General features: G+C 40.7%; 2 protein-coding genes and 1 pseudogene across 2 annotated transcripts; 2 read left to right on the top strand and 1 right to left on the bottom strand.

Moving 5' to 3' along the window:
• Nucleotides 1-28,852: 28,852 nt before the first annotated feature.
• Nucleotides 28,853-29,149, bottom strand: LOC131905908 (10 kDa heat shock protein, mitochondrial-like; annotated as a pseudogene).
• A 6,542-nt stretch (nt 29,150-35,691) lies between these two features.
• On the top strand, nt 35,692-37,334 carry Tacstd2 (tumor associated calcium signal transducer 2). The gene has a single exon (XM_059256707.1). It carries the CDS (start codon nt 35,750-35,752, stop codon nt 36,707-36,709), a length of 960 nt encoding a protein of 319 aa, XP_059112690.1. The 5' UTR covers nt 35,692-35,749; the 3' UTR covers nt 36,710-37,334.
• Nucleotides 37,335-65,305: 27,971 nt separating this feature from the next.
• Nucleotides 65,306-127,352, top strand: Il23r (interleukin 23 receptor). Its single transcript, XM_059256706.1, has 10 exons — nt 65,306-65,375; nt 67,903-68,199; nt 76,688-76,811; nt 84,398-84,558; nt 87,354-87,499; nt 104,731-104,887; nt 117,781-117,867; nt 120,464-120,566; nt 124,449-124,539; nt 126,598-127,352. Exons 1-10 carry the CDS (start codon nt 65,306-65,308, stop codon nt 127,234-127,236), a joined length of 1,875 nt encoding a protein of 624 aa, XP_059112689.1. The 3' UTR covers nt 127,237-127,352.
• The last annotated feature ends 16,827 nt before the right edge of the window (nt 127,353-144,179 follow it).

Below are 144,179 nucleotides of genomic sequence, written 5' to 3'. Positions count from 1 at the left end.
CATAGACACAGCAAGCACAAATTGGACCAAGGGCAGCTCCTAAGACACAGACACCTCTTTTACCTATTGGAGGAAGAGATGGGTAGGTGCCAGTGCAAAAATACATACAATCACATAAAGAGCAATATGGCACCACCAGAACCTAATGATTCTACAACAGCAAGACCTGAACAGCACAGCACAGAAGAAGCAGAAGACAGCAACCTTAAAAATAACTTTAGGAAGATGATAGAGGCCTCTAAAGAGGAAATGAAAAATTCCCTTAAAGAAATTGAGGAAAAGACAAACAAAAAAATGGAAGAAATCAGTAAATCCCTTAACGAAAGCCAAGAAAACCAAGAAAAAGCAATTAAACAGGTAAATGAAACAGTTCAAGACTGAAAATTGAAATAGAGTCAAGGAAGAAGACACAAACTGAGGGGATGCTGGAAATAGAAAATCTGAGTAAACGAACAGAAACTACAGATGCAAGCATAGCCAACAGAATACAAGAGATGGAAGAGAGAATCTGTGGTGTGGAAGATACAAAAGAGGAAAATAGATTCGCCAGTCAAAGGAAATACTAAAGCCAACAAAGTCATAACACAAAATGTCCAGGAAATCTGGGACACCATGAAAAGACCAAATGTAAGAATAATAGGGATAGAAGAATGAGAAGAATAACAATTCAAAGGCATAGAAAATATATTCAACAAAATCATAGAAGAAAACTTTCCCAATTTAAAGAAGGAAATATCTATGAAGATACAAGAAGCTTATAGAACACCAAATAGACTAGACCCCCCTCCAAAAAAAAGTCCCCCCACCACATAATAGTTAAACATACAAAATAAAGAAAGAATATTAAAAGCAGCAAAGGAAAAGGACCAAGTGACTTATAAAGGCAGACCCATCAGACATCTCAAAGAAGACTGAAAGGCAGAAGGTCCTGGACAGATGTAATGCAGACACTAAGAGACCAAGGATGCTAGCCCAGACTACTATACCTAGCAAAACTTTCAAACACCATAGACAGAGTGAACAAGACATTCTAAGATAAAACCAGATCTGAACAATACCTATCCATAAATCCAGCCCTACAGAAAGCACTAGAAGGAAAATTCCAACCTAAGAAAATCAGATACACCCATGAAAACACAGGCAATAGATAATCCCACACCAAGAAATACCAAAGAAGGGAAATACACACACACTACCACCAAAAGATAACAGGAATTAACTATCACTGGTCATTAATATTCCCTAACATCAATGGACTCAATTCATCTATAAAAAGACACAGGTTGACAGAATGGAAATGAAAACAGGATTCATCCTTCTGCTGCATACAAAAAACACACCTCAGCTTCAAAGACAGACACTACATCAGAGGAAAAGGCTAGAAAAAGACTTTCCAATCAAATGGACTTAAGAAGCAAGCTAGTGTAGCTATCCTAATATCTAACAAAATAGACTTCAAACTAAAATCAAAAGATATTAAGAAGGGCATTACATATTCATCACAGGAAAAATCCACCAAGATGAAGTCTCAATTCTGAACATTTATGCCCCAAATACAACGACAACAACATATATAAAAGAAACATTACTAAAGCTTAAATCACACATCAAACCTCACACACTAGTATTGGGAACCTTCAACACCCTACTCTCATCAATGGACAGGTCTGCCAGACAGAAACTTAGCAGAGAAATAAGGGATCTAACAGATGTTATGACTCAAATGGACTTTAATAGATATCTACAGAAAATTCCATCCTAATACAAAAGAATATACCTTCTTCTCAGCACCCCATGAAACCTTCTCTAAAATCGACCACATACCCGGTCTCAAATCTCAACAGATACAAGAAAATTGAAATAACCTCCTGTATTTTTTCGGACCACCATGGCTTCAAGTTAGATTTCAGCAACAACAAAAATTACAGAAAGCCTACAATCTCATGGAAACTGAATAATGCTTAACTGAATTGCCAATGGGTCAAGGAAGAAATAAAGAAAGAAATTAAAAACTTCCTAGAATTCACTGAAAATGAATGTACAACATACCTAAACTTATGGGACACTGTGAAAGCAGTACTAAGAGGGAAATTCATAGCACTAAATGCCCACATAAAGAAGTTGGAGAAATCTCACACTACTGACTTAACAGCACACCTGAAAGCTCTAGAACAAAAAGAAGCAAACTCACTCAGGAGGAATAGATGCCAAAAAATAATCAAATTGAGAGCTGAAATCAATAAAATAGAAACAAAGAGAACAATACAAAAAATCAATGAAACAAAGAGTTGGTTCTTCGAGAAAATCAATAAGATAGACAAGTCCGTATTGAAACTAACCAAAAGGCAGACAGAGAACATCCAAATTAACAAAATCAGGAATGAAAAGGGAGCATAACAACAGACATTGAGGAAATCCAGAGAATCATCAGGTCATACTTCAAAAACCTGTACTCCACAAAACTGGAAAATCTAAAAGAAATAGACAATTTTCTGGATAGGTGCCACATACCTATTAATTAAATCAAGACCAGATAAACAATTTAAATAGACCTATAACCCCTAAGGAAATAGAAGCAGTCATTAAAAGTCTCCCAACCAAAAGAAGCCCAGGGCCACACAGGTTTAGCGCAGAATTTTACCAGACTTTCAAAAAAGGGCTAACACCAATCCTCCTCAAATTATTTGACAAGATAGAAACAGAAGGAGCATTGCCAAATTCGTTTTTCGAGGTCACAATCACCCTGATACCCTAACAACACAAAGATTCAACAAAGAAAGAAATACAGACCAATTTCCCTCATGAACACTGATGCAAAAATATTCAATAAAATACTCACAAACCTAATCAAAGAACATATCAAAAAGATCATCTACTACCATCAAGTAGGCTTCATCCCAGAGATGCAGAATAGTTCAATACATGAAAATCTGTCAATGTAATCCACCACATAAACAAAATGAAAGAAAAGAAACACATAATATCATTAGATGCTGGAAAACCCTTTGACAAAATCCAATACCTGGAAGTGATAAAGGGATTGGAACTCCAACCCAGCCACAAAACCAACCTGTCCTGCCTACAGGATGTGCTGGGGTAAAAGCAACCAACTAATGACTGGTCCAGCTTGAGACCCATGCTAGGAGAGGTATCTCACCTGTGACACTGTGGCCTGAAAGGTCAGGAACACGGGGCTGGATAGCCCAGATAACCAAACTCAACTGGCAAATAAAAAAGTCAGTGATTCCTAATGATATTCTGCCATACTTGTAAACTGGACCCTAGCATGATGGTCCATCCAGAAACAGGTGGAAGCAGATGCAGAGACCCACAGCCAAACATTAGGCAGAGTTCAGGTAATCCTGTGTAAGAGGGGAAGGAATGATTGTAGGCACCAGAGGGGTCAAGGATACCACAAGAACAGGGCCCACAAAATCAACTAACCAGGGCTCATAGGGGCTCACAGAGACTCAACGGACAATCGAGAAGCTTGAATGAGTCTGAGCCAGGTCCTCTGCATATAAGTTATGATTGTATAACTTGGTGTTGTTGTGAGACTCCTAACAGTGGGAGCACACTAGGTGTCTCTAACTCCTTTGCCTGCTTTTGGGACCCTTTCCTCCTAGAGGGTTGTCTTTCCCAGCCTTGATATGAGGGGATATGCACCTAGTCTTATAGCAACTTGTTTTCCACATTTGGTTGATATCCTTAGGAGGCATGCAATTTTCTGAAGGGAAATGGAGGAAAAGTGGATCTGGGGGAGAGAAGAGGTGGGGGGAAGGGACTGGAAGGAGAGGAAGGAGGGGAAACTGTGGTCGAGTTGTAACATATGAGAAAAATAAATAACTAAACAAACAAATAAATAAATAATATTCTGTATATTGTGGTTTAAAAACTGTGCTTAGAGGCTGGAGAGATGGCTCAGTGGTTAAGAGCACTGGTTGCTTTTCCAGAGGACCCAGGTTTAGTTCTTAGCACCTATGTCAGAGGCTCACAACTGCCTGTCACTCCAACTTTAGGGGCACCAACATCTTCAACACTTAATCTTTTAAAAGAAGAAGAGGAGGAGGAGGAGGAAAGCAAAGAAAGGAGGAAAGGAAAGGGAAAAGAAAAGAAACTGTTTAGGGTGGTTATGGTAGCAAGGTAAAGTCTGTGAAAGAAATTTTAGTTTTAAGTAGTGTTTGGGGTCCTGGGAATCTGGCTGAGTAGGTAAAGTACTTGCCTGGCATATGCAAAGCCCTCAGTTCCATCCCCAACACTGTAAAGTCAGCATGGTGATATACACCTGTAATCTCCGCACTCAGAAAATGGAGGCAGGAAGATCAAAAATTCAAGGTCATCCTCAGCTACACAGCAAATCTGAGGCTAGCTTGGGACACAGGAAACACTGTGCAGAGAGAGAGACAGAGACAGAGGCAGAGACAGATGGAGAGACAGAGATACAGAGAGACAGAGGGGGGGACACTGGAGTACATATCCCTTAATAATTTTGTACTTCTGTCAAGCTGTAAAGGTAGATTACATTTCTTAGGCTCTATTGACACCTAATGGTACATTGCTGTTATCTCAAGAACCTGTCTCCCTCAGTGTTGTCGCTGTGAAGAAACACCAAAAGCAACTTGGGGAGAAAGTGGTTTATTTTTGCATACATTTCTATATCACAGTTCATCAATGAAGGCAGGCAGGGCAGGAACCTGGATGCAGGAGCTGATGCTGAGGGCATGGAGGAGTATTGCTCACTGGCTTGCTCAGCCTGCTCTCTTACAGAAAGAACCTAAGACCACCAGCCTAGAGGTGGAAGTACTCAACAATGGGTTGGGCCTTCCCAAATCAATAAATTAAGAAAAGCCCCTGTAGGCTTGTCTACACCTATCTAATTGAAGCATTTTCTCAGTGGAGCTTCCACCCTCTCAGATGGACTATAGCTTCATGTCAAGTCAACATAAAACTAGCCAACATAGAAACTAAAGAGGAAATCTTGGCTTCCTTCAGGAGTAAGTGCCCTAGTATCTCATTTCAGTTCCTACTTCTGAGATATCAGGTCTCATCCACACATGGATTTGTGCTGTTCTTTTCCATTGCCACGCATTGGCAGCCATTCTTGTCACATTAAAAGGAAACAAGTCCTTGGGGGAATTTAACTGGGGAATCATTCACTATTCTTTAAACAAATTATCCACACTCTTGGCCTCAATTATCTCATCCTTAGGGTGAGAATAGTAACATCTGCCTCATAAAGTTGTTCTCATTAATTCAATTATTATAGAGCCTAGGAAGATGGCTCAGTGGGTAAAGCACTTGCCTCAGAAGCACTCACGTGAAAAGCTAGTTGTTACCATACATTCCTGAAACTCCAGCACTAGAGAGCCAAGACAGGTAATTCCTAGGGACTCACTGGCTACCAGTCTAGCTAAAGTGGTGTGCTCTAGGTTCAGCAACTTGGCCTGTCTCAGAAATAAAATTGAGGCTGGAGAGATGGCTCAGTATAGAAAAGTGCTTATTTTACAAGTCTCAAGAGCGGACTGAGTTCAACCCCAGAGCCTGAATAGAAAGCCGTATACAGCAGCAGCATGCATCTGTAATCCCAGCACTTACACAGAAATGGGTGAAATGGGTGGCAGAGAAAGGAGAACCACCTATAAGCTTGTGGGACAGCTACCCAGGAGTACACAGCTGTGTCTCTGTCTCTGTCTCTCTCTCTCTCTCACACACACACACGTACAGAGAGAGAGAAAGAGAGAGAGAGAGAGAGAGAGAGAGAGAGAGAGAGAGAGAGAGAGAGTAGTTAATATTCTTAAAATGTTTGTAACAGTGTCTGACACACAAACATTAAACAGTGGAAAACATTTTAAATTACTATCACACACTTCCTATTATGATATTATTTTATAGGGTTTCCTGTATACCGGAAAAGCCTTAACTCACTATATAGCTAGAATGGCCTTGAATTTAGAGTCCTCCTGCCTCCACTGTGTACCACCATGACTAATTTTTGCAATGCTGGAGATAAACCCCCAGGGATTCAAGCATGCCAGACAAGCACACTAAGCTAATCTTCATCCTATTTTCTTTTCTTTTCTTTTTTCTTTTTTTGTTTTTGAAAGAGATTCTGGTATGTAACCCATGCTGGACTTAAAATTCCTCCTACCTCAGCTTTCTGAGTATTACAGCCCAGCAATGAATCATCAAAATTTACTTCGCAGTGTCACAATGAAGCAGTGACAGTATTTGAGGTTTGTGATATCACAAGGAAACATCAAATGTTACATTGTAACCAGTTTTACTACATCAAAATAATGCTTTTAATGATGTCACAATTCAATTTGGTAGCATAACGGTGTTCCGTTATGTCACAATGTAACATTGTGATGGTATAATTCAGCATTGTGGTGCCATAATCACATGGTGATATATCCAATGGGGCACTGTGTTGACTCACTGGAGCATGTGACACTAAAATTTAGCATTGTAATAGCACAATGGAGCATTATGTCAATCCAGTTGAGCATTTACTATAATTCAGATCTGTGATGTCACAATGGATCTTTGTGATGTTATAGTTTAGTACTATGAGGACACAATGGAGTATTTGGATGGCATAATGGATCAATGTGATGATGCACAGTGACACACTGTGGAACACTGTAGTTATAGTAGACATTCTGGTGTCTATGGGGCATTGTGATATCACAAGAGCTCGGTGGTATCACATCACATAATGGCACAATGGAACCTTCAATTATCTCAGTGTACTGTAATCAGAGGTTTTCCTATGTCCTGCCCAGTCCCACAGTCGCTCAGTGCCAAATAAACACACAGAGGCTTATATTAATTACAAACTGTATGGTCATAGCCTATGGCTCAAGCTTCTTGCTAGATAGGCTCTTATAACTAAACTCAGCCCATTTCTATTAATCTATAAGTCACCACGTGTTCTGTGGCTTTACCTTTGTGCCATTACAGGCTGTTTCCTAGATGGTAGGATGGCATCTCCTGCCTCTCCTTTCTCCTTTCACTATCTCCCTTGGATTTCCTGCCTGGCTCCATCCTGCCCTGCCACTGGCCAAATGCCTTTATTTATCAACCAATCAGAGCAACACATAGTCACAGCGTACAGAAAGACATCCCACAGCAATACCCCTTTTATCTAATCAAAGGAAGGTTTTAGCTTTAACATAGTAACATTACATATAATAGAACAGTTATCAAGCAAGAATTATAGCTACAATATCTAGTCTATTTGTATTTAGCAAAATTAAAGAAAATACTCTATCATCTATTTTATTTTTGTGAGTCTAAAGTTTCATATCTAATTTATCTTTTATTATAACCAAGGAAAATTATAATTGTTAGCTATCTAATCTTCAACTACATCAAAGACCCCAAAAGGATATAATATTACCTAAGTAAACAGGAAGTGCATTGTAAGCAACTTCCAAAAGTCTAGAATGACAGAGACAGCTGGCTACCTGGACACTCACCCAAAGTTCCTCTGCAACATTGGGGCTTCCATCTTCAGCCTATAGGCCTAGTCTCTTCTCCCTGTGTCCTGCAGAATGTCTGGCAGTCTCCTCTGTGAAGCAGGAACCTGAAGGACCATCTCATCTTGCAAAGTTCAGTGGTCACCTTTTTATGGGTCCTGCATGTCCAGTTTATATAACTTACTGTCGATCAGTTAGTACAAGGGAACTTTTTGCCCAGTGGCTAACTTTTGCCACAAAGAAAGCAAACTTCATAATGAGTTTCTTCAATGCCCATCATCCTCCTTGAATTAGTGCTGCCAGGAGCAGACATGTCTCATTGTCCAGAAAAGTCTAAGTTCTTAAAACATTTTAAATGCCATATTCTGTAGGTCTTTGAAGTATTTGAAGATTACCTACCAAACTGAAATATATCTATGTATATCTAGAAAACTTAACTAACATAACTATGAGATTGATTATCACAGATGATTAACTATTAACCTGTATTTCTTAATGATACATTACAATTTTAAATGAGTTTTATAAACATAATACCTTAAACAAGAGTAAAAATACACATACGGTATAACAAAATTGACTTTAAATTTGTATCAATAAACTAAAATCCATAGCAATGTAAAACATTTTAAACAAGTTGTTACTCTTTATCCTATAATATCTATACTATCCCCTTTTCTTCTTTAGAAAGAGATTGTATTTATAATCAACCTGCTTTAAATAAAAATAAACATTTATAAACAATATTTTGGGAATTTGGGTGTAGCTTCTCATACTACTTCCTCTGACTGAGGGCTCTGGCAATCTTATGGGGATCCTGAGAAAATTAAGAATTATGGTCAAGTCCTGACTGGAGTAGTCTGCAATGCTGTATTCTCTGAGCCAGTGTCCTTGAAGTTGTTCGATGTTGGATCACCTAGAGACCTCTCAGGGGATCTTGGCTGATCAAACCATATTAGCCTAGAAACAATCCACAGGTTCTCATCTTCTGTGGAAACAATAGCAGGACCTCTTTTCCAAAGCAACGTATCCTTAGACATAAATTTTAAAGTCAAGATACCTTTAAAATATATATATTGGTTTAACTCAGCACCTTTTACAATAAAATGTCTCTCTGTAGTTAAAAATCCTAAAGACAATATAATCCAGATTCTCTGTGTGATTTCCATCTTTATGTGGTTTATTTTTTATATTACTTTTATTCTTTTTTTTTTTCTCTTTTCAAGACAGAGTTTCTCTGCGTAGTTTTGGTATCTGTCCTGGATCTCGCTCTGTAGACCAGGCTAGCCTCGAACTCACAGAGATCCACCTGGCCTCCCGAGTGCTGGGATTAAAGATGTGCACCACCACCACCCGGCTTTTATTCTCTCTTTAAAGACTGTAATTTAAAACTATCTATTTCTTTACATAACCACATATACTCCTTTTCCTCTCTCTTCCAGGCCTATGTACATTTTTACATATAATGTAAACCATTCAGAGTTTTATTTCACCTGAATCTGGCTTATTGTGAATCTATAATCCTTCTCTGGCCAGGAGAGATTTTAAACTGCTAAACTGCATGTTTAGGACTGAAGTGGTAACCTTGGCTGCTGACTCCACCCATTTCAGCTTTTCAACATGGCAGAGGTAATTTACCTCCAACTCTGAGAGCCATGCTCTCTGCTGACTCTGGGAGACAGTGGGTCCATGCCTCCATCCAGCAATGTGTAGCCCAGAAACCTCTTTTTTTCCCGTATTTGCCAAATCTAAATCCACAATGCAGTGTGCAGTGCAGTTTGGAGACACCACTGTGTACTGTGGCAGGATTCTGCCATGCTGCTTAGCTCATGGCGGCTGATGGCCAGCTCCATCTCCATCTTGGGAGACGAGTCTCTTGCTGCTCCCAGTATGAGACTGTGAGACTAGGAAGCCTAGTGTGGCTCTGTTTCTGTGTGCCATTTGCAGTCAGATGTTTCACCCATCCTGCCCAGCCCTACGGTTGGGATGAATCTCTCCAACACCCACATCCCACAGCTACTGGGACAAGTAAATACACAGAGGCTTACATTACTTACAAACTGTATAGCCTAATGGGTCAGGCTTCTTGTTAGATAGCTCTTATAACTAAACTCAGCCCATTTCTGTTAATCTATATGTTACCACATGTTCTGTGGCTTTGCCTGTGTGCCATTACATGGATGGTGGGATGATGTCTCCTGCCTTGTCTTTCTCCTTTCACTATCTCCCTTGGACTTTCCCACCTGGCTCCATCCTGCCCTGCCATAGGCCAATGCTGCTTTATTTATCAACCAGTCAGAGCAACACATATTCATAGCATACAGAAAGATATCCCACAGCAACTCTCCTAACTCTGTTCTTCCCCTTTCTGTAGTCTTTTTCTGTCCATTCACTCTTTGCTCTCCTTCTGCTCTGAGTCCCTCATCTTTCTCCAGCTCTTTCCCATCTCTCTCCTCACACTCTTCACCTTCTCTCTCCTTCCTCCTCTCTCTTCTCTCTCATTCTCCCCTTTCTCCTGTCTCTCTTTCTCTCTCTCTCCCCTTCTATCCTTTTTCTCTCTTTCTCTAGCCAGTCTCTCCCCACTCTCTCTGTCCCCTGTGTCTCTCTACTCATTCTTATCTCTCCTCTCCCTCTTCTATACTTCTCCTCTTTCTCCCTCTCTCCTCTTTCTTATCTCTCCCTCTCTCTCCCTCTCTTTGCTTCTTTTTCTCTCTCTCTCTCTTTTCATACTCTCCTCACCCATTCACTATCTGTCCTCACCATCCCCTTTCCACCTGCCCTCCCTCTCTCTCCTCTATCTCAATGTCCCCTTTCTCCACTTTTTTTACTCTCCTTTCCCCTCTCTATATCTACCCCCTCTCTGTGTACTCTCTCTCCATTCTTTGTCCTCTCTTTCTCTCTCTTTTCTCTCTTCTCTCTCCATCCTTTCTCCCTCTCTCTCCTCTTTCTCTGTGTACTCTTTTTCCATTCTTTGTCTCTCTTTCTCTCTCCTCTCTTTCCATCCTCTCTCTACTCTTTCTCTATATTCTCTTTCATCTATATCTTCCTGTCTCAAATGAGTCTCTCGTTCTTTCTCTCTCATCTCTCTTCCTCTTATCCCTCTGTCCTCTCCCTCTCTCCTATATCTCCCCATCCTCTCCCTCCTATCATTTACTCTCTCTCCCTTTCTCTCCTCTATGTATACTCGTTCTCTCCCCTGCCTAACTCTCCTAACTCTGTTCTTCCCCTTTCTCTAGTCTTTTTCTGTCCATTCACTCTTCTCTCTCCTTCTGCTCTGAGTCCCTCTTCTTTCTCCTATCCCTTCCCTATATCTCCTCCCTCTTTCTCCACTCTATTTTCTATCTTTCCTCTCTCTCTTCTTTCTCTGTCCTCCCATCCCACTCTCTCAAGAGAGAGAGAGAAGGAGGTACACATGCTAGTAAGTATCAACTTTTAAGACAAAAAAGATTTGTTTGGGGTTCGGGTTTGAGGTCATATAGTCCATTATTCAGAGACAGTACAGCAGCAGGAATGTGTAAAAGCTAGTCATATGACATCTGCAGACAGGAATGGGAAAAAGATGAATGCTGGTAGTTATCTCTCTTTCTCTTTTTCTATTTTTATTCATTCTAGGCCCTCAGCTCCTGGCATGGAGCTGCCCATATTTGCAGTGAGTCTTCCCTCCTTAATCAAACTCCCAGAAAACCTCTTACAGATAGGCCTAAAGGTACAATCTCCTAGGTAATTTCAAATTGTAAAGAACCATTAATGCCAAGTGGTACTGGAGAAGTTATGATTTAATCTAGAGAACTTGACCTTATTTATTCATATAAAAATGTATACTAAAAGTAAGTAGAGATATGCATATAGTATATAATTTACTACAAGTCTGATCTCACTGTTTGGATTGTCTGAGTCAGATCTGAATTTGTTGTTCCCTCTATCATGACATGATTTCAGCTGCCTTAATTGCGACTTCTATTTGTGTGGCATCTATGACAATTTTATATAATGAGATTAATTCTGAGTTCCAACCTAAAATTCTGATAATCTTACATATATTGCTGAAAGCTTTTTGGTGCTTTTTCATAATTTTGATAAAATATATATAACAAAAATTAAAATTTAATCATTTAAGTTTCAAATTCAGTGGGATTAAATGTGTTCACCATGTTTTACCATTTTCATAAAATTTTTTATTATACCTAGTCTGTTTAAAACGTGCAAAATCATAATATACTATTCCATATTATAGGTTATTTCACATTTTCAATATACTTCAACAATTTTTCCCAACTAGTGTAATTTGCAGCTTCCTTTAATGAAGTGAAGTTTATATTATATTCTCAAACCTGAGGTAAGAGATCTTCATTTGTTTTCAACTGATCTTATTAGGTATGTATGTAAGGAGAGTACATATTTATGCACAAATATTCTGTCTCTACCTTGTCTAACTTCAGAAAAGTATAAACTGCTTAATGTGCATTGAGAAGCACTATGTTCAACATATAACATACGCATTTATAAAAGTTTAGAAAAAACTACCAAGCTCTGAAATAGCACATGGACTAGAGCAAGGGAACAAGAGTGCATGCTTGAGCTTTAGAGGTTCAACAAACTGTAATGGTTTAAATAGAAATGGCCTCCACAGCCTCATGTGTTTGAATGGTTGGCCCATAGGGAGTAGCACTATTAGGAGGTGTGGCCCTGTTGAAGGAAGTGTGTCACTGTGGGGGCAGGCTTTGAGGTCTCATATGCTCAAGCTATGACCAGTGTGGCACACAGTCTCCTTCTGTCACCTGTGTACCAAGATATAGAACTCTTGGCTACCTCCCCAGCACCATATCTGCCTGTATGCCACCATATATCCCACCATGATGATAATAAACTAAACTTCTGAACTATATTCCAGCCCCAATTAAAAGTTTTCTGTGGTGATATTTAGTTGTACTCTAATAAAATTTGCCTGAAGATCAGAGAACAGAACAAGCCACTAGATTAAACATGGAGGCCAGGCAGTGGTGGCACACACATTTAATCCTAGCACTCCAGAGGCAGCGATCCTTCTGGAGTTCAAAGCCACCCTGAATCATGAGATTGATTCAGTCTAGGAGAGAAACAGAGACAGGCAATGGTAGCACACACCTTTAATCCCAGTACTTGGAAGTCACACACCTTTAATCTCAGCACAAGCAAAGAAGTAATATGGCTAGACAGAGAAAGGTTTATAAGGCATGAGGAGACAGGAACTAAGTCCACTATCTCACAGGTTTCACATCAAACAACCACAGACTGGAAATAGTTTTTTAAAAAATCAACTACGACTGTACTGAACACATGTAGACTCTTCCCATCGCACAGGAAATATGTATTTATATGTTATAACAATGATTTACATAGCATTTACACTGCGTTATGTATTAGAGAACCTAGGAATGATTCAAGTGAGAAGATTGCATGAGTTATATATAAATCCCATGCTATTTTTATATTTTTATATAAGAGCTTTACTCATCAGCTGACCTGGGCAAGTGTGGATGGTCCTAGAAACAATTACCTATAGATACTGAGGAACAACTATAAATGTGTTTAGAGGTTAAAACTATGTGGAATTTTGGCATCATGATGGATAATAATGAGATTGGGGAGATAGTGAGAAGTAAGAATCAGCTGATGTATAGTTTATTCCTTTGAGAAGCTTAGTGGTAGGGACAAGAGAGAAGATCAAGAAGGCTTCATGGAAAGAAAACAATTTGAGAGATGAGGATGAGAGAAAAACATGAACGGAAGACTATAGAGATGAGAAGAAGCCAGTGGAGAAGAAGACAAAATTCACAGAGAGGAAGCAGACCTACTCTTTGCAATTTTTTCCACGTCTTACTTGGTTCTCCTGTGTACCCCTCCATAAGGCTCCACTGATTCACCTTTCAATAGGATTCTACTTCATTTACATAAATTCTTAACTTACTTTTCATAATTTCACACTTTTTCTGATTTTCTATATCCTTAGTTAATGGCCTCTCATTCTTCCTTAGGTTTTTTTTCCTCTATTAAGTATTGGGATATCATGTGACCTAATCATCTCATACACACACACACACACACACACACACACACACACACACACACCAGCTATCATATCCCTTCCCTTTCCCATATTCAAAGAAACTATATTTGCTCCTCTATTCCATTGATTCCTAAATTTTAAATTCTGTCTTCTATTGACTCACCACTTGAATGATAATCTAACAAACATCTCATACTTAGTGTGTTTAAAATAACATCCTTAGTCCCATCACGTTCTGTTCTTTTCTCAGCTTCTAGTTATTACTGAGTGACAAGCCTTGGAGTCACCCTAGAGTCCTGTCTCACTGTGTAACTGACTTATTAGCCTCTGTGTACCCTACATGAACAATAAGCTCTCTAAGGCACTGTATTCCTACTGCCTTGCACAGAAACTGGAAACTGGCAGAGTTATGATATCTGTGGAATAAAATCAAGAAATATACTAGAGATCTGTTTATTCTCAAATACTGGCCCAGCCTCCTATCTGGTAGAAGCAAGGAGAGTTGAAAAAAGAAGATGAAACTCTCCCCATATAAGAAGTCTCTTTCAATCTAGAGAAAGCTCAGTGTTGCTTCGTGGAAAATGGGTAGATTTCAGCTCACAGCAATAAAGGAAAGGATGTGACTTGGCATCAACTGGGAGCTATCAGTGGAAAGTGGAGAAAATGTTAAGTTTTTATTTTGTATTTTTGTTTTCTTTGGAAACATTTTAGTGTGGAAAAGCTCATGAGGCCTCAACCCTAGACAAAGAACTACAGGCAGGTAAAGAATGCTGAGATCAGGAGAAATAGTCTTCCCCAGAGAGGGGCACACCAACTGATTGTCCAATACCAAATTGTTAGCCCTGAAAACATACATACAAGTAACATTATTCAGACTAAGCAGGTTTTATTTGTATTTAGGAACACACACACACACACACACACACACACACACACACACACACACAAATAAAATAAAAATAAAGGAAAAAAGGTTATGAATTCAAAAGATTTTAAAAAAAAAAGAGTACACCATGTAGCTAGAGTTTTCCTGCCTAGCCCACAGTCAGGACAAATCTCTCTTACCCACCAGTCCCACAGCCGCTCAGATCCGACCAAGTAAACACAGAGACTTATATTGGTTACAAACTGTATGGCTGTGGCAGGCTTCTTGCTAACTGTTCTTACAGCTTAAATTAATCCATTTCCATAAATCTATACCTTGCCACATGGCTCGTGGCTTACCGGCATCTTCACATGCGGCTTGTCATGGTGGCGGTTGGCAGTGTCTCCCTCACCCAGCTTCCTGTTCTCTCTATTCTCCTCTCTGTTAGTCCCACCTATACTTCCTGCCTGGCCATTGGCCAATCAGTGATTTATTTATTAACCAATCAGCAACACATTTGACATACAGACCATCCCACAGCAACACTAGATATTTTGGGGGGGAGGAAAGGGAAAGGGGAAATGATGTAATTATATTATAATCCCAAAATATAAGGAAAAATATAATTTAAAATATTTTTGGTCCTTTTTCTCTGGGTTCTTTAGTTAGAAAACAAACAAGGTCTTTGAAAAGATCTAAGTTTTATGTAGATGCAGCTCTGTTGTGTTATTGTAAGTGGAAGCTGAGTTGAGGACATGCATGAACATTTCTTTAAGTCTTAAATTATCTTAAACTTTTTACTTTTTAAATGAGTGGTTCGAAACATCATGATCTATCCCTCCCAGAAGGGGACATAGAGAGCAAGCAGCATACCCATTAGTGGGAACACACTACCAGATACATCATGTTTTTGCCTAGGAAATCTGTTAGAGATGCAGCACCAAGGCTTTTCACTAGGTGCAGGCATTTATAGTTATCTTTGCATGACACGTGCTCATATTTTAGGTTCCTAGAAGAAAAGTTGATACTTGACATTAATCTTATTACTTATGTAAACAATATAGGCACAGAGAGCCAGCCTTAAGAGTTAGGAGAGGGTTTTTTTAATCAATGGGAAGAGTATTTTACTGATCATGTTCCTCAATGCCACCCAAAGGCCAGCTTACAAGAAGGACTTCCTTCTCTAAGTCAACTCCCCTTTTGTCTGCATTCTTAATTCTTGACCACCATGTACTATTACACTAAAACTATTAACAAGAGTTGTCAACAAGTGAGACCAAGCTGTAATATTGAGTTTACATGTGCCTTTTAGTTCTCTTGGTCTTAGCCAGTTAAATTTCATGTGGCAAGTCTGGCTTGGGTATTAGTTTAACATAACTCAATTCTGTTCAGCCTAGGGTTGAGCTGCTATCATAGCGTGTACATATACAAAATATAGTCTCAAAGATATATGTCAGTATACTGCAAGTCAAGAGTCTATGGTTGTTTGGTCACCTCTCGTCGGGACACCTATAGTCAGGTAGTAGGTTACTTCCGTCCCAGTGAGGCCTGCCATTACGCCTTCCACTCTCGCCTCTCTTCCTGTTTCACTCTGATTAATTTAGCTGATTCACTGGTTTCAGAGAGACTGTCACAAGTAGTCAGTTTTAAAGAACTTTGTTATCTTTGACTTCATTTTGTCTGTGTCTAGACTGTAGATGACATTTAAAGATGTTTTGTGGGACAGTCGGGTGCAGGAGTTAACCCATGCTGTATTCTAGACTGTCAGGTTGGCGAGAGACTCAGAGATCACTCTGAGTTTCAAGCGATCATCATCACAGCAGCTTTCAGGGTGGTGTTGATTTTCCCCTTCCAGAGAGAACAGATGGGCATGGTTTTAGTGCTTGATGCTCTCTCCATTCTTCCACACCTCCCGAGGCTTGAGCTTTTCTTCTCTGTCTTATAAAACATTTAGTATGTCCAGTGAGTAATTATAACTTGATTTTTTTTTCAGTCTCGGTCGTTTGGGGGTTTTTTGTTGGTGTTTTTTTTTTTTTCATGTACACCTTTTTGTGAAGAAATGTTGAGTGCAAGAAGGGAAAAAGAATTTCTACATGAAAACACCTTATAATGAATTCACCAGAAAGGTTAGGGGTTGGTTAGGACAAAATTTCCATTTTTTTAACCAAAATAAGACTTTAGAAGTTCCCTGTTTGGGCTGGAGAGATGGACTCAGTGGGAAAAAAACACTGGTTGTTCTTTCAGAGACTCAGATTCAATTCTCTGCACCAACATGGCAGCTCATGAGCTACTGTAACTCCAGTTTTGGGGGGCTATGATGCCTCTTCTTACATTGTAGGTTCCTGCCCATACATGGTGTACAAGCACACATGTAGTCAAAAGATGTATACACAACATAAAAAATACTTTCTTAAAATTTAAAACACACTTCTTTTATTCTAATTGTACATCCAGTTAACAGCCTAAAAAAGGTCAATCTCTTTCTGGAGCCAGTGTCAATGAGTAGACTGTCTTCCTGAGCTGTCTCATATGTCAAGAGAAAGGCAAGAGTTACAGAATCCAACTAATCATACCTACACCAGAAGCTGAATGAAAACAGTAAGTTCAAATGACAGGACATCCTAGAGGATGATATTGCTAATCATTTCAGTGGATCGCTAGTATTTCCTGTCCATTGTTGGGAGCTATTTGATACCATATACTTACATTATGATGGTATTCTATAAAATGTCTTAATTTTAATAAAAGAAACATTTTAAGCTATAAACATCTTCTTAAGGGGTGATAGCTGGGTTGGTAAAGTATTTGTAATCTGAGTGTGATTCTCAGAACCCTTTTTAAAATCCTAGGCATGGCCAGATATGGTAGTGCACACCAATAATCTCTGTGGAGACAGGTGAAACTCTGTGAGTTCAAGGTCAATCTGGTCTACATAGTGATTTCCAGTCCAGCCAGAGGTACACAGTGAGATCCTGTCTCAAAATACACACACACACACACACACACACACACACACACACACACACACACACGTGTGCTCAAAAGAAAGAAAGATTGGAAGGAAGGAAGGAAGGAAGGAACGGAGGGAGGGAGGGAGGGAGGGAGGGAGGGAGGGAGGGAGGGAGGGAGGCATAAAGTAACCCACCCCCCAACACCAAACAAAAGAAAAATCCAGGTTTAGTGGACATCTGTGTAATCCCAGCTCTGCATAGGTAGAAACAAGTGGATCCTGGGACTCACTAGCCAGCCAACTAGCCTAGCCTACTTGGAAAGTTCCCATCCTACAGGAGGAGGAGGAGGAGGAGGAGGAGGAGGAGGAGGAGGAGGAGGAGGAGGAGGAGGAGGAGGAGATGAAGAAGAAGAAGAAGAAGAAGAAGAAGAAGAAGAAGAAGAAGAAGAAGAAGAAGAAGAAGAAGAAGAAGAAGAAGAAGAAGAAGACAATGACAACCAGGTTGCCTCTGGCCTCCACACACATTCTCATAGAGACATTCACACACACACACACATTCATGTGCATTTGTGAACACACCTGTACACAAACTATTTTGTTCTCAGTGTTATTGGAGAAAAGGGCAGTACCATAAGCAAGTTTGTACTTCTGCTTTCTTTTCATAATAATTTAAAGAGTTTGTGCTCTTTTCCAGTTTGCATTTGTAGCCCTGATAATCCGGATCATACAGAGAACGCAGCTCCTGGAAGTGGACCACCAGCTAGAGGTCGCTTGACAGTAACAAGAAGTTTGACTTAGCAACTCACACATTGCTGGTAATTATTTTTCATATCCCTTCTCATGTAGAGAATTAATTTTGAGCTTCCCTGATGTCCTGTGACTGAGGAATTGGGGCAGAGCACATATAGATCAAGAAATTCTGTTCCCAGCATATCTGGGAGCCATTTTTGGCCTCTTGAGAACCCAGGAATAGTGGCATGACAGCAGACCCTTCACAGCAGTTTGACTATGCCAACCATTAGTGTCTTGGCAGACTGTGGTCAAGGTCTTCATCTTCTAACCCTCAGGAAGTGTGGGGTCAAGAATTCAAATAGACAATTCTCACCATATTTCTGGCATCTGAACTAAGATGTTTTTCATGACAAAACATACAACACTCTATTGAAATGAGCTCCTATGGGAAAAAAGACTTTCTTTATATACTTAATTCTCTAGTTTTGCCAACTATTGAATTTTTAGCACTTTGGGGGACAAAGTTTGATTAAAAGAATTATTGTAGGTAACCAAAATTGTCACTTTTTTTGTAAAGCAGCCATTTATCTGTAAGCATGTGTATACATACAGCATTTTTATTGCATTTGTCATATAACATAAGACACTCACTCTTACTGCTCCATTAATGAACTCTTACAATATTCTAATGACTTGCATTTTGGGTACTAACTTTTGTATAAAAACATGATGGTCTATGTTTGAAGCAGGTACAAGGGGAAAGCCTCAGACATCTTGGTGAGCATGATGCGGTGTGTGAGGGTGGGCAGTTGTTTTGAGAGCTTTTTTATTTTACATGTATTTTTATGTCTAGTCCTTGCACAACATCTGCTACTAAAATTTACCATCTTGAGTGTTTCTATTCATGTCTATAGTAACTAAACCTCTACCTAAATGCACCTGATGTACTTTGATCACAACACTCCACACTTGAGAGTCAAAAGTAAAAGATTCCAAGTTCAAATGTCAGCTTTACCACAGAATGGTAATTTGTTTGCGTTATTATTTTTTCAGAATAGGAAAAAGATGTAACATTTAAAAGCATTTCTGTCCTAATTGTGGGGGAAAAAATCTTGAAATTTGAAATGAGCATTGTTTGTGTGTCGGAGCACTCACCTCCATGATCAGCTGGAACGTTGATTTGATCCCACTTCCCTTTCCCTTAGTCCAGTGGCCTCAGAAGTGCAGTTTACTTAGGTGTCCAGCAGATGGTGCCATAGTTCATTTTGTGGGCTCTGGACTTGGACTCCTTGAAAGTTTTATATGTATCTTTCAGTAGCCATTCTTACCAGAACTATACCATGTTTGTATTTACGTGACATATATTTATTTAAGTTCCAGAAGACTGAGACATGTTAGATGCTGATGAAGATGAAAAACTAACAGGTGAAGAATTTTAATTGCTTGCTGGACCGCTTGGTTTAAATGACTGACTGGCTCATTGTGTCAGAACCAGCTCAGTTCCATGACAGTGATGTACTAGGAATATCAATAGCTACGGTCACAGCTACCATTTTATTGTCTGTTATTCATTGTCTTATTTTATTGTCTGTTTTAATATGCTTCTTATGTAAATAGCAAGGACAGTGGTTTAGCATCACCTCATACCACCAAGTCCCTTTAGTCATTTGGTGGGGGGAGGGCAGGGAATGTAGGCCAGAGGTTAACATGAAGGTTTTTTCTTCCACTGTTTTCCACCTTATTTTTGGGACAGGGTTTTTCACTGAAGTTGGAACTCACTGATTTAACCAGACTGGCCACATTCACATGAGCATGAATGCACACACTCAAATAGGTACATAAACACCACACACACACACACACACACACACACACACACACACACACACACCTCAAAATAAAAATTGGTAGTATTGATGATTTAGTTCTTTATGTGTACTCAAAACATATTTTATTTATACCTTTTATGGAGCTGGAGACATGGTTCAATGGTTAGGAGCACTTGCTGTTCTTGTAGAGGATCCAAGTTCTGTTCCCAGCTCTGATATGGCAGTTCACAAATGTCTGAAACTCCAGTTTCAGGGGATTTGATGCCTGCTTCTGGCCTCCTTGGGCACTGCACACACATGGTGTACATATATGCATGTAGGCAAAATACTCTTACACATAAAATAAAAACAAAATATTAAAAATAATTATCCTGTGTCTGTTCATATCAGAAATGATAAACAACATGAAGAAAAACAAACATGTATTTAGTGGAAATTTTCTTCTATTAATTCATAAATCTCTAAGTTTATTATTTTAAGGAATTTTCTACTAGTTCTAGTGAACAAGCACATTGTCTTGCTATATTTCTGTGCTGACTAGAACACACATAAAATAAAAGGGGGAGGGAGACTGGTAGTCCAGATACTTTTTATCCTTCTTTGTTGAGACCTGGACAAAATCCTGTTTTCGAGTTACCATGGCTGTGGAAAAGAGCTCCTTTGGGAGAGTAACATCAGGGAAGCAGGCAGCAGCCCTTGTAAGCCCTCATGACCTTTAAGAAGAGTAGCTACTACTGCTCTAGTCCTCCTGGCCAGAATAATGTTCATGCAAGCCCTGTCTCTTCTCTCAGACAGGTAAGTGTTGTTTTGTCTCAAGTGATACAGTTAGTTCCTGGCACAGGAGCCTGGCGGTGGTGGGAGGAAACTTTCAAAGCTTGAAGGTATATTGTTGACTGAATCTAGAATAGATTCGGTCATCATTGCTATTTACTCAGTTAATACGTGGCTCCTTGGGAGTCAAAAATAATGCCAATTTAGCAACTGAGTCAGCTACACACCTTTGCTGTTGTCGTTCTGGAAACTGGAAACTAAAGCTGTTGCAATTGGCACTCGGTAAAAGTTAGAGTGAACGAGTGCTTCTGCCAAACTGACGTAACATACGAAGGTTAAAAAATCGACAAAATTAATGTGCAGCTTTAGACATTACATAATGGCTACTTCTGACGACACAGTTGCTTCAAGGAGCCCCCAGCGGGCTTCTGAAGCACTGCTAGTGTTCTGCTTCTTAACCTAGAAGATGGTTACATGGGGATTTCCAGACTGAAATGCCACATCCCAGTGATTCAGTGATACTCTTGGTGCATACATCATTCATTACAAGGAAAATATTTAGTTAGCAGTTTCCATGTTGTATCATGTTTTGATATCAGGACATGTATGACTAATGACAGCACAGTTTTTGTTTGACTTGAGGTTTTGGGTGATGAGGACAGAAGGTGGGGTTCAAAACTGTCCCTGAAGAAATCTATGTTTGTTTTCTATATGAAGTGCTGTTTTTCCTGGCAGTGGTTTGCGTTGTAACCCAGCTGCTGGTCTTGAGTCTCTGGATTAACAGATACCCATACACTAGTTCAGTTAATGTACTTAGAGGCAACACGGAGAGCTGACCCTTCCACCAGCCCTCCTGCTGTGCAGACACCTTGGAACATTCACATGGTGAGTCCATAAGAGCAGCAAGCCCATTTCTTACCTGGTCTACCTGAGCACAGCAGTGGGATGCCTGGCAACCAACACGCCAAGTGCTATATAGTTCTACTGGTGTAGCTGATTACACACGTAAGCCGGCATGGGACACTTCTGCTGTTTTTCTCCGGGGTTTTTAAAGAACATTGTGGAATGTTCTTTAAATCTTTTTGTTCCAAAAGTATAGGTAAGAATTAAACCGTTTGTCCCAACTGCTCTTCAGAACTTTATTTCAGCTCCAACCGCTATCAATCTCATCACAATCAATGACCCAACTCAGCAGAAGTTTCTACCCAGCTTTCTCTGAGATAATGGTGAAGAAAATCAGCATGAAAGCACCCCCAAACTCTGTTGTCACTCAAGCCCTTATGGTATTATTGGAAGACAAGGGGGCCAAACTGAGACATAACTATGATAAGTCAGATGTAGGAAAGAAAGGCAGGTTTTACAGTGTTTGAGCACAGTCTTCTAATTGACCTAATTCATGTTTTAAGAAGTGTCGTTTTGCATTGTGTATGTGACAAAGGGCATTTCTTAAGTTTAGAACACAAAAGAATTATGTAAATATCTTTGGTCTTTGGGAGAGGGTCTCACTGTGTGGTTGGCCTCACCCCTGCAGTCCTCCTACCTGGGCCTCCTCAGCACTGGGATTACAGGCTTACACAGACACAGAAAGGAGTACCATAAAAATGAGCAGATTAGTGTGGTTATAGATTATGGCTTGAATCCACATAAATGGTAGAGCACTTTAATAAAATTAAATAGAAATGGTATTAAAGATAACACTTGGAAGCCAGGTGGTGGTGGCACACTCCTTTAATCCCGCACTCAGGAGGGAGAGCCAGGCGGATCTCTGTGAGTTCGAGGCCAGCCTGGTCTACAGAGCAAGATCCAGGACAGGCACCAAAACAACACAGAGAAACCCTGTCTTCAAACAAACAAACAAGCAAAATATATAACGCTTTGAAAGGACTACTTAAATTACTATTTAACCTTTGCTTCCATCAAGAACAATTAGCTGAGATTCAGGGGACTTTGGGATCCATTAACCTAGTTCCTTGACTAGCTGTTAAGATAGATTTTTTTTTAATTATTTATTTATATATTTGGTGTTGAGTATTGAGACCCAGAGCCTCGTGTGTTCTGAGAATGTTCTCTGTCACTGAGCCGTAACCCGTTATGTCCCTGCTAAGGTGCTCTTTAAGCAACAGACACTAGATTGTTATTCTTTTTTTTTCCTTTTTTTTTAAAAAGATTTATTTATTTATTATGTATACATCATGTATGACTGCAGGCCAGAAGAGGGCACCAGATCTCATTACACATGGTTGTGAGCCACCATGTGGTTGCTGGGAATTGAGCTCAGGACCTCTGAAAGAGCAGTCAGTGCTCTTAAGCTCTGAGCCATCTCTCCAGCCCTAGATTGTTATTCTTAAAGACCCAAAGCCTTTGCATAGGCCAGAAAATTGTCTGCTGCATTCCAAGTCCATTAAGTCCTTAGAGCAAGGACTACTTATTGATGTATAATAAAATTGTGTAGTGCTTTAGTAATAGATGTATGTGCACTGCTCTACTAGCACATTCATGTGCAGTGATGTAGTAGTACATCCTTGTGTGCAACGGTCTAGTTCCATGAAAGCTGATATCATGCTGTGGGACTCATTACATTTGTGTGTTTCTATCATAGTACATCTATGTACTACTATACTCTTACATCCATGTGTGCTGCTTTGTGAGAACATGTGTAATCACTCCCATAACAGTGAATCTATGTGCACTTCTTTACTTGTATTCTGTGTATGCTTCTGCACTAGTACACCTGTGTGGAGTGCTGTTCGTGGACATCCATGTGCTCTGATTTACCAAGAAATACACAGACACACTAATTACAGAACATCTGTGTGCACTGCTCTACTTCTGCACAAGTACACCTGTGTCCATGTGCAATGCAGTAATAGTATCTTTGTTTGCACTTCTGTTCTAGTGAATATATGTATAGTGCTGTCCCCATAGATCTATGGGCATGCAGGAGTAGTACAACCAAGTTTGCTGCTATATGTGTACATACAGGTGCACTGCTGAACTAGTGTATCAATGTGCACTGATCTACTCCTACAAATGTGTGCACTGCTGTACAAGTACACCCCTGTGCTCCATCATTTCAGTATATGCACATCTGTTTATGTTGCAGTAGTAGGGCATCTGTTTTTTCTCAGATACCAATGCACAGTGCTCTAGTTAGAGATACATGTACGCTGCAATACTATTGCTTTCAAGTACATCATGGTGCTCACATATCCATGTATGCTCCTATCTAATACCTCTATGGGGTCATGGAATCGGTTTACTAGTTTGCCTATATGTCCTGCTATAGTAATGTATCCTTATATGCTTCTGTAATAGCACATCTGTGTCTACAAGTGTAATAGTACAGCCATGTTTGAAACCATAGGAGTATATCCATAACCACTGCTCTGATATTAAATCCATGTGTGGTTCTTTACTAGTACATCTATGTGTATTGCTGTACTAGTACTTTCAAGTGTGCTGCTATACTGGCACAATCATATGCACTCCTGTACTTGAATGTCAGCAATCACTGCTCTATTATTGCATCTGTGTGATATGCTATATGAGTAAATCCATGTGTACTATTCCAGTAGTACATATAGATGCACTTCTGTACTTGTACATCCTTGAGAACTTCTTTGAGTACATCTGTGTATGTTGCTGCACAGTTCATCTCTGTCCACTTATATATAACTGAATGATTATGTACTGCTATAGTGTCATATTCATGTGTGTTGCTATACAAATGCATCCCTGTCAAGTGTTGTAATCACATGTTGTAATCACATGTTAGTTCATGTTGCTTCACTTGCACATCGGTGTACACTGTGTCCCAGTGCCTCCTTGTGCACTGCTTTAATACTATACCCATATGCACTGACGTGCCAGTACACCTGTGTGAGGAAGGGTACCACTACTTCCATGTGCAGTACCGTGAGTATTTCCATGTACAGTGCACTACAAGGACATCCTTGTGCTCTGCTCTTCGTGTATATCCATGTACTAGGTGACACTAGGACATCAGTGGGCAGTGTTCTACTTCTGCACTAGTCTATCCATCTTTCAAACTGTGTGGAGATGTCCATGTGCAGTGTTGTATGTGTATTCAAGTGTGCTACTTTACCCACACAACCATGAGCAGTGATGTTCCAGAGCATCAGTGTATACTGCAGCAGCAGTACATGAATCTTTGTTGCTCTGTCAGTACACCCATGTGCATGGCTGCAGTAGTATATCCATGTGTGCTCTTGTCTAGCAATTACTTGACCACTAGATTACTAAACTATCCTTATGTCCTTCTGTAGCGGTATATCCACGTGTGCTTCTGCAATTGTACATTCCTGTATATGGGTGTAATAATTCATCCATGTGTGCTGTTGTAGGAGTACATCCATGTACACTTCTGCTCATGGATAGCCATCTGAACTGTTGTACTAGCGTGCACATATGCACAGTTATATCAGAACGTCAGTATGCACTTCTATACTTCTGAACTAGTATTTCATGATTCGGGGGAAGTGCTATACACATGTGTTGCTTTCTTGTAAATCTACACTCACTGCTGTTACATCTGTGTACAGTGCATTAATAGTACAACCGTTCTTTCTGTTGTATTGTAGCTTCCGTCTGAAACGTGTACTTGTCCATCGTGGGGCACTGCTTTACTCCTGAAAATGTGTGCCCTGCTGTTTTCGCTCAGATATGTGCAGAGCTATACAAGTACATCCACCTACCTCGTTGTAAATGCACATCAGCTTACCCTGCAGTAGTAGTCCATCAGTTGTTGCCATTGTGTAGTGCTTTAGTAATACACTGGAGTGTGTTGCTGTACTAGTACATTCATGTGAAGTGTTATACTAATATGCTTTTGTGTGCCTCTGTCTGGTGCTTCCATGTGTGCTGATGTGTGCCCAGATGTCTGCCTGTTTTTGTCTTTTAATTATCTGTGCCTCCAGGCACAGGTGTCTGTGTTTTCCCTGGTTATATGAATCCCAGAGCACAGGTGTATGTGATTTTCATGATTATATGAAATCTTGGGAAAAGCTCTTGGTGATTTTTTTCCTGATTGACTGGACCCTGGGCACAGGACTATGTTCTTTTTCTGATGAATTTCTCCACTGGGCACAGGTTTCTTGATTTTCCTGATGAGCTAAAGTATTGGTATAGGTGTCTGCTGTTTCCCAGATTGCCTTTGGCCATGGACACTGCAAGCTGACCTATTCCTGATTATCTAAGTCCCTTGGCAAAGCTGTCTGGTTTTTCTGTATGTTTGCTCATTTTGTTTTTGTCTCTACTTTGGGTAGGCCCATTAGTGTTTATTCTTAATTATCTGTGCACCTGGGCACGTATGTCTGCACTTCACCAGGTTACTTGTACCCCTGATCACAGGTATGTGCATTTATCCAGATTAAAAGCACCATGGGAGCAGGTGTCTACACTAAATCTAGATTATCTCAGCATGAGTACAGGTGTATGAACTTATCCAGACTATCTGCACCATGGGCACAGGTATCTACTCTTACCAGATTATCTGCAGCATGGACACAGGTGTCTGCACTCACACAGATTATCTGCAGCATGGACACAGGTGTCTGCACTCACACAGATTATCTGCAGCAAGGACACAGGTGTCTGCACTCACACAGATTATCTGCAGCAAGGACACAGGTGTCTGCACTCACACAGATTATCTGCAGCAAAGACACAGGTGTCTGCACTCACACAGATTATCTGCAGCAAAGACACAGGTGTCTTCACTTATCCAGACTATCTGTGCCCTTGTCAGAAGTTCCTGTACTTTTCTTGATTAGTTGGTGCACTAGACACAAGTATGTGTGCCATTAGTTAAGCTGTGGTGACAGCTGTCTTCCTTTTTGTTTTGTGGTTTGTTTGTTTGCTTGTTTGTTGATTAGCTGCACCTCTGGAACTGGTATGGTCGGTTTTCACGAGCAGATGCACATTTACACTCAGGTCTCTGTGCTTTTCTGTACAGAGTGGAACCCTTGGCTGAGCTGCCCACAGTTCTTTCGGATTAGCTTCACCCCTGGATCAGGTGTCCATGGTTTGCCTGATTAGCTGCAGCTCAAAGCACAGGTGCCTTTCCTATCCTTAATTAGCTGTCGCCCTGACCACTGCATATTTGGTCCTAACCCTAATCCTACACTCACCCCGATCTAACCTGTAACCAGAAATCCAACCCTTAGCCCTAACTCCAACCTAACACTAACCTCAAACCCCAAACCCTAACCTTAACACTCTGTCTAATCACATAGCCTTAACCCAAATCCAAGCAATAGCTCTAACCTTCCACTAAGCAAATGACTGACTGTAACTACAATACTAATTTTAATACTAATTGGAACCCTAGCAATAATCATAACCCTAACCCTAGCACTAACCAAAACCCTTGCATTAACCTACCCTTAACCCTAACACTAAAGAAAGTTCTATATCTGTTAGAAACTTAGCTGAAACCATTTTGTGTAACTTATAATAATGTGATGCCAGAGCTTGCCACCAGGTAGCACTGGTGGGAAGTAGGTCTCAGAAGCAAGGCCCAGGCTGGCCATCCTGCAGCTCAGGGAGGAGCCTAACCCAAAACAGGCCTTTATATGCTAACGAACCTCCCCAAAATGGTATTGTTATGCCAGTGATCCAGCCCCAAGTTATGAGTCCTGATAGCACAAAGCTATCCCTACTCTGAGTGTAGTGCCTGATGCTGTACTGATCCTAACCATAACCTCAACTCTAAATTTAACCCTCACGGCTTTATTTGTAAGTTTACAACTAACCCTTATCCTAACCTAGCACACTATTCCTACATTTGACCATAATATTGATAGCTCAACCACAGCAGTAATCGAAACCTTAAACCTATAACTAATCATAACAATAACTTAAACACTGTCCTAACCCATCCTTAACCTTAATCTTAATACTAAAAAAAGCTCTACAGTTAATCTAAACACTGGCTTTAATTCTAGTCTTACCCCAAAAACTAGCCCTAAATCTAGCCCTAAATTCTAACCAGAACCACAACCCTATCTAGCCTAACCCAAAACCTAACACTAGCTCCAACCTTAGGCCTAATTTGAATACTAACCCAAACTTGGAAATAACAGCACTACTGTCCCTAAACTTAACCCAAACCTTATCTCTAAATCTACCATCAATCCTAGAAATATGCCTAATACTGCAAATGGCCCTACTACTAACCCAGGTCTAAGTATAACCCTAAAACTACCTCAACCTCAAGCATTAATCTTAAATATATAACTAAAAGTGTCTCTAGCCCTAGCCCTAACCCTAACACTAACCCTAATATAACCCTAAACAGATCCTAGTCAAAACCCTAATCATACATATAGCCAGAATACTAAAACTAACCATAAACAAAAACTAACCATAAACTTATTTCTAACTTTAACTAGACCCCTGACTCTAGTGCTACACCAAGATCTATCCCTGGAGTCCTAAGACCAGCTCTGACCCTAACCATAAACCCAACCCTAAATTTAACCCTCACACAGTTCTATTTAAAAATTTACATCTAAGAAAAAATTCACCCTAGCTCCAACCTTACCCTGAGCCTATATCTAAAGGGGATTACAGCACTAGCCATAACAATAACCCTAACCCGAGCACTAAACCATAACCATAACTTAAATCTAATCATGTCTATCTTAGTAAAGTTTTCTATTGCTTTGAAGAGACACCATGACGACAGCAACTCTTATAAAGAAAACATTTAATTGCGGTGGCTCGCTTACAGTTTCAGAGGTTCAGTCCATTATCATCATGATAGGGAGCATGGTGGCATGCAGGCAGACATGGTGCTGGAGCTGAGAGTGCTACATCTTTCAGGCAACAGGAAGTCGACTCTCAGTCACACTGAGGGAAGCTTAAGCAAAAGAAATCTCAAAGCCCACCCCCACAGTGACACACTTCCTCCAACAAGGCCATAATCACTCTAACAAAGCCACATGTCCTAATAGTGCCACTCCCTGTGAGATTATGGAGGCCAATTACATTCAACTACCACATTATCCTAACAAAAATCTTTTTTTTATTTATTTATTTTAGTTTAGGTGTCATCAGTTTATTACAAAAGGGAGGCATAGAAATTATTTACATGATGAATAGTTCAGAACGTCAGTAGAATGGGCAACTTCATGCGACACAACCTCAACAATGATTTTAGTTCACATGCTTTCCAAAAATGTCACCACCTCTAAATAAGAAATAATCCTTGTCATCTAGAAGCACTTTGGTGCCTCTGGGAGAAGAACTTTGTCTCCAACTTTCACACGGGCTAGCTGAATCCCTCCACCCTTTCCTTTCGTGCCTGATCCCACAGCCACTAATGTTGCTTGCAATACTTTTCCTTGAGACTTTTCCGGAAGCATAATGCTTTGGTCATGGTTTTGGTGGCACTCTTTCAACCAATACTCCATCAAAGAGCAGAAGAAACTTTCTGAAAGCCTGTTCAGCCATGACTTGTGCCGCCACAGCTCAAACTTTAAGCATAAATCTAACCCTACTGGACCCCTAGTTCTAACCCTAACCCTATATGTACTTCTAAGTCTATCAATAGACTTAAATCTAACACTAATTTTAAGCCTAAACATAACTTAAATACTTACTCAAACCATATCTCTCACACTAAACTTAACCCTAGCTTAAACACTAGCTCTAAATATATTTCTGACCCTAAATAAAACTGTAACCTTACCTCAGGTCTATACCCTAAAACTAGGTTTTCAATACCTTCTACCCTGGTTCTAATTGTGCCTCCTGCACTAACTTTATACCTGCCCTACCTCTAGTCTTAACCAACCCAACCCTAATCCTAACCCTCCTACACTAACTTTATACCAGCCCTAAGTCTAACATTAAACAACACACACTCAGCCGGGCGGTGGTGGCGCACGCCTTTAATCCCAGCACTCGGGAGGCAGAGCCAGGCGGATCTCTGTGAGTTCAAGGCCAGCCTGGTCTACAGAGCGAGATCCAGGAAAGGCGCAAAGCTATACAGAGAAACCCTATCTCGAAAAACCAAAAAAAAAAAAAAAAAAAAAAAACACACACTCTTACACTAACCCAAAACATAGCCCTAATTCTAACCCTAGCCCTAACTCATATCTACCACTAGCCATGACACTAAACTTAAAACTAGCTCTAATCCTATACTTAAAACAGTAGCCCTAAATAAATCCCTAGACTTAAATGAAATTGTAACTCTACCTCAAGCCTGGACACTAAAGCTAGGTCTATAATTAACATTAATGCTATTTCCAATTCTAGCTGTTCCTTTTACACCAGCTTTGCACCAAGCTTTAACTGAACCCCATCCATAATTCTAACCTTGGCTCTGCCATCAAACCTCACCCTAAACATAACCTTACATGTAAAACTAACCCCAGGATTAACACTAACACAACAAATATAGCCCTACCTTAACACTAAGCCTACTCTAACTCTTAAACTAACCTTAGAAATAATAGCACTACTGTTATTTTGAAGCCTTAAATCAAACCTTCACCCTACCTCTAACCTAATCAAAACACTAAACCAAGCATTAACCATAACATTACCTAAACAAAGCCCTAAACCTATCATTAATCTTATCCCTCAAACTGAACAAAGATTTACACCTAACCCAAATACTGTCTCAAACCCTAGTCTTAACCCTAAAACTAAGCCTAAACCTAGCCCAATTCTAACACTAGCCCCAACCTGATTTCTAACCCTAGCCGTACCTTAAACCTAACATTATTTCTAACACTATCCCCAACTTTATCTCTAACCTAAGTTGTAATCCTATCCCTAACCACAAACCTAAAACTAGCTATATCTTAGAAATAACTTGAATACTAACCCAAATTCTAGCACTCACTTGAGCCTTCAAAAAGCTCAAACTCATGCCCTAAGCATACCCCTAGTCCTAAATGGAATTGTAGCACTACCTTAAGCAAAGTGCCTAAAAATAGGTTTAAAACCAACCTCAACTCTTGTTCTAACAATTTCTGTAGCTTTTACAGAACTTCATAGCAAGCCCTAACCTATCACTAATGAAAATCCTAACAATGGCTCTCCTAGCAATCTGAACCATAAACCTAAATTTAACTCTAAACCTAACCACAGAACAAACACTAATCCTAAGAACAATGTAACACTGACCTTAACTCTAAACCTACCTCCAACTCTACCATTAATCTTAGAAATATAACTAAGACAGTCCCCAGTCCTAACACTGACCCAGGCATAACCATAATTCAAACAATACTTCCAACAATCTTAGAAATAAACTTGTCTCTACCCCAACACTAACCATAGCCCTAACCCTAACCCTATCCTATCCCTAGTCTAGTCTTGTCTAACCCTAACACTAACAATATCCCTAAGCCCTACAATAATCCTAGTCAGACCATAACCCAAACCCTAACTCTACACCTACCTGAATCACAAAACTATGTCTAAAACTAACTATTAAGCAATTTTTAACACTAACTCTACACCTTACCCTAATGCTACACTAAACTCTTTTCCTGAGTCCTAAGCCTAAACTTAACTCCAACTCTAACCAGAATTCCAAGCCAAATTAAACATGTACATAGCTCTATTTGTAAGTTTACATCTAAGCCCAATCCTATCCATAGCTCTGACCTTACTTTAAGCCTACAACTAACATTCCACCTAAATTGACATCAAAACCAAATCTTAGCTCTCACCACAAATGTGACTCTAGCTCAAACACTAGCCCTAAATAAATCAGCAACCAGAAGCCCTACCCCTAACCACTAGCCCTCACAATTACACCTTAAACTTAACCCTATATCTAATCAGACTGAAAACCTAACCATATATAAAACCTAACCCTAACCATAAGCCTAAACCTAACACTTGTATGCTTAATATTAACCATAGAGATCGCCCTACCCTAACACCCCAAGACTAACCCTAAACCAAGCTCTAACTCTAACCTAAAACCAACTCTAAATCTAAATATAAACATAGTGTGAATGTCAACCACCTAACAATAGCCTTACAATAACTCAGAACACTATCCCTAACTCTAACTCCCTAACTTTAAACTTAACTCTAACCCAACTTTGATCCTAACCTTTTCTGAACTCTAATGCTAACCCTTATGACAGCCTAACCCAAAACTAACCAAACCCTAACTGTAACTCTGACAGTAAAACTTAAAATAAACCCCTAAACCAAATCTCAAAACTCAAACATTAACTATAAACCAAACCCATTCTCTACTCCTAACCCTAATCTACAATAAACCTAACAACACTAAACAAAACTGAAACCTAACCCTAACCTTCTAACCACAACTTTAAAGTGAACTTTATTTATCCCAACTGTAAGTCAACACTAACCATAAACCTTACCTTAACACTAAGCCTAATCCTAACTCCTAACTTTATCCCTAACCCCTAATATCAACCACTAACACTAACTGTAACACTAACCTGAACTCCAACCACCAAATTTAATCATAAGCCATACCTTAACCACCAAACAAAAACTGTAACCCTAACACTAAACCTAATTCAACCCTAAACCTATAATCATATTATTTATTAATCATAACCAAACCCTAATCCTAACCCTAACACAAACCAAACCTAAACCCTGACCCTAATCCCTAAAGCTGACCTTTCAGCAGAACATATCCCTCCTCCCTACAGGCACAAGGCCAATGAAAGTTTGTGTTCGTGGGTAAGTGTGAAAGCAGTTCTCAGGGTGCCATTATCCAGTCTTCCTTAAAGCTAGGCATTTGGAAGATGGGCTAACGTAGGGATGGTATTCCAGGATGTCACAGGTGATGATATTTACCTGTCCCAGGCCATCAACACTGAAGTGGTTCACATACACACTCCAGGGAAATCATATCAATGTTGCAACATTCTGAGTACAATTCACTGTGAATAAACCCAACAAACATTACTTAGTGCCTCCTAAAATCATCTGTCAGGGACACAGCACACTGATGTGACTCGTGCCCCTTGTAAGCACTTGACAATCCCCAGACGATGGAAAGCTTTTGTTTATGTATTTCTAAATTAAAGTAAAAATACAAAGAAATTAAGCTAGCACGTGATTTTTGTTTTTAATTGGAGGAAGGGAGAATCTGATCTGGGTGGGTTTGTGCCTGTTGAGGAAAGCCTGGCAGAACCAGATATTAAACAAGGAAGGCAGGCAGGGGATCTAGAGGTCATCCTTGTTCACTCTGTCCTCCCAAAGAGAATACCAAGCTTGGACACCTAGTACTACTCCACTCCTCTTAGTAACCTAACAAAATCCCATTCTGGGCTGAGTTAACTAAGTAGTCAGGCTGCTGTGGATATCACTATATGTAAATAAACACTGATTGGCCAATAGCCAGACAGGAAGTATAGGCGGGACTAACAGAGAGGAGAACTGAGGAAGGAGGAAGGAAAGGAGAGACTGCCTGGAGCCGCTGCCAGGACAAGGAAGATGTAAAGTACTGGTAAGCCACGAGCCACGTGGCAAAGTAAAGATTAACAGAAATGGGCTACATATAAGAGTAAGAGCTAGACAATGATAGGCCTGAACTAATGGCCAAGCAGTTTAAATAATGTAAGAGTCTGTATGTTTATTTTATAAGTGGGTTCTGGGACTGGCGGGACTTGGCGGTGGGAGCTGGAGAGAAACTCTCAAGCAACATCAGTCCATCTTCTCCTATGTTCCTCAGCCCTGAGAGCCCCTCCTCACTAGCTCTCCTCCATTTGGCCTGGGACTCAGGGAAAAGAAAACCAGGTGGAAACCTGGAAAGTGGTGGCACAGGACTTTAATCCTAGCACGTGGGAGGCAAAGGCAGACAGATCTCTGAGTTCAAGGCCAGCCTGGTCTACTGAGCAAGTTCCAGGATGGCCAGTGCTACACAAAGAAACCCTGTCTTGAAAAAAAACTAAATAAATAAACAAACAAACTTTAAAAAGAAAAGGAAAACCAAGGGGCTTTGCCAATTATCATAGATTTTGGCCACCCAGCCAATCATTGGAAAAAACAAGAAGACAGGCTAATTTTTAATGGAATATAACATTGTCTTGGAGTTACAAAGCTTTACCATTTACTGTCTTGTCTGTTTAGTTTGATTCTCAGAATAAAAAAAACTAAGAAACAGAGCCTCTGATGTACCCATTTTACAGATGGGCAACAGAAACCCAGGAAGGGTAGTTTTTGCTAACCCTGGGATGCAAAAGATAAGGGAGTACAGAGAAGAAGCATTTTTCTGAGTGGATCAGGGAAGAGTGTATCAGGAAAGGCTTCTAGAAAGTAAACAATGATTGAGTAGAAAATCAAAATTGTGTACTGGAACCAATTAAAGAGGAGACTCCTGGTACATGACTCTGCAAAGGCTTGAGAACATGTGGAAGTCTGGGAAGTGGGCAGGGATACAGTGATGAAGGCAGTAACTATGACAGCAGCTGACCCTGTGCACTAATTAATATAATAAAGTATGAACTTTACCCTTAGAGCCAAAATGTCTTTCTCTTCCCCTTTATACACATACAGAGAGAGAGAGAGAGAGAGAGAGAGAGAGAGAGAGAGAGAGAGAGAGAGAGAGAGAGAGAGAATTCTCAACTGAGAGAAATGCACACAGATTTGCACATTAGATCTTGCTCCGTGGCAGGGTGGGTGGAGGCTGAACAGGCTAGGCTAGTTGTTCACCTAAAGAGATGGTGAGGGTAGAAATCTGAGGTGTGTCCCCAGATCTCCTGGTGCTACTGGGTAAGAATTCGTCCCTCGTGTCTCTACTTCCTCTGTCTATAAAGACAAAATAATATGTTTGCATCTGTCTGCCTTGGGAATTGCTTGATAATTAATGGTGCAGAGGCCTGGCTGGCTTCCATGAGTCAAACAACACCCTTGTACAGTATACTACCGGCACACATTAAATGCTGATATATAAAATGTGTTTTGAAGGTGGATCTAAGAATAATTATAGTTTGTTAATTATTGTTAATTTTACCACAGCTTGGAATGGTAGACTTTCTCTAGATTTTAAAAGAGATTGCCACCCCTTCATCCCATAAAAGAGGCACAGTTTCTCACAGGCTCCATTCTCTCATTATACTTAGTGGTTCAGCCACCTCCATTGGTTACCGAGAAAGAAAACCAATAATTTGCTCTCTGAGAATCAAATGGTACAAGATCTCACCTAGTGGTCTTAGTGACCAAAAAAAAAAAAAAAAAAAAAAAAAATGTTTCTTTCTCATTTATCTTTACAAGTATAGGCACACGTGTGTGTTCAATAGAACTTTTAATACATGGCACACCAGGGCAGCTGGATTCTGCAGGTGGTAGTAATAGAATTGTTTCACTAGCCTGCCTTCAGATTCTGCACCATTTTGTTTTCATAAATATACCTTTACAGTTCTTATAGCCAAATGGAAGATCCAGGCTGGAATCCTAGGAAATCAATGGCTGGGGTAACTCTAGGTCTCCCTGCCTCATCTGTACCATCTCTCCTAGAATAGGGCTTACAGACAGTCCGTTTGTGTCCTGAAAGTCATGAGGACATGCTAATATTATTGACCAGCGAAAGAACTGTGTAAATGTGTTATGAGGTGTTCTGGAGCAAGAAGGGAGGGAAGGAAAGAGACTGAAGATAGGAGTTGGGAGAGAAAGGGAGGAGGTATGGGATTATGAGACCTGGAATGAGAAGGGCGTGGAGGTCAGGAGCTGGGCCTCTGGAGGAACTCAGGAGGTGGGACGCCCTGGTTCTGAGCCATAAGGAGGACAGCGTCTCCAGGGTAGGGCTAGCTAGGTAAGTACTGGTTTCCTCTATGGACTTTTGGTCAGCAGATGGCAGGAGCAGCCTCCCCTGCCTGGTCCTATCTCAGGAGGCTCAGGGATGGTGGCTTCCTCCACCGGACCTGGGAATGGGGAGTGCCACCCAGATTCCAGTGGGTGAGTCACTGGCTAACCAGTCCTACAGGTCTAGGAGGTTATAAGAGCTGGAGGGAGCAGCCGGCAGCAGTCGCCTGCAGTGATCCTTCAGAACTCCTGCCCCTGGTCAGTAGCTCTAAGTCCGATCTCCTCCACCCCACCATGGCTAGGGGCTCGGAGCTAACACCACTGCTGCTGCTGGGGCTGCTGGCGGTGGTGACCCACTTTTGCGCTGCACAGACGAGCAACTGCACATGCCTCACTAACAAGATGACCGTCTGCAGCTTAGATGGCCCAGGTGGCAGCTGCCAATGCTGGGCGATCGGTTCACGGATGTTGGTGGACTGCACCACGCTGACTTCCAAGTGCCTGCTGCTCAAGGCGCGCATGAGCGCCGGGAAGAGCGGCCGCAGCCTGGTGAAGCCTAGTGAGCATGCGATCCTGGACAATGATGGCCTCTACGACCCAGAATGCGACGACAAGGGCCACTTCAAGGCACGCCAGTGCAATCAGACCTCCGTGTGCTGGTGTGTAAACTCGGTGGGCGTGCGCCGCACAGACAAGGGCGACCTGAGCCTGCGCTGCGACGAAGTAGTGCGCACCCACCACATCCTCATTGAGTTGCGCCACCGCCCGACCGACCGAGCCTTCAACCACTCTGACCTGGACTCCGAGCTGCGGCGGCTCTTCAAGGACCGCTACCAGCTGCGCCCCAACTTTCTGACAGCCGTGCACTATGAGGAGCCCATCATCCAGATTGAGCTGCGACAGAACGCGTCGCAAAAGGGCCTGAGAGACGTGGACATAGCTGACGTCGCCTACTACTTCGAGAGGGACATCAAAGGGGAGTCACTGTTCTCTGGCCGCCGCCGCCTGGATGTTCAGGTGCGTGGGGAGCCCCTGCATGTGGAGCGGACGCTCATCTACTACTTGGACGAGAAGCCCCCCCAGTTCTCCATGAAGCGCCTCACCGCCGGCCTCATCGCTGTCATTGCTGTGGTTGTAGTGGCCCTAGTGGCCGGGGTAGTCGTCTTGGTGGTCACCAACCGGAGGAAGTCAGGAAAGTACAGAAAGGTGGAGCTAAAGGAGCTGGGGGAGATGAGAAGCGAACCTAGCTTGTAGATGCCCAGCAGGTCCTGGGCTTCCACATCATCCCAGACCACAATGAGTTGGCCTGCTGATTCTTGGCCAGGAGGTAATTTTCCTCCCAGTTCTGACCTTTTCCTTCTCTATCCACAAACAAATTCGCTAGATGCTGAGTTCAGGCTACCTCCTCGCCTTTGGTCTTGAAGGAAGCATTTCTGAAATTCCTTGTCCGGTCAATAGAAACCTGACCAGAGTTAAGCAAAGGCTGGCTAGGTGGCTTAGTTAAGGAGCAAATGCCAGGCAGCCCAGAGTTGTTTCTCAGTGACTTGAATCCACCTAAAGACTTACTGGATTGAAATGGGAAAGCAGTGTTCGTACCATCGTGGGTTGACATCCGTCGGCTCCCTGCCTTCCCCGAGAGAAGAGAAGCTCACTAATTGAGCCTGTGCGGTGTCCTTCTTCCTCGGCCGTCGTTTGTTCCGGAGGAAAAGGCCTTTCCAATATCTGAATACATTTTAAATGTCTCTGTTGGACTGCGTCTGTTCTTCTGCCTGCCCTTGATGTAGCTGATACTAGTAATGTTTTCTTTTGTAAAATGTTTGTACAGATGCGTCTTTAATAATGCTGCTGTTTTTTAAGCAACAACTCGAGTTTAATAAAATATGGGAAAGGCACAAACCTGAAGATGGGCTGTGTGGAAATTCCCTCCAGATTTATACCACTTTGTTGTTCTCCTTTGTCTAATAACTTGGATTTTGTATTTTAAATTCTAATGCTCCCATGCGAGATTCTAACACTGACTTTTGATACTCTGGTGTTTCCTGAGGGCTGGGGTGGTGTGGTTGCCTAGCATCTGGCAGGCCCTGGGTTCCGTCCTCAGCAGTGGGTGGGGAGAGATGGAAATTTGGGATTGCAGTTCATTTGAAGGTGTTTGCTAAAACTAGCCGCCTTCAAACCCACAGAGGAATGGGAGATGGGAGCAGCCTCTGGCTGCTTATTAACAGACAAACCTTCCTTACAGTTCTTAAGCCACGTGGAGGAGCAAGGACCACTCCCAAGAATCCTAGGAAATAAATGGCTCGGTGGCCTCAGGTCTCTACGACTCATCTTCTGAAGAACAGGGCCAAGAATTCCTGTCTTTCTTGTGAGGACTCTCACCTGTTGGCGATGATCAGACTGTATAAATGATTGCTATTGTTTAGGGGCAGAAGGGAGAGAGTAAGGGGGAAAGACCTGAAGGTAGAAGGATGGGAGAATGGGGTGGGGCAGGGCCTCTAGATGCTTTCCTGAAACTCTAACATTTACTACTAGTGGTTCCTGAGGGATGGGAGGTGTGGTTGCCTAGCAAAGGGAAGCTGCGCGGGGGTGGAGCCTGGGCGGGCAGGCGAGTATCGGTTCCTCTCTTGGCTTTCGTTTGCCCAGAGGCGTGTGCAGTCTGATGCTATCACGCAGGGCTGGCTGGGTACTCGGTGGAGTGGGAGGGCCACCCACATTCCTTCAGGTGAGCCACTGGAACCAGCTGATCCGGTCTGGCGGAGAGTAAGGGCGAGAGGGAGCGGTCCAGCCATCCGCAGATGTCCGCAGTGTCCCAACACCTAGCCCGAGCCTGCCGAACCCCGTCTGAGCCGCCCCTGCGTTGTTGATGCCGGGGCTCACTCCAGTGCTGCAAGTGCTAAAGGTGATGCTCCGCTTCGCATCCGAGCAGGACAGCGACACTTGGTCTGCCAACTAAATGGGGTGGATCTGTAGCCACTGTCGAGTTCAGCTTCTTCGGTTTGGTGATTCACTGCTCCACGCTGACCTCCATGTGCTGTAACTCAAGTGCATGAGCTGGTGAGGCTCCTTCGTTTCACAAGCGTTATTTTCTCTTAAGAGTCCTACTCTGAAGTAGGAGGTACTAGTCGCATTTAGCTGTTGGGCAAGGACATTAATCTCGGTGGTGAGCAATTGTTAAGCAACTTTCCCAAACCCGTATTTATGAGCACTTGCACCATTTTTCCATTGACTGTGCAAGCTAGTCGCCGATTCCATCGAGGTCAACCCTTGCTTTTCACTCATTGGTACTCACCCAAAGCCAAGTGTGTCGCTATGGGACAACAACAAGTCAATGCAATGACCAGGAATCTAGACGCAAGGCTTTCTCCCCACAGAAACCCATCTCCTCCTACCTCTCCTCTACAGTCCAAGCTGAGCCTCAGCCTAAGATACCAGGCTGGTGGTTAAGGGGTGGCAGCTCTCAGCTGACTGTCTTCTCAGCCTGGGGCTGTGAGTGTTTGGCGTTGGTGGTTTAGGTTGCTGCTAGGGGAGGACACTCGGTTAAAACTTCCTCTCCTACTCAAATGAAACCACTTAAAGGAAGGGGGCGGGTGCAGGCAGGTTCCCAGCAGTGGCATGCAGGCATGCAGGCGGAAGTGCCTACCTAGTTACTCCCTAGTGAGAGAGACTCTGCGGTCTTCATTCTCTGGCCCCTTCCTCTTTCACAGTCACCCTAGGACCCAGGCTGAAAAGCCTTGGGGGAAGGCGGGCGAGGCATCCTTTGACCTAACCTTCCATCATAAGGGTAAGAACAAGGGCTTTCCCAAAATTAAATTTCTGTGGCCCAGCTGGAGCTTACAGGTTTCATTATTTTAACTTACCTTCAAAAATCAAATAAGCAGGTGTGGACAAACTGGGCAACTGAAAAGGGAGCTTTCTGAGAAAGCCTTCCTCTGTCAGAATGGGGCTACCGTAGGAAACATCTATTTCTTCTTTTAGCCCAGAGTAGATGCTTTGCACTTCACAGAGCTCCAAGTTGGATCCCCTCTCACGTGTGTTATCTTTGAGACACTGACTTACTGGAGAATCTGAATGCAAATCCTGCTTGGGTGAGAAAATCACTAACTCTCCCCTCTCTGCGAAGATGACATGAGGTATTTGGTGAGTTCAGCGTATTTATATACACCCTTATATCTACCACTGCTCTCTTTTCTAGATCACATGAACGACACACACAAGAAAATTAAGATCTAAAGAGGTTGACGTGCATGCACAGCCTCCTTGAGCCAAAGTTGACTTTGGCTTCCTGGCCCAAGTGGCTGTCATGGGCACCTGGTGTGTACAGGACCTCTCCTCTTCATTTCTTCCAAGCCAGTCATACTTCTGTCTTCAACTCAACCTGTATGCTGAGGACAGGACTCCTGAAACAGTAGCCTTCAGGGCCTTAGCCTCCTCCTCCAGGATTCCCCTTCACGCCAAAATTTCCATTTCCCTGGCTGGTTTGAGCTCAGGCTGGTGCTGGACTTGAGAGGAATCTGTAAAGCAGGTGGGGCTCTCATCAGGTCTCAGCTTGTCCTCTGAGCCTCAAGCAGTCTAGGTGGATTTCCTTGTGTGAGTCACCAGGGTTTTCTCCATTATTTCCATTCCCTTCAGAGGAACAATATTCAACATTATTTACCACTCTTGCCTATTTTTTGTTTGCTGTTTCCAAGCAGAATGTTAGAGACAGGAGGAGTGTCATTTTAGTCCGATATTTGATTGTACAGATGAAGGGATAGAACACAGAGAAAAGACTTACCCAAGCCGGGCAGCAAGTAGCAATTGTCCTTGAGTTTCTCAACTCCTCACGGTCCCATCTAGAGTTCATTCTGTCTGCCTGCCTGGTTACTCTTGTTTGTTTTTTTTCTGGATTATTTATACACATTTTTTTTTTCTTTTGAGACAGGGTCTCTGAATTCTTGGCTGACTTAGAACTCACTGTGTAGGTCAGGATGGCCTCAAATTCTGCCTCTGGATCCTGAGTTCTGAGATTAAAGGTGTATGTCACCATGCCTGGTGATTATTTCCATTTTTAAGTTGTGAATATTCTACAACTTTTGGATATCACTTAAATAGGAGCAATACTTTGGCTAAATGAGTGTAAAGTGGTAAGCTTTGAAGTCACCTGGCTACTACTTTCCTGTTTGTGAAATGGGTATAGTTTTATTTAGCAATGTGCTTGATCTTAATAGTTAAGATCAGGCCTAAGGGTTGAAGAGATTACATCACTCCTGTTTGATCTACAGCAAGTTAGCCTAAGAACCTAGAGCAAAAATTGCTGTTTGTGAATGAGTTCACAGATCATCCACCCACTTGCTCATGGGAACATCTCTTTTTCTAGATTTCTGTGATAGAGAAACTAGGGGGGCCATCTGTTTACAGAGGGAGCCATGGCCCCTCTGGATTATACAAAACAGAGACATGTCTTCAACCACGGTATGAGAAACAAATCTGTTTCTTTTCTTTTTTTTCTTTTTTTCCCTGAGACAGGGTTTCTCCATGAAACAGCTCTGGCTGTCCTGGAACTTGCTTTGTAGACCAGGCTGGCCTTGAACTCACAGAGACCCACCTGCCTCTGCCTCCCAAGTGCTGGGATTACAGGCATGTGCTACCACCACCCAGCTCAAATGTGTTTCTGTTTAAACTTCAGGGTTACCCACCCATGGAAGCTTCATCTTGTAAAATTGAAGATTCGTTCGCGAGAACTAGAACTAAAAATGCCACTGAAGGGTTCTCTGCGTAGGCAGTAGTGCTCTAGCAGTTCAATGCTGAGGAGTCAGGCTGAAAGAGTTTGGCACTGAGGAGCTGGATGATGAAGGATTCATTGCACAGAGGAGCTCCCATGGCAAAAATGGTCCTCTAGAAGCAACTGTGCCAGACAGTTTTTATGCCCTAAGACCCCACTCAACTCCCTCTCCCTGTTACAACTATTTCTTTTTAATTTAATACCCAATGTCAATTTTAAAGAACATCTTGGTCCTGCCTTATGTCTTTTTTCTTCTTTCTATCTTTCCTTTTTCATCTCTCAAAAAATAAAGACTGTCCTGATTTGGGGGGCTCCATGGAGTCTTGAGCAATGGAACTGTTCTGCATTATCTACAACATATTTTTCTTTTTCTTTTTCTTTTTTTTTTTCCTTTGGAGCTGAGGACCGAACCCAGGGCCTTGCACTTGCTTGGCAAGTGCTCTACCACTGAGCTAAATCTCCAACCCCAACATATTTTTACCTCTCTCTTTGAGATTACCTTCTGCCCAAACTCCCTTAACTCACCCTCCTTTTCTTGCTCTTACAGCAATCCCTATTTTTTATTACTCCCCCCCCCCATGCTTTCTATCAACCCAATACTAATTATTAGTCTTTCTTACAGTGGGATTTTTTTCCTTCACTTTGCTTTCCATGAATACCCATAATATCTGATATATTAATACACACAGTACTATCAATGTCTCTTTTTTTATTAAGAAATTTTTTTCATTCATTTCACACACCAGTCAAAGATCCCCCTCTTCCCTCCTCCTGTCCCCGCCCAGCCTCCCCTCTCAACCCATGCCCCACTCCTCCCACAAGAAGGCAAGGCCTCCCATGTTGAGACACATTCAATAGAAGCAAGTCCAAGTCCCTCCCCCTGCCTTAAGGTTGTTCCAGGTGTCCCATCATAGGTAGTGGGCTCCACAAAGCCCACTCATGCACCAGAAATGGATTCTGATCCTACCACCAGGGGCCCTCTCAAGCAGATTAAGCTACACAACTCTCACCATGCAAACAGCCTAGTCTAGTCCCATGTAGGATCCACAGCCATTGATCCAACTTTCATGAGTTCCCTCTAGTTTAGTTTGGTTGTCCCCTATCTCTTTAAACCCCAAACATTTGGGGAATTTAGGATGATGATTTGGTAGTTGACTACAACTCTATTTTCAAGGTGAGTCTACCAATAGATAGTGATTAATGTAATAGAATACAAATAGAATTCTACTCTAATGAATGGAATGGAATTAGAGTCTAGTTCCCTGAACAGTAGTCTTACAAAGGAAATGACTCTTCAACACTGCCACAAAATTTCTCCTGAACATGAAGGCACCCCCACTGATAAAAGAAAAATGACTTAAATAAAAACTTTCCAGATGCACAAGTCCCAGGACAAACACAAAAATAAGATGAACACAAAGACACCTGTCTCCTCCAAAAATACACTAAACCCACAGTATTGACCGCAACAAGAATGACTTCAGTGGAATTCCAGACAAAGAATTCAAAAGAATGATTATAAACATATTCAAAGAAATCAGGGAGGATAAATAAACTCCTGAATGAATTCTAAGAAAACATAAAGAACTGAATGAAATAAGGATATAAAAATGGAATTTAGTCAAGAGATATAAATGCTGGAGGCTAGAGAGATAGTCCAGCAATTAAGAGGTGTACTGCTCTTGCAGGGAACCTAAGTTCCACTCCCAGAACCCACTTTACTCACTTCTATGGGCACCTGCACTCATGTGAACATACCTACACACAGACACATAGATATATACATAATTTAAAATAAAATAAATTTTAAAAAAATATAAATATGGGAGAAAAACTGAAATTCTGGAAACAAAATAGTCAATAAATCAAATAACAAGCTCAGAAGAGTACTTCACCCATAGAATTGTCATAGGGAGGGCAGATTGTAGGGACTGAATACAAGGTAGAAGAATTGGAATATTCTATCAAGAACAAAGAGACATTATTTAAAACATACAAATGGAATATTGAAGATCTATGGGATGCTAAGAAAATAATTACATGCTAAAAGAATAGAATTTTCAATGTAACAGAAAAATCTACAAATCTAGGGAAGGAGATGTGCACTCAGGTACAAGAGGAGATGTCCACCCAGGTACAAGAGGCATGTAGACTATCAAACAGATAAGATCAGATAAGAAACTCCACACACCATATTAGAATCAAAACAGAACATCTAACAGATCAAAAGATGCAAGAGATAAAAATGGAGTCACATATACAGGCGGGCCCATTAGAGTAACAGCTGATTTCTTAGCAGAAACTTTTAAACTGAGAAAGATTTGCAATGTCATATTTCAGCCTCAGGTCAATCATTGGTGCCAATCCAGATTGGTATTCCTAGCAAAATTCCCTGCCATCATTGAAATGGAAATCAAAGTTTTTCAGGATTAAAAAATGGCTTAAGGAACTTATGACCTCTACAGAGAATACTGTAACAAAGTCTTCAGACTAAAAAGAACAACAAACCATGCAAGAGGCTACACAGAAAATTAGTTACACAAATAAGGATTAGGAAAAACAACAAACATTTCAACATCAATAAAATGAGAGTAATTAATACATAAGTGTTGATAACAACTCTGAATGTTAATAGCCTCAATTCCCCAACCAAAAGACAACAAAATAGCAGACTGGATGAAAAACAGGGTCCGCTGCTGGTGGGATGAAAACTGAAGGAACCACTCTGGAAATCAATACACAGGTTCCTCACACAGCTGGAAATAATCTACTACATAGTCCAGTTATACCACTCTTGAGAACATCCCCAAAGAACTCTATATGTTTCTACAGAGATAACCTGGACCAGTGAGAGGTTTTCTGGGAGGGAGGACCACGAGATGAGAAATAACAAGGAAGACAGAAAAGTTTTGGATCAGAAGATTTTATACAAGTTGATGGCTCATGCAAACAAGTTTATTAAGAAATACAACATCCTAAATAGAGATTGGGAGTGGGGAAGAAACATGTCAAAATCAGCAAAAGCTATTATACAGTGGGACAAAGTCAGAAGGAAGCTAATCAAGCAATGTTGCATAAAAGGAACACAGGATGTCCCAAGTCTGGCAGACACTGAACATTCAGTGGCTTTGTGACTGGTAACTCCATTCTCTACCAGGGCAAAAGAGAAGTTTCCAGGAACCAAATCCTGAATCCCTTTGATGCCCTGGCCCCAGCTCCAGACCAGACCTTGCCAAGTCTGCCCCAGGCCAGGACACAGAGCTAGCCTTCTCTCTTCATTTCATCAGAGCCTCTGAGAAAGCCTTGGGTCAGCCTGGATCCCAACACAGAGATCATTGCCCTTCCTTTACTCTTGCTCTATTCTCAATCTCCAGAAAATGGAAAGAGCCTAGATGTCCAACAGCTGATGAATGGATAATAAAAATGTGATATATTTACACAATAGAATATTATTCAGATGTTAAGAAAATGCACAGGTGGTGGCACAGGTCTTTAATCCCAGAACTCAGTGTGGGGTAGGGCAAAGGTAGGTAGATCTCTGAGAGTTCAAGATCAGCCTGGTCTATAAAGTGAGTTCCCGGACAGCCAGGGGAAGAAAAGAAAATTATAAAATGTGCAGGTAAATAAATGAAACTGAAAATAATCTTCCTGAGTGAGGTAACATAGACTCAAAGAGACAAACATCATGTTTTCTCTCATATGTGGATATTAACTTTTAAGCTTTAGATATGAGTGTTTTGTTTGAAATACCCATAGAAGTTAATAAACTAATAAAGGAAGGAGGAAACCTTTTGAGCCAGGGAGATACAATATAATGTTATAAGGGGAAGAAATGGGAATAAAAAGGATTAAAGGGATTGGGGAAAGGCATCGTAGAGGAGGGAATGAAGGGAAACTAACACTAAAAACATTTTTGAGGAAACCTATCAGAATGGAAGCATCTTATAATATATACATATATAAAAAGAGTTTAAGTGGAGCTACCCTATAATGGGGGCAAACAATATTTCAACTAGACACCATATACTATCAAAAGTTCCCAGTACCAGGAATAGATAATCTTTTCTAGAATTGCTGGCCAGTGGAGTTCCATAGACCCCCACAAACATTACAGACTATTCAAATTTTTCTTGGTTACCCTCCAGCACCTGACAGTAATACCCTACTGAAGATACTACATGCTTGAGTCATTAACATGAAGAAATCAAATAGCCACTGATCTGGAAGTTTCAGCCCTATTGGATAGCATTAATAGTGCTAGAGGATGCTTTACACAATATGGGAGGAGAAAAGTAATCATCAGTCTCACTCAGCTATGAACCTTGCATACTATAATAATGACCTGTCTGGCAAGATATGCCCAGTAGTACAAGAGTAGCATGAATGTAATGGGAATAATCATCCACTTTCCAACTGGATCTAAGGCTCACTCCATGAGGTGGAACAAATATCTGGCACTGTCGATAAGACCCTAATAGAGAACCTACTACTATTATTCTGCTGAATGGACATAGCATTTAAACTGCTAATGACTTACTGCTACACTGATAGATCAGTATATCATTCATCCCTGTGTGGGATATTCAATCATGCCATGAATCCTGAGTTTGAATTTGCATTATTAAATAAAATCAACCTAGGGTCAGGAGGCCAAGTTAGCAACCAGTTGACAAAAAGTAATCAGAGAGAGTCCTAAGGTATCTGTAAGACAATAGAGAGAAAGAAAGACACACAAGATGTAGTAGGGAAGGACTTAGTGTAGTATTGCTTCTCTTGTTTTGGCAGGGCAGTAGGACACTCTCTTTTAGAGATGCTGGCAAAGAGAGAAGGTCAGCTGGTTGCTACTCAACCTGTTTGAACTAGTAGGTTTTCACCCCAGCCTTTAACTCCCAAGTCTTATTGATAAATAGAACAATAGAGATTTAATTAAAAGCTATATTTGATAGCAGCAACATAGCCAATGCCTGCAGGAACAGAATTCCTGCCAGGCTTCAGCCTGAGCAGCCCAGCCACTGCCAGAGAAGCAGGCCAGTAACTTCAGAGCCACATTTGCTGGCTGAAACAGCAGCAAGTTAAAGCGCAGCCTCTGTGCCGATGGAAAACAACACAATCCTCATTAGAAGAGCTTCTTCTTTCAGCAGATGGTAATTATCACAGACATTCACCACTGGAATAAGAGAATAACGGACTGTGAAACACTCAGTCCTAAATGAGATATCTATGCCACAACTTAAGGCTCAGGGAAATCATAGAAGAAGGAGTGGAAAGATTGTAAGAGCCAAAGATGGTGGAAATGGAGTTTTCTGGACACAAGGAAGCATACACACAGGAACTCACAGTGATTTTGGCAGCATACACAGAACACAAGAAAGCTCAAGGCCAACAAAGTCCCAGCAAGAAGTGTGATGAGGTAGCCATGTAGTACCACTCAGCTGAGGAGATAATTGACATTTGACAGCTGCTAGCAAAGACAGTTAGTTTTCTTTAATAGTATATACTCTGATATATTGATCATACTCCAGGGTAGGCCCCACACCCAAGAGAAGTTAACCAATGCAAATTTAAACCAATTTTAACTCATTGGGTTCAAAAAGAGAAAGTGGGGGGCTGGAGAGATGGCTCAGCGGTTAAGAGCACTGGCTGTTCTTCCAGAGGTCCTGAGTTCAATTCCCAGCAACCACATGGTGGCTCACAACCATCCGAAATGAGATCTGGTGCCCTCTTCTGGCCTGCAGGTGTATATGCAGACAGAACACTGTATACATAATAAATAAATAAATCTTTAAAAAAAAAAAAAAAAAAAAAAAAAAAAAAAAAGAGAAAGTGGAAGAGTGAGTGAGTAAGAAAGAGAGAGAGGAAACAAAAAGTTAGGTGGGTAAAAAGGCTAAGGTGGATCTTGGAGAAATAGAGGCGAATATGATAAAAATACATTGTATGAAATTTTCAAAGACTTAATAAAATGTAATTTAAAAACAAAAACAAAAAACAAATAGAAAAAACATGAACTATCTCTTTGCTGACTCCAAGAATATACCCCATAATTAAAGCTAGATACTACCTTAGGGGAGAGGATAGAGAAAAGTATTACACATGAATGGAAACAAAAAGCAATCAGGAATTGCTGTTGAAATGGACTTTAAACAAAAACTACTGCAAAGAGAGACAGAAAGTCACTTTATTCTGATTAAAGGCAAAATTCACCAAGAGAAGGACATTACAGTTATAAACATTCATGTATCAAATACAGGTGCACTCAGTCTCATTAAAATAAACACTGCTAGGTATAAGGTCACAGACTGTGATGATCAGCATTAACTGTCAGCTTGACTGAATCTAGAATCATCTGGAAGATGTGTGCATGCCTAGAAGGTATTATTTTGGTCATTTTAATTGGGGTTGGAAGACTCACCTACTGTGGGTAGTATCCTTCCCTTGTTGGGATCCTGCATCGTATAAGTAGAAAGAGAGAATGGAAAAACATGCATGCATTCATTGCTCTCTTCTGATTGAGGCTGCCATGTGACCAGCTGCTTCACGCTCCTGCTGCTCTGAATTCCCCACATGGTGGACTGTACCTTGAACTGTGAGCTAACGCAAACTCTATCTCTCTTAAGTTGTTTTTGTTTAGAGTATTTTGTCACAGTAACAGAAAAAGAAACTAAAATACAAATTAACACTGTGTTTACACTGATAGTGGGTGACTTCAATACCTACCCCACTTTTACTCTTAGACAGGTCATCTGGACAAAACAAACAGAAACATCTGAGTTAAATGACATCATAGAGCAAATTGACTTAATAGATATCTACAGAGCATTCTATCAAAATACTACAAAACACAAAGTCTTCTCAGCAGCCCATAGAATTTTCCAAAATTAGACCACATATTAAGACTCAAAGTAAGTCTCAAAAAATACAAAAAAAAAAATTGAAGTAGCTTCTTACATTATATCTGACCACAGTGGAATAAAACTAGACATCAACAGCAAGAAAAAAATCATAGAAAACATACAAACTCATGGAGATTAAACAACACAGTATGGAGTGATGAGAGTGTCACAGAAGAAATCAAGAAGGAAAATTTAAAATTCTTAGAATTGAATGAAAATGGAAACCTATAGGCAATAATGAAAGCAATCTTAAGAGGGAAGGTCATAGAAATAGTTATATTAAAAAATGACACTCTAATAAAAAAATTTAATCATGTACCTCATAGCCTTAGAGAAACAAAAACATGCCAAACCTAAAAAGAATTGATGAAAATAAATATTAAGATCAGGACATGTCAGGTGGTAATGATGCACACTATTAAAGGACTATTCAGCACATGAGAGGCAGAGGCAGGTGGGTCTCTGAGTACAAGACCAATCTGGTCTATAGGTGAGTTCCAGGACAGCCATGGCTACACAGAGAAACCCTGTAGCACAGAGAAACACCGGTAGCACAGACACTGAGAGCAACAATTAATAAATGGGACCTCCTGAAACTGAGAAGCTTCTGTAAGGCAAAGGACATGGTAAATAAGACAAAATGACAGCCTACAGAATGAGAAAAGGTCTTCACCAACCCCACATCTTACAGAGGACTGAGCTCCAAAATCTATAAAGAGTTCAAGAAAATAGACATCAAAATACCAAACAACCAATTAAAAAATGGGCTACAGGGCTAAACAGAATTTTCAACAGAAGAATCTCAAATGCCCAAAAGACATTTAAGGAATTGCTCAACATCCTTAGTCATCAGGGAAATGCAGTCAAAACAACTCTGAGATACCATCTTACACCTGTTAGAATGGCTAAGGTCAAAAACAGCTTTTGTTAGAGAGGATGTGGAGCAAGGGGAACATTCCTACACTCTTGGTAGGAGTGTAACTTTGTACAGCCACTTTGGAAATCAGTATGGTGATTTCTCAGAAAATTGGGAATCAATCTTCCTCAAGACCCAGCTATACCACTCTTAGGCATGTAACCAAGGAATGCTCAATCATATCACAAGGACACATGGTCAACTATGTTCATAGCAGCATTACTAATAGCCAGAACCTGGAAACAACCTAGATGCCCCTCAATCAAAGAATGAATAAATAAAATGTGGTACATATACACAGTGGAGTACTACTCAGCATTAAATTTGCCAGCAAATGGATGGAACTAGAAAATATCCTGAGTGAGATAATCAGACTCAGAAGGACAAACATGGTATGTACTCACTTGTAAGTGTATACAAGATGCAAAGCAAAGGATAACCAAACTACAACCCACAGCTCCAGAGAAGCTAGATAACAAGGAGGACCCAAAGACAGATGCTTGGATCACCCTGGGAAGGGGAAATAGATGAGATCTCCATGAGTAAATTGGAGATGAGGGTTGGGCAATGGAGGGTAGGAGAAGGGGGATGAGAACATAAGGGAACAGGATGGTTGAACTGGAACAGGGATGGAGTGGGAGAGCAATGAAACGGATATCATAATAGAGGGAGACATCATGGGGATAGGGAGAAACTGGGTGGTAGGGAATCCACAAGGATGACCCCCAGCTTAGACTACTAGAAATAGTGGAGAGGGTGCCTGAACTATCATCATAGAGCCTTTCTCCAGTAACTGATGGAAGCAGATGCAGAGATCCACAGCCAAACACCAGGTCGAGCTCCAGGAGCCCAAAGAGAGAGAAGAGGGATTCTATGAGCAAGGGGCATCAAGATCATGATGGGGAAACCTACAGAGGCAACCAAACCAAACTAGTGGGAACTTATGAAATTTAGACAAACCCCTGGAGCCTCCTCAGTACTGTACTAGACCCTCTGCATAAGCAAGACAGTTATATAGCTTGATCTGCTTAAGGCACCCCTGGCAGTAGGATCAGGATCTACCCTTTGTGCATGGGTTGGCTTTTTGGAGCCAACTATCTATGGTGGGACACCTGGAACAATCTTGAGGCAGGGGGAGGGACTTGGACCTGCCTCTACTGAATGTACCAGGTTCTTCTGACTCCTCATGGGAGGCTTTACCTCTTGTAGGAAGGAATAGTGGGGGGTCGGGGAAGACTGCAAGGGCAAGAGGAGATAAAAGGGGGATCCATGATTGGTGTGTTAAATGAATAAAAAATTTCTTAATTAAAAAAAAAGATCAGAACACAAACACAAATTAATGAAACAGAAAAGAAAAAAATAAAAATAATCAATGAAATAGAGTTGATTCTTTTAAAACATAAAAAAGATTGACAGTCCCTTATCCAAACAACAACCAAAAAAATTAGAACCAAATTTTAAAATTAGACATGAAAACTGAGACATTTTAAACAGCAATAAACTTCTGAAAATCATCAGAACATACCTTACCAAGTTATTTTCCACTGAATGGGGAGGAATAAATAGGTATTTGTTCACATCTCCCCAGGGAAAGACATGTAACTAAATTATAGTGATGTCACTCACTAGAAACATTCATAGCTACACCCAAATACATTTTACTAGCTATCTTATCATCCTTTAGTTAATTCAAACCGACAAAATTGGCTATCACAATAGACTTTGTGTTTCTGGCAAAGTTTTAGTCTCATAGAAAAAACAAGCAGAGTGCACAAGTATTTCTTACATGTCCCTGGCCCCCACATATGTACAGCCTCTCTTGTTATCAATACTCCACACCAGAATGGCATATTTATTAAAACTGATTAACTATCATGGCACATTATTATCACCCAGAGTCTATTGTTTGTCTTAGAGTTCATTCCTGATACTTCACAAATGTCTAAGGATGTATCAATCACCCTAAAAATCCTTTGTACTTTACTTGTTCATTTTTCTTTTCCCACAATCTCCGACTACCGTTGATCTTTTTACTATGTCTATAGTTTTGCCTTATACAGAATGTCATATTGTTGGAATAATACTGTGTGTAACTTCTTCATTAAACTCTTTTCATGTGTTTTCATGGCTTAATAGTATGTTTATACTTAGTGGTGAATATTATTTCATGGCTTTAATGTATCACAATTTATTCATCACCTCCTAAGAACATTATGGTGGTTTGAATAAGAATACCCCCCATAGGCATATATACTTGAATGTTTGGTTCTCAGTTAGTAGACTGTTTAAGAAGGAGGTGTGGTGGCTTTGTTGGAGGAGATGTGTCACTGGATGGGTCTTTGGAGTTTCAAAAGCCCATACCAGGCCAAGTCTCCCTCTTTCTCTCTTCCTACTGCCAAGGATCAGCATATAAAGCTCTCAGCTACTTCTCCAGCGCCATACCTGCCTGTCTGCCACCACGCTCATGCCATCATGGACTAACCTTCTGAAACTGTAAACAAGCCCCGAATTAAATTATTTCTCCTATAAGCTGCTTTGGTCATGATCTCTTTACAAGATTGTCCTTGTGAACAGATGTTTTAGAAGAATTGTTAATACCTTAGAGAAAACAGCAGCATGGCATTAGGTCTGAGAAGAGTTCAGGTCCATGTAGCAGAGTGTGCAACTCTTCTTACAGGTTTCAGAGAAAGGGCTCGGTTCTATGCCACCACATGGTTGGTGGGTTGATAAGTAGATGGTGATATGGGTCTACAATCAGGCTATCTCTGACTCTGAGCATCAGGAGAAAGGAGAGGAGGTCTTGCATTTTGAGGAAAGAACATGTGACCTTAAGGCTGTAGGGGAAGTGGAAAGGAGGAGCCCACTTAGTTAATATGTACCCATCATATGAGATGTGAGTTCTTTACCCTGGGGTATGTATACAGAATCAGCTCCTCAGAGGAGGAGGGGGTCATAACTATAGATGGTATGATCTAAGCTGTGCCTGATCTGGGTCCTAACACAAATAAAAATTTTACAAGTCAATAAAAGGAATATTTTCTTTTTTAAAGGAAGTGAATTAAAAGAATTAATAAGTGTTTGCTTGAAGAAGAAATTCAAACATCATTGAAGCATGAAATTTTTCTTGCCTTGTAAGGGACAGAGGAATGTGCGTTTAAGTGGCAAAAAGGAACAGCTTATCATATAGTGTTTCAAGTACTTTAAATACTTAGGATATTTGAATTTTGCATTTCAAGAAGGTTACATATCAAGATGTGAGCAATGGTATTTCGAGAATAAGGTCAACCGCAATTTTCTTTTTTATATTTATTTTTACTTATGAAATTAGGAAGTAATCATTTGCAACCACTTAAAGGAGTTCTCAGCTGGAATTTCTGAATGAATAGCTAAGCTGTGGACTTAGAGGACATTTAGCCATTTTTAATTATCTTAGCTCCAACTTCAGAAACCAGATCTTAGTGGCTGCTAGTTAGACAAGAATGGGACTGTAGTGAGGATGTTAGAACACTAGCAATCCAAGGGTCAATTACAAAAACAACACTCTATATGCTAGTATGACCATTCTCTTCAAACAAAAACAATAAGTTTAAAGTGGAAGACCTGTTTAGGATGACAGGAAGTCAAGAATGGATAAAGGAAATGCCAAGCTAATTTTTATTGGAATATAACTTATAAATAAGGATGCAGCCAGTATTGCAAACATGTGTATATTCCAGTGTATATTCCAGAAGCATGAGGGAGCATTTCAGTCCCTGTGCTATGGTCCATCACATCTGTGACTCTCATCAAACCTGTGGCCATTTCACCTGTTTCACAGGCTATACCAAGAGCAGCAAAGATCTGATTATTGCATTGAGAGCACCTGTGTAAACCTGTTGTAAAAACAAGTTACACTTCATAGTTCTGCAGAGTTTCTATCACCTTTAACTTAGTATTCAACTTCCTATACCTCAAAAAGAATGAAAGTCTCTGTGTGCCAATGTGGCTTTTTGTGGGAGAAAATTTAGTTATATTGCACTGGGCCGCCTGGAAACAGATAAATGTGTCTGCATGCAAGATTATTGAAGAAAGTCTTCAGAAACAAGGAATACTGAGGGAAAGCAAAAGACCATGACATTTCTCAGCCAACTCCAAGAAGAGATCTGGTGCCTGTAGGGTTGTCCTCATTTGTAGCACAGGGACCAGGGCTTTGTACCCACAATCGATCTGTTGTTGAGTGTGTACTACCCAAGAGAAGAGACATATGCCTTTGTCCTTGGGAAATTTAGGAGGCAGGCAGCTGCTGGGATGAGGAGCTCTGTGAATGGGGATCTAGTATGTAGCACAGTGATTCCTCTGAGTTGAATGTAAATGAACAAAGCCCTAATGACAGTGATGAAGTCACAGGACAAATGCTTCAGTGGAACTCTTCAAGCTACTGTCCTATCATGACTATTCAAGAAAGAATACTCACAAACAGTGCACATACCTCATCTCAACCATATTCCACTTTGAAATACTTTTTCTAAGGGCTTAGCCAAAGGAAGCTATTTTTTGTTGGTTCTCTGAATCCAGATGGAGTGCATTTGGAGCCTTGACATTCACAAAGTCTTCAAAGGTAGCATGCTGTACTAGTTTTCATTGCTGTGGGACATAGCTGAGAAAATACGAAAGGAAGAAAGGCTTGTTTGGGCCATGGTTTCAGAACATGGTTGGACAACTCAATCACATGTTGGGGATCAAGGCTATCACTTGTTGGCTTCTGGGAAAGAGAGAGACACAGAGAGGAAAAGACTAGAGATATGATACAGTTCTGCAGAGACAGGCCCTCAGCAACTCATTTCTTCTGATCATTCCTGGATTCCAGAGCTCCCATGCCACCTGAATAACCTGTAAAATTGTGAATTCATCAATGGATTAGTCCATTGATTAATCCAGAACCTTCATGATCTAAATGCTTCCCCAAAACTCTACTTCTGAACATTGCAGTGAGGACCAAGCCTTCAGCATACCAGCTTTAGGGGGAAATATTGTATATTCAAACTATACAAGCCAATACAAGGATGTTGGTTCCTGAATGGGATCTGATCACATGTCTAAGTCTGGGCTGACACAACAAACTACTATCAAATGAAGAGCTTAAACAGAGAGTGTTTATTTCTCACAGCCCTATAGGCTGTAAGTTCAAGATCGGGATGTCATTATAATCAGATTCTGGTGGAGGGTCCCTTTCTTGTTTTACAGACAAATGTTATATATTCACATGGAAGTAGGAGAAGTCTCTGGTTTCTCTACCTCCCTTATAGAGGGCTATTGTCATTCAGGAGTACTCTCCCTGCATTACTTAGTTACCTCCTAGCCATCTTTGTATCGCTAGAATAAAAATATCTGACATAATTAACTTCTAAAAAAGAAAGGTTTATTTTGGCCCATGGTTTGAAGGTTCTAGTCCCAGATGAGGTAGACGTATTTCTCTCTGCCTCTGTTGAGATGAGGTGCCTGACAGTCACAGCCAAGATAGTGTGATAGATAGCAAAATATTCATATCATGAACTAGAGGATGGGGGCGGGGAGAGAAGACTGGCTGGGTTATCATTAACTCCTTTGTAGATGCAGCCTCATTACCAAGGACCTCATATAATGTCCTACTGCCTAAAAGTCCACAGAACCTCCCAATTCCAATAATAGGGATTGAGCCTTTGAGGTCTTTAATCCAGTCAATAGCATCTGGATACTATCACATTGGATATTCAAAATATGAATTTAGGAGGCACATAAACATGTTGAAGAACTATTCATTTGGCAACATGATGATGTATGTCGAGAACAGAAAACTTACTCAAACTCTAAAATTATGCACACTTTTGTGGCTGTGAAAATATATTCCTCAGATCTTCTACTGTGGGAAACGGTGGTGTGACACTATTCCTGGGAAGATACACACAAATATATTCACACTGTGCAGGAAACTGATGACAGACCAAATCAACAATACCACTGAAGTCCAACTTGACAAACCAATGAGTTTTATCAGGGTTACATACAGGAATATAGGTGATGAGTTACTTATAAAAGCAGGGATGATGTAAAGGTAGCTGCATCACCTAAAAGCCCACCATAGCCAGGGTGAAAACTCATGAAAGCTGCATGACATAAAGGCAGCTTATAAGGTTTAAGAATCTCTCCCAGGCAGCTCGGCTGTTCTGAGCATTCCTTTAGCAGTCCTTGATGCTAATAGAAACTTGAGGAAGGAGGTCCTTGTGCAGCTGGTCAGTTTCAGGGACTTCCTGAGCCTTTCTAAATTTTATTTTTAAAGTCCTATTTTTAGATTTATTTATTTACTTTTGTGTATGAGTGTTTTGCCTGCATGTGCATAGGCACCACATGCATGCCTGTTGTTTGCAGAGAAAAGGGTGTCATGTGCCCTGGAACTAGAGTTATAGATGATTGTGAATCACTATGTGACTAATGTAAACCTAGGCCCTCTGTAAGAGTAACCAATGCTCTTAACCACTAAGCCATTGATCCAGACCCAAGAACTTCCTGAATCTTAAGGGGCCTCCATTAGAACTTCATGGGTCTTGAGGAACTTCAGAAAAAATTGTTACATGACAGGAGCATGACCAGCTCATAATATCTGCCCCTGACCTGGGCTTTCCCCAAGAGAGAGCAGCAAGGTAATACTTCCCCCAGGCTATGGCTACCTAATGACTAAGCATGATGTGAAAGGCAGTGGATGCCATTTCTGCAAGATACAGAGTTCTTCTAATGAGCAATTTAGGGTCCTGGAATTCCCTGTCTCCATTGCCTCCCTAGAACTATGTTAAAACTTGAATCTCCTCTTACCCAGTCTTCTCTTCTTTAAGCAATGTCAGATCTCATCATGACCTCCTTGGATTATTGTTATTTCTGCATCCTTCTCAAATTTTTCCATTCAGTGAGTATTCAGTACGTCTGACTCTGTCTTGACATATGCATCACAGAGAGCCTGAACTTCCACTAGCTTGATATCTGGCTCACTCACAGGCTCATGCTTTCTTGTACAACCCAAGATCACCTCCTGAGGAAGGGATGGTACCATCCACAGTGGGTTGGGCCCTCTTACATCAATTAGTAATCAAGACAGTCCTCCACAGGCATATCCACAAACCAGTGTTATCTAGGCAAATCCTTAACTGAGATTTTTCTCTCTGATGAGTCTAGGCTGTCAAGTTAATAATTAACACTAATTTGTACAGCCACTTAAGAGCTCAGGGGGAGATTAGCAGGCACTTTTGTTTATGACAAAGGTGCAGAAACATGAAGCCTAGGCTGATCCACAGCCCTGCTGGCCACAGTGGAGAAAGCAGAGATGTGGTTAGGAGCAGCCAAGAAGCCAAGAGTGACACCTAGGTTCCTTCTCAAAGTCACACTCTTCTGATTGGATTTGGTCCCTTAAACCGATGGATATTCTCTCTCTCTCTCCTGCTCTCACGCATGCAATTCTTTTTTTTTTTTTTTTTTTGAAAACTGATCTCATTTTTTTCCCCAGGCTTGTCTTGAACTCCTGGGTTCAAGTGATTTCTCCAGCCTTAGTTTCCCAAGTATCTAATTTTAACTATTTGTAAGCATGGACTAAAGCAATATTGACTTTGGTCTGCACAAACTCTTATTTAATCTGTCCATTTCATGCTGATTACTTGGCTGTCAGTTTGTACATTTGACTGAAATTAAATTCTTGGATTTAAAGTGTTCTAAGAATTCAGCTGGGGGCTGGAGAGATGGCTCAGAGGTTAAGAGCACTGACTGTTCTTCCAGAGGTCCTAAATTCAATTCCCAGCAACCACATAGTGGCTCACAACCATCTGTAATGAGATCTGATGCCCTCTTCTGATGTGCAGGCAAACATGCAGATAGGATAATGTATATATAATAAATAAATAAATCTTTTTTAAAAAAAAGGAATTCAGCTGTCTAATTTTCCACTGATCAAAACGTTGATGGCCAAAGATCTAGAATGTTGAATTTGATCTACTTTTACCTTCATGTCTCTTTATTTTAGCCTTAAAATTGTACAATAACTACTCTGGAAACTGAAGCAGGAGGATTTCAAGTCTGAGGATGGCCTGGACTACATAGCAAGTTCCAGGTCACCCCTAACTGTTTATCAAGGCCTATCGCCAAAGAAAACAACAAAACCTAAATCCTGTAATTTTGTGATATATAGAAAGAACTTCCCATTTTTTTTCAAAAATGAGTCAATTAATTTCCCAGTAATTTTTTACACATAGTTAATTTTAAAAAGTTGGATTGACTTGCATATTTTGCTTATAACAAATAGATTAAAATTTTCCATTAAAGCTACCAATAGCAATAAAAGTAAATTATACTAAATATCATTAATAACTATTTTCAACTTGTTCTTCTTTGAGTCATTAAAACTAAGCATCTATTTTCAACTTCATTTTAGAGTTATTTTTCAATATATGTGTGCATTAGTTGTGGTTCTCTAAGGAACAGAACTGATAGAATGAACTAATGTGCATCTATATTTTAGTAAGGGATTTATCAGAGCACCTTACAGGCTGTGGTCCAAGTATTCCTACAGTGGCTCTCTCCTTATGGAAAGGCCAAGAATACAGTAGTTGTTCAGTTCACAATACTAGATGTGTGAGCAGTCCCAATCTGGTGCTGGAGTCCCAGGAATGTCCTAGAGAGCTGCCAGGTTTTAAGTCCACATTGGAATCCTGAAGAAGTAAGTTCTAATACAAGCAAAGGAATGGGTCAGGATAGATGGACTTGCCAGTGAGAATGAGGACAAGCAGACAGAAAGCACAAGCTTCCTTCTTTTATATTCTCTTATGTGGACTGCCACCAGAAAGTATGGCCCAGATTTAAGGTATATCATCTGACCTCAAATGGTCCAGATTTAGGGTAGGTCTTCCCACCTCAAATAATTCAAGAAAAATCCTTCACAGGTGTAACCAACTACTTCTGTTTTAGTTACTTCTGAATGCAGTCAAGTTGATAATCAAAGTTAGTCAGCATAATGTATGTGTGTGCACATGAACGCAGATGCACCTGGAGGCCAGAAGAGGGAGTTCAATCCCCTGAAGTTAGGGTAACAGGAAGTAGTGAGCTTCCTGGTTGGATGCTGGGACTGATCTTGGGTCCTCTGCAAGAGCAGTATGAGCTCTTTATCACTGATCCACTCCCATCCCTCAGGTTTGGTTTCTTGGCCATAGCCCAGAATTCTTGGATGTCATGAACATGCTCTTTTTTCCCTATTGATGTTTGAGTATAGTATTTTCTCAGCCTTGTTCTGTATCTCTAATAATCTCTCTTTTACATGATCAAGTACATTAGTGATGTTTCTACCTCTAAGTTTGAGCCCAGTCAAAAATAACCCTTTAAGAACAAATAACTGATCAGACCTTGAATATAAAGGGGAAAAAAGACTACACATTAAAGGAAGAATTTTTTGTAGTTCTAATTCTGTCATAGATTTTTTTGGTGGTGGATATGCATTTAAATATATTCACTAGTGAAAATGATAAATCCATTGTGAAGCTCCTCAGCTTCAGAATGGCTCCTGTAACTGTATAAAACACCACTGAATTGTGCAGACTCTAGATCTGATTAATTCTGGTGTATGATGTTTATTTTTAAATTGTATTACCCTTAATGCATGTATTTAGTTTTGTTTATGACATCAATGAGAAAGGGGGAGGGAGGAAGGAAGAAAGAGAGGAAGGAAGGAAGGAAGGAAGGAAGGAAGGAAGGAAGGAAGGAAGGAAGGAAGGAAAGAAAAGTGTTGGATCAGCTTCCTTCTGGGCCTTTGGAAATTAAAGATTGGCTGAGCATGGAAACCCAAGCAAAAGAATCAATAGTTCAAAGGGGATCCTTAGCCTACATAGCTAGGTTCACAAGATACTTTACAACAAAATACTAGGAGAGGGCAGAGAAAGAAGTGGGGTAGAAAAGAGAAGGGAACCTTGGAGACTGGCAGGCATATACAGAGTTAGGGGATGGGGTGTTAACCAATTGAACTTGTGAACTAATTTCTTGGTGTTGTTATTTTGATTCAGGATCTACTTTGTAGATCAAACTGCCCTTGAACTTACAGAAATCCTTCTGCCTCAGTTTCCTGAGTACCGGAAATACAGACTTGAGCCTTTCCTGTGATATATGCTGTACCCAGCAAGTGTTTGATATCTGCAAGAACTGTCTTCATTTCTGTAGCTTTTCTTCTTTTCATACCAGTGGCCTCTGCTGGCCACACTTAGTTTTGCAGTCCATGGCCTGAACATAATACTACCTCTCTTTCTTAAGAGGACTAGATCACAAGGTAGAGGATGGCTGACGCTCAAGTGTCTTCCAGGTGCAATAGGTGCAAAGGGAAGCACTGAAATCCCTATAGGCTGACCTGTGGTTATGCTTTCAAAATCTACTAAGCATTAATCACTCAGTTGGAGGGATGGGACAGCAAGATGTCTGCTGGAGCTTTGGAGTTCATGGGCTCTACAGCAGTGAACCCCAGGCAGAGAGATGCTCCAGAGGTTGATCCATCTGCTGATGTCAGGCGCCGGGATATCACAGTCCAAAATTATTCCCAACTAATGTCATCTGCTCCCCAGCACCTATGTGTGTCACTGCCTGGGTTGAGCCTCCTCGCCTGTAGTTCCTGACTTGTCTATTTAACTTTTTTTTTTTTAGAGCATGTTGTTCTACAGAAAAACTGGACAAACATTCCATGTACTACATTTCCACACCTTTATCAGTGGGATACATTTTTTTAGAACTGATAAGCCTATAGTGACAAGTAATTATCACACAGAGTCCTGGTTTATGATAAGATGATGTGCATTCCATGAGTTTGAATAAATATAGAATGACATGAGACCATCACTGTAGCATCATTAAGTGTAGTTTCATTACCTTAAAAATTCTCTGTGCTTAGCCCGTTCATCTTTTTCTCCCTTGCACTTAATCCCTGACACACACTGTGATTGTTTTGTTATTGTTTGATTGGTTTTCAGTTTGTTTTGTTTTTCTCTATAATTTTTTATCTTCTGTAATGTCATGCAGGTGGAATCATACAGTATGTAGTCTTTCAGACTGGCTTCTTTTACCTAGTAACATTCATTTAAGCTTTCCCCCAAGTCTTTCTATGGCACCACAGCTAATTTTTTTCAACACTTAATAATAGTCTATCGTCTGTATGTGCTACAGTTTATCCATCCACCTACTGGACATACTGGTTGTGTCCAAGTTTGAGTAAATATGAATAATGTTATAAATTCCCATATGCCACATTCTGTGTGCTTATAGATTTTTATCTGCTCAATAAATACCAAGAAACACAATTTCTGATTTTTATGTAAGAATTTATAAGAGTCTGTTTAAATTTCAAAGCAGTTGTACTATTTTACATTTCCTACTAGTTTTAATCTGTCTCTGTTTCTTAGAGTTCTTAAATGTCTTGGGGAATCAAACAAAGTTGACCTTTAGTGTACACCTCACAGGAAGTGGGGTGAGCCAATCTTCTACTCTTTCCCTCTAACAGAGCTGAGGGAACCAAGGCGTCTAGAGCTGAAGCCCTGAGCTGCTGATTGGGGTGGCATTATCTTTCAGATAAGTCGATAGATGGCTCTTTCTCCTCAGAAAATCTTCAGGTACCAGTTCAGTGATGTGATAACTAATAAGACAAAATAGCTCCTCACGTATTTGAAGGGTGAGTAAAAGTAAAAGTATCCTTGATTTATTTAAAATTTATAAATAAGCCATGAACTTAGAAAAATTAAGTCAAAAAAATTTGAGGCTGCTAGTAATGAATCTAGTCCCTATACATGCTGAGTAAGCACTCCCAATGCTACTTTAATACTTCTTTCATAAATTCACTGAAAATAGTTTGTTACCTCCTCAAATAATAGCTACGTCACTTAGTCTGTATGTTTCTTAGTTACTCAGAATTTCCAGTGTTGAAAGTTAGGTCAGGCTCAGACGGTGAGCTGCGCATCATGGGTAAAGCAAAAACATGGTGGTGAATGCTCACCCTCTGGGAGATGGTAGGGAAAAAAAACAGTTGAAAAAGGGATGCCTGTAGCATAAACAAAAGTTGGAACAACAAAAATATAATATATCAGTGAGACTATATCAGCCCAAACAAACTAAGACAATTTCAATAGCCTAGTAGGGACAATGCGTTGATTGTGCTCAGGGGAAACTGGATATTTACACCCATTCCAAGCAAATAAATTTGCAGAACACCTCCATGTCTCCACATAGCTCTCTAAATTCTTACTGTTTTGCTTTTCTTCTGGCCCCAGTTGAGTCTTGGTAGCTCTCCCCCCGTGGGAGGTGGCTTCATCATTAATCTGTTCTCCACATAGTCATCCCCATTATCTTCTAAAGCTCCATTGGTTAATGTTATTTCTTTACTTAGCAATATTTGACATCTCTTTTTTGCCTTCAGAATGAAACTTAGCTATTTAGCCAGGAATACAATACCAATATCAGGCTGCTGCTGACATGCAGTTCATTTGTTTGCTTATTTGTTTGCTTGTTTTGTTTTGTTTTGTTTTAGCGTGGTGGGGGTGGGGTAGGCAGGGAAGATCTTGCTATATGTCTTAGGCTGGACTCAAATTGGTGATCCTCCTGCCTCAGACTCCCAAGGACTAGGAATGACGGCATGTACTGTCACGCTCTCCTCTTCATTAACATACTTTCTGATGAAGCCCTCTGTTCTCTCGTCCTGGAGAGGTGACTTGAAGGTCCTTGGACAGTCACACCTGTACCTTCTGTTCTCCACACATGAAGTGTTTTGCACACCTCCTTCACAGCTCATAAGGCTGTGACTAATGATTAACGCCTGGTCCATAGTCATTTCTTCAGCCTGGTCTTCAAATTTATAATGCGTTCATATTTTCCATAGGTTCTCAGCTTGGCCATTTATTACAGTCACTCAGGAGGCTTTTGTAAAAATCCCAGTGTCCAGATTTGCCCACAGCAATGGCAGTTTCACTGTCTGCAATGTTTTAAATGTTCTCCCACAATGTGGGTCCTGGGAACCGAACTTAGGTCCTCTGGAAGAGCATCAAGCACTCTTCACAGCTAAACCACATTTCCAGACCCAAGCCTTGTTTTACTTTTGAAACAAGGTCTTAGTCAATTTCCCACACTATCTTTAAACATTTTGTAACCCAACTGTCCTTGAACTAGAGATCCTCAGCCTCCCAAACATTGGGGATTTAAGGTAATTTTTCTTAATAAACATAATTATACATATCCCCAAAATAAGCTGTAAACGGATCAGAGTCATGGCAAACATTTTACCTACTTAGCCATCTCCCCAGCTCTAAACTGATGATTCTTATTCAAAACCATTTTTCCTTGTAGGAAAGGAATTTCTTATTTTCTTTCAGAGAATGGGCGGGTATGTCCTTCTCTTACTCCAATGACTATTTTGAGCCAAATAGCCTGGCAACATTATCACATTGCACCTAGTAAGGGCCCTGAAGTAAGTGAAAGCTTTTAATTGGAGACTTGCTTACAGCTTCAGAGAGCTAGTTCACGATCTGTATGGCAGGAAGCACGGTGGCAGCCAGGCAGGCATGGTGCTGGAGCAGTAGTTGAGAGGTTCCATCTGAACAGCAAGTTGGAGGCAGAGAGAACAAGATTGTGCCTGGTGTGGGCTTCAGAAACCTCAAAGCTCACCCCCCAGTGACACACCTTCTCCAAGACCACACCTTCCTAAACAGTCCACCAACTAGATAAGGAACATTCACGCCTATGGGAGCCATTCTCATTCAAACCACTGGGAACCATAAGGAAAAACTTGAAGGGTTGTACATGAAGAGGTTACTCTTTGACTTTCCGGAGGCTTCAAAGTTGGCTCCCCTTTCACCCACTTTCCCTTTGCCTTCCCTTCCAGGCGTGTCCTCACTTGTCTGTTCCCCTGCATTTGTTGGAAAACTAAGGACTTACAGGGGTATAACCCTGTTGTGGATATCGCTCTATATAAATAAAGCACTGATTGGCCAGTGACCAGGCAGGAAGTATAGGCGGGACAAGGAGAGGGGAGAATTGAGGAAGGAAGAAGGAAAGAGAGACCGGCTGGAGCCACTGCCAAGACAAGGAAGATGTAAAGTACCGGTAAGCCACGAGCCACGTGGCAAAGTAAAGATTAATAGAAATGGGCTGAATATAAGAGTGAGAGCTAGACAATGATAGGCCTGAGCTAATGGCCAAGCAGTTTAAATAATGTAAGAGTCTGTGTGTTTATTTTATAAGTAGGCTCCGGGACTGGCGGGACTTGGCAGTGGGAGCTGGAGAAAAATTCTCCAGCTACATAACCCCTTTTCCCTTTACTCTTGTGAGGTGCCTGTTGACCCAGCTTAGGCTTCTTTTCTGTGTCTTTGGCTGGGGGAGCGTTATCTTCCCTCCCTTCCACATACCCTTCTCTGCTCTAAAATCTCATTTCTCATAATTTTGCAGGCTAAAATGTGTTGTTCTCCTACCCGTTCAGCAGCCAAAGGAAAGAGGAGGAGTGTTGACCTAGAGAAATTCCAGCTTCTTGCTGGAGAAGTATGGCCTCCTGGTTAAGCCTCAACAAGCTTCAGTGTGTGGTTGGGGTTGGTGAAAATGAATCTGGAAATGAGGCTGACAGGAAAGAGTGGTGTGACTTCCTCCTGAGATGCCTCATGTTGCTATTATCTCTGAAGGAGCTGGCAGGGAGTAGAGAGTTTCTCTCCAATTCTCTTGACCTCATTGTTCTCTCTTACTTCGGTGTATGGTGCAGGTAGAAAAATAAGCTGCTACATGGATTGGTGTTTTTGTTTTTCTTTCTTTTTTTTTGTTGTTTATTTGTTTTGAGACCAGATCTCACTATGTAACCCTAGCTGGCCTAGAATTCCCTACATAGACCAGGCTGACCTTGAACTCATACAGATCTGCCTGCCTCTCCCTCCCAAGTGCTGGGATTAAAGGCATGTACAGCCATGCCCATTTGTTTGACTTCTTAAATAAGACAATATTTTCAATTAAGGTGAGGGAAAAAAAAAGTATTGACGCAGCAGTTCACTTTCAGCAATCTGGGTTTTCCCAAATAGTGACATGAGAGCTAGTCATTATGAAATGGACACCGAGTTCCTCTTCAGGAAACGGAAATGTAGGTCAGGGCTCTGCTGACATTTCCATTTGTCTCATAGGTAAAAATCTGAAGTGATCACTGACAGGCAGGCAGTGGGAAAGAAGACAGCGCAGCCTTGAGGGCAGCTGCTTGGCTCTGAAGAGGGAGGGTGCTGCAACTGAGCAGAGAGGTAAAGAGACCTTCACCCCCGAAATACTAAAGCCAGCTGCACTCTCCTCTGCAAATGCACAGGCCAAAACTGCTTTCTCTCATGTGCTCTGTGATGCTTTCGTGCAATGCTACTGATGAAAGGTGAGTCTATTACACTGTCTGCCATCACACCGATTCTGATAACTAGGTGGTGAGCAGTGAAATTCTGATGAGGTGGTTCTACAGCATCTGCTGCCTCTTATAGAGATATGTTGTCGCAAATTAAGAAAGGGCTCTCCAAGTTCATAAACCACAAAAATATAATCATGTGTTTTATGCTGCCAGATGAGCCATGAGTTGTGTTTTGAAGTTCTTTAATATGAAAACTCAGGCTTAACTACATTGACAAAAAACAAAATAATTGTTACTGAGTAACTAACTTATTCCACAGCTAGACTGACAAGGGAAGAGCAAGGCCCAGGTGTAAACTGTGGACAGTGTCTTTCATCACACGTCTCTTCTGAGCCAGAGATGAGGGGCCCTCTGTAGCTTTGACTTGTCATAGTCTATTTAGTCTTTGCCTTGTTCCGCTACTCCTCACTGTGTATCCTTTTTCTGTGAGAATTCTAAAACTTTCAGTTTTTCCCAACTTTTGTTCATCAAAGCCTGGTCTTCCAGATCATGATGTGTGTGAACCAGTCGCACATTAACTGTTCATCATCAGAAGTTACAGCAGGGAGGGGAGCTGTCTGATGACAGACAACAGAGTTGGAGTAACTACATTTTAACAAAGGTCTGATGACCTCCTAAGTGATGCTTGAAGACAGACATTCCACTCTGATGCTCTGCTTATCTGCCTCTTCATGAAGCTCCTCACACAACATTGGCATCCCTCTGCCCTGTTTCAGTCATTCTGAATGAAAGAATCCTATTCAAGCCAATAATTATGAAAAATGTAATGCTAAGTGTCTCAGTAAAATGTTACAATATAAAGATTTTTCATATTTTTTTCCAGAGAGAAATGAAAGGTTTCTTCCTCACTTGGGACATGAATCACCTCACACTTCAGTTGCATGTAGGAATAGCCCTCTATGTGCTCTTCAGATGGTGTCATGGAGGTATAGTATTTTGTGTGTCTCTGTTTTCATTCTTCTATAACTATATTAGTAGAATCCAAGTGACAACTGTCGAAGTTTCCCTAGGATGGTGTTACTCCATTTCAGTAGCTCTACTAGCCAAGTGCAGAGGCACACAGCTTAATCCTGATACTCAGGAGGCCGAGACAAGAGAGTTGTTGCAAGTGTGAGGCTGGAGAGGGCTACAGAGTGGAAGGACAGCCTGGAACACATGGTGAAACTACTCAACCAAAAAAAAAAAAAATAACCGTTAAATAAACAAATGGCTTTATAAAGATATAAAAGCATAATTACACATTTCTACAAAAAAAAATGTCAAACATTTCTAACCAATCTAATAACCTTATTTAAAAATTCAATTAGTTGGGCAGGGTAGCTCATGTCTATATTATCATCATGTAAGAGGCCGACAGGAAGATGGAAATGAGTTCAAAGTCAGCATGAGCTGCGTGCAAAGTGAGAGCCTATCTCAAGAAGAAGAAAGGAACTGTCAAGTCAACATGACCTAGTCTTTTATAGTCTGTGTTGCCTCCTCCTGATCAACAACTTGCCCCCATTATGCTCTAAAAAGCCATTTCTAAAACCCAGGACATGTGACCAAATCTCTTGACTCTTTTCTATGTATTCTAAAAACGGTTTCACAATGAGTCATAGAGATATTTTTTCTAAAGTTGAATTATCAAACTTATTTAAAATACTAGATGTTTCATATATATTTCACCTCCACCTCCTCCTCCCTTTTCTTCTCCTCTCCTCATCTTCTTCTTTCATTTATTTTTTAAGATCAAGCCACAATTTGCACATCAGCCTTGAACTTGCTTTGTGATATAGGCTGACCTCAAATTCTCCATCCTCCTGCTTCAGCCTCCCAAGTGCTAGGATTCTACTAATATGCTACCATGCCCTGGTAGGTATTTCTTTCTTCTTTTTTAAATATTTTTTACACTGATTCATCTGTTTGGGGAACAGAGCCTGTGCCATGGCACAAGGAGGAGGCCAGAGGACAATGCACTTCTCTCTTTCCACTATGTGAGACCCAAGGATCAAACTCATGTCTCCAAATTTGGTAACCATTTCACCTGCTCTCATTCTTTGTTGTGCATTCTTTATAAGCTAGCTTAGAGCTTATAATCTATGTAGCACATGCTGGCCCTGAACTTGTGGTCCTCCTCCCTCAGTCTCTTGAGTCCTGGGATTACAATAGTATAAGATTGCCCAGATGACTGGGCGGCGGTGATGCACGCCTTTAATCCCAGCACTCGGGAGGCAGAGCCAGGCGGATCTCTGTGAGTTCGAGGCCAACCTGGGCTACCAAGTGAGTTCCAGGAAAGGCACAAAGCTACACAGAGAAACCCTGTCTCGAAAAACAAACAAACAACAACAACAACAAAAGATTGCCCAGATATTGTCACAAACTCCCTTTTCGTGTCTCTGGTTCTAGTACCTATTGATGCTGTAATTATTTTATTACTATTTCAACATTTAAATATTTTTAATTTATGTCTAAATGTTACTTAAACAAAATTAAATCTTAAATTACATACTCAGTTTAAACTTTATGTTTCAAAGACAAGGACCTTTTTAAAATCAAATACTGATCTTTGTTCTTATCTTAATAAGACTTAAATATATTTTAATACAAGTACTTCCAGGAAAAGTTACAACACCTTTCATGAAACTTCTGGTATGTTTTCTAGATAAGAGTTTTATTTCATTAACATTCCATTCCGTTTGACTCTATATAAATGACTTTACTGTTAGGCGAGTCTGATGGGAACATAACTCAAGGCAAACACTGCCACTGAGCTTTAAAGTTCGTGATTCGGTGTCATGAAAGTAATTTACCCATTGTATAATGTTTAAGTCATAGACATACACAATTTAAAATAAAAATGTTAACACGGAGATTACTGTTGCTAACAACTTTCAGTATTTCTCCTTGATTCGTCCATTATTTGCTTTTTCCCAATGTTGAGCTTTTATGAACTATGTTGTTTTGCAGCTTGCTACTTAACTCAGTAATGTATTTTGTTTCCCCTATATTATCAAATTAATGATAAGTTTCATGTAGCTGTTAAGGACTCTCTCTTTGTAAGGAGTTGATCATTATAGTCACATTATGCTGATAAAAGGAACTTTTATCTCAAACAAACAAAAACAGCCCCCCTCCAACCAACAAAACATTGGTTGAGTATCAAAAGCATAGAATTGAATTCTGCAGTGCCCCGTGCACTACTTTGAGTCTCATCTATGACAAAAATGTTGTCACTTCATAACAGTCTCCACTTTACAGTAGAACAGGAAATTGTATTTGCTCTCTGACAAGGACAAAGCGCAAAGGCTGTGTTGAGCTGCTGCCCATCAGGGGAACCAAAATGAAAACACACGACTGTTCAGTAATCATTCAGTTACTGAAAGAAAACATTTTACATGCAGTGGCATATTCTTCTTCTAAATCCCTTACAATATTTTGCCAGCACAATTGATTATTTCATGTGTTTGTTTCCAGGAATTACAACTATAAACTGCTCTGGTAACATGTGGGTAGAGCCTAGTGAAATGTTTCAGATGGGAATGAATGTTTCTGTGTATTGCCAAGAAGCCCTTAAGAACTGCCGACCAAGGAAGCTTTATTTTTATAAAAACGGCGTCAAAGAAAGATCTCATATCACAAGGATTAACAGAACAACAGCTCAACTTTGGTACAAAGGCTTTTGGGAACCTCATGCCTCTATGCATTGCACTGCCGAGTGTCCTGGGCATTTTCAAGAGACGTTCATTTGTGGGAAGGACATTTCCTCTGGATGTAAGTACGATGGTGTATCTTAATGGTTAACTGATAATTGCTGGACTTTTGAACTAAAGCTAGAGGCAAATCACTACAGTTGACCTATCATACAGGTTTAAGACAGGGGCTCAACTCAAAAGAGTCAGGTTGATCAACTCTGAGTTATGGGGGTTGGTGAGGCCCATATAAAGAAGAAAAATCACTGGGACAGCCACTGTCATATAGGGCCCAGTGTGCCTTGATCTGTTGGGTTTTCAAAAGAAGACAGAAGTATGGAGGTTTGATGTGAACACCATAAATTTTAAAATATTGCAAATCCCCCCAGAGAACAATTTTCCCCACTAGCCTGAATAAATACAGTCTATGTGAAAGCCAACACCTCAGGTCTGAGAGGCTTTTCTTAGGTAAGGATGGATGTGGAGGAGGCAGGATGGTGAATTCCTGATCAACCTGAGCCTTGGCAACAACAAAAGTTTAAACGATACTCTTTTCATCTCTTTTTAATTTGGTTTTTGTTGGTGAATTTGTTTTCCAAACTAAAATCATTCACTTTGAAGCTCATTGATCCCAGTGAGAGATTTTGAAACCAAAATCCAGGGAGCATTTCAAAACTACCTTTGTATTCTCTGTGTCTTCCCAATGAGCTGTGTGATCTTGGGCAATTTGTTTAGCTGACCTCAACCTCCATGGCTTTTTCTGTGAAATGAAAGTAATTATAAGCACCATATTTCAAAATTTTATTTGAATATATGTTAAAAACTTTAAAGTATGTTAGTGTCTAATTCTTATTAAATGCATGTTGTTGATAAAACATAAGAAGATTCTCCAGACAGGCATGGTGGCTTCCACTTTTAATCCTAGCGCTTGGGAGTCAGGCAGATAGATCTCTGTAAGTTTAAGGGTAGACCATTGTTATCAGGAGTTCCAGGCCATCTGGGGCTACATAGTGAGACCCCATTTCAATAAACAAACAAGTAAACATACATAGGGAGATTCTCATACAATCTCTTGTTCTCAGTCCCATAGTTCCTATTATGAATTACCATTACTGTCATTATTAAGAAAAATTCAGTCAAATCGATCTCAAAACACACTAAATCAGTTTGTGTTCACAACATTATGAAGGTGTATAAGTTCCTGCACTTATTTATATAAATATCTATGGACCTTTTGTTTTTTAAGTATTAGTGTGTCTGTGGTTGTGTGTGCAAGTGTACATATATGTGTGTGCATTTGGGTACAGAGGCCAGAGGTCAAACTTGCGCATTATTGAAAGGAGTCTTTCACCTTGTTTTTTGAGACAAGGCCTCACACTGTGATCTGAGGCTTACCAGATCAGTCTGGCTGGCCAGGGAGCCTTAGGAATCTTCCTGTCTCCACCCACTCAATGCTGAGATTACAAGCTTATGACAACATGCCAGGCATGTTATGTGGATGCTAGGGACTAAACTCAGGTCCCCATGCTTACACCTTACCAACTAACTGAGCCACCTCCTTGTCCTCATTCTCCAGTACATCTCTGCCATTTGGGGTGAAAGATCAGAAGGACTCCCTTCCACTGTATTTTTATAATACTATCTAAGTTCTTGCTTCTTCCTCGGCTCCAAATCATAAATAAGAAGAGCCAGAGCAGACCCCTGGATCACTTGGCCTCATGATTGACTGCCTGGAAGCTAGGAGACTTCCTTGTTCTGTAACAAGGCCACTGTCCTGCTTAACTCCAGGCACATGACCAAGCATGCATGTCTTTCAAATGAGATAGCTATGGGATGAGGTGGAGGAGAGTTGAAGAAGTAAGTTTTAGACTTTAATAATAAACTTGCTACATGTGCCTTGAATCAGTGCATTAAACAGTAGAATGTGCCTACATTGTGAAAAATCAAACCATAAACAGACAGCTCATCAGAAGCATGAAATCTTATTAGCTTGTCCGTAATCTCAGGAACAAAATCACCCTCTCAATGTGTCAGTGTTCTGCTGTTTCTCTCTTGGGGATTGATGTAAGAGTGGAGAGTGATATGCAATTTCTTCAGAGGGAAAATGAGAAATCTCCACAGTTCCTGGGAAAGGTGAGTTGTTGGTTTAAGTGAGAGGAAAAAAAATCTAAAATAAGTATCACTTCTATTAAAAGAAAAAAATCCAGCAGCTTTGGGTTTCAGTTCTGTATCTTACTTACAATTCCTGATTCAAAGAGCACCTCATTCTCTAAACAGACAGTTGTGGTGATGGAGATCAGAGCAGATGATTTTATAAGATGGAACAAGAAATCAAAACAGTTACCACCATGTTACTTTTTGTTAAAGCAGAATGGGTCTGCCTTATGCTGGGTCTGGGAGAATGAACCATTAATACAGGATGCTGTTGAGCCTCCTGTTTTCAAGCAAACTTGATCTTAAACTCCGGTTTGGTGCTGAGCACAGGCCCCTTCATTTTGGTTTGAATTGCTAGTTTATTTTCCTAGTGAAGGACCTTCATCCAAAACAACAGCAAACATGTTCTTACAAATTTTACTTAACACTCCTTCCCTGTGTGCACCAGAGTGCAGGTGACTCATTACTTGCTGCCACCCTCTTAGTATGTGGGGGTTTCTGTCCAAAGCCCAGAACCAAGTCAAAGGATGTTCCCCCTCCAGGACAGCCTAAGAGAAGCTCTCATCCTGTACCATCACTCTTTCCATTCATTAATTTTTGAGGTGTAATTCCTCACAGAAACCTTGGGTTATGAGTGTGAAAACCCAACTGCCAGGCAAGAATTTACTCAACCCCCTGGGTTCAAGTTGAATGAGCTTTGGGGCTGAGTTCTCAGCAAACTTACTTCCTATTAAATAGGTCAAAAGGGGGGGCTTGAGGGTTTTGTGGTGCTCTAGAAAGTACACTGCTTTCACTGGGCCACTTTGATACAAGATATTTGTTCTGTAAGCTTTACAATGTCAAGTAGTCATCACTGTTTTGAATGGAGTGATTACAGGCATTTTGGCACATCATGGAAGGTAGAGGGAAAGTGGGTCAGTGTTTTCCCTGAAACTATACAGGTATTTCAAAGTCTTTCTAATGAGTGATTCCTGAAACACCACTATCACAGTTTCCACTATAATCCATAATCTTAAATGCTTCTTAGATTCTTATCTCTGATTAAATGAAAACATACTATGGGAAATTTGTTCAAATAGGGGTCATTGAAAAGTGTCAAATTAAATAAACCATGTAAGTAATGTTTCCACTTAACCATTTACTTAAAATTTTAAGCATTTTTGTCTTACATGTTTTCAGTCTTTGGCCTATACTTACGATGATGAAAAAATTGTTAGACACTCAAAACCCTGAATATTTTCAGTGTTGTTCCTTGTGTGGATAGCCTAGCCTACACCTTCCTGCAGTGGCTTAGTGATCTCCACCTGAAACTTCATGCCTCTCTCCATCTTAATTCTTCTCATTATCCTCTTTTTAATTCGCCATTCAATTCATGGGATAAACTTCAGTGATTGTTTTACAAATGTACCCAAAAATGTGCTAAGTACTATAAATACAAAGTAAAGAAAACCACAGACCCTGCCCCTTCAGAAGATCTTAGTGGCAAAGGATCTTTGGTTAGACTGAATTAGTAAATCTCCTGGTAAATGATCAGAGAGCATCCTATAAGGGTAGAAGGGTGGGATAGATGTGAGAGAACAAAATCTTAATCCTCTGTGTATTCTGGATATTCTCAAGAAGTGGACAGCTAGTTTTGTTCTTGGATAGCTATAGCCTAGCAGTGAATCTAACAATGGGATGTTCCTCTTGGGACTTTACTCTCTAGCTCCTTATTCTGCTTCCCACTAACACACATTGCTCACTTAGCCATGTGACAGAGTTGTCACTTTCGTCTTTTCCGAAGTTGTTGCCAACCATCCATTTGCAGTCCTGACCATTTGCTTCGTAGAGAATAGTGTGAAACAAAGTCCAGAAAGTTGACATGTGTCTTCGGTAATTGTCAAATTGCAGGGCTCTCTGTCTAAAACCACAGGGAAAAGTAGCAAAAATAGAAAAACCCCTACCAAGCCCACGAGCTCATCATTCTACCCAGGACATAATTCCACTGTTATAATCCACAAGCTCTCACAACCCAGTGTACAGAATGATGTAAGGTACTGTTGCCATGCTTACCTCTTTCAAGTTCAAATGAAACTTCAAGATTTCTTTTCACTTGTGGGAGCCCACGTTTCTCACTGGAACCTAACGCTACCACTCGCCGAACTCTTACAAAGCATTTTCATGTCATCATTGCTGTTTGAAAATAGCTTTTAAAAAGAAGATTGAGTTGTTTGTATGGGTTTCTGTGTGAGAATGCATGTACATATGTGTATGAAGGTAGGAAGGCTAGAAGAGGTCACTGGGTATTTTCCTCTATCACTCTCCTTCTTTTTCCTTTGAGGCAGAATCTCTCTCTGAACCCAGGGCTCACATTTTCTTGGCTAGGCTGGAAGCCAGCAAGTTGCAGTTATTCTCCTATTTCTGCTTCACTTGGAGCTGGAGTTACAGATGTGCATACCATGCCTAGCTCATTACACAGGTGTCGTAATCCAAACTCCAGGCTTCATAATAATGCAGCAAACACTCTCAAACACTGGGCATCTCTATAGCCAAGAACACAGCTTTTAATAGTAAAATTGATTACATTCAACATACACAGTTAAAAAGCTTTTGATGAGCAAAATAGAAATGCCTGTCAAGCACACAAGCCCATCATTCCACCCATGACATAATCCCATCTTAACAATTGGAAATGTGTCTTTGACGTTTTAGCATTTCCCTTTCTCTTTCTCTCTACGGAAGCTACTGCAATATATCACTTTGTAACATACTTTTTAAATCACTTTATCATATAGTCATTACTCAGTAATATATTTCTAACAACTTCTAAGACCTTAAAGCATTGTCAACAACATTGTTTTAAGGTGTGTTTTAGGAGTATATTATAGTTTGCACAGCCTTGTGTTGTAACATGGAGGGGGATTCTATGTTTTTCATTATTATTAACACTACTTTGAAGGATAGTTACATACTCTTAGCAAGTTATTTTCATATATGTGTGGATATTTCATTAAGAATGCACTCTTACTGTAAAACTGCTGGGTTGCATGGTATTGTTCTCACTTGAAGCTTTTTTAATTATATGTTTTATTTATTCTGTGTGCACATGAGTACATGTATGTGTATTTATGTGCCTATGCATATGCCATGGCATGCATGTGGAGGTCATAGGACAACCCCAAGGAATCCATTCTCTCCACCATATGGGTCTTGGGGATCAAACCCAGATTGTCAGTTTGAGCAACAAGCACCTTTTCACACTGAGGGATCCTGCCAGCCCTGTTCTCGCCTTTTCCTGTTATAATACACAACGGGTAAACCTCAGAGGTTATCCAAATTTGTACCCATGCCGGAAATGTGTTACAGGATTTCCATAAATCCGTTTTAACATTTTATAATTTATAATTACCATTTTTTTAAATTTTTGCCAATTTGATGGCTCTAAATAACTTTTTGAGGTTTTCTGTTTTGTTTTGTTTCGTTTTGTTTAAGAAAATGGTCTCACTGTGTAGCTCACTGTGTCTCACTATGGCTGACCTGCGACTCACTATGTAGACCAGGCTGGCCTTGAACTCACAGGGATCCATTTGCCTCTCGAAATAACAATGTAATATTCTTGGTAGACAATTTGCAAATACCAAACTGTCTGTGTCCTTTTCGTGTTAATTAAATTTGCTCTTTGGCAATTTCATACACACACACACATATTCTGATGACTCTTAACCTCACTGTCTTTTGTCTACTCTCCATCCCTGTCAAGCCCCTCCTCCTCACAGGTCTTTTCCCCATATTCATGTCCTTTTGTTTTGTGATCTACGGATTTTAACCGGGGCCATCTGTGTGACCATGCTTTGAAACCGTCTGTCATACCTTGTGGGCTCACTCTCGGGTACATAACTGAAGATAATGTTCACCCCTAGCCATCAGTAGCCAACAGTTCATCAGCAGTAGAGATCCATGAATCCATGATTGTCTGTGGAATGGCCCAAGCTTTATTCTTCATAATTCTCCCCTTCCAGCGTCCACCACGATTTCTTCCCTTTGTCTTGTAATTCTCAGCATAGTCATCTCAGGCAGGAGTTTATCTGGAGGGGAAAACCGAGAGAAGTGTCCCGGAAATGTTGAGATACAGCAAGCACTTACTCAATATCCCCACGTTTGTTTGAAAACATCAATCCTGGGAGCTTATTGTTGAACGACATAATTGGACATCTGGATGCCATTCAATGGTTTCTGGGGTTACATGGGCCTCAGAGACACTGAGGGTCCAAAGATTGTCATCAAAACTCTTTGTCCTAGGCTGGATTCACCCTTAAATCCAGCACCACTAAAAGGACTGTTCACTGTGACAGGAATGTCACAAGGAGCTCAGCTCATGTACTGCATAGAGAGAAACGGAGGGAGAGAGCAGCAGGGAGAAGAAGAGAGTGGGGATAGGGAGAGGGGGAGAGAAGAGGGAAAAGGAGAGAGGGAGACCCTTAGAGAATTCTTATTGATTCATTCTGAGTCATGAGCTCATTCCCAAGAGAAATTCTCTGATTAGTCAGCTTAGGTCAAGGGCACCCTTGTGCACATGACCTAGTTGCTGACATCCCTGGGCTAAACTTGGGTGGAGAATGGAGCTGAGGAGACTGGGATTAGTGTTGCTTCTCATAGAAAAAAAAAAAATGCTGGCAGACAAAACAAAATAAAAAATGAGGCTATGGGGAGGACAAGCAGAACCAAAGGTGGGTGGGTGGAGTGTGGTCAGGGATGTGGGAGAAAGAGCACATCTTGAAATAGTTCTATGAATACCAAAGCTTTAAAAAAAAAAAGACCTTTTTGATGTGGCAATGGTAAAATCTACATAGTATAACCTACTTATTTTCGCCAATTGTAAGGGTTTGCTTCAGTGGCGGTTACTGCATTTGCTTATCTCCTTCCAGCACTCTCTTTCTAGGACTCTTCTTGTCAAAGGAAACTGTCTATTGAATAACAGCTCTCATCCTGGACTTCCACACACTGCCCACCTGCACAACAGGCCACCCCTGTCATCCTACCTTTGGTTTTGTGAATTTGACGATTCTAGATACCCTTTCTAAGGGGAACCATGCAGTCTTTTGTGTCTGGCTTATTCTGTACAGTGTCCTCAGGTGTCACGCATATTGTAACATGGTTGGAAGTTTCCTTCCCCTTACTGCTGAATCACATGTGAACAGCAAACTTTTAAGGGGGAAAGTAAAATACACACTCCACAGGAGGAAATGGTTTTCTGGACCAATAGGGGAAAGCTGAAGAATCTCTCACAGAGCCTAAGAACAAAGGCTTGAAGGAGAAAGTAAGACAAAGGTCAGCTGCTGCAGAGGTCAAGCTCTGTCATACTGATGGAATTCTGATGGGGCAGTAAGGAGTTTTCCAGACAGAAAGTTCCTGTGACCTTAACAACTGTGGCTTCAGCAGAACTGTGCAAACTAATCCTGAAAGATCAGAGGGGCTGAGGAGATGGCTCCATTGGTAAAATGCTTGCCATGAAAGCATGAAAACCTGAGGTTAGATCTCCAGTAGCCACATGAAAGCCAGGCATGACGATGGCTGCCTGTAATCCCAGTATTGAGGAGGCAAAGACAGGAGACTCTCTAGGGCTTGCTGGCCTACCAGTTTAGCCAATCAGTGAGCTTCAGGACCAGTGAGAGCTCTTGCGTCAAAACAAACAAACCAACAACAAAAAATAGCAACAAGAACAGAAAAAAGGCATGAAAGGCTACAGAGATGGTTCAGGGGTTAAGAGCACACATTCTTCTAGTAGAAGTCCTAAGTTCAGTTCCCAAAACCCACATAGGGCCATTTACAACTGCCTGTAACTCCAGCTCTAGGGAATTCAATACCCTCTTCTGGCCCCCAGAGGCATCTGCACTTACAAGTACAAATTCCCACATAGTCAGACGTACGTAATTTACAATAAAATAGATATTTAGAAAATAATATGAAAAGTAATGAAGGCAGACATCCAGTGTGGCCTCTGTCTTCCACTTGTACCAGAATTCTCACACACATAAGTGCACACAGACCATACACACACATGCACATACACACATCATACACACATGCATTCACACAAAAATATGTATAAGAATAATTTTTTAATGACTTGATTAAAAAGTAAGAAAGGTAGAGTGGTAGCTGAGAGGAGATAGGATTAGAGAATTGGGGGCAGGGGACGTGCCTTATTTGGATGGGAGGAACCCGACCTTGTTAGTATCCCCAAGGAGTAGAGACCACAAGACAGCATAGTGAGGGAAGGACCAATGCTTGGTGACAAACTGGGTACAAGGTAGTAGTAGTGGAATGAGGAGCCCATGGGTACTCAGTGCCAAGTGGCCCAGTTTCCCTATGAAACGGATGATTTATAAACTACCTATTTTGTCAAGAGCAATTCTTAGTGATTCATTTTGTTGCAGATCCACCAGATGCCCCCAGCCAAGTGACATGTGTCATCTACGAATACTCAGGGAACATGACATGCACCTGGAACACTGGGAAGCTCACCTACATAGATACCAAGTATGTGGTGCACGTGAAGAGGTAGGTTCTATGGCACTATCAGACACATTCTACTGCAGAGTGGACCCAACAGAGACCAAGACCAGCCTCAAACCTGAGACACCTATGTTTGTTAGGGAACTTAAAACCACTCCTGGGTCACTGCTGTTTTCTGCTTCATGGGACAACAAACTCTATGACCAACTCATTCTTCTCTCTTGGTAGTAGCTGGTAGTAGGAGTTAAAGAGCCCATTTTAAACTGTGACCTAAGTCTCAGCCCTATTCTCCTTTGAGGATTAGGATAATGTACTTAGTCCCTCAAAATTCCCATTCTTCATCTTTAAAACGGGCCCCCAATGCGTGCTTGTTCCAATGAATTGCGTGGTTCTGGCTTTCAACTCACATGATGGTGCCAGGTCCTTAGCAGTAAGTTTAGGGGAAGTATTAATGATTAATTGTGACCTTCAAGTTTTAGTTCTAATTTAGGTAATACAGCTCTAGCTTGAATGGGAATTAAAGTTCCAGACAGGAAAAGTGGAAAGGAAAAAAGATATCCTCCCATGGACTCCTCCTCCACAACTCTGAGCAGAAAAATGCCATGCATCTGTCTACTCTATCAAGCTGGGAACCTGGCAAAAGGCATTATAGAGCAGCCTTATGACTGCCATTCAACACTATTGCCACTATATGTCCTCAGAAAGGTTGTTAGCCTTGCTGGATGGCTGGCTCTCAACCTCCTGTGGAATGAGGACAATTATTAAAGCAACAATGAAACAGGAGATATCTTAGCCCATTCATGTTACTATAACTGAATGTCAGTGACCAGCTAATTGGTAAGAAATAGAAATTCATTTCATGTAGACCAGAGATTGGGAAGTTCAAGATCCAAGTGCTAGGAGATTTGGTGTCTGTCACTGGTCCATTCCTCATAAGCAGTGTCTTCTGTATGTACTCAGAGGAGAGGAGGAAAAAAACTCCATTCCTTCATAAGGCATTGACATCATCCTTGAGGGTGGGGCCCTCATTACATCATCACCATCTAACAGCTCAGTCCCTTAAGACTCTTGCACTAGAGTCTGAATCTTACATATGAAACTGACCCATTGCTCAAGAGAGGAGCTAGGTTGTAGCTGGAGTTTTTTCTCTGGGTCCTGCCAAGCCCCGGCAGTCCGACAGCCCACTTATAAAATAAACACACAGACACTTATATTATTTAAAAACTGTATGGCCGTGGCAGGCTTCTTGCTAACTGTTCTTATATCTTAAATTAACCCATTTCTATAAATCTATACCTTGCCACATGGCTCGTGGCTTACCGGCATCTTTACATGCTACTTGTCATGGCGGCGGCTGGCAGTGTCTCCCTCACTCAGTCTTCCACTTCCCAGAATTCTCCTCTCTCCTTATCCGGCCTATACTTCCTGCCTGGCCACTGGCCAATCAGTGTTTTATTTATACAGAACGATATCCACAGCACTAGGTCTCAGCATGTGAGTTTGGAGGGACACCAATCAGACTATAGCAAATGGGATTCGAATATTATGGTGCACTCAAAATTGTCTTCCTAGGCTTATGTGATTTGCATTACACCAAGCCTGATTCATATAGGAGAAGAAAGATTAATAAACACATCAACAATCATTCACTGAGTACTGTATACAATTTTATTTTCAAATAATTTTGAACAAGTCTAGAAAATGATGCTCGATGTGTTCTAATATGAAAGATTAACTTTATAGCTATTGAACATAGATATATCATTATGTATAAGCAATATTCCAAAATCTGGAAAAAATGTAAAATCCAACACTTCTAGTCCTGAGCACTTTGAATAAAGGAAGTTAACTATAGTTAAACTCTGGCAAACCCAACTTGTATTTCAAATTGATGGAGTACAGATCAATGTAATTTTATTGAATTTTAAAGAAGGCACAGTGAGGCTGGAAAGATGGTTTAGCAGTTAAGAGCATTACTGATCTTCCAGAAGACCCAAGTTTGGTTCCCAGTACCCATGTCAGATGGCTAATAACTGTAACTCCAGTGCTAGGTGATCTAACTTTCTGGCCACACACACACACACACACACACACACACTTACATACCCATCTATACACACACACACACACACACACACACACACACACACATACACATCATTAAAAATAAAAAATAACAACACTAAATTCTTTAGATATGAGCTGGGCGGTGGTGGCGCACGCCTTTAATCCCAGCACTCCGGAGGCAGAGGCAGACGGATCTCTGTGAGTTCGAGGCCAGGCTGGACTACCAAGTGAGTCCCAGGAAAGGCACAAAGCTACACAGAGAAACCTTGTCTTGAAAAACCAAAAAAAAAAAAAAATTCTTTAGATATGACATAAAGCATTGGAAAAAATTATCATACAAATACGTGTTTTCTTCTAGCAAATTCAAAGCACGCTTTCCAGTAAGCACAGACAAACAAAAGGAAACAGGCATCTAATCATCTTCTAACTCATGGGGAACACAATCATGAGCTGAAATAAGCTAGAGAAAGAAAAGCCCACTTCTCTAATTAAACTGCCCAAAAGGCCTTTTCCCTCCAAGAAAAAGCTGAGTTATACTGAATGCTGTGGGCATTGAAGGCGGAAAGCATGCAGCAAAGAAAAAAAAAAAAAACCTGTGCAGATCCTGGCTTCTTAGGGTATTTCCATTTAGCCAAACAGCAAGAGATCGGCATAGGCAAAGTTTCACTTTCAACTCATGTGCTTCTGTGTTCCAGTAAAACCAACACACTGTGAAGCCTGCCGCCATGGCCACCTGCTTGTTCACAGGAAAGTGGAAATCCTTCAGTGGCAGGACAGGGGAATCGGAGGTCTTCCAGTGTTGCATGGACCTTGTCCAGCAGAACTGAGTCTGTGGCTGCAATGGCTCTTCTCCTCTCTAGTGGTGCTCCCACTAGACAGAACTCTGTGTTGTTTTCCTGTGTATCAATGGGTGGTGCTGGGAAAAGACTGGCCTCTGTTACTAAGTGTCTTCCTACTCTTGGCCCCCTGTCTTCAGCAGGCCCTTATAAATAGACCATCTGTGAAACTCAGCAGTGTCTGACAGTGCCTTCTAGTTGTTAATAGTTATTGAATAGAAATGAGTGAATGGGACCCTCAAGATGGTTCAGCAGTTAAAAATGCTTGTCTCAGGCCTGACAACCTCAGTTTGACTCCTGAGACCCATAAGGTAGAAGGAGAGAACTGAATCTAAAAATTGACCTCTGACCACAATATCATATGTGTACCTGTGAGTATACACATACAGAAAATAAATAATAAACAGATGAAAAATATTTAATTTCAACAAGTTTTAGGAAGAGAAATGGATCAGTGGTAGCCCTCCACTCTGTCCTAGCCAAGCCAATTTTTTTTGTTTTTTTCTTCTTTATTAAGAAATGTTCTACTCACTCTACATACCACCCACAGATCCCATCTCCTCCTTCCTCCCATCTCCCAGCCCTCCCTCCCAAGCCACCCCACATCCCCACATCCCCAAATCAAGGTCTCCCATGGGGAGTCAGCAGAGCCTGGCACACTGAGCCTAGGCAGGTCCAAGCCCCTTCCCACTGTACCAAGGCTGTGCAAGGCATCACACCACAGGCACTGGATTCCCAAAAGCCTGCCCATGCACCAGGAATGGATCCCGATCCCCCTGCCTGGGTGTTCCCCAAACAGTTTGAGCCAAACAACCATCTTCCTTATCCAGAGGGCCTAGTCCAATCCTCTGGGCCAGCCAAGCCAATTTAGCAAATATTTATTTCCTGATTTATGGAAGGCCCAACTTAAACCCTAGAAGTTAAAGCGGGGGAAAGACACCAACAAACCCAAGATCATAAGCATTTGGAGGTCAATGGTTCCTCTTAGATGTCCAAAAGGCTGCTCAAAGGGAACATTTTTCTAAATCAAGCACCAGGCTCTTCTTCCAACTTGCTTCCAACAGAGTGTCAGTCTTGGAGACCAGCATTTTTAACTGCTGAGCCCCATCTTGTAAAGGACAACTCTCTCGCTGTTCGGGTCACATCCTTAGCACCCCATGCATTTCTCCTTACAAGACTTGAGGTCTCAATATGTGTGGTAAGAGAACTAGCCACAAACCAGCTAAGAATGTGTGTGTGGTTTTCTCTAACTGGAAAATAGTCAAAGATGCCCCACTTAGCACTTACCCTTACCACTAAGCATAGCTGCGGGTCTTGTTTTCACGTTTGAATTCTTATTTAACACAGTTTAGCCTATTTTCCAATAAGTTCTCTGTTGATAAACTTATGACCCCTCGTATTTCAGAAAGATCATAAGGCACCTATATAACTATCTAAACACAATGACATAATTTAACTTTAGATACAAATTTGATATATGTATGTGTATACACACACACACACACACACACACACACACACACACACACATCAAGCAGATGTGGTATTGCACACACACTGGCAATCCCCAGCACTTGGGAAGCCAAAGCAAGGGGATTTAGAGTTCAAGGCCAGCCTGAGACACAGAGCAACCCTGTCTTAATTTTTTAAATTTCATTTCCATTCATAAAAGTGACATTACAAATGCCTTTTAACTTGTCATAGTTTAATGAGTCCTACTCCTTGCTTTCTCTCCTCACGAATCTACCCTCATTCATTATTACAATGATGCCATCTTTCCTGTTTCACAGAGGAGTAAAGTGAATTATATCAGGGTTAAGTAAATTATCTTAAACCTCACAGCTTATGAAGGGAGGCAAGAGGCAATATGGGAAAACACTGAAGCTTAAAGCCCGAGTTGCTAGGGACATGTTATTTGGTTCTACCCCTGTGCCATGTGTCAGACTGAGAGAGCCCTTTATCACCTGCTAAGGTGGCCTTTGTATGGCAGAACATTTCTGTGGTGTTTTAATTCATAAAATCTATTTTTAATGAAAGCATAAAGTTAGTTCCTCACATCTGTGTCTCTGTGAGTAAGTCACATGAATCAAGTTCTGATTCTTCCTGAGGTATTAGGAAGCTGCAGAAATTCAGGAGTTGCTAAAAAGTCATGTAGTATACATGGAGCTAGAATGGAACTCTAAGCATGAAATAACAGTAACTTTAAAGCTCTCTCTTCCTCATCAACCTTATGAAAGCAGTCTCCTAGAAGAAAAAAAGTTGATGGTGTTAGATAAAGAAATCAGGCCAGTCCTTGCCTCAACTCAGCAGCTCAAACATCATAATTGGAACAGAACAAAAAAAAAGGGGGCAGGTGACTCCCGCAGCACCCCATTCCCAATGAATGGTGATGTGCAGATCTGTGAGATATTTCCACTTCTTAGAAATAGGAATTTGGGGACTGAAATGTGACTCAATTAATGGAATGATTTTCTAGCATGCACAAAGCCCCAGGGTCAACCTCCAACTCTGAATAAACTGGGTCATCTTCAGCAACAGAGGCAGTTTAAAGGACAGCTAGAGCTACATGAAACCCTGTCTCAAAGAAGAAAAAGGCAGGCGTAGTGGTGCAATCCTTTAATCCCAGCACTTGGGAGGCAGAAGCAAGGAGATCTCTGAGTTTGAGGCCAGCCTGATCTACATAATGAATTCCAAGTCAGTCAGGGCTACATTTGAAATGTGTATATGTGTGTGTGTGTGTGTGTGTGTGTGTGTGTGTGAGAGAGAGAGAGAGAGAGAGAGAGAGAGAGAGAGAGAGAGAACCAAAACATTGTTTGACTATTTCAGAGTAGAAATTTAAAAATAGAGGACCATGAGATGGCTCAGCAGGTAAAGATGCTCTCCACCAAGCCTGATGACCCGAGTTTGACACTGACCCATAGGGTAAAAGAAGAACTGGCTCCCACGGGTTGCTCTCTCTCTCTCTCTCTCTCTCTCTCTCTCTCTCTCTCTCTCTCTCTCTCTCTCTCTCTCTCTCTCTCACACACACACACACACACACACACACACACACACACACACACACAAACTCAAACATGTCTTCATCTCTTGAGAGCTAGAAGACTCCTACTCTGGTCCGCTTCTTCTGTTTGCTGCCCAAAGGCAATATTAGCTAATAAAACTTGACAGTTTAGCACAAAACAAGTGGAATTCATCAGGATTAACTGGCTGACTAGAAATCCTCAGCCATACAATGCAAAAACATTGATGTGATTCAAGTGGTGTTTAATGGTTCTCTATACTGCCTAGTCCCTAACTCCTACCATTATCTTCTTCATTGTCTTGCACAGCAAATGACTCCTTCTCCTCATTTAATCAACTACCTGGTACAATCTACTTTCTTATGTTATTTTTGGAGATAGAGTCTCCTTGTAGCCCAGGGTAGCCTAAAGCTCTCTGTATATCCAGGAATGACCTTAAACATGAGATTTGCATGCCTCCACCTCCCAATCATGCTCAGTTCTATTTTCAAAATATGTCATGGCCATCCTCATTGACCCCCACTTAAGACTTACAATAGTTTAATTCTGGATGACCCTGGTCTATTGTTCTTTCTCCTGCACCACTTTTATTTCCCAGCAGTCTACCCTTCATGAAACTGCCCAGCCAATCCTATATGCTTTCTTCCCCTCACATGGCAAATCCCAACCTGTCGGCTCCTCATTAGAGGGTCTTTTGAGCATGGCCTGCTCCACTCCCAGCTACTTCTTGCCCTTTCATGCTCCCTTCCATGCACTTGCTGAGCTTTCATATCATCATTTCACTTAGTTGTTTTACAATATGCTGGTTTTTTTCTCCCTGCAAAGTTGCCCTTCCGCACCCTGCTTCAGCCTCTCACCCCATCCTGCTTCAGCCTCTCACCCCATCCTGCTTCAGCCTCTCCTCACCCCATCCTGCTTCTTCAGCCTCTCACCCCATCCTGCTTCAGCCTCTCACCCCATCCCGATCTCCTTTCACTCCCATCCTTACCCAATGTTGTGGCAGAAATAAATGTCCAACTGAAAAGCCCAATGCACTGAACCTCTGCATTGCCCCTTCGCAGTAGGGGCTCATTCATGTCAAGCTTTGGACAATGCCAAGTTAGTCATTAATGGGCACTGTGAGCACAGTGCCTGGTGGGGTACTATGAGCCCAGTGCCTGGTGTGGTACTGTGAGCACAGTGCCTGGTGGGGTACTGTGAGCACAGTGCCTGGTGGGTTACTGTGAGCCCAGTGCCTGGTGGGGTACTGTGAGCCCAGTGCCTGGTGGGGTACTGTGAACACAGTGCCTGGTGTCCACAATACACAGAGGAGTTCATGAAAATACTTAATTTTTTTAAATGAGAAAAGAAATAGAATTAAAATTTTTAATAAATGATATTAATATATAAGCATACAAATAAACCAACATATATGAACATATGAATATATGTGTACATTTTGTTTATATGTATATTTTGCACATAACTATATAACCACTTCTATTTTCTTAGTAGAGAAGGTCTACAATGGGAAAAGTATTTGGAACCCACCAAAGTTAAACCATGGCCTGTGCCACCCTTGAATTTGTTTTTAAAAATTCAGAAAATAAAATGAAGTTTGATTCATGATTTAGTAACAAGTTGAGTTCTGAAATCAGGTGAAAAAGATAGCATTCAATGTTTCTGGAACAAGTAAACTACATAAATATAACTGTGGGTTTTCTTATAGTTTAGAGACGGAAGAAGAGCAACAGTATCTTGCCTCAAGCCATGTTAACATCTCCACTGACTCATTACAAGGTGGAAGGAAGTATTTGGTATGGGTCCAAGCTGTCAACGCCCTAGGCATGGAGGACTCACCACCACTACAAGTCCATCTGGATGACATACGTAAGGAATGAGAGATGCTACATGCCTTTTATTACAGACGACTAATTCGCGTTGATGGCGTCAAGTGGTCTAAATCTGAACAAAGCACACCTAGAGTTCTTGCCGATTACAAGCCATCAAATTTTTCTGGTGTTTTTCCACCTGGGGAAATTCTGCAATTGGGCATCCTTCCAGTCTCATTTCTAGATGGCAGTGGTTTTAGAAATATGTTTTGAGAACTTGTATCCCAAAAGCCAGAGAGACTAAGAGAGACATGAAATCTGCCTTAAAAGAACTTGCCACCTTTCAAGGGCAGATGGGAAAAAACAAGGATTGTACTCAGATATGATGAACCTTATGTTGTAAAAGGCATGGCATACTAAAATTCTATGCTCTGTGTACTGTGTGTCAGGGAGGGCCCTTTTCAAGTACATAGAGATTGCTGAAAATTGTATTGACATCTCTAACTTCACTAACCAAACTGGTGTTAGCATGTTTTAACTTGAAATATTTAGACCCTGCCTTTTAAAGGTTACAATATTTAATAAGCATTTCTATTAACTTAACCTACAATATTGTTTTCATTATTATCTGAGCTTGTGATTGTTTATTCCCTTCTTGGAGATTTATACTGTTCTCGATTTCCACCATTATTAAGTATAATGTCATGATAATTAGCTAAGGTACTCTTCAAGGGTAAATTAGTTTATTCAGATTTAGCAGTACAATGTGAATATGTATGCCATTGTAAACTATATATGAATTGAAAGAGGATGAGGCAAGAAGTTTCAAAGGCAAAATGAGGATGACTATATAAATTGTTTTGCATTAATTACCCTTGCCTACAGGGATTAGTAACAAAGGTGGTGTCGACCCAAACAAGGCCAGACAGCTGATGGACAGACGTTGCACAAGCATTTTCTGTGGAACGCTAGGGTTCTGGCAGAATATTTTGTGACCAATCCTGTAATCATACACCTGATCATGAATTCCTTTCCCCTCTATCCTCACCCCTAACTTCACATACTTATTTTTTGTTAAGAGGACTTAACATAGTTATTATATTCTGATTTTGATAATTTTTACAGGGTTCAGAATGCTTAATGGTGCTATTCTGAATGCCCGCACCAAACTCAAGTGGAAGACAGGAGGAGGAATATAAGTTATGGCTTTGATAGTACTTTAAAAAGTTTTAAGTGGTCCCAGAGCCATGTAAGTCTACTTTCTTAACTCCAGAAAAATTCAGAAACTGATTGCTATTGAAACAAAGCTTGTCCTAGTAAAAGGAAAACAACTGCGTAATTCGGGTGACATAAATCAGCTACAGTGAGCTCTGGAAAGAAACTAATTTCACTGTGATGTTTATGCTGTTTAGTCCTGTATAAAGCATACTTGAGTTTTATACTTCTCTATGAATTATCTACCTGTGTACATAATTTTAGGTAATTGTTAATTAAACAGTAGCTTCCCAAAGTGCATTCTATGAAGTTAAAAATGAATAAAAATGAATTAATTCATAGAGGATATTAAGTTGTAACAATAGTTCCTGAAGCCTAAATGCAGGCTTCTGAGTTGATAATTTATCTAACGAAGACAAAGGTTTTCACCTTTATAATATGTATATAGAATAAATAAATAGAATAAATAAAAAGTATCAATAATATATTCTGTTCATATAAAGAAATTTACAGGGGCTGGAGAGATGACTCAGAGGTTAAGAGCATTGGCTGCTCTTCCAAAGGTCCTGAGTTCGATTCCCAGCAACCACATGGTGGCTCACAACCATCTATAATGAGATCTGGTGCCCTCTTCTGGCCTGCAGGCATACATGCAGGCAGAACTCTATACATACTAAATAAATAAATCTTTTTTTAAAAAACTAACAAATGGAAAAAATTTACAGATGTTTATATAGTTTAGAAATATGAATATTCTAGCTACTACACAATTTCTTCTAGAATAACTATAAGGTGACCCCTCAGAATGTCAGTATCCCTTTAAGGACACACACAATGTCTTACTCTTAGGGAACTTATTCATTGCAATGGGAGAAGAAAACAAGTAGCAGCAGATGTAAATATTCACAGATTTCCCTCTTCCCCAACAGAAGAAGAGTGTTACTGTGAAAGGTATGTTTAACAGCTTATCAAGGAAGAGCATCTGAAATAAATACAGATGCTATGTCAACTTACTGTTACTGTGACAAAGTACCCGAGATAATAAACTCGTAAGAAGGAAGGATGTGATACAGCTTGACTTTCTGGCAGTGTCAGTCCTCGATTGGTTGATCCAATTTTTTGGGCCCATGGTAGAGAAGCACGTCATGGTAGAGCCTATGATGGAAGAGGCTGCTTACTTTATCGTTGCTAGGAAACAAAAAGAGAGAGAGGAAGGGCCAGAGTCCCAAATATACCTCTTAAAGTCACACATCTCTTATGATCTAAGACCTCCTACTAGATTATACATCTTAAAGTTCCTGTCATCTCCCAGTGGTGTCTAGGTGGGTACTAAGCCTTTAACACATGAGCCATTGGGAACTTTTCAAATCCAAGCCTTGGAAGAAGAAACACCTCCTTTATCTCTTTTTTATACTCCAGTAATGAGGCCAGCAGCTGGAGTTTCATTAGACTTATAGGAAGTACTTTTCTCTTACATAATAAATCAGAAAATAAGACAAGGTTCATCAGCTGTTACTTAAATTATGAATTTATGGAATGTTGTATTTTGAATTTTGACATGTTTATATATTGATGAAAAGCTACCAATTTCTTCCTGGGGGACTTTTTTAACCACAAATATTTTGTTTCTTTTTCTAGTAATACCTTCTGCACCTATCATTTCCAGAGCTGAGACTGTAAATGCTACTGTGCCCAAGACCATAATTTACTGGAGTAGCAAAACCACAATTGAGAACGTATTCTGTGAAATGAGATACAGAGCAACAACAAATCAAACGTGGAATGTAAGCTAAGTTTTCATTGTTCCTTAGCATATGAGGAAATGACTTAGAGAAAAGCCAATTAGCAGTGTTCAGACTGGACTCAGGAAGGATCCGCTTCTCGCACTTTTGACTGATAGGACATTTGAACTACTCTGATTTCAGTGATTACTGTGTGCTTCTGAATGGGGTTGTTTCCTGAAATGATCGTCTGCCTTCTGTAAGTTGCTAAATAGGCTGAATTTACAACTAAATAAGATTATCTTTAGTTCCTTAGGATTGTCTCTTAGGATAAAATTTACATCTTCATCTATGGGTATAAAACCAAAGCATTCTATGCTGAAATTTGACAGCATGGTGGGTAGGAGAGATTCGGAATGGAGATGTTAGAGTAAGATGTCTGTTTTTCAAATGCAAATGTGTAATTCAGGAGCTGAAGCAGTGTCTCAGTGGTTAAAGGCAATGCCGTTGGTGTGGAAGACTATAATTTGGCTCCCAACAAGATATCCAAAAATGGGTATCTTACCACCTTCTTTAGACCTTAAGGGCACCTTCATACATGTGCATGAATACAACACATACACATGAATAAAAACAAATCTTTAGCTCTCTCCCTCTTGCCAGAGGTAGTGCTGATATCTCTCTCTCTCTCTCTCTCTCTCTCTCTCTCTCTCTCTCTCTCTCTCTCTCTCTCTCTCTCTCTCTGTCTTCCCCCCCCTTTCTCCACTCTCATCCCCAGGGACCAATCTCTGCCCCTTTCTCTGCCCCCTTATCTCCCCTCCCCTCAATAAACCTATGTGGGGAAAAAAGGTCTTTAAAAAGTGTACAATCAAACTTTAAGATTTATCACTAGTATAAGCTTTAATCTTAGATGGGATTAAAGTGAAAATGAATTTCAGGACAAACTTGCAGAATTTAAATACCAAGATTAAATGACCAAGTATTTTAGGAGGAACATGGTTGGTTTGCCATCAAAGCTTTTAGGATACAAGCCTAGGCCCTGGCAGCCTCAACAGTCTAAGCTTAGTCACTTGTGAAAGTGGGCGTGTGAAAAGAAGAGCAGAGACTCATTGAATGTGGCCACAGTAAGAAAAAACTGAAATTAAAGGATTCAATAACCCCCACGTCCATCTTCAGGGTACTGATGACAAGTTTGGGTTTAAATAGAAGGAAAGAGACATGCACACTTACCCAGTCCTTGTTTAGGTGTGCTCTCATTAAATACCGTCTCAGTGCTGGTCCTGCAACATGGTCCAACAATGTACTTATTCTTATATTTTTGGTTGTGAGCCTAGCCTTTAACAGCTGAGCCATCTCTCCAGCCCTGTACTTATTCTTAAAGTGTGCTTCTCAGGAGATTACTTCTGCTCCCAAGAGAGGCCTCCTCTTCACTGAGGTGGGTCCTCCCCCTCACTGAGGCATGTCCTCCCCTTCACTGAGGTGTGTCCCCCCCCTTCACTGAGGTGTGTCCTCCCCTTCACTGAGGTGTGTCCTCCCCTTCACTGAGGTGTGTCCTTCCCTTCACTGAGGAAGTGTGCTTTTCTATGGACCTGAGATGCTTTCTGAGTTCACGGTTGGGTGGAAGCTAGTGGTCTGCTAAATTAACAGATTACGAAAGGGTTTTTGTTATTGTTGTTATTGTTCATGTTTTCTGTTTGTTTATCTGTTATTCACAAGATGTTAGTTCTGGCACAGAAATAGGCAAGGAATGGCTATTCCAACTAAAACTAGCCCAAGATAAGGTAATTAGCCTCTGGACCTGCCACATTCCAACCGCTCCACAACCCGGAACTCTACCCAGCCAGTCAGACTCTGCAGGCTGGGCTTCTTTACAGGAGTCTTCATTCATGGTTCCCTTTCTGGACAAGCACCACATTTTGGGCATGTGGGAGCACATATTGTTTATAAAATATTATAAGGTCCCTCATAGCTAGGAAGGCTCATTCCTAGGATCTGATCTAGATGAGGCTGAGTAGTGGGCAAGACAGCAGGCATCAGGAGAGAGGAACAGCTGGGGAAGGACATTAAGAAAGAACATCCTAGATCATGTCAAAACCGTTAGCTTGTGAGCCAGATTTGACTTATTTTTTTATCCCCTCAGTGTCTGACATCACACTTGCATGTGACCTAAGACACTGTACCTAAAATTAAGTAATCAGGAACACAGTCTGGCCTAATGGAAGTAAGAATACAGATGAGACAATATTTCAAAAGTAACCAAAATGTACATATTTTTAACAAGATTGGCTACATAATCCCCCATATTTAGTTATTTATACTCTATGAACTATCTTACTTATATTTAAATGGTTAGATTTAGGACTTTCGAAGGAGTCACTGTAGTATTGTCCCTTTTTTATTTGTAAAATATGAATATTGTTTAATTAATTTTTTAATTTTGGCTAATTGTCCCATAGGACATTTTAGATACTAATTAAATCAAGAAACATCAGTATTTAAGGTTGAATGCTGTTATTAGAAATTGATGTGTTTTGCATAACTTGGATAAAAAGAGTTATCCCAAATATTTGGGTATCTCTAGTGAAAGTAAGTGGAGTTAAATTTTAACTTAAAAGCTAGACTTTTTTAAATTAAATTATATTCAATGAAAACCCTTGAATTTTTTATATATTAATTTTGAATAAGGCAAGGGTTTAGGGTAAAGAAACAGTTATAACAAAAATATAAGGAGATAATATTTTCATTCAGACCTTATATTTTCATTAAAACCAAGATTAGTATTATTTTATCATTTAGAAATATATCAGGTAGAATATTAGATGTCATAAAATTTTAAGGTCTAATCACAAAAAAAAATTTAAAAAACATGAAGGTGAGAGAAATGTCAGTCACTTGGAGTACCTGATGGTCAGGGGCATTTAAGATTAGTGCCCAGCATTTTCAAAGCCCACATGAATGTGCTATCAGATGATGTGAGAAAGTTCACAGCCTCTCAGAAGTGAGTTGGAAGTCCCTGGACACAGTCCTGATTTTTTAAGTAGAATGGAGTCTTCAGTGTGATGTCTTTTTTTTTTTAAGCTGGTGAAATAATCTAGTCTTTTATCCTCTGAACAAGACTCTGTAACTAATTTTGAATGTTAGTTGTCATAGTTGAATATTTTACCATGCTATGTGTTATGTTTCTCTAATAGACCAAATCTTACAAACAGATTTAACACAGTTTAATGCAGATTAACACAGTATAAATATTCTAAGTAGGCATCACTCTCTAAAGAGAATGTTTTTATGGTGAAAACAGTAACTGATTATCCAAAAAGCAAAGGTTTCATCCAATGGGAAAACACGAAAAAACTAAAATTTAATTACGAATTTTTAAATGTTTATTTAGTAAAAAGATACTAAAAGCAAAGCAATACTTAAGAAAACATTGTTGTAGAGAATCAAGCATTAAATTTATCTCAGGGTATGGAAATAACCCTAAATAATTTATAACCTTTATGTTATTTTTAACTTAAATATGAAATGTTTATTTTAAAACAACCTTTTACAACATACTTTAATCTTAACATTATTAAAAAATTTAGAAAACAATTTTAATGTGGTACTTTTAAATGAAAGCACAGGAGGTTGTATCTAAAACACAGAAAGCAAATGGAACCTTTAGATATCTAACAATTATAAAGACAGGTAGAGAACATTAGTTTTTGTTGTCTTACCAAATACAAATAAATAACTTGTTAAAGATTTAAGTTGTTATAACACATATATGAGCTTTTTTACTAGAAAAACATTTACTTCTTATTAGTGTTTATGAGGCACCCAGAGCAAAATAAAGTTTGGCATTTATGACTTTATTATTATTGCTATTTTAAATAAAATTCAAAGATGAATAATATTTTAAAATGTATCATTATGGTGTAAAACATTAAGATGATCTGCAAATTCTAAGATGTTTGTATAAATCTCAACATAGTTTTTTTAATAAGAGTTGATATTTAGAGTTTTTCTCTTACTTAAGCCTGACTAAAATAAGGATCTTGAAAACTTTGTTTGTTTGGTTGGTTGGTTGGTTGGTTGGTTGGTTGGTTGGTTGGTTGGTTTTTAAAGACACAGTAGTCATCAAAAATATCCTTAAAATTCTTTAAATGTTTGTATTTATATGTACATCCCCATACATATACAGCATATCTAAGGTACAGACAGAGTTGGTGAAAAGAATCTATGTTTGCAGAGACTAAATGACTGGAACTTCAGCACTGTGGAGAGACTGGAATGTTGCAGGTCCTGAGTCTAATCACAATGTCTTGGGCTAATTCTAGCCCTCTGGCACAGACATTCCCTGCCCACCTCTGTGTCAGGAATTTTAATTCGCACATCCTCAGGATGCCAAAGTAAGCATACTTTTATAGCAAGTCAGAAAAGGCAATAAGTTATTCAAAGGTTTCATTTTGTCCCTCTGGTCAAGTGGTCCGTTTTGTCTCTGCTTACCTCATTATGGCCTCTGTGTAAGGGGAGGGGCGTTCACACACACTGAATGTCATTGAGTCTTATATTCCTTCCAAGTTACCATATGGATTACATCTAGGTTAAAGTTTAACTCAAAACAAACTGCTAAAAGTTTGCTGGGCTTTTTATAATGTGTTCCTTCAGACAGCTTTCAAATTATGAAGTACAAATGTGCCCTTATAGTAGAGAATGTTGTGTGATGACATTTTCCTGGGAATAGGGGAGTGATAGATTATAGATAGATAAAAGATAAATAGATTGTAGATATAGATAGATTAGAGATACATGATAGATAGATGGATAGATAGACAGACAGACAGACAGACAGACAGATAGATAGATAGACAGATAGATAGACAGATAGATAGAGGAGAAAGAAGTCTATTCACAACAGAAAGGGAACCCATAAAAGAATAAATGAAAGATTACACCAATGTCCAACTTAGTGAAACAATGAATTTTGGGGGGGATTCCTAACAGGAACATAGGTGAGGAGTTTCCCACAGGAGCAGGGATGACTCAAAAAGCTGCATCACCCAAAAGCCCCAACACTGGTGATCACTACTGAAAGCATCCACCCTAGAGCTATCTTCACAGCATTCAGGTAACTCAGTCTCTTCTCTGTGAAGCGCCCAGAAGTCAGCGGTCCCTCCCCCAACAGCCATTTGCTCATTTTTATGCTGGAGAGGAGCTCTGGGGAATCTTCCAAGTTTCTGTTCTCTTGATCAGTGGAGTGACTCTTTGTTTACCTCCTAAACTTCATAAGCCTCCCCTCCCCCATGGAGGGAATTGTTCAGAGCAAACTGCTATACAACAAATGTAAAGGTGCCTCTATCCGGCCCTCCTTTCCCCATCATATTCATTATCTCCTGTAATCCTCACAGCAAACTCCCAATAATTCTTTAGGACAGGTCACATTAACTCCATTCATCATATAAATGAAGTTAGTCTGAATGAGTCAAGGCAAGTGTTCCTATGTTTACAGCTAGTGCCTAGGTGCCTCTTACAAACTCTGTATTGCTCCAGGTATCCAGTGAATAGCCAGAAAATGAAAACAACAGGTTCTAATCCACATTCCATCCCCTCTACTGTGCTTCTAAAATACAGCCACTAGCACAGAAAAAGGTGGACTGCCATTTCTTTCTATAATTTTCCAGTCAAGTCAAAGATAATCAGGATGAAGCTTTGTTTTATATTTTCATCTAGGTCATTCGAGTACAAAAGAATGGACAGTTGAAAAGGGCTACACCTTTCACTCGGTTCTGTGGTGACACTGTCTTCATTAGGCTAGCTGGAGGGCAGTGACAGGCAATTGTCTAAGGAAAGCCTTGTGGCTCAGATCACAGGGTCAAAGCTCTGTTCCGCTTTCAAGTTGTGCAGCCTACAGCAACCCTGTTGCCAATTGAGAAGTTAGTGGATGCGTTGGTCTGTTGAGCTTTGTGATACCTTCTGAGACATTTACCTAAGAGGATGTTAGGCCAGATGCAAAACTTAAGGCTGTTAAAGGCTGTTAAAGGGGGTAAGAAAGCCCGAGAAAACACGGGGTATAAACTACAACATTGCATCTCTCCATAATCAGGATGTTCTGATCAGCCAAGGTCTAGCAATCTGCAAGACCTTCAATAGAAATTTAGCTTCCTCGAAGAACTGCAACTCACAATCTCTTCTTGGATTCCAAAATTGAGTTGAGATGTATGAGGAAGATTTGAGAAAGTCTCAGAAATTGCAGTAGGAAAATAAGCCAGCCACAGCGTAGTCCTAATTACAAAATAAGACCAGATCTCCATGATGGTTGTGTCCAAGTGAGCTATGTCAATGACATAGAAACGTTTGTGTCATTCTACATCAAAATTATTGAATGACAATAAATATAAAAGTTTACAAATTCATGTACACTCACTTCATTGGCCTTAGTTTACCAAGTGTAAATGTAAACTACATTCTCTGGCAGGGAATGGCCCCTCTTTTTGGTTATCAGAATATTGAAACATTGGTCCCTAAGCTGTTGGAATTCCGCCCCCTGCCCCAGGAATCTTTTGCTATGATCCTGTGATCCTAGTCCCAGCCAAAAGGGGGAAATCTGTCTCCCAAAGAGAATTGAAACAGCTTTAACAAGTTGTCAGACTCTTTGAAGGACAGATAGAGCTATGACAGTGGTGATGAGTGGACCACACCTTAATCAGAACTACTTAGTAATGCACACCTTTCACCCTTTATTTGAACCTAAACTTCATGTCAGACCCCTTAAGATGTACTGGACCTCCTTGTTCTCCTCTCAATGTGGCCATATTGAATAAATCACCTCATCCTGCTTTTCATCATGTCTCTGTCTTTTCAACTGATCCATTGTAGATGAGTGACTGTGCCTAGCTTAATTGGGCTACCAGCCTTATTTAGGCTATGACCCTAAAAACTTTGTTAACAGTTTCAGCAAGCCACGGCCACCAGGATAAAAGGACACATTTGGAGTGTGTGGTAATTTGAATGAGAAATGTTCCCCATAGCGTCTGAACACTTGGTCCTCTGTTGGTGGTGATGTTGGGGTAGGTTTAGGAAGTGTGGCCTTGCTAGAGAAGTCTGTCACTGGGAGTGAGCTTTGAGGTTTCAAGTCTACATGTCTCTCCCAGTTCACATCCTTTGTTTCCTGCTTGCGATTCAAGATTGAGCTCTCAGCATCCTGGGGTAACTGCCATGCCTCTGCTCTGACATCATGGACTCTTATCCCTCTGGAACTCTAAGCCAGATAAGCTCTTCAATAGGTTGCCTTGGTCATGGTGTTTTACCACAGCAATGGAAACACAGCTAGTACAGAAGTTGGTACCAGGAACGAGTTATTGCTGTGAAGAACCTGATCATACGGGATTTTTTTTGGAACCAGTAGCAAGAAGGAACTGCATGTATTGGTCATTCCTATGGTATCTTAAGTCATGAGACTATAGAGAAATTTATTTTATGACTGGTTATCCGAAACTGAGTGAGTATCTGCTTCTTGTTTTGTTTTTATGGGTTGGTATTTTTTTTTTGCCTTTTTTTAATTGAAAAAAAAAAGTTTATCTTTTCCAGCTATGTGTCTCTGTGTTGGTTCCATGTACTGCAAGAAGAAACTTCTCTGATAATGGCTGAGCAAGGCACTGATCTATGAGTACAGCAGGATGTCATTAGGAGTCATTTCATTGCTATGTTCCTTTAGCATAACAAGAGTATCTGGTTTTCCCCTAGGCCCATGGCCTATCTCAGGTTCTTGGCCACCCTAGCAGTGTCTGGCACGGGTTCCATCTCATAAAGTGGGACTTAAATCTAATCAGAGAGTGGGTTGGTTACTCCCACAATGTTTCTGTCACTATTGAACCAGAGTATCTTGCAGATGGGTCACCATTGTAGATCTCAGGGTTTGTAGCTTGGTTCGTTTTTCCACTCTGGCAGCATGCAGAGTACCTTCTAGCACCATAAACACTAGTCAACAGGGGTAAGGTTTCTAGTTGGACACCAGCTGTACTTCTGAGTGTTCAGTGAGATACGTATCATCTTCAGCAATAGGGTCTTCCCATCAATTTGTGGAAAGCAACTAATAGCCTTGGCAATAGCCTGAAGTGTTCTGGAGGTTTCCATGGGGCCCCTTTGGCCAGCTCAACTAGATACGACCCATTGCAGGAACTGGGATTTTACTTGGTGGTGTAAGATCTATAGTTGGGGCAATATCTGCCCCATTATTGGTGACACCATTTAGATTTCTTTCATATATGCATATATTTTGGAAAGTTTCTACAATAGTAGGTTTCCATACAGTACCTCAGATGGTCCTTAGTGTTAGTTGTCCCTCCCCGTATTCTCCCTATTTCCCTTCTCTTCCATCCCCCTCCTCATTAATCCTACCAATTCAGTCCCTCCCATCTCTCCACAGCAGTACATTCTATTTATTCTACTTCTCCTTCCTTAGAGAGGTCCTCTTCTCCTTCCCAGCCCCTTACTAAGTCCCTAACTTCTGTGGTTATACAGATTGTAGCACACATATCAAAGGCTTAAAAACTAACATCCATGCTGGGTGGTGGTGGCACACACCTTTAATCCCAGCACTCGGGAGGCAGCAGCAGGTGGATCTCTGTGAGTTCGAGGCCAGGTCTACAGAGTAAGTTCCAGGACAGCCAGGGATACACAGAGAAACCCTATCTCAAAAAGAAAAAAAACTAACATCCAAAAATAAGAGAAAACATACATTATTTGGGTCTGGGTTACCTCACTTGGGATGATTCTTTTTAGCACCGTTCATTTACCTGCAAATTTTATTATTTTTTAAACAATTGAACAATATCCCATTGTATAAATGTACCATATTTTTATTTTTCATTCCTGAGTTGATGGACATCTAGGCTGTTTCCAATTTTAGCCATTATAAATAGAGCAGCAATGAATATGTTATAAATAGAGAAGCAATGAATACGTTATAAATAGAGCAGTAATGAATATGAATGAGCAACTATCTCTGTAGTAGGATGTAGAGTCCTCTGGATGTATGCCCAAGAGTGTATACACTGGATCTTATGGAAAATACATTCTCACCTTCCTAATGAATCCACACACTGATTTACACAGTGACTGAACAAGTTTGTGCTCCCACCAGCAATGAATAAGTGTTGTGCTTTCCCTACATGATCTGTCATTTGTTTTATAGATCTTGGCAATTTTGACTGGTGTGAGATGATATCTCAAAGTAGCTTTGATTTGCATTTCCCTGATGACTAAGGAGGTCAAACATTTCTTCACGTGTTTCTCAGCATCTGTGTTTCATCTTTTGAAAACTCTCTGCTTAGTTCTGAACCCCATTTTTTTAATTATTGGTTTTCTTGATATTTAACTTTCTTTTAGTTCTTCATATATTTTAGATACTCTATCCAATGTGCAACTGATAAAAATCGTTTCCTATTCTTTAGGCTTTTGCTTTTCCCAAATGATAAGGTCCTTTGCCACACAGAAACTTTTCAGTTTCACAAAGTCCTGTTTATTAATTGTTGATCTTAGTGTCCACACTATCAGTGTCCTCTTCAGAACGTCTTTTCTTGTGCCAATTGGTTCAAGCCTATCCTCACTTTCTCTTCTGTCAGGTTCTTATGTTGATCTTATGTTGAGGGCTTTGATCCATTTGGAGTTGAGTCTTGTATAAGGTGATAAATGTGGATTTATTTAGACTCTTCTATATGTAGACATCCAATTGACCAGCACCATTTTTTAAAGATGTTGTCTCTTTATATGTATATATTTTATATAATGTATATTTCTGGCTTCTTTGTCAAGAAATCAGGTGTCCATAAGTGTATGGATTTACATCTAGATCTTCAATTCAACGCCATTGATCAATAGGTCTGTGTGTGTGTATGTACCATGCTATTTTTATTACTATCGCTCTGTAGTACAGTTTGAGGTCCAGGATGGTGATATCTCCAGAAGTTCTTTGATTATTCATGATTGTTTTAGTTATTCTGAGTTTTTTGTTTCCATATGAAGCTAAAAGTTGGGTTTTTTCCAAATTTGTGAAGAATTGTGTTGGAATTTTGATGGGGATTGTGTTGAGTCTGTAGATTGCTTTTGGTAGCATTGCCATTTTCACAATATTAATCCTAATGATTCATGAGCATGGGAGATCTTCCCATCTTCTGGTATTTTCTTCAATTTCTTCAATGTACTAAAGTTTTTATTATACAAATCTTTCACTTGATTGATTAAAGTTGCCCCCAAGGTATATTTTTTTTAGGCTACTGTGAAAGGTACTGTTTCCCTGGCTTTTTCTCAGTATGTTTGTCATTTATATATATATATATATAGGAAGGCTACTGATTTTTGTGAGTTAATTTTGTGTTCTGCTGCTTTAGTGAATATGTTTATCAACTATAGGAGTTTCTTAATGGAGTTTTAGGGTCTTTTATGTGTAAAGTCATATCATCTGAGAGTAAAGATACTTTGACTTCTACTTTTCTATTTGTATCCTGTAAGCAGAGTTTTTCATATGGACAGACAGTCAGCTCTGTCCTGCCAGCCACTCCCAGATAACCACACAGAGACATTAATTATGTCTCTTATTAATTATAATAATATAATATTATTAATTATAAATTATTGGCCAATAGCTTAGGCTTGTTACTAACTAGCTCTTACATCTTAAATTAATCCATATTTTTATCTATGTTCTACCACATGGCTTGGTACCTTATCTCAGTACAACATGTTCATCTCCTGCTTACTCTGTCTCCTCCCAACCCTCCTGACTCCATTCTTTTTCCCAGCATCCTTCTAGTCTCTCCCGTCCAATCTCTTCCTACCAAGCTCTTTATTAACAGTGAGAGCAATACAGCTTCACAGTGAACAAGAGGATTAGTCCACAGCATTTCCCCCTTTTTGTCTAATTAAAAAGGAAGGTTTTAAATTTAACATAGTAAAAATATATATATCAGTTACTGAGTAAGAATTACAGTTACAATATCCATTCAATTTGTATTTGGCAAATTTAGAGAAAATATTCTATTATTTATCTTATCTTTGTGAGCCTAAAGTTTTATCCCTAATTTACCTTTATCATAACTAAGAAAAACTTTAAGTCTACTTGTTTAGTCTTTAAGTCCATCAAAGACCCCAGAAGGGTGTAATGTTACCTAATGACAGGGACATCTGTGTTGCCTAGACAGTCACCCAAAGTTGTTCTGTAATGTTGGGGTACCCAACTTTGGCCTACAGGCCTAGTATATCTGACAGACATTTTTGAGAAGCAGGAAATTTTTCAGGGCTGTCTACCCTGACTTGGCAAGCTTGCCAGTCATGTTTTTTTGTGTCCTGCTGTTCCAGTTTGGACAGTACACTGTCAGCTATTGAGGCAAGGGCAATTTCTTTGCCCAAATGGCTAGCTTTTGCCATGAAGAAAGCAAACTCCATACAGAGTTTCTTCATTGCCCATCATCTTTTTTGAAGTAATTTGGTGCTGTCAGGAACAGACCTGTCTCACTGTCATGAAAAGCCTTAGGTTATTAAACACCTTAAATGCCATATTCTATAAGTCTTTGAAGTATATGAAGACCATCTATCTATCTAAATATGTATATATTTAACCTTGAAAACATATCTAATATGACTACAAGCTTGATTATTATAGATTACTATCAACCTGTATTTCTTAATTATACATGACATTTTTAAATTAGCTACATAAACACAATACCCGAAACAAGAGTAGAAACATACATACATTATAGCAAAAATAATTTCAAATTTGTATCAATAAACCAAAATCCACACAAATGTAAAATATTTTGAGATTGATAGTTGATTTTTGGATTAAATAGATTCAGTAATCTACTCTTTTTTCCTATAAATTCCTATATCCTCCCCTTTTTCTTTAGAAAGAGATCTTTGAATTTAACTCCTTTGTTTAGCTTTTTTCCTGACTATAACTAATAACAATTTGTAACCCACCCTCTTTAAATGATGATAAACATCCATAAGAAATTTTGGGAATGTGGGTGTTTTTTTTCTCTAGACTGCTTCCTGTTGTCTAGGGGCACTGGCATCTTTGGGGGACCCTGAGAAAATTTAGGATAATGGTTAAGTCTTGACTGGAGTAGTTCGTGAGGCTGGACCAGCTCATCCAGCAGCCTTAAAGCTATTCTGGATGTAGAACTCTGAGGAAACTGCAATAGTGGCATTTTAAGATGCTGGATCACCTGGGCCATTCATCTTTATTGGTGACTGGTCCCCTTGCTCTGAAAATACATAAACTTTTAAAGGTAGCATATATTACAAGTATGGAATATGTGGTGTGCATAAGTCAGTTAAAAATATTTTTTGTTTTATGTTTGAGCAGGTAAAATACAGCATATGTTTTGTAGGTTTTTTAGGTTTATTTCTTTACTTTTGTAGCCAGGATTTTCAGGGTGTCTTCCCCCATCAAACCTGATCCATATCAGCCTGGAATGAATCAATCTCATTTTCTGTGGAAAAAAGCATAACCTCTTACCCAAAGCAGCATACCTATTGACTTCCATTTTGAAGTCAAGACATTTTTAAAATATACAGATTGGTTTAATCTAGCAGCTTTCATAATCCAATGTCTCTTAGAGAAGAGGAGGGAAAGGAAGGACCAAAAATCCCAAGTTGAGTTTCAAAATTATTTGAACTGCATTTTTTGAGTAGGAGGTTGAGGGTAAATAAAGTCAATGATGGAACAGGCATCATCAAAGGAAGTGATGCCAAAAAAAATTAAAATTTCTGTTTAGTTGACTTTTTGACAGACAGTTTTGATATATAAGGTTGTGGGGAAGGTACTGGTGAAGATAGATTTAAATAGGGTTGTTACAGATGTCCTTAAAGTTAATCTCATGAGGTAGCTTTGGAGTTCTCATCACAGTTGTTTATACAGAGGGAGGTAATAGATAGGCTAATTTTAAAAGGCTAAGATATGCTAAAGTGGTTTTGGGTTTGGGCCTGTAGTTTTCTTATATCCCTGAGTGGTTCTCCTCCTCCCACCCAGCCCCTGTTTTATTTTTTTCACTTTGTATATTATGTCAGTTCAATGTAAATCAGCTTTTTCTTAGTGTAATTGGAGCATGAGTTGGTGGTAGAAGGTGGACTCTATAGAACAAGATAGCTCTCTGTGGGTCCTAATAAAACTTGTCAGGGTAAAACATAGCCTCCCTGTGGTCACAGTTAGCATGGAGGAAGAAGCGCACTCCCCATTCCAGAAACCTTGAGAATGTGAACCTGCTTTGGTCTGGTCGGGAGAGGGGGGGGACTGCAAGGAGGGGGCTGGTGCCAGTGTCACTAGAAAAGCCATGGAGGATCCTGTGATGTGCAGCCCTGGAGATGGGATGGGGCACGTGTAATAATCCACACAAGAAAGATACAGACACCTGATTAAGTCAATTAAAAATATATGAGTCCTTTATTAGCCAGTGACCAAGGGAAGGCTTATGCCTCAAAGTCTTGGGGCCAAAGCTCAGGGGAACAGCATTTTTAAAGGCAAAAGCCACAAAGACAATAATTTACATCAAAGTTACATGAGAGTTAGAGTAACTTGGAAGCATTCATTTCTGGCAGAATATAGTAATTATTTTAGACATGACATGACTATTTTTTTTATTTATACCTTCCTCAGGTATATTAGTTTATGTCAAGTTTGTATAAATATTCATTATTTTGGTGAACACATCTGGACCATGGTCAAGGTCATGGAAATATCAACTATGTTGCCAAGGTAGATGTGACTGCTGTCAGGTAGGAAGCTGAGAACTGTCTAAGTAAACACAAAAAGGAGTCAGGACAAGATGGCGTTATCTTAGGCACGTCGTAACTACATGGAGGGAGATGGAGAACAACTACATGGTGGGTATCATCGGCACCAGGCCAGGTCCAGGAGAAATCAGGAGGCCTTTAGTAAGATCCCAGAGAGCCAGAAAGTAGCAACCATGAGCCACCATGTGTCAGAGGAGACAAATAGAACCCAAGGACAACACTGGAGAAGCCAGGCTTCTTGTCATCATAGCGAAGCAAAACGTTTGGCTGTGAATGGGGCAGCCTCCTAACACACACACACAGAGAAAAGTTGCAGTCTCCATGCAGCTGGGGAAAGAGACTTTCTGAAGAGGCTGCTTTTGTGTGGAGAATGTAGTAAAGAAAAACAGAAAGGAAAAGAGCTATTTTAGAGTTAGAAGGGGCATTTGCTATAGGAATCCTCAAGCCATTTGCCACTATGCTGTATAAAATCTAGGTCTGTTCAAATGTACATCAAAGAAATCATGTTTAGGCCACTGAAAGCTACTATTTAATTTTTTGTGTGACAAGATGATGTTACAAAAGAAAATTGGTCATTTGAGTATGATTTCTCCCCCCAGGATAAAGCATTTTGAGAAAGGTGGGCAAAAATGGGTTGTATCCATTATGAGGCTGGATGAGTTAAGGAAGTGGAAACATGTGACGGAATCCTGCACCACTCTGCTTCCTGGTCTCCCAAATATGTGGCCATTGTCACACCCAGGAAACCAAGCTGAGTTTGGGCATCCCCAAAACTGGCTGGTTTGTAGCACTGAGTCCCAACCCAAGCTCAAGGGAGGCAGCTGCCTAAACTTTTACTGAGTTGGTCCAGAGACGGTAGTTGTCCCAAAGATGAGAGACTTACCAAAAGTCAGAGGCCAGTGTAGCGTGTGGAGAAGCAGCAGTAAGCAGAGAAGGCCAGGGGCCCCAAAGAGCATCTGTTACAGCTGAGCCCCATCATGGGCTTTGGCACCGTTATGATAGGTCTCAGCTTAGGAGCTCAAGTGCACACTGAGGGGGGATGGGTTGTCTGAAGCAAGTTCAGAGCCAAGAGGCAGAGTGTGTGCCCCCTTTTACATGTTTCGAAGAAATGGGAAGGTCCGCAACAGCACTTTGAGTCAATGTGCGGAACTGTCTCTAATTCCAGGAAGCAGAAGGGGAAGAGGGCTTGCATTTTGAGAAAGGAATGAGTGACCTTGAAAATGTGAACAGTAAAGAGGAGGGACCCATTAGCTACTATGTTTCTATCACTCCTTCAGAGTAGACAAAACTCCTTCTCCGTCAAGTGATTAGAATCTCTAGCTGGGTTTATCACTTTGACTAAGGGACAACCCCTAGGAAGGTGGGATCACTTGCCATGCTAAAGAGATAGAATAATTAGCTCTTTAACGAAGTACTATACTATTATTTCTGCCCCGAGTTCAGTAGTAACGTAGGGCCATCAGTCTGCACATTTTTCTGAAATATTCAGAAAGGTGAGACTTTTCTTTTTCTTTATTTCTAAGCATGTTTTCCAGGCTTTTTCCCTATAAAGGAAGGGACAGGGAAACCACTAAACTGGACCACTCTATGGGTAGAAAGCAAGTTTATTTGAGAAAGTTCAAAGCTACCATGGCCATCTCTTAGGGGACAGAGAGAGAAAAGCAAAAGGTGGGGAAAGCCTTGACAGTTTTAAAGAGACATGCTGCTGCAGGAGAAAGTGGGAATAGCCTGGAAATTAGAGTATCAAGTGGGGAAGGTCTGTGAGCCAGGAGAACCTGAGGACTAGAGTGGGGACTTGGACGGGTGTTACTAGGGAGTGGATGCCTCATTGCTGGAGATATTCGGCTGTAGGGAGATGAGGGAAGCAATGGCTCTTCCTGACAGACAGAAACCTGCTTCATGAGTTTCTGAAGAATGCTGATTTCAGGCTTTTGTTTATCTGCTAGCAATTCTTCTGTTACCTGGTCAGCGTCCAACCTGAGCTGAGCCTAGAATGTCATTTACGACATTGTCAAGGGCACTGCCATTTTGGGGGGCCCATTTGGATCGCGCATCCCCCAATGTTTTAGGATTCCTACTTAAAATCTTGTGGCCTCCATGACAGCTGAAACGCATGGCTTTCTCCTTCTGCAGCTAAAGTTTTGCAGCATAACTGCTCTGGGAGTTTTCTTTTAAAGCTCTAATAATGTCCTGGTGCTTCCATTTGAGTCTATTTTTAAATTGTTTTATTGATAACCCCAAAAGGGACCCAGTTAACTTCCCATGTATCAACACAGGGCAGGTGGGCCCTGATAGCTTAGAGTCTTTTATAGGACCAGTGAGTGCTATGTAAATGACCTATAAAAAGGGCCAGAAGTCCTTTTGAGCACATGCTTTTCCTTCAGCTCTCTGGCCCACTCCCCTTCTCTAGGGTGTTTTCTCTTTCACAATAAACTGCCCCTGTTTCTACAATACAGTGGACAGTGCTTGGCATCCTTCCTGCTCCTCTGAGTGCTAAACCCTCTCTTCTAGCTACTTATCTTTGTAGTCTTCCTCTTGGCACCTTAAGCTCCTGTCAAGAACCGACTCAGGGGCTGGAGACATGGCTCCTGGCTAAAAGAGCACTCGATGCTCTTGTAAAGGACCAGGGGATCAGTCCCAGCACCCACATAGCAGGTCACAACTATCCATAACTTCAGTAAGTCACTTTCCACGGGGTGCTGCTGCTGTGAGCCCTGGGTCCCTCTCCTGGCTGAGCCAGCTAATATGGAGTGTGTTCTTCACTTTGTTTGATAACAGATGATACCACAATCACAGTTGTATTCCTGAGCTCTTTTCTCTCCTATTTCCTTTTCATTGCATTTTCAGAGTCCACTTTTCTTGGATGTTTTATTTGCTCTCATATACTTGTGCACACACACTCATACATACTGTACAATTTACACAAATCTCCAATAAGAACCAATTTAACGACTTACCTTCTGAGTATTTTTTCTAATTTATCACGAATAAATGAGACACTTTCCTCATTCAGGGAGGTTATTCATATAAATAGTCAATGCTTGCCCTGAATTCAACCCCCAGCACCAAGTAACTAGGCAACAGGTGCATATCAGAAATCTTAGTGCTTGGAGGTGGGGACAAGAGGATCAGAAGCCTGGATTGCATCAGACCCTAACTCAAAAAAAAAAAAATCTGACACAGAGAAAGAATATGAACGATTAACAGCCAAATCCTCCATCCCCTGGGGGAGGGGGGAGAAGGGGAGGGGTGGGCAACTATTACAAAGTGTAAAATGTATATTTTGGAATTTCTGGAGATTTCCAAGTTTGTCACATATAAACCAGTATGAATTTTGCTTTTAATTCTAAATAAAACCTGTGTGTGGTTGTGTATGTTTTATAGTACTCTGTTCTTGCTTGTTTTCTCTGGCTCTATGAAGTGCCCAGAATCGAGTGGATATTCTCTAGATTTGCTGAATGGAATAACTATTCTGAATGCCCACCACCTCACTTCACTGCCATTATGCATCCATTTAGGTTAAGGAATTTGACACCAACTTCACATATGTGCAGCAGTCGGAATTCTACCTGGAGCCCAACAGCAAGTATGTGTTTCAAGTGAGATGTCAAGGACCGGGTAAAAGACATTGGCAGTCTTGGGGCTCGCCTTTTGTTCACAGTACTCCCCTCACAGGTGGGTATGTTTAAGTACTGTGTTCTCTGCAGCTCTCCTTTTGGTCTTCTTCTAAGTGTTCCTTCAGCTTGCCTGCGACCCTTGAGAAAGGCTACTGTGGAGGGCGACAATATTGAAATCATCATTTACTTTGAGCTTTTTAAGGCTGACAGTTTGTGAAATGGTTTAAGCCACCTGGAGATGCTTGGGTTTCAACACATTTACTCACATTTCTTCCCACAAAGGGACTAATTCTACACACAGTTGGGGTGACAATCCTCACAAACACAATGATTTGTTATCAGTCCTTGTTTTGGAAAGTATCATTGAGTTACAGAAAAAAATAAATGCATCACAAAAATATAAAAAAAAATCATAGGCCGGGCGGTGGTGGCGCACGCCTTTAATCCCAGTACTCGGGAGGCAGAGCCAGGCGGATCTCTGTGAGTTCGAGGCCAGCCTGGGCTAACAAGTGAGTTCCAGGAAAGGCGCAAAGCTACACAGAGAAACCCTGTCTCGAAAAACCAAAAAAAAAAAAAAAAATCATATAATGTGACTAAACACTGATTATCTCTATACTAAAAGTAACCCGAAAAAGTTAAAAACACTTAACCATGGAATTAATGACTTCTCAGCAAGACCTCACTGATAGAGATATAGAAAGATCTCATTCCTATTATTATTAGTTTAATTACATATGCATTTAGTCACACCACACAATACCACCTTCTTAGCCGAATAGATTTCAATTGTAAGCAAGTAACAAAAGTCAAACAAGTACAATTGTCATAATATTCCAGAGTGGCTCCGTGAACCAGATGTATGCCTTTTATGTATAGTTTATAAGCCAGGTTTTGTTTTGCTTTCCAGAAACAACGCATCTGGCTTAATTATACTCACATCATTAATAACATCGTTCTTACTGCAACAGCTTGACAACTATGATATGTGACTTCAAGTGGATGGAGCCCAGCAAACCAAGTTATTTTGGCGCCCCCTGTTGTCCAAATCCTAGAGCTACATTATTAGGAGAATAATTCCAAATAAATTATCAGTTCTCTATTTTTAGAAGTTAAAATTTAATATTTTCCATCTTAAGTTGGTATTGGTAAAACTTCTTGAGATTCTTCATACAATATAAAATATATTTACTTAGTAATTAAATTCTTTTTCAAATTTTATTTTATTTTGATTTTATGTGTATGGGAGTTTTATTTATACGTTTGTCTGTGTGTGCCTGGAGCCCACAGAATCCCAGAAGAAGGCAGTGGATCTCCTGGAACTGAAGGTATAAATGGTTGTGAACCACAGCGTGGGTGTTGGGTATCAAACCCAGATCCTCTGGATGAGCTCTTAACTGTTGAGCCATCTCTCTAGCCCCAAGTAACATGGTTCTTTTTAAATGAAACCCAGAGTTACTCAAATGAGTGTAATTGAGCATAATTTGCTTAAACTTACAAAGCACTGTTCTCTGTAAGCTTGTTTGTTTTTTATGTTCACCGTATTTGGTTGTGTAATTAGCACCACTTTGCAAATGTAGAAAGTGAGTCATGATTTGCTAGGCAGTCTGGCACATTGCTCGTGGGTCATTGCACTGAGCTGCTCAAATGCTGTACGTTCTCATCACCACTGCTCAGCACTCTCAATCTTTGTCATTCAGTTCTGTCTGAACAAGTGGAATGGCAGATAATCTGTCCCTCTACAGGTCAGGGGCAGGCCAACAAATGGTGTGTGCATGCACGTATTTGGTTGTTGTTGTTGTTGTTGTTGTTGTTGTTGTTGTTGTTGTTTTAGACAGAATGTCACTCTGTAATACAGGATTGTCTTGAACTTGTGACAATCCTCCTGCCTCAGCCCTCCAACTGCTGTAATTACAGGCGTATGCCATCATATCCAGCACAAATGTTGTTTATGGACAAAGGTCTAGGGTAGAAGGGAATAAGAACCTACAAAATCTGAGCTTCACGTTTCTTATTTCGTAAGAAGAAATTTCACTTAAAAGTCAAAATAGCAGTCAAACGTGAAGATTTATGTACCTCACACACTCACTTAAAGGAACCACAGGCTGTTCTTTTGTTCCACATCCCTTCCCGTGATACATTTAATGAGAAACAGTGGAAATACTAGAGAAAGTAAAAATTTTTAAACTCAAATACATATTTTTCTTTGCAAACACAATGTACGTTTGTTTACTATGAGATCTAGAAATATCTATTACTCACATGTTAATGAATTTATGCTAGTATTTCCTATGCACATACATTTTTGTGATTGGAACTGGAGTGTTTTCTGGTTTGCTTATGTAGTCTACTTGTAAGTTTTTAAACACCTTGTTTAATGGCTACACATTGTTCTAGTTTATAGACATACCATGACTTATTTATTTCCTTTTTTGAGATTTTTTTTTAATATATATGGATGTTTTGCCTGCATGTATAATGTCTGTGCACCACATGCATGCAATCTCCAAGGAGGCCAGAAGAGGGCATCTGATCCTTTGAAATCGGAGTTACACATGCACTAACATGTGGATGCTGTGAATCCAACTGCCGACCTCTGGAAGAGAAGACAGTGCTCTTAACAGCAGATCCATTTCTCCACCCCCATTTCCTTATTTAAACAAATTTCAGCTACTTCATTTCATCATTATCAGTAAGCTTCTTTAAATAGATTTGTATTTAAACTTTTACTTCTTTATATCTAAAAAACAGAATTATTAGATCAAAAGTTATGCAAATTTGGTGCTGGGAAGATGGCTTGGTAGGTAAAGGGCTTGCTGTGCGAGAATGAGGCTCTGGGTTCACATTTCCAGCACCCATATAATAGCCATGTGCAGCAGTGTGTATCTGTAATCCCAGTGCTTGGGAAGGGCAGAGCTGGCAGATCCTAGAGGCTGACTAGCCAGTCACTCTAGCCCATCAATGAGCTCCAGGTTCAGTAACGGATCAATGTCTCAAAAAGAAAAAAAAAAAAAAAAGGTCAAGAACAGTAGAAGTAGAACTGAATGTAAGTCTCAGGCTGCCACATGCACATACATGGAAGAAAGTATCCTCACATACACAAGCATACACACATATGCACAGTTAAGTACATCATGTATACAACACACATACAGTGTTAAGCATATACACACATACTCCAAGTTAAGCACATATACACAAACCACACATATATTCAGGCAACACACACACACACACACACACACACACACACACACACACACACGAGGGGGATTAAGCACATTTTAAGATGCATGTTGTCAAATTGTTTTTTTTAATTCTATTGGTAATTTTATATATAAATACACTGTATTTACATCATTTCCACCCCTATGTCTCCTTTATACCCCCTCTCAAATTCATGACCCCTTCTCCTCCTCCTCCTCCTCCTCCTCCTCCTCCTCCTCCTCCTCCTCCTCCTCTTCTTTCTATTATTTTTTGAGACAGAGTTTCTCTGTGAGGCCATGGCTGTCCTGGAACTCACTCTGTAGACTAGGATGGACTTGAACTTGCAGAGATCCACCTGCCTCTGTCTTCCAAGTGCTAGGGTTAAAGGCCTGCACTACCACCTCTGGGCTATGGCCCCTTCTTGTGCATATATATATATATATATATATATATATATATATATATATATATATATATTTGTGTAAATCCATTCAGTGTTGTACTTATGTATATGTGTTTAGGACTAACAATTTGAGATGAATGAGGGAACTTAACCCTAAAGATAACTAATTTTCCCTCCCTCAGAAGCCATTGCTTGTCTGTAGCTCTTCATCTATGGGTGGAGTCTTGTGAAATTTCCCTCATCTTCATTGGCTCATCAACTGATGTATTCATTATGCAGGTCTTGTTTAAGCAGCCATATTGTTGAGAGATCATGGGAGCAGCTTCCTGTAATATCTAGAAGACACTATCTTGCAGCAAGCATCTTGGTCCTCTGGCTCTTACCATCTTTCTGCTCCCTTTTCCATCATATCTCCTGAGCTTTAGGTACTGGGATTGTGCTGTAGATGTACTAATTAAGTCTTTGCCTCCTGTGGTCACTTAGTCTCTACATTTTGACCAGTTATGGATCCCTGTAGCAATCTCCATCTGTTGTAAAAAGAAGTTTCTTTGATGAGGGATATGAGCCACACTTATCTGTGAGTATAAAGATAAGTGTTTAGAAATAGAAGCTAAATTGACTTAGGAAAATCATAATAGTAGGTTTTCAAATATGTTTTAGCAAATCCTCACTATTTACCTTTTTAAGAATCCATGAAAAAACAGTTATTATCATGTTATTTAAATATTAATTCAGCCTGTACCACTTGGCAGGCCTTAGAAGTGCTTAAGAACCTCAGTAAGCAAAGACCAAGATATATACCTTGGAGAAGTTTTATTCTAGAAAAGATAGAGAAGAATAATTATATAATAAGTTTCATTACCTTGTAAGTACAAATACAAATAAAAGCAGGAAGAAGCAACCTACACAGGTGAAGAGCAACGTGACTTGTGATTGAAAACAAAATATGTTCCCATAATATTGTTTTTGTTAACCAGTTTGCTTGGTAATGGAGTTTTTTTTTTTCCCCAACAGCTAAACTCCAAGTAATTAAGGGTTTATTTATAAGGAAGTACATTCAGTGCAAGCAATAATGTTTCTTCCACAGAGGATTGTCCTGATTATTTTCTAAATTATTACATGTGTGTCACTGATTTCCAAAATTATACCCAGCTAGGCTAGTAGGCATTTCTCTGTATTGCTGCTCTCTGAAAAGCGTGTTTTCCTTGTCTTTAAAGCCTGGTCTTGAACACTGGGCATGGGTGCACATGCCTATAATCCTATAACACGGGAGGCTGAAGCAGGAGGATTTGGAGTTCAAGTTCAGCCTAGGCTATGTAGTGAGAGTCTGCCAATAAATGGAAGGATGGATGGATGGATGGATGGGTGGATGGATGGATGGGGAGAATACAAGCAGCAAAAACTGCTCTCAAGCTATGATGCTAGTCAGTTGTAGCGTGGTTGGCCTGCCCCGTTCAAGTACTGCCAACTATGACAACAATAAAAGTTTTTGAAAAACCCAGGCTCAAAGAGAAACCGAAAGAGCTCACTTATAGTAAGAGCTGGGTGACTTGAATGACTTAATCTCTTTTCCTTCCTTGAATATTAAGCCTTTACTGGAAAGCAGAGCTTTATAAAAATAAAAAAAAAAAAATCAGTTCCTCAGAACAGAATGTCAGGCTTTACCACATCCACAGGGGAAGTTTTGTTAGTTAGACACCCATGTTCCTCTATCCTAGCATGTTATCAAGTCACTTAGAAAGACTGGGAGTCTTCAGAATATACGATATAAGCTAACATTTCTAGGATGGTCACTATGGTAAACTTTTTACCTATGAATTGTTCTCTATTGCTATGGTCCTATAAAACCAGCATGATCATTGTTCCACCATGTAGATGAAGGCAATGAGGTCCAAAAACTTGCCAAAAGTTACAAAACATGGCAATAGCCAAGTCCTGGCACAGTCAGGCTGTGGGGTTTCAGGGCAGCTCAGCTGTTTGCGTTCCCTAGAGACCTAGGAAGAGCCTGTGTCAGTCCCATCTCAGCCACTGTCTAAATGCTCTCCACGTATGTCAATAAGAAAACCCTTCAGGCAGAGCTTTGTTTCATTATCAGTCCCTCAAACGGAGCCCACCTCCTCCTCATTTATTCACGACAAAGTGTGAAGTAGTTGATGGGATATTATGATTATTTTCTCACTTGTTCATTTTCAAAGTGAGCCCTACATTAGAAACAAAACAGAGGTTCCAGTCAAGTAAATTATCTAGAGTACAATGTTTCTCAGAGTGGGAGCCCTGGGCCGGTTGCTTGGAAATGCCTGTGCAGATACCTGAGCCACTTCACTCCCAGGTTCTTCTGTAATGAAGTGTAAGAAACAATGTTTAAATAGCAGACCAACCTTCAGATAGAAGCTCTGGTTGTGATGGCTACTACCTGTAAATCTAGGCTGAGGCAAGAGTCTCACCAGGAGTTCAAGGGCAGCCTGGACAGTATAGTGAATTCTAAGCCAGCCTGGAATATGTAATGAGACCCATCCTCCCACTCCAAGAATAGAGAGAATTGCTAGTTATCATTCTTCCCAGGTTTAGTTTCCAGCTCTCAATTTTCAGTGTTCCCAGATTTTTCTTGGGTTTTTTAGCTAACTCTGATGAAAACCAGAGGCAAACAAGACCATCCAAATGAGCCCAAACACAAGGGAAATAGTACACAGAACAGGGTTCTCAGATTGGGTTCCCAGGGACTCAAGGGTCAAGATTACTAAGTAAAAGGTGGGCCTCCAAGGCCACATAGTCAGCTACTACACACAATCTGGTATGTCTACCCATATCTCTAGAGTTCTTTGCTCTCCTTTCTGGAGTTTATGCTTGGCTTAGTGATTTACTTACGCACACTGGGCCTATCTGGGCTTTGCTTGCAAAAGATGGTGGAGGTGATGCCTCTGTGCCCCCACTAAGATACATCTGCTAAGTTCTGGTGTATTATAAAAGTCTGGGTTTGTGGGAAAGCCTGGTCATTGGTACACATTGGCAAGATGCCTTGGTGCTGGATTGGGGGCCTGCTGCTTAGTCTCCTTAATAAAAAACACCTGGCAAAGGCAAGAAGCAGGGAGAGACAAGTGTAGAACCCAGTTTTAGCAATCACAGGCTTCAGAGGACATGAGAGAATCTTAGGAATTCTCTCTCGTGCTGTCTGGCCGCTTCCTGAGAGTCCGCCCATTCTGGCATCCTTGGCAGCCCAAGCTCTTAAGAAGCACAGGAAACAGGTCTGTGTTCTGGAATGGTGTCCATATGACCCTCTCTGCCATATCTGGTTTGCTCTGGCTGTGAGGCCTCAGCGAGACCGAACCACTGAGGGCTTCTATGCCACCAACCTGCACAGCTGCTACAGAAACTTCTGGGGTCTTCAAGCACAAAAAATACCCAAAATGAAACAGATAATTCATCAATAATTTGTGGAAAACCAATACTGAAAACAAAGTCAGTTCCCTGAACTCAGTATTACCAATATAAATCAGAGACACTGCTCTGTCCTACGGACTTCTCTGTGATGGAAAAGGGCTTGAATTTAGTAATCCTTTTATGAAGCTAGAGTGCCAAGTGAAAGGCAGTAATTTCATAATGACTAATTAGTGTGCTTAACTGCAACTTTCAGTAGAAGTTTCCCAGAGAAGACAGACACCTGTTTGGACGGTTTTCCAGAGGAAGGCAAGTGTGAGCAAGCTGTGAAACTTCTTTTCACTTTGTTCCTGGGAAGTTACGAGCTGTACCACCACCAGAGCTATTTAGGTGCTCATTATTAGTTTTTCAGGATTTTTAGTGTCTAATGATGAAAAAAACCAAACATCTTAATAGAACTCAATATACATGCTATTAAATGTAATGTAAATTTGTTAACAGTATACAGAGTGTTTTCCAAATTTTCCCTTGTTTATAATTGGAGACTTGTCATTCAGGCATATATAAATTAATTATAATTTGTAGATTCTTAGTTAATAAACTATGAAACAAATACGCTGTTCCTTGAAATATGAGCCATTTGGGACTTCTCATCAAGGTGTTATCTTCTCCTGGTCCTGCCTCTAATAAATCACTGTGTTTCTGTAGGATAAGTAACAACTCAAGAGTACTGAAGGGCTAGAGTAATTGCTCAGTGGGTAGAAGTGTGCACTGTTCTTCCCAAGAGGCTACTAGACTATTCAGACTTGAGAAGAGGGATGTACTGTGCCCAAAACCAAGGACGGAACTTTGAAAAAACCTTTGACAACAGGCAAAAGTCTTACCTGTAGAATCTTGACTTGCTTTGACCTCTGACCTGCATCTCTGTGTGGTCCACGTTGCCTGGGGAATCTTCTTGAACAGATTCTGGTTGCTTTCCTTCCCTTTCTTCTATTCGTTGCTGCAACAAGATGCCTTTGTTCGTCTTCCCTTTTCTCTGTAAACATACTACAAGGGAGGAATGCATGAATTAAGAGAGTCTGTTGGTAGTGTCTCTGCATACCTTGCCATCACTAATTATCATGGATGATACGATTCATTTACCCGTGAAATAACTTGATCTGGCTTAGTTTTCCAGGTGTCACAGTGAGTTGGTTGCTGACACACTATTGTTTCTTCCTTGGGCTTCTGATGCCTGTCTAGTGTTGTATGGTCAGTGCCTTCACTTTCCCAATCAGTATAGGCTAGACCAAATGATTGCCCTCGATCTGATGGTATTGAATTCCACCATCCCAGGTTGGGCCCGGAATGATAACACTTAAATGTTGTTACACAGCTGAATTATTAAAATAAGACTAGCAAGATAGGAACCAAACGGAGATGTTTATGCTTTAAGAAAATAGTACTTTGGTTTAAAAAAAAATTACCTCTTGCTTTGACTCTTGTTTTTTGGAAAGAAATGTCCAGAATGGCACCTGTCAGCTCTGATCTAAGTTCTTATAATACAGTCCTTAAATGACACAAAGCCTGGCAAAGGAAGAAATAAATAAAACGGTCCCATAGATGCCTATGTCTGTGGCCAAAGAAGCCCACATATAGAAACACAACCTTGAAAAATAATTAGAAATGTGGGTCTCAAGATATATGGGAAAGAATCAACAGATAAGAAAGGAAATTCATGTGCAGTGACATTTGTCCCAAAGCTAATTATGAAAGTAAGAACTTGAAGCCAATTCAAATATCCAACATAGCAATAAATAATATTTTTGAGGCTTTCATTCATGTAAAACATGGTACTAGGTACTTCATGTAAACTATCTCATTGTGGTGGTTTGAATGAGAATGGCCCCCGTAGACTCCTATGTTTGAATGCTTGGTCTCCAGTTAGCGGAGCTGTTTGTGGAAGATTAGGAGGTGTTCCTTATTGGAAGAGATGAGTCCAGATCTGACCCACTCTCTCTCTCTCTCTCTCTCTCTCTCTCTCTCTCTCTCTCTCTCTCTCTCTCTCTCTCTCTCTCTCTCTCTGCCTGCAACTTTCTCTGAACTATGATTCCGGCCACCACTGTTCCCTCCATGACGATCATGGACTCACTCTCTGAAACTGGAAGCAAGTCTCCAATTAAATAGCTTCTTTTATAAGATGCCTTTATCATGGTGTCTCTTCCCAGCAACACAACAGTAACTAAGATGTTCATTAGAATCCCTGAGTTAAGCATGGCTGTCTTCCAGTTTTGCTGTGAAGAACACAAGTCACAGAAGGAACTAATAATTTGTTTAGGGTTATATAATTCCGATTGGTGGAGCTAGAACCTGGGCTATTTTATGTGAGTCAACAGTTTACGTTCAAAACAGCTTCTCAATCGGAGTGTTATTGAATGGGTACTCATTGCATGGGTGTGATGAGTATTAAGCAACTATGTGTTTTGAGAAATTTTTAATGAGGAAGTGCTCATTATGTAACACTGAATGCAAAAGACACGCTGTGATATTGCTAAGGCATGTGATCTCCAAGAGGGTATTGATGTGGAAACAAAACAAATGTTTCAAATGACTGCTTCTAGGTTGTGACACAATCTGAAATCCTGTGTGCTGTCCACAATCTTCTGTACTTTCCAAGCCTCTCCTAATTAGCGTGTGTTGACAGAGTGATCACGAAAAATATCTGGAGAAAATAATCATAGGCTGAAGCTTTAAAGAATCAGTGCTCAGTGCTTTAGCCCAATAATACACAATGTGGTGGGATTGAGAACCCAGTGAGGCCAGGCAGGGATGACACACTGACTTGTCCCCAGAGAAGCAAAGCTACCTATTAGGGGGCCAGACTGCTGGCAGGTCCACCACCCTGAACTGCCCTGCTGTAAAAGTGAGACTATTAATTCATGAACCTAGTGACCAGTACAAAGTATGTGCAGAAACTAGGTGAGAAGTTCCACTCTTAACTGCCATGAAGACGACATTGGTTGGTTACCATACCTAAGTCTTCATTCAGTAAATGGCATGCTTAGTTATGATGAAGTTAGACATGATTGCAAGGCTCAGCAGAGAGGATATGAGGTCTTCTGTGTCATCTGAAACACACTGGAAGATACTGAGTGGTTGCCTCACAGTGATAACATGGTTGACCGGAGGTGGCCACACAGGGAAGAGCTAAGGAGATCATTTGGCATCAACTCAAAGAAACAAACAGAATACATTATTTCCAAAACCAGTCCTTTGGAGCAGATTTGGTTAATTTAGCCTGGTATTTGTTGAGCTAAAGAGTATATTTATGCTCTACTTTTTGTCCAAGAATGGGGAGCTATTTTTATTATAAAAACGTCAACTCTTTCCAGGCACATTGTCTTCTCTTAGGATCACTCTTACTTTCCGTGATAGTATGTGCAAACTACATCAAAAAAATTTTCCAAACTAGAAATTATTTGGGTTTCTGAATATCCTGAAATATATCCTGTGAAGCTATACTAGTCATACAATGTAACATTCTACTGCAGGACAGAATTGTCCCATTGTGAACAAAATAACACATTTAATAAAGCAATAACAGAGATAGCATGAGGTTTCTCCAGCATGGAAATTAACGGCCTAATGGTTAAAGCTGACAGACATAACAATGTTTTACAGCTGTGAAGGAGTCTACGTGTGTGTCACTCTACCTGTGGGTGCTTTCATGTGTTAAAATACTTAAAAATACTACAAGAGACTGACACCTGGTGAATTAAGAGGGTAGAATTGGGTTGTTTTTACCTCACACTATTTCCTGTAAAAATATCTTCACCATAACTTTTGCTTTTACAATGAAAAAAAAATTTAAGTGTGATTTATAAAGAAATTAACTAGCCACTTGGTGGCAGTATAACATGGAAAATGTATGGTTTCATTTCATGCTATGCTAAAAAAAATTTGTCACAGATTTGATTTCTACCCTGATAGTTCTGTTTATAAGTTATTTTATTCAGATATCTAAACCTTTATGAAATTACCATCTCATAATTAAAAATCTCTTTTAAATGACTAGCTTAATTTCAATGAGCACACCTTGTTGATTTGAAACTACGATAACAGATTCTAAAGGAAAATTGTATTTATTCATCAAGGCTAATAATATGAAATACAGTTAGTCTTGTATGATATAAGTTAATAATCCAATGAAGTTTTCATTGCCAAATAATCAACTTGGTTTATACAGCAAAATTATATTAACTTGTATTAAAAATACAACAGTTCAATTTACTATTTTTAAATGAAAATGCTAGTTTTCAAATAATAAAAGTAAAAATAAAAATAGGGGCAACACATGCTGTAAACCTCTGCCTTTGCCAACGGGAAAATTATGCTGCATTTTAATATTATATTTCTGCCCTTAAATTCCCAAAGCATGTAGCTGCAAGTCCTTCTTGACTTGTGAGGCTGATCACTGCTCTGTGAGCCATTCATCTAGATGAGCAAGCCTGGCGGTTGGCCATGACTACTTAACCTTCATGACTCAGGATTTAGTAGAATTATTTGCCAGGGAGCAGAAGAAACTTAGTGAAACACTGTGAATCTGAAAACAATTTCTGATTGCCACAATTCACAGGGAACACTTTCCTCTTGCTGTGGAAAGAGTCAAGACACAAGACAGACCTTACTGTTTCCTGATGTTCTCGTATGCTAAAATCCCCAGCCCATAGTTTACAGAAATTTGCCCTTAAGTTACCTGCATACAAGTAAGTCTTTCAAAAAAAATTGTAAACGCCTATAGGAATCTTTTCTTTGAATATGTGTTGTGCATTTCTTAACAAGTGTTCCAGAGACCACACTTTATCACATAAGCCTTTGGTGGCTTGGCAACAGGAACATCTCAAGTTATGCAAAACACTTTTTCAAAAGGTGAATTTGAATAATGACCCTGGAATGGCTGGATACGTAGGGCGTCTGGGATGCTGAACTTAGAACCTGTTTCAGAATCAAAACCTTCTTCAGTGCTGTCTTCTGCTCTTGAGGGTTGTGCCCTTGAAGTCACCTCTGACAGCTCTCATTTATTAGGAAGCAGGAGAAGGGCAAGCTTGCTCTGGAACTCTTTTGAATTCAGACCTAAAGTAAATTAACTGCCAAGACTTCTTACCTCACCCAGTTCCCAAGCTTTCATTAGTGGGGCCCTGAAAGTCTGATGGCTAGACAGGGCTGGCCAAGATCCTCAAGAGCAGGAAAGCAGCGAGAGGAGTCATTAGTGACATCTCACCTCTGTGTTACAACCTCAAAGTGTCTGCTCATAAAAGCTCACCTTAGTGCAGCCAAAGCCAGAGCCTGTACCAAGGCAGAGGTGACCCAGCTTGGACAGCCAAGGCAATGTGGACGTCATAGCATCATCACCAACTGGAAGAAACCAAGTAGGAACAAGTTACTGTGCATTTTTGTGGCTGGGTGGAATTTTTATCTTGGTATTGTCTTGGTGTTTGTTGCCTAGAAACCAAGTGAAATTGCTAGCCATGTTGGTATTTTAAAGCCTGGTGTAGTTTTTTGTTTTGGGGGTTTTTTTGGGTTTTTGTTTGTTTGTTTGTTTGTTTGTTTTGGTTTTGGTGTTTTTGGATTTTGGTTTTTCAAGACAGGGTTTCTCTGTGTAGCTTTTAGGGCCTGTCCTGGATCTCACTCTGTAGACTAAGCTGGCCTCGAACTCACAGAGATCTACCTGCCTCTGCCTCCCAAGTGCTCAGATTAAAGGCTCAGCCTGGTGTAGTTTGAACTGTCCATTCAGAAGTTCCTCCTTCAAGATGTAGTCACTGAAAAGAAAATAAAAGATACACATTTGAGGCCCTTGCTTTATCCCACCCTCTGAACATATTAAAATTACTACTTGAATCACCTCCAAACAAGAGAAAAATGTCTCAGGAACGGGGGCCACTAGAATGCTAAGACCTAAAATGTTGATATTCTTTCTTTCTTGTTTTAAGTTCCTCAGGTCACATCAAAATCATCCCACGAATCTCAGAAGATTGAGATGCTCACTGCTACAGTCTTTAAAGGACATCTTACTTCTGGTAAAGAAAAAATGCACATGTTTGTATGTATGTGTGTATGTATGTACTTGGAATTAAGGCCTCCTCAGCAGGTAACTTTCACACCAAAAATGACATATCAGCATTTCTGGGAAATACTTGACTAGGTTCAAAATGTGCTTACACTGAATGTAAGCAACAGTTCAGGGGCACCTGTCTGCTGTGGTAGTGAGGAGGTTACAATGTTGTTTCAGCAGGCTATGGGTCTCTAGTCCCAAAAACGTCTTTTTAAAAACATATCACTTGCCCACCATGTGCTAGGGTTGTATATACATCATCTGTCAATCTGAAGAGCAACCTGTTGAGATAAATGCCATGGACCTACTCTATAAAAGGGAAAACTCAACTTCAGGGAGGCTGAAGAATGCTCAAACATACAAAACTGTTAGAAATTCAAGTCTTACTTTTTGCTTTCATTTATTTATTTGTTTGTTTGTTGTTTTGTTTTGCTTCTCAAGACAGAGTCTCACTCTGTAGCCCAGTTCCAGGATGTCCTGAAATTCACAGCCTGCCTCCTGCCTCAGCTTCCCAAATGTTGGGATTACCAGCATGAAACATCATACTCAGCCCTATCCTTTTAAATACACAAGTCTGTGCTCTTCCTCTTAGATGAATCAGATCCCATTTAATTTGTTTAACATGGACTTGATGTGTTTTTATTGATGGCCACATATAAATGTTTCAGGCATGTAAAAATATTAGATAAGATTGTACAATGAGCAAATATAACTCTAAATTGAAGTTTGACATTGAAAAACTTGAGGTCTGACTGTTTGACTAGCAGACTATTTACTTCCTGGCACAAAAATCTAACAGGACTAGAGTAAGGAATTTTGCAGGTTGTATTGGTATTTTTGCACTGTTGTTAATTTATTCAACAAATGTGTGTTAAATAACTATGTACTGGGTACTGTTCTGGGTGATGGAAAATTGACAATGAAAAAAAAAAGTGGACAAAGCTGGACCTGGTGGTATAAGCCTATAATCCTAGCAATGAGGAGGTGGAAGCGGGAAGATCAACAGTTCAATACATCAGCTACATAGTAAGTTAGAAGTCAATATGGGCTACATGAGATCTTGTCAAAGAGTGAAGGAGGCAGGGGAGGGAGAAAAGGAGGGAAGGAGAGGGAGGGAGAGAGGAAAAATAAACAATGCCTTTGTCTTCCTTGAGCTTCTACTCTTCATAGATAGGGAAGAAAAACAACAAAACAAGAAGGAAAATGTCACATGTTATACAGAAACATGAAGCAGGCAAAAACATCCCAATACAGATTCCTAATTGTATACATGCACATTGAATTTTCTGTGGAAATTTTGGAGGCTGGGGACTCATGGCTGCTCCATTAGACAGACAGTACTATCTGTGTCTTGTGGAAAATAAAATGTGACTCTCAGCAAGTTGATAATTATTCCCCAAGTTCATAGAGCTGAAGAGTGGCAGAGTTCAATTAGACTCCTGGTCCCTCTGATAATCCTCCTTACACTATGTCCCCAAGCACCACGTTACCTTGATAACCCTCTATCTAATTCCAAGTGCTAATGCTCAATGGTGTGCAGTAGCTTGCAACCCAAATAGTTGCTTAGAATATTCAATAATACATCTTTAGTCCTAGAAAAATACGAATTCCCTAGTCTGTGAGAATTTGAAAGAGGTAAAGTTCACAGGCTCTTGCCTGGCAAGTGTGTTTAAAGAGGAGGAAGGAAAACCTGGAAGCCCCCAGGTGAACGGAGCAGAGAAGTGACTAGTGTGGGTCTAGTAGCTGCCTAGTGCTAATTATCAAAGAAAAATGGGAAAGGAGGCAGGGATGAAAGAAGAATGGAAAGGTAGAAAGGTAGCTGCTAACTCGGCATGATCCTACAAGTTCCAAATTGGTAAATCACGTCTGAAATATCTTCTAGATCTGAAAATACTGTGGTTATCTTCCCCTGTACTAGGGGAAAATGTGATGAGCCTATGAGTAACACACACTGGATAAACTCTATTGAGAGATCTAAAGAGATCAATTCAACTTCAAAATGTAAGAAAGGTGTTTTTAAAATGGGTGTCACATGTGGCAATTTTTATTTCTTCCCCACAGCGTATACTGTTCTAGGCAGAATTACTATGCTTTCTTATAGGTCAAATTTCATTTTCAAGAATGGTGAGAAGTTAATAAATGTTGCCTCACAGAAAAGTTTACAAAGAGATCTTAGTTGTGGCTTTGGCCAGCCTTAGACATTGTCACAGCAGTTGGGAATTCTCAGCTGTGTCAGACAAACCAAATGAGGTTTATCACAGCACTTACTCACATAAACTATGTATGTGTGTGTTGACCACATTTGCTGGAGATGCACTTCTAGAAACCCACTGACCTCAGATAGACGCGGTCCAATTTCCTCAGACAGAAGATGGTTTCCTGGGGTACACAGTCAGGCAATCTGGAAGGGCAGTCACTTTGTAGTCTCAGGTGAATGTCAACTCTGCCTTCCCTCCCTTTGAGATCAGCGACTGTCACTTTAAACAGGGTGCAGAAAACAGCGGTGTGATCACCACATGGACACTAATGCCTAGTTAAATTTATTTTCTTTCCTTTGTTAGATAATAGTCAAGACATTGGATTTTTGTCGGGAATGGTCTTCTTGTCCACCATGTTGCCGATTTTTACTCTGATTGGGATATTTAACACATCACTTCGAATAGGGTAGGTTTTTGTAGTGTCTGGTTCCTGATTTCGGCCATATATGTGTACTACCAAAATATAGTCAAGTCAGTTCTTTACACATTAACATCTTTATTTTGAAAAAGAGAATTTTTAATCATTATTGTGTGTGTGTGTGTGTGTGTGTGTGTGTGTGTGTTATTTGTGACTGGAAGAGTGTACACATGTCACAGGGTGTGTGCATGGAGATCAGAGGACAACTTTGTTGTTGGTTCTCTCTTTCCACCCTTATGTGAGATTCAGGAACTGAACAGGTCTCATGCAGGTAACCACGGCTGGTATTAAGTCTGTGAGTGTGGCAACCATGTCGTGTCCTGAAGACAGCATTTCACAGCACTCCTCCCTATCCTCTGTCTCTTACCTTCTTTCTACCCCTTCATCTGCCATGCTGGCTTAAGCCTTGCAAGGTGAGGGTATTTTAGATATTCCACTCAGACTGATCATTAAACAGTTACTTATTTCTCAGAACTTTGACCAATTATGAGTCTCTGCATTGACATCTGCTTACTGTAAAAAGAAGCTTCTCTGACCCAAGTTGAGAATACCACTAATCTATGAGTATAAACAAATACATAGAAGGCAATTTGACAACAGGACCATTTAGCAAAGGACAGTAGTAGAGCTCTTCCTTATTTGGGTCTATGCCCTTCCCAGACATGAGCTTTTAACCGGGTTTAACACCACACTTCAATTTCCTCCTGTGGACAGGGATTCAAATCCGATCAGAAAGTGGATGGTCACTCCTGTAACCTTCTTGGCGCTATAGCACCAGTGAAAACATTTTGCCTGGCATTTTAGTATTGTAGAACATGAGGTTACCACTGGGTAAAACCATTGATGACTTTCCTCCCCCAGTGGCCGACATAAACCCTTCCAGCATTATGAACACTGGCCAGTATGAAGGAAGTTTCCAGGTCAGTTCCAGCATCATTTTTCTGTATTCTGCAACCAATGTGTATGGTGTCTTCAGAAATAATGTCTTACCATCTAGTCATGGTAGGCAACTAAAATCAGTAGTAATAGGCTGTGTTGTCTTGAGGAAGGGCCCATCTTCTTCCAAATGACTTCTCCCAGTACAGTATTAGTAAAGGTTTCTGCCTAGTTGTTCAAAATGAGATGTGAGTAAGGAAAGGCCTCTGATTTTCTGTATGTTACCAGATGCATTTGGCATTTTTAATATGTTTACAGACTAAAGATCTTTAATGTTACAGTGTTTTAGTGTGTCTAATAATGCACAGATTTGGACACACATGAACATTCTCTGGTTTCTGACTTAGACTGTATATAGAGCCAATCAGAAATTGGAAACCAGTGTCTTCTTTTCTGTCAACACTTGTTTCATGAGGCAATCATTCATCTAAATGTATAATCAAAATGAAGAAGAAAGGTTTTAAGCAAGCTAGTCTATAAATTATACCAACCTATTATCTGCACAGGCTTTTCCCACAGAACTTAATATTTCAAATTTTAAATTATATGTTAATAAGTGTATCCCTAGTGCCTTTTCAAAGTGGACGAACTAGTATGTAATTTTGTTTGAGGTTGTCTTAAAATGTAATTAAATACAAAGATTCTTGAAACTTCTTAGTTTCAAATAATGCCTGTAAAATCTGGTATTATCATCTAAAGATAATATTAATAATATTAGTATTAGCATCTAAAGATATCCTACATAGTTTGAAATTTTAAATAACCATTTCATTACTATAATTAATATAACCCAAAGACTTTTAGTTAGCAATAATGCCTAAGAAAATAGAACAATTCTTGGATAATTTAATTGCTTAAATTCCAATTTTAAGAAAATAAAAGAGGGGCTTGGGAGATGGCTCTTTCATTAAAGTAGGACATGAGTTTGAGCCCCAGAATCCAAGTTAACAAAGGTCACAGGTATTGTGTTACTTACTTATAATCCCAGTGCTGGAAAAGCAGAAACAGGCATATCTGGGAGGCTCACTGACCTACTTTCCAAGCTCCAGGCTGGTGATAGACCCTGTCTTCAAAATAAGGCAGATAGCACCTAACCCATGGTTGTCCCCAGGCCTCCACATGTACACATATCCACAAATCCACACGTGTATAATGAAAATACATGCACATGTAAAATAGAAAGAAGAAATAATTTCAATATAAGTATTTAACATATAAATAGATACTGTTGGTTAATACAACTATACATTACTGATAAAAGCCCGTTATTAAAATCAGAACTAAAACAGAGGCAAAAATCACATTTTAAATATGCACAGATTCTATGTATTAGTGATTAAGATCAAGTTACCAATAATGCATCAGTGTCGAATTAAGGAAAGAAGTAAAAGTACTTCCCTTGGAGTCATTTAACCAAGAACAAAGTCCAGATTGGAATCCTCTGCCTCATGTTCCCTGTACCTTCTCATCTGTCTGCTGTATGAGTCTGAACCTGTACCTGCCTGAAGGCTGTCTTGTGAATCTGTCTGTCCATGTGTCTGTGTGTGTCTCTCCCCATGTGTGTCTGTCTGTCTGTGAGTGCCGTGTGTGTCTCTCACAAAGGGCTTCACTCTTTATTGATCAACACAGAAAGCATCACATGGGAAAGGAATAGGATACTTTATAGAAATCTTTAACAGAGTTTTACAAGGGATTAAGTCCCTGGCTCCAACTGATCCCAACTGACCCAGATAACACCAATGAAAACTATCATTGTTTATCAACTAATATCCATACATGATTGCTTTCAACCTTTATGGTAGGTTTTAGAAAGTGGCTTTCAACTTCTATATTTGCTGCTTTCAGCAAATGATACACTTGCATTATCTGGGTCAGGGGAACGGAAGAGGAGATAATTTAAGATTATAGCTATGCATTAGCTTAGGTTGTAAATGTTGATTACATGGGAAATCCAATGCAAGTAAGATTGACTACTACAGTATTTTCTTAAAGGCGGATTAAACAAACTGAATACACGGTAGGCTAGCGTTCTCTTAAGTGACCTTGAGGTGTATTATTAACTCTGGCAGTGAGGTACAGCAAAAGTTTCAGTCTTTTAAGATGTAAAATATTTTCAGAACATCGTATTGCCACATAAATCTAACAAAACTAAGAGTAGATAAATTAAAAATATATATGTAAAATCACTGTATACTGTATCAATGTGCATTGTGAAACATCACAGTATCATCAACTCACTAGCTTGGTCTACTTATAAACAGAAAGAATGTGAATTAATTTTGAAATCTGAACCATAAAAGATTGTATACGTATATACAAAGAAATCATTTTTCCTTAGTGTCAATCAAGGTCAAAGGAACTTGCAAAGTTCACTCAGCCATTTTTGTTGTTATTTAATAAATGTGTTTAGGGAACCTGCTAAAACAAATGACAGGTCTTACTTGTTTCACAGTTTCTTGGTGTATAAAAATAGACCTCAGATCGTGTGGTCTTGTCTACAACCCTGGTATAGCCTTTTTGCCCAAATGAGTGTGCACAGTCAATGTAGAAAGTGCTTTTATACACAAAGGCAACACAATGAGAAACATCTGACAAGACATCAAACTGGCTTCTCACTGAACCCTTAAGTAAGAGACAGAAGACTTTCCTTCATGAGGTTAAGTTGTGTTCCATTCTAGCTCAGTTCATCACCTATGATTGCCTGCTCTGATTCTAAAGAGATGTGCTGAGAGAGCATGGCAGTGCATGCCCTTAATCCCAGCACTCAGGAGACAGAGGCAGGGCCAGCCTGGTCTGCAGAGCAAGTTCCGGTACAGTCAGGGCTACACAGAGAAACCCTGTCTCAAAAATCTAAGGAAGGAAGGAAGGAAGGAAGGAAGGAAGGAAGGTAGGAAGAAAGGAGCTGTTTCTAATGTGTCATTTTTTGTTTTCTAGAATTAAAAGAAAAGTCTTACTAATAATCCCAAAGTGGCTTCATGAAGATATTCCTAAAATGGAAAATAGTAATGTTGCAAAATTGCTACAGGTAATCAAACAGCACCAAACAGAACGTGATTGGTTCCCAGTGTGGTAGGTATGCCAGTAATACCAGCGTTGGAAAGACTGGGGCAAGAAGATCACAAATTCAAGGCCAACCTGAGCTACATAATGAGACCTTTCAAAACAAATAAGTAGAGGCTGGAGAGGCTGCTCAGTGGTTAAAAGTATTTGTTGCTCTTGCAGAGGACCCAGGTTCAATTCTTAGCACCCACATGGTGGCCCACAGCCATCCATAACTCCAGTTCCAGAGGATCCAGTGCCCCTTTCTGACCTCTTCAGATACCATATACACACATAATACAAATACATATATGCAAACAAAACACTTGTACATACAAAATAAGATAAATAACTCTAAAAATAAATAGTAAACAACAACAAAATCTCCACAATTGAAATGTCAGTTGGAGTGCCGTCTGGTCATTAGAGTAGAAACATAGCTATGTATATGTGTGTGTGGAAACAAAGTTGTAGTATCTCAAACCCTATTTAGATGAAAGAACAGTTATCAGAGTAAAGGGCAGGAGAAAAGGAAACTATACTATTCAGGAAGAAAGACTGGTAAGTGTCTTCAGGGCAGAGGAGGGAGGGAATTAACGTTTTGTGGAACATGCATTAAAACCTCCAAGAGGACTGTTTACAAGAGACGGAGATATGTCCAAGTCTCAGGGAGGGTACCAGTCCATTTCTCCAACTTTATGGACTATGCAAAGATTAATTGTTGGATGACTGTGGAAGATGGTGTCACTGGGGTGGACTAGGATTTATGTCAACCAGGAAAAAAAAGGAGTATGCACCAGGATGGCCCTGGGAAGGGCAGGGGGGTGATTGGGGGAGGTGCGGCTTTGCCAGCTACAGAGCCAAGATCAGAAGTATATGTTTCCAGAACTTCCAGAACTCTGCTTAGCCATCACCATTTTGAATGCCCAGTTAGTGGGACAGAAATGTCATCTAAACATGTAATACTACCAGAACAATGACCATAGAAAATGAGCCCAAATGTGATGGATGCAGAGAGGAAATGTGAATGTTCTTGGCAGAAGAGCCATGTGAGCTCAAGAACAGAGGGGACAACAGCATCTTGGGCAGTGCTGGCCTATCTGTAAAACAGACACACATGGTTCTGCTTAAAGCTGGGTGAGCGTGTTGTCTCAGTTTGCTTTCTATTGCTGTGATAAACCACTATGACCAAAAGCAGCTTGGGGAGGGAAGGGTTTGTTTCATTTTACAGCTTGCAGTCCATCATCCAAGGCAGGCAGGGCAGGAACTTGAGGCAGGAACTGATGCCAAGGCCCCGGAGGAGAGTTGCTTACTCGCTTGCTTTCCATGGCTTGTTCAGTGTGCTTTCCTATAGCACCCAGGACCACTAGCTCGGGGGTGGCACTGCTCACAATGACCTAGCCCCTCCCACATCAGTCATCAATCAGGCTTGTTCACAGGCCAATCTGGTGGCCACATTTCCTCAACCTTCTTCCAAAATGACCCTAGCTTGTGTCGAGTTGACATAAAACTAGTCAGCACACCTACAAATCAACTTAGCCCAGACATATGTCATATGAACAAAGGGTTCCCAGGATAGAATAAAAAATACATAAATAAAAATTTTAAAACTTTTTTTGTTTGGTTTTGGTTTTGTTTCAGACAGGGTTTCTCTGTGTAACAGCTCTGACTGTCCTAGAACTCATTTTGTTGACCAGGCTGGCCTCGAACTCACAGAGATATGCCTGTCTCCGGAGTGCTGGGATTAAAGGTGTGTGCCACCGCAACCTGGCTAAAAAACTTTTTTTTTAAGGTTTTAACCAAGAAATATGCTTAAGACTTGGATTGTTTTTAATTCTATCTTTGGGAGGCCTGAATAAAGGTTTAGAAGACACCAAAAAGACAGGAGAAAGTCATCCAGGACATAACACTAAGATAAAGGGGAAAGAACATTTCATCCCTAACTCAATTATTCAGTTGATTCCTTTAAATAGTTTTTGGGGGGTTTTCTTGGGAGGGGGGGTGTTTTGTTTGTAAAGTGAAGTAATGTCTTTTTTTTTTCTAGGAAAAAAGTGTATTTGAGGATAATGATGACAGTGAGCAGACTGTGTATGTGGATCCTGTGCTTACAGAGGTAAGTGAAATCTCTCCGCTGGAGTACAGTCCCACAGGTTACAAGGAAGAAAGGCTCACAGGACTCCTGGAGACAAGGGACTGTCCGCTAACAACGCTGTCTACCAGTTCTTCTGTTGTGTATATTCCTGATCTCAACACTGGCTACAAACCCCAGATTTCAAACATTCCCCCCGGGGGAGACCATTTCATTAACAGGGATGAGAAGGAGTCTGCAACCCTTGAGGCCACAAGTGACCACTTTACCAGACTGAAAACATATCCCAACTTTGCATTTTCTGCCTCAAGTACGACTTTACTAAGCAAAATTCTAACTCTTGATGAATTTAACCTCGTTTTAAATCAAGGTGAATTCAATCCTCTTGACATACAAAACTCAAGACAGGAGGAAACAACCATGATTTTGGAAAGTGACGTATCCAGGGAAACTATTCCAGAACAGACCCTGTTGTCTGATGAATTTGTCTCCTGTTTGACAGTCGGGAGTGAGGACTTGGCATCTATTAATTCTTACTTTCCACAGAACATTTTGGAAAGCCGATTTGGTGGGATTTCACTCTTGCAAAAGTAGACTCTCCCGTCAAAGTCAGTGAGAGAGACTGCCTTTCCATTGAAGGCCAAATCTTCCCTCCAAAGAGTATAATTACACTTACAAGACACCAGGAATGAACATCCCTCTATGGCAAAGCAAACAAAATGAAAACAAGGAGGTAGATTTGTTTGTTTCTAGTTCCATTTTTTAATGTTTCCACTTGAGACAGGCACACACATAGCCAAGTTTGACTCTAACTCCCTACATGGCGGGAGGATGACTGAAGCCCGGCTTTTTCTGCCTCTTCCTCTCAAGTGCTAGGACTCAAGGTGTGTGCCACCAGGTCTGTTTTTTTTTTTCACAGTTTTTTCGTTAGGTTGTATAGAACAGCTCTGCTTGTATAAAGGGTAAGCAGTGACGCATGCGTAGTGGTGAAAGGAAAGCAGAAAACAGGCCTTTAAAATCAAAACATGAACATTTCCTGGCAGAGGCAGAGTCAAGTTTAATTTTGTCTTATCACTTAAAATTAGATACAGAACCAAACAACAAAACAAGTAAAAGCAGAAAAGTCGCTAGCAGCTAATTAACATACTTGCTTACTGTTCTTCCACTGCGGTCCTTGTTTTAGATTAAAAGATTGTGAATCAGTGGTGGTTGGAACCGTGGGCCTGATTTCTCCATCCAGGTTAGGAGTGGTGGGCATTAACAGGTATTTTGAATCCCCGGTGGTAGGTTCCTCCACCAATACAGTAAGCCAAATCGAGCCCATTTAAAAGTAAAGAACCTGAGCAAAGCAGGGAAGGAAAGAGGGGAAATTATATGGCAGGTTTATGGACCAGAGCCTCAATACCCTGTAGGCATGGTCTTGATCAGCTCCAGGGAAGGAGCCGCCACTTGGCACACTTTCTGAAAGGGGCAGATTTGAGGCAGAGCTTCCAATGGAACAGGGATCACACTGTGGCAAACACCAGTATTTACCTTCTAGCAGAATCCATGTGAGGCAGGAGGCACAGGATTGGCAAGACAGGTGGTTTGACTGTTATTTTCAACTATATGTTGAGTATGTCATAAACAGATGTGTATGCTACTCCGGAATGGTGAACATTTACTCCATCTGCCCTTGTCCCGTATCCTGTGTCTGCTGCAGACACTGCAGGTTGGTCCCTACATGCCTTGGTTTACTTTTGTCTCATTCTCTGATGCCATTGTGATCCAAAGTAGAGCAACTAGTTGCAATGTAAAAAGCTTTAAACCTGATGGAAATTCAGTTGTCTAATCCTAAAATAGATACGTCTTTGTTGCACTTTACATAATCTAAAGGGGATGCTTTATGTCATTCACAAAACGCAATTGTTAAGTATCCTGACTTGTAAAGTATCATGACTTTGCTTTATTCTTCTCTAAAGAGAGACTGACAATAAGAGACAGAGGCAGGTCAGATTTGATACAAAAATGGCAAGACAGATTCATCTTTCGTTTGTTGGATGATCTGGTATATTGTGAAGGATATTTCCATAGGTCATTTCACTATAATCATAAATCTAACGCATTTAGAAAGCTTTTGTCCAGTTCAAAGGATGAAAGCAAAGAGTTCTTTGCTCTTCTGTCAAGGCTTCCGGAGCAGTGCGTGCCCCTAACCCCAGGCAGTGTGAAGGGAGCAGCAGTTTTTGTTATGCGGTGTCTCCTCCCACCACATCCCTGTTCAGCACAGGAAAAACTTTTTTAGCTTACAAAGTAACAGGTTTCTCTGTGGCTTTTTCATATAGACCTAGCTTTGGTTGACACTCTCCCCACTTTCTGTCCTTGTGCCCATGCCCACTTAAGCCCTCCCACCCCCAGGACTGCCACTTGTACTTGCAAAGCACATGCGTTCTATTACCCTCCCCTTCTCTCCCCTTAAAGCCCTTTTTCTCCCCTCTCAAGAGCCCCTTTCTAGGTTCCTGACCTCTACCCATACTCACATCTACAAATGCACATGTAAAAAATTAGAACTAAGGATCCACATAAGAGAAAGAACATGCAAATGTTGTCTGTCTGAGCATGGGTTACTTCATTTCATATAATATCTGGAAGAGGAAGGGCTGGTTAACAATGGATACTGCTCTTGCAAAGGACCCGAGTTCCAATCGGCGGTATCCATGCTGGTTGAGTCACAGCTACTCAAACTCCAGGGGATCTGACAGCCTTTCTAGTCTCGGAGGGTACCTGCATTCATGCACACATGCTCCCATACCGACAAACACGTAATTTAAACATACTTACAGAAAACAATATATAATATTTTCTTGTCTCACCCATTTTCCTGCAAATTTCATAACTTCATTTCTCTTTGCTGCTGAATAATATTCCACTGGGCATATGACCACATTTTCACTATCCACTTCTCAGTTAGTGGACATCCAGACTGGTACCATTCTTTGGTTACTGAGAGTAGAGTAGCAATGAAGGATGAACAAAAACTCCCAAACGGATGTTAAGTCCTTTGGGTCTAAGCCCAACCGCGGTTGTATAGTAGATCTATTACTAGGTTTTTGAGGACTTCTCCACACTGCTTTCCACGGTGTCGGCACAGTTTAAACTTCTACTGACAGTGCATAATGGTCCCTTTCTCCACATTCTCATGGTATTTATTTCCTTGATAACAGCCAGTCTGATTGGGGTGGGATGGAATCTCAAAGTTGTTGTTTTTATATAACATGATTATTTATTGAATCTTAGGGAATTTCATATCATGTACCCCAATCCCACTCACCTTCCAGGCCCTCCATATCTGTCCCTCACCCCCACAGCTTCTCCCTAAAAAGAAAACCCCAAAAAAATTTAAAAACAAAAAATTTCCTCACTCTTCCATCTTCCCACCTCTCCAACATCTCTTCAATTAAGCTGGTGGCATTGGGAACTGTGGTGTGTCACACAGTGTACCCTTTTATCAACTCAGTTTTACTTGTAAATGTTCATTACAATGAGTTGTTGGTCTGGTTGAAGACCTCTGGTTTCTGGCACACCATCATCACTGGACCCTCACTCATCTGAAAGTTCTCTCAGACATCCTGCTATTGCCCTGAGTTCTAGAGATCCTGCAGCTATTGTCCATTTCCACAGGACCAGTCCCCTCATGCACTCCAGCAGGTCACAGATGGTGTAGATGTTAGGGTGGGCCAGCCCAAGGCCCAGGATGTGGACCTGAGTGGTAGTTGAGCTGGTCAGTCCAGGCTACTGGAACCAACCTCCTCCAGTGAGGGGTGGAGCCAGCTCTCCTATAACCATGCCATCCAGACCAGCTCTCCCACACTTGTGAGGGGTGGTGCCATCTCTCAGGAGTGCAGGGGAGACAGCTCTACCATGAGGGGTGGAGCCAGCTCTTATGCTGCAGTGTCCATCAAGGGACAGGGACAGCTATCTCAAGGCCAGTGAAGGGCAGGGCCAGCTCAGCACGGCCCTCGGATTTCAACATTCATAGTTCCTATTCTCCTATGTGGTAACACGGGCCATAGAGATCAACACAGACCCCAGCTGCAGCAGATCCATAGACCCAGACATGATCTAGGCAGCAGCTTGGGCCTGGACATCACTATGGGCCTGGGTGGCAGCATAGGACACCCAGATCAGTCTGGTCCCGGTAGCAGCATGGCCCTCAGACACCAACATGGTCTCAAGTGGCTGACCAGACCCCTGGCATTGGCACAGCTTTTGACGCTATCAGGAGCCATAGACATCAACACAGACCCTAGTCGTGGTAGGGCCACAGACCCAGACACGGCCCTGGGCAGCAGCCCAGACCCAGATAATACGATGGCCCCAGCTGGCAATGCCGGCCATTCAGATCAGCATGGCCCTAGAGGCTGTATGGCTCTTGGATACCAATGTGGCCACAGATCTCAGGCATCCATGTGGCCTTTGGTGGCAACATGGTCTGCAGACATCAACACTGACCCCAGTTGTGGTAGAACTATGGACTTGGACATGATCCTTGACAGAAGCCCGGGCTTGGATGTCACCATGGCCTCAGACAGCAACACAGGCCACTCCAATCAGCATGGCCCAGTGGCAGCATGACCATTGGACGCTGACTTTGCCCTATGGCATTGACATAGCCTTCAATAGTATCAGGAGCCACCTTCGATGGTATCAGAGCCACGGACATCAACGAAGACCCTGGCTGCAACATGGCTATGGACCCAGACATGGCCCTTGACAGCAGCTCAGGCCTGATGTCATTGAGGTCCTGGGTGGTAGAACAGGCCACTCAGATTGGCATGGACCCAGTGGTGGCATGGACCTTGGACACACACACGGCCACCGGTGGCAGCCCAGACTCCTGTCATCCTTGTGGACTTTGGTGGCAACATGGGCCATGTATGTCAACACAGACCCTGGGTGCAGTAGGACCATGGGCCCAGACATGCCCTTGGCAGCAGCATCCCAGGCCCAGATATCAACCTGTCCCCAACTGGCAAGCCAGCCACACACATCAGCCTGTTCCTCATCTCTTTGCTTCTTGAGTTCTGCCTCTCTCCACAGCACATGAACTGTTCTGATTCTCTTCCTCTCCCATTTTTTCCACCATATAGTTGCTCATCATAATGGCACCTACCTACCTGGCGCCACAAGCCAGCCTGGGCCAAACGGTGCCAGATGGGCCTGTGGATGTCTCCAGCCAGCCTGAACTGTGAGGACCCAGGCTGCAGAATCTCAAAGTTTTAATTTGCACTTCCCTGATATATAGTGATCTTGAACACTTTAAAAAAAAAAAAACACTTACTCTTTGAAGAACTCTGTTTACTCCCTAAGCTAGTTTTTAAAAATCAGGTTGTTTGTATTCTTTTCAGGTATATTTACATGTATGGGTATTTTGCACACATGCATGTCTGTACACCATGTGCATATAGTGCCCACCGAGGCTAGAAGAGGTGGACTGTAGTTGCAAATGGTTGTGAGTTACCATGTAGCTGCTGGGAATTGAACCCAGGTCCTCCAGAAGAGCAGCCGGTGCTCTGAACCACTGGCTTGCCTCTCCAGCCCCTTGTTTGTTTTCTTGTTGTTTAGCTATTTTAGTTCTTTTAGTATTCTAGACATCAATCCTCTATCAGAAGTACAGCTGCCAAAGATGTTTCCCACATTCGGTAAGATGTCTCTTCACTTGGTTAACTACTTCTTGTGCCATACAGAAACTTTCTAATTTCGTGAGGTCCCATTCCAGACCTTGTTTCCTAAGAAACTAGGGTATCCTATTCGAAAAGTTCTTCCCCATAGAAGAAATCAGGAAACAAAAGAAAGAGAAAGAAAGGGAGGGAGGGAGGGAGGGAGGGAGGGAGGGAGGGAGGGAGAGAGGGAGGGAGGGGGAGAGGGAAGGAGGGAGAGGGAGAGGGAAGGAGGGAGAGGGAGAGAGAGAGAGAGAGAGGGAGAGGGAGACCTTGGAATAAATCTAATGAAGGAAATGAAAGGCCTCTATAATGAAAACTGAAGCTATTTTTTCCTGTAGAACTTTCATGGTTTCAGCCCTCACACTGAGGGATTTGATCCATTTGAGTTGATCTTGTATGGTGTAAGAGATAAGGACATTGTTTTATTCTTGTACATGAGGACATTGGATTTTCCCAATACCTTCTGTTGAAGAGGCTGTCTTTTATCCAGTGTATTTTGGCATCTTTATCAAAAATTGCATTACTGTAGCTAGTTTAGGTCAGGATTCTCCATTCTATTGCACTGGTCTATATAACTGTTTTTGTGTCAACACCATACTGTTTTTATTACAATACCTCTGTAGTACAACTTAAAATCAGGTACAATGATACTCCATTACCCTTTTTGCTCAGAATTGCTTTAGCTATCTCGAGTCTTTTGTGCTTCCATATGAATTTTAAGACTGTTTTCTCTATTTTTATGAAGAATGACATTGGGATTTTGATTGGATTGGGTGAATCTGTAGATTTCTTTGGTAAGAAGGCCATTTTCACAATATTAATTCTTCCAATTTAGAAGTATGTGATATTTTTCCATCTTCTGGAGCCTTCCTTGATGGTTTTTCCTCCAGTTTTTAAGTTTGTTGCAGAGGGCTTTCACTTTGGTTAGGTTTGGTTAGATTTATTCCAAGGTGGCTTGCTTGTTTGTTTTTTAATCCATTGTAAAGGGGATTATTTCCTCGGTTGTTTTCTCAGGATTCCTGTGGTTGGTATATAAGCAGCTCACTAGCTTGTGTCTGGTCACCTTGCTGAAAGTGTTCATCAGCTGGAAGTTTTCTGGTGGGTTCTTTTTTTTCTCTTATGCAGAGGATCATGTCATCTGCAAACAGAGATACATAAACTTCTTCCTTTCCTGTATTTATCCTATTTACTTGCTTGTGTTACTGCTCTAGCTAAGACTGCCAGTTCTACAATGACCACAAATGAAAAAAGTCTTGTTCATTTTTGTTGTTGTTGTTATTTTTGTTTGTTTGTTTTTTCAAGACAGAGTTTCTCTACGTAGCCAGGCGGTGGTGGCACACGCCTTTAATCCCAGCACTTGGGAGGCAGAGCCAGGCGAATATTTGTGAGTTCAAGTCCAGTCTGGTCTACAAAGTGAGATCCAGGACAGGCTCCAAAGCTACACAGAGAAACCCTGTCTCAAAAAAAAACAAAAACAAAAACAAAACAAAACATAATATGTAAGCCAAATAAACCCTTTCTTCCTCAAATTACTCTTGATCATGACATTTCATCACAGCAATATTAACTCTGCCTAAGATACCAGGGAAGAGCACACCAATTGATCATCAAATACCAAATGATCAGCCCTAAAAGCATGTATATGAATAACATTATAAGGATTGAGCCAGTTGTGCTGATGTATTTAGAAATGTGTGTATGTCCTGTGAGTGTGGGTAATAAAAATTACAGAAAAAGAGGTCATGAATTTGAAAGAAAGCAAGGGGGGATGTTGATTAGGAGAGACATTTTGATTGCATATTTTCTGTTGGTCTTTTTGATCCCCAATAAACTGGAAATTGAGAGTATGCCTGCAACGTAGATAACATATTTACAACTGCCCCAGTTCTCAGGGAAACTTCAACTCTGTTTCTACAATGCTACTTTGGCAAAAAGTCAAGTGTTTTCTTACTATAATTCTTTTGACCAGTGCTAATTGAATTGTTACATAGAATTATTATTATTTATACTTAATACTTATTACATTAGAAGTTCCATCACCATTACTGTATAAATCTCAGGTATGAGTTAGCACAGAAAAATTCGTGAGTGGTTTCGGTCATACTTCTCTCCCCACCCCTTGTTGTTCCTACCCACTTCACCTCCCATCTTTGACTTTTTCATCCTGTATTTTCTGAACTTTCTGGGAACAAGTCTGAACCATGACATCTACCCATTTTGCTCTTAAGTATGTTATTAACTTCATTTCCTTGAGTCCCACAGTATTGTAAGTTGCTGATCCTAAGTGGAAATATCTTCCCTTTTGGTATGGTTTAGGAGAAGGGTTAAGGAGAAGGGAGAAAGGAGGAAAGTGGTTCTCAAGATACCACTAAGAAAGAGTAAGGGGAAAGATGCTGACATACAGTGGAGTACCTGCTCTATACACTACAAGCTGGTAAGAAGAATAAGCAACAAAACAGAGGCAGACCCTGCCCCTCACCTGGGCAGCGAGAAAGAGCTGGCCTCCATTGCTTGGGCGAGGGAGAGCTGACAGGCTGATCAACTCAGCTACCACCCAGGCTCAGATTCAGGGCTTTGAGTTGGCCCACCCGACATCTTCCCCAGCTATAAGCTGTTGGAGCACCTGAAGGGGCCAGTCCTGTGGAACCATAGCTGCAGGATCTCCATGACTCAAGACAACATCAGGATATCCAAGATGAGTCTCAGTGAGGGTCCTATACTGATGGTCTAACAGAAGCCAGAGGCCTTGATCCAGACCAATGACTCGTTGCAATACACAAAAGGGTATACTGCATGACACATGCTTCCAACGCCACTGCAACGAATTAACATGTGATGGAGTGGTGAGAAAGACAGAGGTGCAGGATGGCACATGCGCAGCACAACTAGAGACGTGACAGCTGTAATGGGAGAGAGAAAAGGCTGCAGCTGATAGAAGAGCAGGTTGTGCCCGGAGGGGTGGGTGAGATGATTTTGGTTTTTTGTTGGATTGGTTGGTTGCTTTTTGTTTTGTTTTAATTTTACTTTTTTATTTTCTTTGGCGGTGCAGGAGAGGTTACAAGGGTGGAGGGTAGATATGGAAAGACTGGGAAATAAGTGGAATGACACGGCAAGACTGGGAAATGAGTGAGATGATATGGAAAGAGTGGGAAATGTTATCAGGGTACATGTTGTGAAACTCCCAAAGAATCAAAAATTATGTTAAAAATAATGGAGGCACAGATGAAGTACAATGGGGCCATTTCCTGGAGCAGGTTTTGTGTGTGTGTGTGTGTTTGTGTGTATGTCTTTCTGTCTGTCTGTCCATGTACTTTATTTAAAGTAGAATTTTTGTAACCAGAGCTAAAAATATTGTGGAAGATACAATAAGGGATGTGGCTCCCGGGCAGCATGGGTTGCTGGGTTGCACTCCCTGTACATCCCCAGCTTATTCTTTTCTTATATTTTCAATCATCCTTTTTCTGACAGAGGGACTGCACATGGCTGCATAGAGAAGAGGTTTTTCTAAGATGTGCTTCAGCAATTTACCCCTTTCTCAAGCACAATTAGTTGTAGCATTCCAAAGAGTAAAGATGAGGAAGGCAGACTTCCTACTGAGAAGGCGCTGGAGACCTTTCTGAGGCTTCCTTTCTCCATGTCTCCCTGCAGCTGCCTCTGAAGCAGCGTGGAGAACCCAGACTGGACATCTCTCTCCCTTTCTCCATCTCTTGCCTGCAGCTGCCTCTGAAGCAGCATGGAGAACCCAGACTGGGAACCTCTCTCCCTTTCTCCATGTCTCCCTGCAGCTGCCTCTGAAGCAGCATGGAGAACCCAGACTGAACATCTCTCTCCCTTCCTGTGCACTGAGTCTGGCCTGGAGAAGCCTGAACCTCAGGACCAAACAGAATTTTTCATCCGATACCCAGGGGGCCAGCCCAGAAGGTTGATCCAGAACATTCCTAAACTTCTCTGCGCCGTGACTGGGCCCAGGGGCTCCTCCCTCAGACAGCTGAGAGAGGCAGTCGCACCAAGGATGACCTCGCTGCTCTCTGGTTAATGTGGGATTTGTCTGGGTTGTGTTCACATTTGGGCTCTGAGAGCAGTGAAAATAAAATAGTGTATTGTGAATGTAATTAGATTTTATAAAGCTGGAGATTATGGAATCCTACTGCGGCTTCTCTCCATGTGAGGTAATTATACCAATTACAGAGGGCTTCACCTTAAAGTGAATTGTTACCCACTTGGCAGACACTATTGATTTAACATGCAAGGGGTGATTAAAAAAAAACCATGGCTCTCTCTAAGGTAAAAGCACGAAACTAATACAAAGTAATTAGATTCAGATTCATGAACAGATTGTGTACAATTCTGTTTAAGTTAAGGTAAATTACAGAGAGTTACCAGAGGCTGGACAGAGCGTTACTATGTCTCTTCCCCACTGCCAAGATTAACCATTAAATTCCAATTAATGTTTCATGTTAGTGCTCTTTTAGCCATTTTACTAATTCCACTCAGCCTAACTCAGGATAGTGACTCTACACCTTGCATGTGTAAAATTCCCATAATTGCTCTGAAGACACATTCCATTCGCTCTTATGTTCAGAAATACAAGCTCCTGTCTTTTCTCATAATTCACATTTAACAAATATTAAGAATGTGGTTTTAAATGGTCCGCTTTTTACTCAGAGCAGTTCTGGTTGAGTTGTATAACAGGAAAAGAAGATAAACGAAGCAGCATCAGGCTAGGCAGCAGTTTGTAGAACCGCTTTTTTTTATATATACATTTATCAATTTTAGTATATAAGAATGGTGAACATTCTTTCCTTAGCTCATTGTCTCAAGCAAAACAAAATACTTCCTTTAACCATAAAGACAAACTTAAAATTAGTTGCTCTCTCGGAGCACAGGAAGGAAATCAAAAACAGCCCAACACCGGACCTGAGAGTGAGGTGCAAAAGTCAACGAACCTTCTCTTTCGATTTTCTTTGCTTCCTGCCTAAAAGTTTGTTTTTCCAATTTTTGTAATGGATAAAGAAAACTCAGTCTTTAAGACTTCCTTAAAGTCTTATTTGCTTCTGTGCCATTTAGTACCCAGGTCAATCTAAAATCAGTTCCTTGAAAATCTTTTTTTTTTATTTTTATTTTTTATTATTTTATAGTTATTATGTGTATGGGTGTTTTGCTTGCATGTATGTATATGCACCATATATGTGTCTGGTGCCCAAGGAGGTCAGAAAAGGCCATAAGATCCCCTGGGACTGGAGTGACATAAGGTTGTGAACTGTCATTAGGTGCAAGGAATTGCTGTGGGATGCCCTGTATGCTGTGAATGTATGTTGCTATGATTGATTGATAAATAAAACGCTGGTTGGCCAGTAGGCAGGCAGGAAGGATAGTGCAGGCAGGACAAGGAGAGAGGAGAATGCTGGATGGAAGAAGGCTGAGGCAGGGAGACGCTGCCAGCCGCCACGAGGAGAAGCATGATGTAAGATACCGGTAAGCCATGAGCCACGTGGCATGGTATAGAATTATAGAAATGGGTTAATTTAAAATATAAGAACAGATAGCAAGAAGCCTGCCACAGCCATATAGTTACAATTAATATAAGTCTCTGTGTGTTTACTTGGGGGACACGAGTGGGAGAGATTTGTCCCGACTGCCGGCAGGCCAGGACACAGGAAAACTTCAGCTACAAGGAATCATACCCATGTCCTCTGCAAGAAGAAGTTCTCTTAACTACTGCACCAATTCTCCAGTCCCGCCCTGAAAATATTTAACGCTAAGAACAGTGTCCCATAAGTGGGCACTTCAAAATTTCTGATAGAAGGAACACGTAGACAATGGCATAGACTATTAATTCCTTTATCTTCCTGTGAAGGAAAACATTCCTACCTGGAACCATTGGCAAGCTTTCAGACCTGTGTAGTCTGAGGTTGCTGGTGGTCGTGGTGTTTCATTTTTATAATACCCCTATGTTGCATCTCCATCATAGATGTTTCCCTAGTTGCCTGTCATGTGATTGGTGTGAAAGCAACAATACAATGCACTTCATACGTTTTCCTTATCTACTCAGTTTTATTTTCTTGAGTCACTCCAATGTCACAGTCATTTTCAATGGATTTCTTGGCTTTTGACCCAAACCTCTTTTTTCAGGTGGATTCATTTGATAGAAACAAGACCCCACCAAGCAAACAATGTCCCTCACTGGGGAAGAAATCTGTCCAGCTCCCACACTAATTAGATAGCCATCCACCTCATGATAAGGCACAGGCAAGCAGTGCACTAAATAAGAGAAAATGAGTGAGCAAACCTACATGATCACCTTTCAGAACATTAATTAAATATCTTTTAACAGCTAAATTATAAAAGACAAAGCATTATTACAGCTGATAGGAAGTTTGGCATAAAGAAATATGTTGTTTCCATATATGAATTTGTAATTAGTGATAAAAACATTGCCTTCATGCATGCCAAGCATGTATTCTACCACTGAGCTACAGCCTCAGCCTATGAGTTGCAAATCCTTTACTTCTAACAGTCATTTATTTTATATTACTGTTTGTGGTGGTTTGAAACAAAATGATCCCATAGGGAATAGCACTATTGGGAGGTATGGCCTTGTTGGAGGAAGTATGTCACTGGACTTTGAGGTTTCAGATGCTCAAGCAGATCCAGTGTGTCTCTTCCTGCTGCCTTCTGATCTCTCCAGCACCATGTCAGCCTATATACCACCTTGCTTCCCGCCATGACAGTAATGGACGAAACTTCTGAACTGTAAGCCAGCCCCAATTAAATATTTTCCTTTATAAGAGTTGCCATGGGCCGGGCAGTAGTGGTGCATGCCTTCAATCCCAGCACTTGGGAGGCAGATCCAGGTGGATCTCTGTGAGTTCGAGGTCAGCCTGGTCTACAGAGTGAGATCCAAGACAGGCACCAAAACTACACAAGAGAAACCCTGTCTTGAAAAAAAAAAAAAAAAAGAGTTGCCATGGTCACGGTGTCTCTTCACAGAAAAAAAAAAAAAAACTAAGAGTTTTACTAAGACCAAGGGTTTAGATTCAATCCATTCATTTTCTGAATGAAGCTGAGCTTAGCCTGATGATTTACATATGGTTTGCTGGGCCAGACCCTCTCCCTCACTCCAGTCCAGGGCTCTATTACAGCTCACACCAGATTAATGTGCTCACAAATAGATCCATGGTTCTCATTCTGTTTCAATTACCCAGAATCCATTTCAGAAAAAAATAGGGGGAAAAAAAACCTTAATTTTTCCAAACTCCTGGGAGCTCTGTTGGAACTTTCTAAAGGTTTGCTAGAGGTATTTTATACCCTTCCAGGAACTAAGTTTCTGCCTCATGAGAAGGGGCTTCTTTACCTTTATTGACTATTGTTTGTCAGTGCCTTCCTTATCAAAGTTACAGATGACAAGCCATGAGGGCTTTATCATGCCACCACCAGTCCATCTACAAACTCAACTCCCTGTACCTTCTTGCCTTCCATAAAGCATAAGAAGCACACCCTGCCATCAAATTTTGTCTCCACCTGCCCTGAACTCTCTCTACATCTGGTCCTCTGCAGAGACTGCCTGTGATGATGTGCTTACCATGCTCCCAGAATTTACCACAGTATTGGATTCTAATTAACTATAACAGGGACTATTAAGTTTCTGTCAATATTCTACCTAATGGAAGTGGCACACTTAGTTAAAACATACAGTGTTCAGCCTCTCTTGCAGCTAGGTTTGGCCATAATGGAATATGCATAGAAACTATTGAGAAAGGTTCTAGGAAATGTTGGTAAAGCAGTGGAGAGGTATGGGGATAGACAAAGAAAGAAGCCATTTTTTTCCTTTATCATTTTTGCTGACTGGAAAGTTGGCAGGACAGCTACAACTACAACCATCATCTAAATCCATAAGGTAACCTGGAAATTAGAAGCCGTACACCAAAGATGGTTGAGCAGAGGTAGTGAGATGGCACAGTGGGTAAAGGGAGTTGTTGCCAAGCCTGATAACCTGAGTTTGATCCCCAGAACCCACATGGTGGAGGGAAAGAATGACTCCTGCAAGTTATCTTTTGACTTACATACCATACATGCAATGGCACACACACACACACACACACACACTAAAAAAAATTAAGGTGGCGGAATGAAAAGAAACAGGCAATTTTTTTTTTTTTTTTTTTTTTTTTTTTTTTTTTTTTTGGCTTTTCGAGACAGGGTTTCTCTGTGTAGCTTTGCGCCTTTCCTGGGACTCACTTGGTAGCCCAGGCTGGCCTCGAACTCACAGAGATCCGCCTGGCTCTGCCTCCCGAGTGCTGGGATTAAAGGCGTGCGCCACCACCGCCCGGCAGAAACAGGCAATTATTTAAAGAGTTTCTCTGGACCAACTTCCTTAACCCTAACTAATATTTTGAACTTTTAATTTTTAAAAATTCCTTTTGTTTCTTTTTATTTATCTCCATGCATCCTCTCTCTCTCTCTCTCTCTCTCTGTGTGTGTGTGTGTGTGTGTGTGTGTGTGTGTGTGTACATGTTGTGATAGTTTAACAGTGGAAGGTGACCTTGGCAGGTTGGAGCCAAGAGGCACCACAAAGCCACACCATGCAGCAGAGCTCATATGAGAGGTTTATCTGGGTGGGGTGGAGGGAGGTGGCCTCTGAGCAAGAGCAGAAGGAAGAGAGAAAGTGGCAAGAAGGACTTGCCTTTTATAAAGGGATGTAGCGCATGCGCATCAAAGAGAGTTCTACCCAGTGGCTGCAGTAGTCACAGTAACGCATTTTGGAGATTTGCTTACTTTCCTTCATCCATGCCAAGTACGAGGCTGTCTTAGTTACTGTTTTATTGCTGTGAAGAGACACCATGACCAAGGAAACTCTTATTTTTTTAAAAAACATTTAATTGAGGGCTTGCTTACAGTTTCAGAAGGTTAGTCCATTATCATCATGGCACAAAGCAGACAGGCATGGTGCTGGAGCAATAAGTGAGAGGTTTACATCCTGATCCACATATAGCAGGGAGAGAGAGAGAGAGAGAGAGAGAGAGAGAGAGAGAGAGAGAGAGAGAGGGAGAGAGAGGGAGAGAGAGAGAGAGAAACTGGGCCTGATGTGGGCTTTTGAAACCTCAAAGCCCACCCCTAATAATATATCTCCTCCAACAAGGTTACACCTCCAAATCCTTCACAAACAGTTCCACCCTGGTGATTAAGCTTTCAAATACATGAGCCTATGGGAGCCATTCTTATTCAGATTGCTACAGTGGCTTAAATGCAAATTGTCTTTGTTATGGAAAGGGAATCTTCCTTCCATAGGGCTGGTCAATTCTGGTGAATATTTATATCCTAACAGCCTAATATTTGCTTGTCTCTAACAAGCCTGACTAGCACAATTCTTATCTTTGGGATATTTTAGAGGCAGTGTTCTTTTTGTTAAATTCCACTTGTGTGATTTCATTGTCTCCCAAGCAAATCTATTAGAAAATCCTTTGTAACACCAATTTTATTACTTTGGGTTTCTTCTACATCATTGAGACCAATTTTCTAAATAGTCTGTGCTAGCCTCAAACTTATGATTCTCCTGCCTCAGCTTAGGAGTTCTGGAATTACGCAAACAAGCCCCTATACCCAGCAATAATTAACAAAACTAAATATTCAAGCCATTTACATTTTTTTACATTTTCTATATATCCATTTACCCTTGCTTGATAATTGCAGGGCCTACTTCTTCTATTCTGGCCATATGAATAAAAACAAGACTGACAACAGCTTTGGAACTAGATCTCTAGTGTGTCACTTGGGAGCTTCTCTCTCACACACCGGACTCCAAACTTTCTAAGGAGAGCCTTTGGTGCATCTAGCATGGGGCAAATGTAAACAATTGTTAATGAAAGTCCTGGGAGAGGGCTTTGATAAGCTTATCTTGAAGCATATGTATACCCCGTGCCAGTCAACAGAAGCTAGCTGATTGGCTGACACTGATGGGAATGTGGGTAGGTAAGAGGGAACCAGAAAAGGGGAACTATAGAAACAGCACATCACCAGTATTGTGGACAGAACTGCTTCTCTTGAATGCATACACTGAAGCTCTAACTTCCCATATGAGAAATTTGAAGAGTGGGCCTTCATGCTAGGGAATTAAAATTAAGTGCCATCATGGGGCTGAAGAGATGGCTCAGCAGTTGAAAGTGTGTACTGTTCTTTCATAGTTCCTAAGTTTGGTTCCTGGCACCCATGGGGGCCCATAGTCATCAGTAACTTCAACTCCAAGGGTATCCAATGCCTCTAGCCTTCATGGACACCAGAACTTACATACACATAACATCTCCCTGATGTAGAAGAAACCCAAAGGTAATGAAATTGATGTTATAAAGGCTTTACTAGTAGATTTGCTTAGAGACATGAAGTCTCACAAGTGGAATTTAGCTAAGAGAGCACTGTCTCAAAAATATCCCAAAGTTAAGTACTAAGCTAACCAGGCCTATTGGCAACAAGGGAAATTTGGGATGCTAGGATGTAAATGTTCACTAGGATTGACCAGCCATTAGGCCCTGATTTCCATACAAAGGAATACCTCTAAAGGGCAGCTCAGGGGGCAGGCCGTGTAGAGTCACAATCATCAATAAGTTCAGGTCTGCCATTAAGACTGCTGTACTCTTATCAAGAAAAACACGATTCTACCAGGTGACCCTGGGTAACAACTATTGGTTGTTACACTGGCATACTTAAAATAATTCTGTCAATATGTAAAGTCTTTGTGGTGTAAATCTGCCTAAGTGGCCAGACTTACAGTTTCCTGTACCTATTTAAATTGTTTGGAAGTATAACCTGGGGCCAAGCCCGAAAGAAATTTAAAATGACGTGGAAAATATATAAGCCTAAAGTAGATAAAAACTAATGAAATCTTCTGTTGGGGCTCTTATTTGGTTGTTAGCCCCAGTTGGTCAAGGCCTAAAGTAAAGAACTTTTCCTTCATCTCTAAGCATGTGGAGTAATCCTCACTGAGAAGACATATTATTTTTATTACATAAAAAATAAAATAAAACAAAGTTTGATTACAGGACTGGAGAGATGGCTCAGCAGTTAGGAGTACTTGATGCTCTTCTAGGGGACAGGGGTTTGATTGCCAACATCCACATGGCAGTTAACAACCATTTGTAACTCCAGCCCCAAGGATCTGACACCCTCTTCCAGCCTCTGTGGGTACTTCATACACATGATACATAGATATACATGTAGCCAGAACACCCATATTCATAAAAACAAATATATAATTTTTTGAAACAATATCTCACTGTGTATCCATGGCTAGCCTGGAGCTTGCTGTGTAGACCAGGCTGCCCTTGAGTTCACACAAACCCTCCTGCCTCTATCCATCAAATGCTGGGATTGGAGGTCAGCTATAAATACTTCCTTCAAGTTCAATCACGCTCATAACTGACGGTTCATCCTTCCGTCATACGGTCTATTTTCCTTTGCTACTTAGAATCCAGCTTCTGTTATTTACAAGTGAGATTCTCAGCCATTTCACATTTCCCAGCGAAAAAGAATTAAAGAAAAACTTCATGTTTGTCTTCTAGAATGTACATGATTTTATGTTAATGATGGGTAGCAATAATTTGCAGTGTTAGCTTTGCCTTGTACGCTAAAGTGCCTGAACTTGAACAGGGACCACAGCCTAAGGAAACAGGATGCTGGGGGTTAAACCTGAAGCTACCCTCACATCTCCTCTTCCATTGACATCTTTGCAATTGAACAAGTGAAATCACACTGAAAAGCAATGAAAACACCACAGACTTACAGGCCCTTGAGAAGACACTAGCTCATGTTAGCAACTCACCGAACATCCTGCTTGTAAATCTGAAA

Source organism: Peromyscus eremicus, chromosome 3, assembly GCF_949786415.1.
Source record: "Peromyscus eremicus chromosome 3, PerEre_H2_v1, whole genome shotgun sequence".
Taxonomy (NCBI): domain Eukaryota; kingdom Metazoa; phylum Chordata; class Mammalia; order Rodentia; family Cricetidae; genus Peromyscus; species Peromyscus eremicus.
The sequence above is the reverse complement of the archived record's forward strand: the minus strand, read 5'-3'. Positions and strand labels throughout refer to the sequence as shown.

What these genes read in the sequence shown, in the direction of transcription:
- Il23r (XM_059256706.1), top strand. Translation starts at nt 65,306, where the DNA reads ATGAATCACCTCACACTTCAGTTGCATGTAGGAATAGCCCTCTATGTG. An exon ending in TATGTGGTGCACGTGAAGAG is followed by an intron (nt 76,812 to 84,397) that starts GTAGGTTCTATG and finishes GTTTTCTTATAG; the next exon opens with TTTAGAGACGGAAGAAGAGC. An exon ending in TAAAGGACATCTTACTTCTG is followed by an intron (nt 117,868 to 120,463) that starts GTAAAGAAAAAA and finishes TTCCTTTGTTAG; the next exon opens with ATAATAGTCAAGACATTGGA.
- Tacstd2 (XM_059256707.1), top strand. Translation starts at nt 35,750, where the DNA reads ATGGCTAGGGGCTCGGAGCTAACACCACTGCTGCTGCTGGGGCTGCTG.